General features: G+C 41.6%; 1 protein-coding gene and 1 long non-coding RNA gene across 3 annotated transcripts; both read right to left on the bottom strand.

The window, feature by feature from the left end:
• Positions 1–13,831: 13,831 nt before the first annotated feature.
• On the bottom strand, positions 13,832–17,021 carry LOC146553796 (uncharacterized). The gene is made up of 3 exons (XR_014889459.1): positions 16,828–17,021; positions 14,047–14,217; positions 13,832–13,889 (listed from the first exon to the last, which is right to left on the bottom strand). It is a non-coding gene; the product is annotated as an uncharacterized LOC146553796 (long non-coding RNA).
• A 32,065-nt stretch (positions 17,022–49,086) lies between these two features.
• Positions 49,087–128,200, bottom strand: LOC146553795 (ephrin type-A receptor 3-like). 2 transcript variants are annotated; one of them, XM_085255625.1, is made up of 19 exons: positions 128,033–128,200; positions 114,161–114,225; positions 108,737–108,937; positions 107,480–107,587; positions 107,013–107,364; positions 89,072–89,227; positions 86,425–86,760; positions 85,517–85,629; positions 84,151–84,313; positions 81,135–81,243; positions 68,107–68,174; positions 67,265–67,390; positions 66,939–67,124; positions 59,268–59,329; positions 56,472–56,681; positions 54,914–55,063; positions 54,529–54,722; positions 53,518–53,658; positions 49,087–53,337 (listed from the first exon to the last, which is right to left on the bottom strand). In XM_085255625.1, the coding sequence occupies exons 1-19, from the start codon at positions 128,145–128,147 to the stop codon at positions 53,238–53,240; spliced, it is 2,955 nt and encodes a 984-aa protein (XP_085111751.1). In that variant the 5' UTR covers positions 128,148–128,200; the 3' UTR covers positions 49,087–53,237. The 2 variants fall into 2 exon arrangements, with proteins under 2 accessions (XP_085111751.1, XP_085111752.1); XM_085255626.1 differs by having other exon boundaries at positions 53,518–53,655.
• Positions 128,201–144,179: the final 15,979 nt, after the last annotated feature.

Below are 144,179 nucleotides of genomic sequence, written 5' to 3'. Positions count from 1 at the left end.
CAAGATGAACTTGTACCAGAATGACAGGCAGAGAAAAGTATGAGAAATGAAACAGCTCATGAAACGAAGTGCAACACGCCATCTGTCAGCCACTATGGAAGCAGTGTTGCGATATAGGTATGTATAGCTGCCAGTGGAACTGGGTCACTAGTGTTTATTGATGTGATTCCTGAATGAAGTAGCAGGATGAAGTGCACAGGGTTATACTCACTGCTCAGATTCAGACAAACTAATGGTGCAAATGGTTAATGAGTCAAAGCAACCCAACAGTTTCTGAAGGCAAAGTAATGGGATGAATCACCTGGTGTCAGCTCAATAGATCAAGCTTTTCTGTTACTGAAGACAAAGATCCACAAACACACCAGAAGCTGAACATGTTTGCAGTAAAGCCCTCATGGCTTCTACATTTCAGGAGGTCATTGACTGTAAAAGTTAATTCCATTATTTAAAAACAACCCTTATATTTAAAAGAATGATCGTTTGTCCAATTGTTAATAAAATTAACTGTGGGTGATGTAGAGAAACAAAAAAACAAAAACAATAAAACTATTGTCTCCAGAAAGTAAATTTAAGAAAATTAGAGTTTTTATTTGGCACGTGTTTTCTGGCTCTTTAAGAGAATCAATGTATTATTTCCTTAAATACTGGAAAGCAAACAAAACTGCACAAGAAGACAAAAACAAGTGATGCCACCAAAGTTCTCATAGTGTCATTGTATTGTGATTTATGATGAAAAACGTCTGTTCCTCCAACATGAGACAATTTACAGAGCTACTCAAATTTGAATTTTCTCTTTTATATGAATGATTAAATTGTTTGAATCCACCAACAGTTTATGAACCCCATTAAGGAGTACTTGACTTTCTCTTATCTAAGAAAACGAAGTCATGTACTGAGCGTGTATCTGACCAAAGATAACAAAATCTGACACCAACAACGTGGAGTTGTTTCTTTAATAAGCGTGTTGTTGATTTTGAGTATGCAAGCACACCGACCAACACGTTTTATTTTTTTCATAGTATTAAGTCATTTATAGAAATTCTAGGCTAAAGCAACAAGTGCAAAGCTGGGCTCCCCCTGAACTGCCCTGATTGTAAAAAAAAAGATTGCAATTGTACCTTGCACAGCAGCGACCGAGCCTCAGCTCTCAGATCTCCTTTTGCTCCTTTGCTTTGTGAATTTATTTAGTACAAGATAAGCAAAAATAATCTCAATCACAAGCATATTCATAGTCTTGTTGGATTTTCACAGCATGCTTTTGATTTTGAGCTGATTAGGAGATTATGAAATGGATGTTGAAGCTCTTTGGTATGTTTTATTACTACACATTGATCTTTAGTGCTGGCTGCATGCTGCATTAGAGCCGCTGCTTATCTACAAGCCCAAGGGCGTGGGAAAATCTACCAAGTCAACCTCCAGCTGATTTACAGTTATGGAAGTCAAACAGCATCAGAGCTTCTCTGAGTGCAGTTCAGTGATGTTTAACACTGCAGTACCAGCATGAAGTGTACACATGTGAATTACGAAGATGGATGGTTAATAGCACATTGGCCACAGCATAAAAAAACACCTGGATGATACGAGGTAGTTCTACTCATGCTTGATTTTACAAGATATGGGCACCATGTGGACACAGGACCATGGGTCCTTTGGTGTCTGACAACAGGAAACTGGCAGACAGTGGATTATTTGGATTATTTGGGGCAGTGAATTATTTGGCTTGCTGGGTCAGGCCATCGTGGTTTGGATGCTCAGTCATATTTGAGTATTGGGAATTTCGAGGTTGAGTCTTAGGCTCTTTGTCATTTTTCTTGGGTTGATCCAATAGTTTTCACAGGATGGCAGAGTGAATTGTCCTGCTGGGGTGTCTGCTTCTATAACGTATAAAAGAATGCCTGTCTTCCCAACAAACATTGCATTGTAATCCGATTATCCATTTGATTCACTTCAACCTGCAGCGTAATACATCTGCGTGAGGTTTACAAAGTTTCACCTGCTATGACCACATCCTCATTTAGGTTTGACAGCATTTCTAGTAGATAATGGCAGATGGCTTGAGCATTAATTAAGGCTCCGGTTTGCGGAAGCCCTCACAGGGGACTGGATTTGGCTCCCCATGGACTAATGAGAGGTGAATGAATTGAAAAAGGGAGGGAGGGTGGGGCTCGAAAATAAGAGCAAACAGTTTTTAATGCAGGGGTGCCATATATAGGCAGGGAACCAGAAGGTGGTGTGTATGAGGTGTGGTCCTGCTCCTGAAATTCAGGTAAATTATCTCAAAAGATAGGAAGCCTCGCCCAATAAAACCCAGTAAAACCGAAACACAGTCCTAAGTTTTCAAGAAAGAATCACCAGCCACAAAAACTTGAAATTCTTATCTTCTTCTCCTATCTATCGCCAGGATTTTTGCTTAGCCACCTTGCCCAAAATAACTTTGGTATGCAAGCTTTACGGGGATGAATATCCTCAAATTTTGGAGCAGTCAGCTCATAAATATTCCACACTCTCACCGATTTTAATTTCACAGAGAGCAAGTGCCATTTAGAGTTTTTGTGCACAGATGAAGGAACACATTTCGAATGTTTTGGAGACTTGCGTTCTTCAGTAAACAAAGCCTTTCCAAGTCTTTTTCTGTCTGTCAAAGAGAGATGGAAATCACCCAAAGGAGAGGCCCTGGCATGCTAAGATAATAGGATATCTGCTTGTCTCTGTGTTGGTTTTGGTCTTTGCAAGAGCCAAACCTGCCGCACTAAACACTTTTGAATTCTTCCTTCATGAAATATGGATTTGTGTACAGGCGGGCACAAATGCTAATCACTGGGCAAGTGTGTAAGTGTGTGTGTGTATATCTCTTTGTGCACATGCGTAAATGCTAGGGACTTTGTGTTAAGTATGTGTACGCGTACGTGTATGCACATGTATGTGTGTATTTCACCCAGGCCGAATTAGATTTGGGTTTCGAGGCGAGAAAAGGAAGAGACGCATGGAGGAATTTAGCTATGAGGCTCATAAATAGTTTAGCCACCCAGAGCAGATTCATCAAGTAGCGTGAGGGATAAATCATATTCCTCCCCTCCTTCCTTTACCCCTCCTTCCCCTTCCTTGGCTCCTGTCTCACCCTGAAGAGAGGCATGGAATAAAAGATGCTACATGGTAATCCTGAGACTTCAGAGCACCTAATACCTACTTGTGTTGCTCAGATCCTTGATAGGCATCTAACTGCATGCTCCAAACTGCTTAAGTTTTAGACATGTGCTTGCAAATGCACATAAATGAACAAAACTGCGCATCCACTTATGTACACATTTTTTACCAACATGTTCAGTGCACTTTCTCTTGCCTGTGTCAGGGAATCTAGCATCAGACAGTATTGACACTAATGAAAAATCATCATCTACACGTAGGTTGATATACTCTACCCATATGGAAAAGATATATATAAATCTTATAAAGTTTGTATCTGTCTTCTGTGAAACTTGTATGAAAAGCATATAAGTGTGAAAACAGATATAAGATCCCTTGAAAAATTATATAATGAAACTTGTATGTTTTGGATACTTACTAAAACAATGTATGAAAGGAATGCGAAAGTGGCCACTTTCATGAGTAAATCATAAGTTTTTACTATTTCTTTACCGTATGGGTAGTTTCTCCTTTCTCTCTCTAAAACACACACACACACACACACACACACACACACACACACACACACACACTCTTTTTTTTTTTTTTTTTTGTGCCTGTCCCGTTTGGCTCTTTTGCCATCAGAATTGTTGTCTAAAGGCAAAGAAAGATGCCCAACGGATTTACTTTACCAAATTGACCATCCCAGCCTTGCCGTAATGGTCCATTTGATTCACCTTTTATTGTTTATTTTATTTTCACTTACTGAATACGGGACAGACTTGACTGGGGGAAAGAAGGGGAGAAAGAAAGAGGGAAAGAGAAACAGCTGAGAAGAGGGACGGGGGAGAAGGGCAAAAGACAAAAACCAACAGAACGGGCAGAAAAAAAAATGCATATATCAATCACCTGGATCACCTGTTGAGAAAGAAAAAAGAAAACAAGCAGAAGAGAACAAGAGTAATAGAATAAACAACATCACAATGATATATGGGAATATGACAGTAAATACTAAATATTAAACATTATTGTGCAGCACATAAGATCAACAGAACACAGTGTGCTTTGAGGTAGGAGCCAGAAAGGGTGTAGTTTGTGGGTGTGATCACCCGTGTGTACACCTGTGAACATGGACGCGCTTGTTTTTTTTAAAAGGTTCCTTCATGTAATGATCTGCTAGAGGGTGTGGGGGGGCCACAGCCCCGTCCTCCAGGGCATGAAGCAGGTATGGAGGAGATCAAAACTCCAGACATCCAGAGGCCCCCAGAACACAAGAGACCAAGGAAGACCAACAGAGGGGCAGCCGCGCCACTGTCCCAGAAGGAGCTGAGGAGAGTCCCTGTCATGAACCGAAGTTCCTCGCACAAGCTGGACCCAGGAGCAGAACACACACACAGAGGTACGAGAGAACAAAAAATAAACTTTATTATAACTGAGGGTGTCCCGGGAGGGTAGAAGGGAAAAAAACACACGGAACCAGAGAAACCGAGGGACCGGGAGGCGAGTCGCGCTGGAACGCCGAGAGCGGGACTGTGGGAGGCTGAAACAGAAAAAGGAAAAAGGATTATTGGGGTGCGGAGAAAACGGCAGCATACGAGGGGAGGTAGAGTACGCGTCTTACGATGATAGCGGGGCCGAGGGAACCAGAGGGAGGGGTGAGGGTCCGTGGGGAGAAGCTCCAGAAAGGTCGAGGCAGCTGGGGCTGATCGTGATCCAAATTTCCGGACGGGCAGGTGGACAGGCTGGTGGCTCAAACACGCCGAGCTGTGATCTGAGTACACAGGTCAGAGTTAGTTCACACGGATAGGTTTGCATAAGGGCTTTCCCGCAGGTGTACGTTACCGCTGAAGGACGACTACGGACTGGCGTGGAGCAGCAGGCTGGGCAGGATTAAATAGTCCACCTGGTGATCCCCTGGGATGGGATGCAGGTGTGGAGATAGCAGCCACGCCCACGGGAGTGGGCATCCCATCAGCACCTCGGACGCCGGGCCACGGACCATGACAGTCCCAGATGAGGGCTCACTCAGCAGCCGTGGAGCAGAAGCCAGGGCGAGTTGCAGTGACGCGCCCGTGAGCTCCGCCGGCAGCCAGCCGTGCCTGAGTGACCGAGTGGCCACCTCCAAAGTGGCCCGAGCGAGCCCCAGGCTCCAGGCCCCGATAAGCGGCCGCCAAGGAGTGAGTCGGTGTGTACCTGGATGCCCATCCCCGGACACAAAGAACCACCAACGCACCGATGTCTGAGGGAGTCTGCCACTGGCAGGGGAAGTGGTGGTAGAGGGAGATAGGCCTCCAAACCTTGGAGGGCCTAAGATGTCCCCAGAGAGGTGGCGCCTGACACCCAACCTGACATATAGACACAGACATACAGGCACACACATATACAAACATCCATTCCCACCCTCATGCTCTCATATGCACTTACTCCACACTCAACCAACGTGAAGACAGACATAAAGAGACGCTGTACACACGATCACACTCCCCAAGCGTACTCTAAGAACTGGGTCTAGGTACCCTTGCCCCTGGAGGGGGGAACTGCACCCAGACCCAGGTGGTGTTACCCTTTTCCCTGCGGTGGGGGGAGGCAGACCGCCCCGACTCTGCAGCAGCAGGGAGGCCCCACACTCCAGACCGCAGTCGGACGGCCAACTCCTCCTCCTAGCCCCCCCCCCCCCACGCTCCAGCTGGCCGCAGAGAATGGGAGTGAGAGAAGACTCCAAACCTCCCTCCACCCACTCATTGTAGTGTTGATGCATGTGTGTTCTAAGGTGCATTTAAAACCCAGGAGGGCATGGAGCTACCTGCCAGAGAGCAGCAGGTAAGCGCATGGTCCCTCCTGCTAGCCCTCAATGTCTACGTGTATTTAAAATTGAGAGGTGTCAGGAAATCTAGCATCAGACAGTATTGACACTAATGAAAAATCATCATCTACACGTAGGTTGATATACTCTACCCATATGGAAAAGATATATATAAAACTTATAAAGTTTGTATCTGTCTTGTGTGAAACTTGTATGAAAAGCATATAAGTGTGAAAACAGATATAAGATCCCTTGAAAAATTATATAATGAAACTTGTATGTTTTGGATACTTACTAAAACAATGTATGAAAGTAATGCGAAAGTGGCCACTTTCATGACTAATCACATATAAGTTTTTACTATTTCTTTTCCGTATGGGTAGTTTCTCCTTTCTCTCTCTAAAACACACACACACACACACACACACACACACACACACACACACACACACACACACACACACACACACACACACACACACACACACACACACACATTCATGCTGACATACCGACTTCACGCAGCAGACCTTTTCCTGTGAAGCATGTCACGTAAAACCCGAGCAGTTCAATCGATAGTGATATGTTGCTCTGGATTGTCCAGTGACGTGACAAATATCCCTGTATGCTGCTGCGAGCAACAATTTCCCCCAAATTGAAAGGCCCTGAGGCCCTCTAGGCACTGGTGTTATTTGGCTGCTGTTTTCCCCTCATGGCCATCCAAGGAGGATGAACCTCTCTATATATCATCTCTGTCTCTTTGGATAGAGCCCAAGCTCCATCACCATAGCAATGGGTGTTTAGCCTACATCCCAAGAGACATAGTCATTCCGCAGATTGCCTGAAAGAATGAGATTGTGTGTGTGGCGATGGGTTTTGAGGCTTTGAAAGTGTGTGTGCATACGACTTGTGTTCCTGCTGGTGTTGCCTCCATTTGTCGGTATGAATTATAGATCAGGGTAGCCGTGGGATTTACGATAAAGGCCGAAGAGTCTCCCAGTCACACACCTGAGCCCTGTCGTCTAACTTGAAGCAAGTGGCAACAACTTTGAGGCAACCTGTTTCATAGCAAAGTGCTGAGATGACCACATGACTTTCAAACAATGTATCCTTTTCCAGTGACTCCAGGTAGCTTGTTCTTCACCTCTGCTCTTAATGTCAAATGCATGCAAATGTATATCCATGCGTGACTCATATCCCCTGCCCCCAGTGCTCTCTAACCTGTACTATCTCCTCTCATTTCTTTAGCTCCCTGTCTGTTTCCATTCCTCCAGACACACTGCTTTCTCCAAACTGCAAGCTGTTTGCTCCTTCATTACTTCATTACTTCACTCTCTCATTCCTCTTCTTCCCAGTGTCTCTCACAGGAGTACTACAGTGGGTTTTCATTACCCAGCAAGCCAATCTTAATCAGAGTGTCCTTTGTGTGCTCTCATTAGCTCAAACGCACATAGTCCCAAACAGATGAATCCAGGTGAACTGCAAGAAGAAGAAAAGAAGAAGAGTGTGTGTGTGTGTGTGTGTGTGTGTGTGTGTGTGTGTGTGTGTGTGTGCGTGTCTGCAGTCAGATCCCACATTTAACAGTATTTGGCCTGCTGGCTCCATGGAACAAACTACAAGATTTCTGATTGCACCAATGTATGAATAGCACAAATAATAGTCCCGTGTATTCACTGCTAGTAAGTGGGTGTCATGTGCCCTGCTCCTTTTTCTACACAATGAAGTATTTACAATAGTGCACATCAGAATATGTGGGAAATGTCTGACAGTTGTCTGAGAAATTGTCCAAAGTTCGTGTGCGAACACACCTTAACAGGGTGGCTCATACTAGAATAAGCAGTGAGACATCGCACATATTATAATATATAATGTGGAATATGTTGTCTTTTCCCCGAAACCCATTAAGTTGTAGTTGCTATCTTGCTTATCTGCAGTGGGCCTGTGGGAGAGCAAAGCTGCCACACAGAATACCAAGTATGAGTACATGCATATTTACACTTCTCGTTGTTTTCTGTTTGCAAAGAAGCATCATTGTGGAGGCTTATAGTTGAATCAGGGAGATGATTTCAAAGGCTGTATCTTTATACACACATTGTTTTGAGGCTGAGTTAGCTGTAGCACAGTGTCTTTGTGTTTGTGCTGTGTTTGTGTTTGTGTGCGTGTGTATGTGTTTATTTGATTACTTTTGTCTACTTAGCAATTAATTTGGGAGAATATAAAGTACTTTTTTTCTTGCATGTGCCTCAGAGACCTCGCTGTGTTTGATTGTCTTGAAAATGAACTCCAATGCACACACAAATACACACACACACATATGAATTTTATCTCCCCTTGTTTGGAACCTCCAGAGAAGAGACAGTCTGTAGCTGGCTACCACCTTACCACTGAGACAGAATCTTGTTTAGCATTTAGATTGGCCTGATCAACCACCAGTTAGCCACTGTGTGTGTGTGCGCGTCTATGTGTGTAGGCATCTATGAATGTGTGCACCAGTACATATGAAAATGCATAGGCTGCTCTGTTTTGTGTGCATGTGTGTGTATGTGTCAACACGTGTCTGCACACCTTTGTGCGACAACTTTTGCTTATATATTGCACAGCGGGTGATTGGTTTTTGTGTGTATGTGCACATGTGTGCATGTGTGTGATGAGCCATGCCTCACAGCACTTGGTGAGCACTCCAGGCCAAGGTTGCCAATGAGACTTAGTGAGGCAGTGAGCCGGGGTCACACAAAGTTACACATTAATCTTTTAGAGGAAAACTTGGCACCACCATCACCAGAGTGCACCACAGCTTTACCGCACAAGAAATCCCCAGCACTATCTACCTTAATCCTGCTCATACCTGCAGGTGAAAAGCTAAAATAAAATATAATAATCATAACCATAACACTGTGCAAATTAAAAGAAAACAATTTTATGTGTTTTTTAAAAACTTTTTTTTCAGGGAGTACATATATGTTCACTATGATCATCCCTTGTGTGTCTGATGTACAAGGGGAATATGGCGGTGCTTTTCTCCAATCCATAATTGATGGGGGATTTCAATAACACTCAATCACTCAGCTGTATTTAAGGGAGGAGGTTTGTAAAGGTTAATGGGATTCTGACTACAGGCATGCACATGCACACACATGCAGGGTTAAATTGAGTGTGTGTGCTCTCGGCTTGTGTACATTAAAGTTAAAACCCCATAATTTAAGATTAAAAACATCATCTGTATGTGTCCAAGCACATTGCACCAACCTGCAGTTGGCCACACACTATTTGTCATAATACCACTGGGTGTTTATGTGAGTATCTGTCCGTGCACGTGAGTGGCACTGCCTCTCACCTCTCTTCTACCCCGAGTTCAACCAGAGTTCACAGTCTCCCCTACGCCACTTAATGCGTGTGCTGAGGAAGAGAAAGGGAGACACGGAGATACTGTGTCTGCGTCTGTCTTCCGTTCATGCCTCGAGTCTCCCCAAAAGCCACTTACGTGCTCACAAAGTTATAACTGTGTGGAAAGAGACAATTAGCGTGTGTACGTGTGTTCACTGTTGTGTTTATGTCCTGCCCAGGAGTGCGTGTCGGCGTTTGTGACAGATGTCCGGTCTCTGAAGACCTGAGGTTCTGCGATATTGTTGCCCCTGAGCGTCTGTTTTATAGCTCACTATGACATTATGGTTTCAGCTCTATTTCCCTCTATTACACAGCTGACGGATGTGCGGTGTTTGACAAATTACATTAGCTTCTTTTAATACTCCTCCAGAAGAGTTCCACGTGCTTACTACAAAGCAACCGTCCAACTTCTGTCCTGTCGTTCGTGTAATGCTTTGCCACTGGGTGATTGTGAGCCAGCCAGGAAAGATGAGTATGATGCATTTACTCTGTGTGCACACATGTGTGTATCGGGCTTAAATAATTCAGCCCAGAGGTGGTGTGCTGGTAATGGTGTGCCCAAAGTGAGCCCGTCTTTCTCTTCCTTTCAGGAAAACACACATCACCACAGTCACAGCGATGTGCACCTGTTGTGGTCTGTGGGGAAGAAGGCAGTTGTGTGTTGATGTTCATGTGACGGTAGCAGTGTGCAAACAGGACGGAGAGCTAAAGCAGATTTGACAGGCTGTCCACAGCACTAACGCCACAAATGGCTGCTTGGATGGAAATATCTTCATCATCCCAAACAAATAGGCTGTCCCTCATTCCTGCAAAAACTCCTGCAGTGAATCTTGCAGGTAGACACCTTTTTTTTCTTTCTCCCAAACCATCACTTTTGTTTCCATGATCTCTGTTCCTCTAGAGTGAGAGAAACCCCACATTCTGCACATGCATGTGTGGAAAAATAAGTGTATGTGTGGGGGAGATCATAAGTGAGGCAGACACGTGGCCTTTGTTTGAAAAATGAAACCGCTCTCAGCTGTATAATATTACAGCAATAGAACGGCAATCAGACGTTAATTGAATCTGGGCTATGACTTTTCTGTGTTCTTACTCAGCTGAGCGTCTCTCCAATTTTCCCTTTCTGTCTGTCTCCCTCCCACTCTCCTCCGTTTCAGTGACTCTTATTTTCTCATTTTTCCTGTATCACCAGCTAGCTCACTTTCTAACTATCCCAAACATGTATCTCCTGCATCCTGGCCCTATCTCATTTGAACTAATATTGCAACATTAAGCGTGGTCCCCTCTGCTGTTTCACTTATACCAGTCACATTTCATTAAAAGGCCCTTTGGTGAAATGTCACCATCTCAACTACCCTTTGATGTGGGCCACTGATTTCAGAATCTGGACCGATGGGTGTCTTTGTGCATGTAAGTGTCCTCCCATGCATGTCATGGAATCTGCACACTTTCATACTGTCTGTTGCTCTGCGTCTGCATGCCTGTGTGTTCATTTATTCATTCTCACACTAAAGCTAACACTACTTATTACACGACAATATGCGTATGTGTGTGCGTGCGCGTGTGCTTCTCCTCCTTCACGAAAGCGGAGACTATCTATTCAGCCTGACCTTTTCCTTAATTGCTTAGTTTGGGTTCTGTCGCAGCTCATTTCAGGAATAGCGGTCTCCCTAAAATGACTTCTGACTCCCAATTGTCTCCGGCAAAACCTCACTTTACCTGTCGCAGGAGACATCCCAAAGACCCAGGTTTGAGCAGAGATGCAAAGGCACACATGTACACCGGGAAAACCGGGAAAGTAAGGCAATTTGTTTTTACTGTCACTCAAGGTCATTTGAAAGTATCGATCATGGAGAATGGGGTTTTATGTCATATCTGCATCCTTCTTTATGTTTCATTATGTTTCGGTAGCTAGTACACCTTCAGTATCTATGCTTTGTCATTTGTACGTTGTCTATTTTCTTATTATCCCTCTTTCATATGCTCCTTTAAGGGGTCACCATAACAGATCCCCAGTATCTTCCTCAGTCACACCAACCCTCTGCATGACCTCCCTCACTACATCCATGAATCTTCTCTGTGGTCTTCCTGTTCTCACCCTCTTCATCATCTTGCCACCTCTGAACCTGCCTTCCTCTTCTGTTCCTTTGTCTTTGGCCAACAGTAGTAGTTTGCTACTAGTAGTAGCTTTGAAACAGATCGCTGATAATAAGCTGGATGGTCCATGTTTTCCAAATATGAGGTGATTTGATTGTTAATGATCTCGTACCACAAAATCACAGATAGTCTTCGTCTTCTTTCTCTTTTTCAGAGCTATTTTCTGGATTTAATGCATTTGAGTTACTCCTGTTTTACAACCTTTGCGGCAAAGGGTAGCTTTACAGTGCAGGTAGTCAATGCTGAATTTGCATTGGCATTGGCGATGGAATTTATAGATTCATGCATACTAAACAAAGGCAAATGAGATGTGCTTTTAAGAGTTTAATCAATGCCGGGAGAGCAACGTTAAAAATCTAATTCTAATCAGTTAGTTTAATTTAGCATCAATGCATAAAATGTGGTGCAATTAAAGGGCAGCGTAGACTAAACAGGCAAAGTTTATCTGGAGGTGATTAACTGAATGCAGTTTTTCATTATTCAAATCTTTGAGATATTTGGGTTAGTGTTCTGCTGAATCTTGCCATTTTTGCATGAGGTCTAGGAGACTTTTTTTCCCTTTGAAAAACGACTTGGAGGAGCAAGTAGTAATTTCTTTAACTGCTCAGACACTACAAGAATGAATGTGTACTCTAATAAGGACACATTTTCAGGCTAGTAGAAGAGATATTTTGAAAATGGCAGACCGATATGGGCCAAGTGCTATGGTCAGTTTAGTGAGAAGAAAAGAAGAAAAATTTGAGATTGTCTTGTTTCTCTGTGTTATTCCGTTTGCTTCAAATTGAAGAGGCAACTGTTTCCTCGATCCCATCATCTAATAAAGGGAATCTAAAACCACTGCTTCTCCTTCTTAGCGCACACGGTAGACTAATCAGCTTGCATTTTATTAACCTTGTTAGGTGCACCTGTAGCGTACTAACTCCAGCTCTTGGCACAGTTGCCAGCATTCAAACCAAAGCACTCCACAAAGCTGGGAAATAATGGCGCAGGTTGATTATAGGGTTCATCTGAAAGACATTAATCAGATGAAGTATGATCTAAATCTGTAGTTTATTTGTATAAATTGTTTAATGTTTACATTTGTGCTTAATTAACTGGTTGATTTTATTAGATATTTAAAGCTGGCCTTTATTAAGATTGTACTTGTAGTCTGAGCAGAATGTGTTCTCAAAGAACTACAAAGCACTATCTCGGACATATTGTCTGGGCTCTAGTTGACTTCTCTAAATGAGCATTTCGGCGCTGCCAGCCTACCTAGGCTTTCCTCACTATCTGGTCTCTTCCTTTTTCTCTGTCTAGCTGACAGTCTAATTGTCATGTGGGCAGCCTCTGCTGCATGGATTTAGTGTCGCGCTTGCCTTAATTTAATTGAAAAGCTGCGGAAAGGAAGGAGGAGGGAAAGGAGGGTGGGGATGAAAAACAGATAAATAAAAAGTGGAACCAATCTTTGCCGGGTGCGCTGGGCGGTAAAATGGCTGTGTGTGGTGAATAATGCATGGGGGAGATGGATAGGTCTGTGTGGTTAGAGCCCAGGACTGCTGGCGCTTCATTACTGAGGTGTTTGTATGCTGATGCTGTGATGCTGGTTTCTTCGCTCTGTGACAGAAAAGTGGCTGCAGAGGTGGCACCTCCCTAAGCTATTGCATATTTTGTCATTTATCCCCTCTTTAGGCTTTGTTTCCTCACTCTTCTGTAAATTTTAACACTTCATTTCCCACAATATTCTTCACTCTTGCCTTATATGCCTTAATTATTACCTCATATGCTCAGATGGTCACACGCACGCACACACAGACACACATGTACACAAAAACAGAGCTAGTTTATGGGAAAAACAACCTCTGGGAAGAAAGAAAAGTTCTGCTTTTGACCTTTGACACATGCTGCTCCTGTTCTGTTTGTCCTACAGCTCTTCTATAACAGTCTCTATACATTATTATTTCTGCTGTAGAGGTTCAATAACAACTGGTTGGTATGTTTGTTTTAGCTTTAACCACAAAGGGTGTGGGACATCCCGCTTTTTAACCAAAAACATGTTTACATACCTAAACGTAACCTTATTAACTTAAAAAAGCTTTGCCAGGCAGGTTTTGAAATCTTGTCTCGTGGTTGGGTTTGGTTGTAGTTTTTTTCTTCTTCACAGGAAAATTGCATTGAAGTTTGATGAGAGTGCATTAGCGAATATATGCTGAAGATTTTAGGTTCTCTAAGACCAAAGATGCTTGAAAAGGAGTAAAATGAAACAGTGATGTAGCAAAAAATATTGCTACATCAGTGTAGTATATAATAATATTGTATTATATACTAATATATACTAGTGTAGTATGTAATAAGAGTGTGTTGTCTACTTTAAAGAGAAAGAAGAGAGCTGAATTGTTCTTGATAATTAGATCCACTGGAGCATTGGATTGTGGTTTTTTTCCTTTACATGATGCAATGATATTAAAGCACAAACAAAAATCAATCATCAAAAACATATTTTAACGCTCTCCGATATTAATATGAATACCACCCAGTGATTTCATTTATAGCAAACTACTGTACAAAGAAAGCAGGTGCTGTGTTCTGTTTGTACTCACTTTGTTTTCAGTACTGTGACTGTTACATTTGAGCAGGGAATGCTGCATGTTAGTCAGACAAAGTAAACACCTCACAATGCAGAAGGTACTCTGGAGATTTTTGTTGTTTTGAAAATCCAGGAGACGGGCGAGGTTGCGTTGCTGTTGTTGTCTGTCTCCCACCTTTTCTGCCTTTTTTCACATGAAAGAAAAGCAAAGATGTAAATGCAAATATAGGGGAGGATGTCACTTTACCTCAAGCTCTGATTGCAGAGATTTTGATTTTAATTATCTTGAGGCCGACAGCGCGTTACGTAGCTATCAATAGATAGAGCAAACGTGGAAAAACAAGTCGAAATTTTCCCCAGTGGTTACTCCCGGAGTAGAAAAACAGTGCAATATGATTACCCCGTACGCAATATCAACCCTTATGCACTCATGTTACTTTGACTTACAAAAAAAGAAGAAAAAGAAGAAAACGAACAACTCAATTCTGTCTTGTAGCTGTGGTGGGATTTTGTGAGAACCTATTGGTATGCTATGTCGAAGCAGCAGGTATCTGTAAGGACAGGCTTATGGTGTTCCAGCATCCTGTAATGTATTCCTTTTCATTATATTCAACCTCCCAGCCTGCTCTCATCAGTGGATCAGGAGTGTGCCGTCTTGGAGGCATACTGAGATATAATTACTTTCTAACTCGTGAAGAGCAGAGAAAGAGAGTGGCAAAGAGGCAGGGGGAGGATGGAGGAATGAACAATGAAGTTTAATTATGCTTTATGGCAACAATTATGGAAAGAAAACAGTAAGTCAATAGGCAGAAACACTGTCTCATTTTCTCTGCTGAGGTGGACTGGGTTTTCCACGGGACCCGAGGCAAACCAAAATAAGAAACAGTCAAGAGGAAACAGAGAAAAGAGGGAGAACTATGCGGGATCGTATTTATTAAAGAAACAGGAGAACTGGTGCAAACTCCATCTGCAATCCCCCCACTGCTCCTCCGTACTTCCTCATGCAAACCAAGAGCACTGCTTTTGTTAATTGCACCCTTTGCCGGAAATTAGGAGACCATAGTGGACTCCACTTGTAGTCTCTCCACCTTGACACCTCGTAGGTGTGCAGTTTTGCCCTGCTCTGAGAATTCAAGGAGCTCCACATGCTGCATAAATCCTGCCACTTATTTCCAGAGCGCTGGGATCACTGGGTCACATTTGCAGTGTTGCCTACATACAAAGTCGCCCACACAAGTACACAAGCACACTGTGCGCTCACACACACAGACAAACACTCGCTCAGTCAAAGGTAGATTAATTAAAGGGAACAGTCTAATTAGTGCCATTAAGGAAGGAATAATAGAGAGGCTTGTACATGGGGATAAGAACAGAGGCAGGCTGTCAGTGTGTTTACACACACACACACACACGCACGCACACACACACACACACACACACACACACACACACACACACACACACACACACACACACACACACACACACACACGCAGACATTCTAGGACACAAATCCCCATCTCTCCTACATGACTTTTCCATTTTATTGATGCCCTTAAGAATAAATAGTGCATCAATTTGTTTGCTGGTGTTTACCTGTGTTGAATCAATAATGCACTATGTAACACATTTGAGAGGGCACAAGTCATTTTCTTTTTCGCTCCATTGTTCACCATCGTGCCTCTTTTGTGTCGGACCAGAGCAGACAAAAGTGGACACAGCTGAATTTTTCAATTGCCCAAAAATGCCTCGTGGACTGTTGAACTCAAGCGCCAAGGAGCCAATCAGTAAGATGGTTTCCAAATGCAAATATACAGTTCAGACTGCACAAAAGTACACACGAATACATGCGCGCACACACACACACACACACACACACACACACACACACACACACACACACACACACACACCTGGGGTTACAAGAGGCAAAATTTATACAAAAAGTAAGATGCCTTGTAGCAGAAAAACCTCTGAACGCCCTCCTCTTTCTTTTTCCTCCCCCTTCATACTCTCATAGAGGCAGACATGAAAAAACAGAGCGTCTCTCTCTCTCTCACACACACACACACACACACTGCTGATTTTATGCTAAAGGCTGCATAAATATGAATCAGGGGTGACAATGGCGTGCAGAGTGGAGCCCTGTGCATCCTATTTTCATCATTTACCTCAGGCTAAATGGATTTGGAACACCGTTGGATGGCTCACCTCTCACATCGGTTTGCCTGCTTAAATGTGAAAAATGGTACAGTTCCAAACTCAACCTTACTTCCTTTCATTTTCCCCCCATTCTCTCACTCGCCTCCGCTCCAGCACTTACTACCACCGATTCAAGGACTCTTTGGGAAGAAAAAAAGATGACCAAAAAAAATTGCAGAGGTATTATCACTAAAGTAATATGCATTCGCGCCGACGGAGGTGGTTGATGTGCACACATTTCACTTGCAAATGGAGTAGAAACGGCATTAACTGTTACAAAGTGACAAAAGTGGCTAAAAAAGTTTTTTTTTTCTAGTTTCATGGTTACTCGTAAAAGAAAAGTTGTTTGCAGTAACACCGTATTAAAATGTTTTTTTACCTAAATTAATGAAATAATTTTTTGAGGAATGTTTTGGTTTTTGCTGATTTATTTGGAGTCTAACATGTTTGTCTCCGAGCTTCACCGCAGTGCAGTGAAGGTGACTTTAAGTTAATGTTTAGAAAAAACCTTTAACGTCTTCCTTAGTCATCTTCCCCTCACCTGCGTCTGTGGGAGTGTTTTTGTCGTTCTCACCTCCTCGTTTTCACTAACCTCTTCTATGCGCTTGTCCTTTGTTGCAACTCTTTACCCTTTCTCCCAGGTCCTCTATTTCTCTCCATGACTCCTTCTCCTTCACTCCCTACTGATGGTAACATGTTTATCCATTATTGATATTCTGACTGGGCTCACTTCCCGCGCCCCTGTTGCCCCACTTTCCTCCAGCCTGCCCTACTTCACCAGAGTCCTCATGAGACACACACACACAAATGTGCAAGTTTGTGTGTGAGACAAAAGTTGTGATAACCTTGAGTGTTTGTTGAGGGGTGTGTGCTTGCGCGCGCCTGTGTGTGCGTTCAAGCCAGTCAGACAGAAACAGGGAGACTAAGTGAGAGTCCACAGGCAGCAAGAGCAGAGTTCCTATATTTAGGTCCATATAAGAGACTGTTCCCGGCATCCAACTGTGCATACACAAGTCTCAGTAATACATTATTCTCTCAGGTATTTCATCTGTGACCCTGCAGCTCTGTGGTGCCGTCTCCGTGTGCCTTGTGTGCACATACATGCAGTTTCACATACATTAAAAACAGCATTTTCCCCCTAAAAAAGCCTTTCACAATTTTTAAAGTTCTTTCTCCTGTTTGTTTGCTTTTTTTAAATTTATCTGTGAGATTTATGTTACGTGATGAACAAAAAATGGCTTTCAGTAGACTTTGTGAAGCTTTTGAAATATCAACACATCTTTGGGGGTTTACTGCAATTAACAGTTGGCTACCTTTTCCTTTTATACTCATGGGTCTATGTGCAAGGGCTGTGTGTGCGTGTGGATCACGGGAAAATGAGAAAAACATATGAACATACATCATGCAACACGGATATACACACATACTGACTGACGTGTGTGCGTTCATACTCACCCACTCCGAGGCCTTTGATAAGCCAGACTGTGGAGTGTATTAACTTTATGATTCTTTGAAGAGAAAACATAAAAATGTTTGTTTTGCTTGGAGCAAAAGGTTTGTTTGTAGCTGTCACTGGATTTGGCTCATTTGGGCCCTCCCAGTTGTGGGCTGTTTTTGAAGCTCTTATCAAATAAAGATTTCACAGCTTCTGCTTTTCTCTAGCAGCAGATTGGCGTTAAGCTCTATTGAATCATCTTCCACTTTTATGTACATAAGCTTTGTGGTGATGTGTTCATTCGTCTAAGTCTGGTCTCCTTGAATGTCCTCTGTAAAACTACATTTGCACTTGAGTATTTGCTGAATAGATTAGTAATATTAGTGCATGCCACACACACACACACACACACACACACACACACACACACACACACACACACACACACACACACACACACACACGCCTCAAAAAGATCTTGTAAGTATATGCAGAAAAAAGGAAGGGGGCAAATACCTAATGTGTGTGTATAAATTTTTCCCTCATGCTGACTTTTAATTGTTCAGTGCTTCTGAGAGTGTGTGTTCAGTCCAAAGCAATTGATCTGCAGAGTAATGATTGGTGAATAGTCCGAGGTCTTCAGAATCACGGTCTGAAACTTTTTATAATTACCTCTGGGAGCACTGGCAATGATGACGGGAGTAGGAGACAGAGTGAGAGCAAATATGTGCAAAGCACACACATGTGAGGCTCATCTCATGGCAGTAAGAGGTTTCAGAGATTCTTGAGAGCAGATGGGTTTGTTGCCCATTTGTTTGTCTGACTGAAAGAATACACTGATCCCCACTGTGAAAGAAAAACTCAAAACTCAACAGGCCATCGCATGGTAAATCAATTACTACCTTTGAAATGTTTTAATATTCTTTCCAGTTGGGTATGGGTAAAAATATAAATATAAATAAAATTTTAATTTCTTTGAAAAAAATAAAGAAAGCATGACTTCTAAATATTCTGCAGAAGCCCTGCAACACACTGTTCAGTGTGTCTAATGACAGCTGGGATAGGCTCCAGCCCCCCACAGCCTTGAACTGGATCAGCGGTAGAAGATTGAGAAGAACAGGAAGTGCACGGTCTGTATGTCTAGAATAAAGGTAGCGAGTGTTTTTATTTTGTTTGTGCCAAGATTGGAGTTCAGGCCACTTTCTCAGAAGTTGTTAAGCTATTAAGAGGAAAGCAGCTCAGTGTGTGTAAGTTTGTGTGTGTGTGCTGCGATCCAATCAACATCTGACATCCTTGTGCAGGGTAAAGGCCAGAAACAAACACACTCACACACACGCTTCTGAGTTATCAATGCTAACAAGTACAGGGGTGCAGTGAGCTCCCAGCAGAGTTGCAGGCTTTGGAAAATTTTTTAAGGCCTCTGTCATTGTTTTCTTCTTCTTTGTGCATGTCTGCTTTAACGCGTCTTTTCCTGTCAACCGCACAACGTTCAAATTTGAACTGATCCAAATCCAATAGATAAAGGTGAGAACTGATTCAGTGTGTCTTGCGAAGTGACGATGCTCATTTCAGGGGTATTCATGCAAATGGACTTGCATACACAAGCACACAAACACATTCGCCTGCAAACACGGGGGAGATGAACATCATCAGTACCTCCAGTAAAAGCAAATAGCTTTTGTGTCGTTGTTAAGGTATCATCATTTCTCTTTCTCTTTTATTCCTTATCCGTAAAGAGATTACATCGGAAAAAAGCCGGCAGATGAAACCGTGGAGCAAAAGAGCAGAGGGAAAGGGGATAGAAAGAGCGACTGTGCCGAAATGAAAATAGGAGATTACCGATCGACGGGTAACACAGGATGAATATTTGATTCAGCCTTTTTGTGATGTTTTCCCATCTGGAAACACATAATGTTGTTATATTGGTGTGTTAAGAACAAGCAGCGCGGGGAGGTTCAACGCAGACGCAGAGGATTATTGTTAGATAGAACATTTAAAAATCAGCAATTTTGAATGTTGCTGGGGCACCGGAGAGGCTCTGTTGGTGGTGTCATGGTGAAATTGTGTTTCATCTAACAGAGATTTCAGTGTTTGTTCCCTTTTGAATCAAATAAAGCCTTTGGGGCGTTTGAGGCACTTAGTGCTGAACCTTCTAAACTACCACATTGTTGCTGTAGCTTCACACACACATATATAACTAGTGTCAGTGTGAGCCATACTTTAGAAGATAAACCAATGTAAACTATGGTACTGATTTAGAAGGGATTTATTACACTACGTGTGCATTACTGGGTTGAAATTACTGCAGGATAAGGATCATGTCCTTGTACTGGAGATCATCTGTAAGCAGTGGTGCATATCAGAGGGCTGATGACATATTAAACATTGATGCAACTTTGAAAATAACGTATTAGGAGTTTATTGGCTTTGAGAGGTAAACGCTGGCAGGTGTGCTTGTGTGTGTGTGTATATACAGACGTGCAGAGACACACTCACCAGACATCCCTGTCCTTGTAATTGCTCCTCTCATTGCCCCAAGGCACCGTGAGCTGGCATATAAGCTATATAATAAAGAGTATTATCCTGGCTGGTAATGTATTCCTGCCTCCTCTAGCCTGATGACAGCTGGAATTGAGCAATGCGTGCTGCAGAAGGTGATCCACACTAAATCCCTTTAGGCAGCTTAGAGGTCTGTGTCATAGTCCTGACCTTCTCCTGACAACTAGCGTAATGAGTTTTGGAATAGCAGCATCTTTCATGAATGAACAAGGTTGCTATTTAGGTTATTACTTTGAAGTCTCTACACCTAAGGCTTTGATTTCAACCGTCCAGGAAACCTCTGCCTCTCTATATCCTCTAGAGCCAAGTTCGGCTGAGACAATTGAAAAAAGCAGAAACTTCACTTCCCCTTTAACCGTACTTTCTAATCACAGAAGTTAAGCGAGATCAAGGACTTTGAAAAAAAAAAGTGCACAAACAAAAGCAGCAGCATGCCAGTCGAGTAAAGTGATGTGTCCCATTTTGCTCTGATCCGTGGCATGAAAATCAGCTCCAATCCATCTGTCAAGTTGTAAAGGGAGCTGCAAATAGAGTTTTCCTGCCACTCATTTTGTATCCACCTGTACTTGTACAGCTGTGCTTTGACACAACACGGTGCTTTTCCAGTGGAGCAAAAATGCCTGCAGTTTTGGTGATTCTTTGATCTGAGTGAAGCAAACTGTCAGCTGTGCCAGGTTGAAGTGTTTGGTAGTGTTACAACGGAGAGACAGGTGAAGTCAGTCAGAGACAGTGGAAATAAAGCCACAAATAATCCATCCTTTTACTTGGCTGTAATATGTTGCTACTCTACAGTATATAGCAGGACAGCTTTCACGGAGCTGTGACAGATGGAAATGTGACTGGTCACTGACTGTATATAAAATATGAATGCTGTGACCTTGATGCCACCCATTGGTTATTGGATTAGACTTAGAAGCCTCAAGTTTGGCCAAGATGGCAACACATATTTTGCAGCCAGAAATGACCATAAGGGGGGAACGTGCAGCATTATGAGCTAACTGGCTTAACAATGTGCATAGATACTGTATAGATAGCATAAAACATAAATGTGGCTTCTGGGGCAGAAAAAAGTTTGTTAAACCTGCATCTAATCTGGAGACCACCAAATGGCGATAGCTGTGGTGGCAAAAGGACTTTAAAAGGTCCTGTTATAATCTATGGGAAAGCACAGACTGGAAAGCGTGTTGTTTTTTAAGTGCTCTATAAATAAAGTTGGATTGGAATTGAATTTATTGAATATTTAAAATGCTTCAGACTGCAGCAAACACTGTCAAGAGGTTCAATTCAATGGTTTGAATTAGTTAATTTTTTACAATTGTTGTATTTGGTTGCAATGTTTTGTTCACATACAACAATTACAGTAGTAATTACACTGATGTCTTAATCGCTTAAAGCTCATCTAAACTATTATCACATGCACAGCCTTTGTTAAATCTGACCCATCAGGTTAATAATTTCATAAAATGTTTGCTAGTTTGAGTCACATTTCAGTAATTTCATTATTTGCATTTGTTGTCAACAACAACTAAAGACAGCTTAGCCTCGGTTTTTGTTAGAGGTTTTTTCATCGTGTGCTTTGAATTTTAATGTCTTTTAAGCTGAGGGAAGTTTAGATGGCTGTCATCAGGAATTAATCCAGCATTCATTTCTGCTTCTTCAAAGGGACACCCAGCTGAAAGTCACATTACTGCTACATGCACCTGCTGTATGCAACTGCCTTTAAAAATGCTGTTGATAATTCCTTGTTTTGCATATATAAATATCAGCGTGGTGGTCTTCATAGTTTGGGATTTGTGTCAGCTGTTTTAATGATGGATCTAAATTCAGGTAAATGTGGTTTAGAAATATATGTATATATATATAGGTATAGATATAGATATAGATATATATAGATATATATAGATTGATATATTTTTGAAGTTTACATTTCATTACACAACAGGAAGTGCAATTAAATCACTTATTAAAGGAATTATTCTAGTAATGTTATCCTGTTATATGAGGCGATATGAAGTCTAAGAGTATGTTACACTTATTAATCTACTTTGACATTTAGCAAAGCATCAACAAAAAACATGAACTACTGATAAGTATCAGTGGAATCCTAAAACAGCTTATACTGTAGATGGTAAAGTCTGATAACTTGCCATTGTTTAATGCAAAATAGATGATCTCATGTAATTTACTTCTTAAATAGAACAGAAGAGAATGTTAATCACAATACAGACAGCTTCAGTGGTTAAACAAGGTTTTTTTTTCTGCAACGGGTACATCGTAATAGATGAGGTGTGTAAAAAATGATAGTGTAAAAGCGAGCGTGGCTCCTGCTGTATTCTTCAGTGGTCTGAAGGTGTATGATTCATGCACCATCGTGCTTTTTGTGTCTGTGTGGGCTAATGTTTGTGTGAGCAAACTGATACCGGTGTAAAAATGCCCCAGCGGTATACTTTCGATGTGTATAAAAGAAAAGTGCTGGGGGTTTGCGAGGAGAGAGGGGGAAATGTGAGAGAGAAAGTGTGCGCGTGTGTGAAAGAGAACAGGGGTTATTTAATGATCAGAGCAGTGTAATTACCTCCCAGTGTGTTTCAGCCTTTTAGATGGATGATTATTCAAGGGGAGAAATCTCATTTGCATCTTGTACAGTAATATGTAAAAGTGTTCATTCTACACTAAATTAAATTGCCACATTGATTTTTTCCCCTCCCCTTACTTAAAGCACTTTTTTGTCCTTTTTCAGCAGAATTATGGTTTTTAATGTAAATTTATCTGTGAGCCAAAAAAAACAAAACAAGAGAAGACTTACTACATCCATCAGTTTGTATCTCATCGTGTCTCGGGGGTTCAACTCGCAGATCATTAACAAGGTTTTATACTCTGTACTTTATGATAAGGAGCTGGGAAAAGAGACACCATGCAGGGAACCTGTGTCACGGCCTCGCTAAAACTAGGCAGGGAGTACCAGTGAGAATGAACAGTTTCTTGCCATAATTATCCAAACATCTGCAGTACTTAAAACTGCATGTCCTCCCCTTTTCACTCTCTGTAGTGTTAGATTTCACACCAGCCACCCACACATACATACACGTAGACTTACACACACCTACACCTGCTCTTACACACACACACACACACACACACACACACACACACACACACACACACCTCCCCTTGGCAAGTGCACGGTTGGCTATCAGTCTCTTCAAAGTATGAAATCAAGGACCCTACTTTCATTCACAGCACCTCCAATTACAGTGGGAATGAAATAGCACAGAGTGAGTGTAATGACAGCAATCTAAGCCGTGTGTGGGGAGTGGAGCAGCACATCTTACTGAGCTCATGTCACATTTGTTGCTGTGCCACCTGGGGACAAACGGAGAGCCAGAGGAAAAAGAAGGATTCAGGGGGTAATATAACATTAGGCTTTATTGGATTGTCAGGATAAGAATGCGTAAATAAAGGTGGAGAACAGAGAGAGGTGTGGTGAGATTAAGAAAAAAATAGAACCCCAGGATGATTGACAGCGAGCCATCTGTTGATCTTCATGCTTATTTGTGTTGCTCTGAGCCTTTCCCCTCCCAGCTAGTCCCCTGCGTGGCTGACTGGGGGTCAGCTGTGACTGATACTCTGCGCTCCTGTTTTCGGCTGACAGATGGGCGCAGGGACCGACTCTGGTGCAGCCTGAAAAAGGATTCTCCATGCCTCTGTGTGCTGCCACAGCCATTTTACGCAGCTGTCAGTCACAGACAGCATGGTTGACTTTATCAGTTGTACTGCGCTTAACGGTGGAGGTCTGCTCAGAACTGCTGCTGGGTAGGAGTCAAATGGAAAAGACAGTGAGGCTGGGAGGCGACGGAGAAGATGTAGGCACAAAGCAAATGGGTAGAAGTGGGGGGGAAAAGAAAAAGGGTGAAGGCAGGTATGAAATGGAAAATGAAGGAGAGCTATGGCATGTTAGATATGAGTGCAGAGTAATTAAAATGACATCAGACGGCGGGGCCACTAACACTGTCTCCTTCTGTAGACGCACACTTAATGAAGATGGCTTCCAAGGCCTTTGGCTCCGCACCAAGAGCAAAGGGGCTAAAGATGAAGTACAACAAGAGAATCAATTCACTCCTCCCTCCTTTCTGCTTCCACTCAGGGAGAGATTTACAAGCCAAGTTATGACAGCATACAATAACGGCAGCCATATTTTACTCCTGCTGTCTGACAACAGCATCTGTGGCCAATCAAAACTACCACAAAACCAAAGTTGTTATCACTGATGGGTGTATGCGTGCGTGCGTGTGTGTGAGCACGCATGCATGCATGTGTTTGGGTGTTGAAAACTGCTTGTCATTGCTAAATGTGATTGTGCCACACTGAGTTGATCTGCTCAATTTATTGCTGTCAGAGATAAGGGATCCTGAGGATAAGGAGACTTTTATGGGAAACACATTAGAAAAATAAACACCCATAAAAGAGCCGGTTTCAATCACTCAGAGATAAATTGAATGGAAACATGATCGGGAAATGCAGTATGCTCTTAAAAGTTCACCTAAGTCCTAAAGGGGGGGCAAGGGAGATGGAAAAAAGAAAGAAATATGAGCGCGCAAGAGAAAATACGGGATACTTTTGGAGCCTGGACAGCCAAACAGAATGAGGGGGGGAAAAGAATGAGAAGAGGAGATGCAGAGAAAAGGGAAAACAGCAACCAGAGAGTTACTTAAAGCTGGATGAAAGTGTGCATGGATCAATAGATATGGATGTGAATAGGGAGACTTTTAAATAAGGCTCTCGCTTGTGTCCTCAGATCCTGTTTCACAAAGAAACTCAAACTCTGCAGATCAATACCCAGCTCATCTCTCTGGTCTGAGTCCTGTAAAGCCTGTAGCCAGTGGCTCCTTTGTATGCCACTGTCTGTCTGTTTGTCTCTCACAGCACTTGAAACCCACTCAAACAGTCTCTTTATCTTTGCATTCCCTGGTTCCCTCAACATCCACACCACCTTTGCTCATTTGCTGCTTGTTTATCCATTTCCCAACAAAGTAACCATCTTTCGAATGACTGCCAAGCAACGATTTGCCATATTTCGATTCCATTTAAATACATGCCAGTTCTGCTCTTCTCTATGGCAGTTTGGTATAACAATGGCAGTGATTCCAGTCTGTACCCAATTCAAGACAGAAAAAGGCTTTATATAATTGCTGTTTTGACATCTGGTATCGGGTAGGGCTTGGAAACCTTTAGAAGCATTTTGGTAGTTTTATAGTCCTGACAGCAGTTGGATTTGCCATGAAATTTTGTACACGCATTTAATGCCACCCCCAGGATGAAATCTAATAGCTGGCTTGTCATATAACTTTTTGCATTGAGCGCCATTATCAGATCAGATTTTTCGATTCATCCTGTAACGGCCAAAAAGAGTTAGCTTGATATGTTGATACAGATATTTGTAGATATGGTGAACTTAGAAAACAAAGCAGTGCTAGCCAGCCAGTTGCCTGCTAAAAAAATAAAAATAAAAATAAAATATGCAGCAAGGATGAGACAAAAACATAATTAAAGAAGACAGATGTCATTTAATAAAAGACTTACATTTGCAGTACAGAAGAACACACATTTTTCATTAATTCCTGACCAGCTAGTGTGAGTCATCGACAGCCCTGGGACGTCTGTTATTGAGATGCAGAGAGACTGCCAATGGTTAGTTTAAACTGAGGCTGTGCTCCACTGCTTTACAGTAGCCTCTGGTCATGTGTGCATCGATACTCCGAATATGCTACATTACAGCTCTGTTTGACCCGAGGCTTTTTGGATTTTGCTGGGTGTATGCGTGTGTAAGCACAGGTGTGTCAGCATGCACTCCTGGTACTCAAGAAACATTTTATTAGTCACATCTGAGTCAAACAAGCAAAGACACTGTTTTTATGGACCAAAAAGGGTGTTTTGTTACACATGTGTTCGTTTCTCTGTGTGCGAACATACAGATGTAAGGCCATCTCTCTGCCTGCTTTCTTCCTTGTTTTTCTCATTAGTAAATCGTCATTATGCTGTGGCGGTCAGTTCCCACTGTGCAAATGTCACCAGAGCCCTCTCCCTGTGTCACCTCTGTCTGCTTCCTGCTGTCCACTTTGACACCTCTGGGACCCTCCATGCCCTTTCTCTGACAAGGAATCCTGATGAACATGGTATACACACACACACACACACACACACACACACACACACGCACACACACACACGTACTTTTGCACATGGGCATACAGACTCACTGATGAAAAAATACACAGATACACACACATTACCATACTAGATGACACCTACGATGTAGCGCGTTGTGCCTGTGGTAAATCTACTTCACACTCCGACAGCGAATCGCTTTGACACAACCTACCTACACAACAAATCCAGCATGGCCAAATTAACACTGTCAGATTTGATTTAAACACTACTGTCGTGTCTATATGGGTCCACACCAGAGAGTGTTAATTTAACTCTTTTTGGAGAGTTGGTATATTAGCTCTGATTTAGTGTTAAATACCAAATTTGTCTGGAGTTAATAATTTAACACTTATTAACACTAACTAGAGTTTATATATTAACTCTCATAGAGTATTTTATCTTAACTACATACGAGTTATCTTCTAATTAATTCTAAAAGGTGTAAATTTGACTGTTCTGAATTGTGTATTATTGTAGTGTCTACCTTACAATATAAAGCGCCTTGAGATGACTGTTGTTCTGATTTGGCTCTATATAAATGAAATTGAATTGAATTTATCAAAGGGTCTGACGTAGGTGAGATTGGTCAATGCAAATAACAGCATGCTCATTACTCTTTTCTTCAATACGATATGCATGTCCTCCATTAATCACTTTGTGGAACTTTAACATACTTCTGCACTCCCCCATTTTCCACCTTTGCAAGCATATACTGTGTGGAGATTCAATAAAAATTTGTTGTGCAGTAGTTAATTGCACAAATAATCTGGTAAACAACTGCAGCACAGTAAAAAAGAATCATTTTGAGCCATAACTTGTGTAAAGTATTTTCCTAAAAGATAATTCTAGATTCCAGATTTCATTGCCCATATTTAAAGGCAACATTATACCCAGAACACATTTGTTAAAATGGTGCTCTCTGAAACAATTGAAGAACACAGACAACAGTTAATGCTGAAATAAACATTATGCCAACATTTCATGATTTAAACATTGTTTTAGCTTTGAGTTTGAGTTTGACTGGATATTCATATACAAACATTTTTTTTCAACACTATAGTATTTGCCTGCATACAATAAATTTCAGCGAGCTAAAACAGATTATTATGCTATCACTGAGCAACATGGCTAATGCCTTTCACACAGCTTTACTTCAGCTCAAAAAAAGCCACAGAAGCAAAAGCTGATAATAATGATTAAAACAATCTCAGAAAAAAACAACTTAACAAGCATGACAAACAACTCAGAAATATGGAGGGTAACACGTTCTTCTTGCTTTAGCTTCAGTTGGAACCTGTGATACTGGGGGTTGCGTCTGTGAACTTACTCTGCTAGTGTTGTAGCCCCTGTAGGAGTTCAGAGTTAAGAGGTCAGGAGTTAATATTTCCATTGTAACACCTCCAGATATGATATAGAATCGCTCGTTTTTAACACGATTTTAAATAATATTATTTTGCACCTCAGAGTTTCATGAAAAGAATGTGGCTCTACTTAGAGTAAAATTGACTCTACTTTTCCACAAAGTCTATTAACACCAAAACGTTTAACACTTTTAAATTTGCTGTGTACTATACAACACAATACAACTTTATTTATATAGCACATTTAAAAGCAAAGGTACATCAAAGTGCTTCACAATAATACATCCATCCATCCATCCATTCGCTTCCGCTTATCCTTTTCAGGGTCGCGGGGGGCGCTGGAGCCTATCCCAGCTGTCATAGGGCGAAAGGCAGGGTACACCCTGGACAGGTCGCCAGTCTGTCGCAGGGCTAACACATAGGGACAGACAACCATTCACACTCACATTCACTCGCACATTCACACCTAGTGGCAATTTGGATTATCCAATTAACCTATCCCCACAAGCTGCATGTCTTTGGATGGTGGGAGGAAGCCGGAGTACCCGGAGGGAACCCACGCAAACTCCACACAGAAAGACCCCGGCCTGATGGTGGAATTGAACTCAGGACCTTCTTGCTGTGCGGCAACAGTGCTAACCACCGTGCCACCGTGCTGCCCTAGCACTAGCACCAACAGTAGCAGATGGGAAGCACTAATTAGACCAGAAGTGTGGGCTAAATAAAGTAGGTATCAGACCTCAATTCGGAGATAGGGTCAATTCATACATATAAAATATCAACTAGGAGGCTAAACAAAGATCCAATAATAGGATTAAAATAGACGAGATGAGAGCACTGGCTAGTCAGGAATGCCAGATTAAATAGGTACGTTTTCAACCGTGATTTGAAAGTTTGGATAGAGTCCGAGGCATGAATAGTAGCAGGAAGGCTGTTCCAGAGGTTAGGCGCACCTGAGACAAAAGCACGATTGCCTCTGGTCCTCAGCTGAGGCCAAGAGTAATTGACTTGATGATCTTAGCGCTCTAGTTGATCATTGAAGTGACCTGGAAAGTGTTATGACCGCAACAAAGATCTGACTAAAGACAAACCTAAATACTGCTTCTTATTGTAGCTGGCTATTAGCACCATGGTATTGATGTGCCATGTGATTGTGATGCTTTCAGTATCCTTCCTGTAACAGTTTACAGTACAGTCTGTTGTAAAAACATTTTATTGCCATGGAAGACTCAAGAAATGTAAACACTTCAGTTAAATTCAAATAAATACTCATGTGCAAAGTGTTAAGGCCAATGTGTGAACCACCTGCCACTGGAACACAAACAGAGAGGTAAATGTGGGTAAGAGCACTGTGTAATAACAAAAACTAACCATGCCTTTTTACTATATTTAATTTACTTTTTATATAAATAAAAGAATTGATACAAATATGTAGCTACAATAGTAATGAGAAAAGCCCAACAATCTGACTATGAGCAAGCACTTGGCAACAGTGGGAACGAAGAACTCCTTTTTAAGAAGAAGAGATCTCCAGCAGAAGCAGGTTCAGGCCATCTGCTGTGACCAGCTGAGCAGTGAGGCGAAAGAAAAGTGAAGAAAGGAGCGACAAGGACAAAACATAAACTGTAGGAGGTGAGTGAAAACAAGGGAACAACATGAGTGGAGGAGAAATGGGAAGTCCCTCAGCAGCCTGAGCCTATTTCAGCGTAACTAAATCCAATTAAGTATTTTACTGTCGACATAAATCATATTTTTATAATAACACATAAAAAAATTAGTAATTCAGCATGATTAATAAGATTAATAAGACACATCAAAACTCAAATGATAAAACACGTTTTCTGTTAGTCGGTTTAGAAAGAAAAATGAATAGAATGTATGTTTTGTTGTTGGATAAGCCTTTCCTGCCTATATTATGCCTTCTTATTTGTGTAGCCCTTTGCTATGCTTACAGGCTCCAAGAGCTTTGCGAAAACGCCCACAGTCTGATAACAGTAAATGAAAACGACATTGCTGATGTTAGAGTGGCAGTGACAACAAGGGGAAAAACTCCCACAACAGCATCAGCAGGAAGTAATAGATCCTGTGCTCTGATCTTCATGTGCAGAGAGCTATTCAAAACTGTAAATAAAACTATATATATTTTTAGCTCTGATTATGTATTTTCATAAAGTGGTAACTCTACAAAGCAGTTATCTAGATAGTGTATCCATACCTCAACAGGGCTTTTCATTTTTGTGAAGTTATTGCATTATAATGCCTCGTGTGAATCAGTTTTTTAAAATTTAGATACGTTTAAATTTCTTTTTTGTAGCATTGTTGGCACTGAAGTAGTTTTTTGCTGCTCAAAATAATTGGGCTGAAGGAGGAGTGTGAGGCAGCTTTGACCCCCGCTGGTTGCTAAAGGGAGTTGTTTGACTCCGAGCTGACCAAGCCTGGCTGCTCGCCAGCATGCCCTTACAGCAGTCTGGCTCTTGCCTTCCATGTTGTTCATCTCTGTAGAGAAGCTGCTCCTCAGAGGAGAGTATATAAGACAAGAGAGCTGTGGGGGAAACCCCGCTGTGCAGCAGTAGACTGTAGTTCATCTGATGAGAGGATTTAGAGATCAGTAGTTAAAGCGTTGTAGGTACGTAGGCAGAAAGCTGGAAGAATCTGAGAGTTGTTGAAACAATAGCTTGTCTTAACAGCACTGTGGTGTTGAAAGATAAAGACATGGTGTTTGGCACATGTTTACTAAACCTTTTTCTTGTTGCGCTGATCCCCTATGCAACAGTTCAGTGCCCTTCCAAAATATGCCTGTCTGGAATTAGCTGATGTTTTCACAAAGCCATCAGAGATACGAAATAGTGGCATGGCTGAGAGTTACAGAGTCGACACAACATGCAACAATCTGAAGTAAATGTCGGTCCATTTGCTCTGGCAAAATCCTGCTAGATTTTCCTACAGGTTGTAAATTAACCGCTGGAGATTGATCACAGTGCATGCAAAGAGTCACACACTGATATATGCAGCCTACATTGTATGAAAAAGTTTTGCTCTCTTTCTGATTTCTTTCTGGTTTTTTGGATATTTTTTAAACTTCCATGATTCAGATCATCAAACAAATAAACAAAGACAACCTGAGTAAACACAGTTTCATTGTTTCATTCATTAAGAGGGGAAAAAAGCTAATTGGCCCTGTGTGAAAAAGCAATTCTTCACCTTTGTTGAATCGTGAATTAACTTTGATTAACCACATTTTTCGAAAAACTGAGTTTAATTTCACCAGCCATAGGCCTGTTGATTTAAGAAATCACTTAAATAGAATCTGTCTGACAAAGTGAAGCAGGTTCAAATATCTCAAAAAGCAACACATTATGCTACAATCTATTGTAAAGAAAATCAAGAAGGGTTACAAAGCTATTTCTAAGGCTGAGAGCCATCTGAGAGCCATTATCCACAAATGGAGAAAACATGGAACAGTGGTGAACCTTCCCAGGATTGGTCGACCTGCTAAAATTACTCCAACAGTGCATCAACGAGTCATGCACTGCTAACAAAAGAATCTAGAATAACATCTAAAGATCTCAGTTAAAGTCAGAGTTCATGATCCAACAATAAGAACGAGATTTTGAAGGTGAAAATCGCTTTTGGCTGAAGAGAACACAAAGGCTCGTCTCACATTTGCCAAACACATGAAGTAGTGTTTGGCAAAAGAGTGCTCAGGAGAAAAACCGAACTTTTTGGAAGGTTTGAGTCTCATTGCATCTGACATAAAACTAGCGCAGCATTTAATAAAAAGAACATTATGCCACCAGTGAAACATGGTGCTGGTAGTGTGGCGGTCTGGGGCTGCTTTGCTGCTACAGAACCTGGATGACTTGCTGTAACCATGAATTCTGCTCTTGACTACTCTTGAGTGCTCAGGTTATGCAGCAGAACAGTGATACGAAACACACCAGCAAGTCCACCTCTTAATGGCCCACAAAAAACCCAAAATGAAGGTTTTGGAGTGGCCTAGTCAAAGTCTAATTGAGATGCTCGAAAACCCTCCAATGTCGCTGAATTAAAACAATTCTGCAAAGAAAAGTGGCCCAAATTGCCTTCACAATGATGTGAAAGATTTATTGCCAGTTATCACAAACACTTGATTGCAGTTCTTGCTGTTAAGGGTGTCACAACCAGTTATTAGGTGTAGAGGATATCTTTTTTTCCCTTAATAAGTCATTTAAAAACCACTTTTTTTCAGGTTGTCTTTCTTTAATATTAAAATTTGATGATCTGAAACATGTCTGTGTGTTAACTCAGGAATAGGGTGGATACTTTTTCGCAGCACCTTAGGCTATCAGTATGGTGAGCCAAAATACGATCACAACAGTTCAAAATCTGTCAAGAAGCACAAAGTGCACAAACTAAAATCAGAAATATTACTGGACTTAAATGATTGCTAAATCAGACAATCGGGCACTCAGCATGACTTTACTTAGTCGTCCTTACACAATGTAACTGCCTCCACCAACACTGGGCTTTGTTTAATAGGAAATACTAAAAAATAAAACAGAAACACACAAACACAAAACAATCCTCAAACAGAATTTCGAATGAGTTAAAAAAGAAGGAAAATAATGAGGTCAAGGACCTTAACACTAAGGAATATATTGATCTCATTCAGATGAAGATAACTAATCAGTACCTCTTCTTTTTACAGTCTTTGTATTACTGTATGTTTTTAGCCTGTGTAGTCTGTATTGTGTGTTATCTGTGACAGTTGTTACGTCTGGTTCAGTTTGGGTAAGAAGGAAAAACAGCCGAGTCCGTGTAGGTGACAAACATAGTGATTTTATTACATGCTTCTAAGACAGAAGCATGGGAAGACAAGCGTACAGCCACAGATCTCCAAAGAGTGGACAGCTCCCCGTCCTTATATAACCCATGATGACGTAACACAGTCAGACCTTACTGGAAATGATAACAGTCTCCCCATAGTCCAAAGTTCTCCTTATACAAACATCAGATGATACTTTAGAGAAAAACAAGTGTGTGACATGTCATGTTGTGCAGTTCTGTGAGCCTGTGTGTCCAACTAGAGAATGTCCTGACATGACCTCCCTGTGTAAATAAGGGTGAACGTGCGTGTTTACATAACTCTCTATGTGCATGTTCTGATGTAGGCCTGCAAATGAATTAGAACAAGGTCCTGCTGGACCCTCCAGTTATGGACGGTGAATACAATGCTGTGGATACCATTTGAAACTTGATTACAATGATGATAACCTGCATACATTAATCTTTACTCAGATTACCATAGATATAAAACAAAGATTATACTGTCATCAGATTCCACAATGGTAAATGATTAATGATTGATACTTCTAATTATAACTGTGATCATAAAAATACAAAATAAAATATCTCCTGGTCACACAGCACCAACCAAATCATGCCATCAGTAGCCATTGATGAATGTGCTAGAACTTTGAGCCCTACACTTAAAACATCAAAAGAAAGACTCCAGTAATTGCAGGTGGTGTGTTCAGGGTCAATTATCCATTGAAGTGAACATAAAGGAAGAGCGAGTGTTTAACTCTGTATTAAGATTGTGTATAAGTCATTTAACCTTTAGCTTTAGGCAATTATGAATTGCCCTGTCATGTTTGACCAATGCTACTGAACGCTGTTGTTAGGACTGTATTAATTGGACTTGTCAAAAGCCATAATTTGGTCACCGTGAGCCTGCATCTGCATCCCAGGAGAGGTTATCGCCAGGGATCAGAGCTGAATGGTAATGAGGCTGCATGGGCAGGAGAGATAAACCCAGAGACACGTATGTATGAGAAAGAGAGACTGTTTTGTTGTCTTTGTGGGTGCATGCGTGTTGCAGAGTTACACTGGAGGCTGTGTGTGTGTGTGTTTGGAATTTAAATGATGACACCACCTACTGCGGAGTACACTATTGTTCACAAGCATAATACATTCCCTTCAGTTTTCCTTTTTCCTCCCCCTCTTTGAGTGTGTTTATGTATTTGTTTTAATCCCATCATGGAAACACAAATCTGTTCACATTGTCACATTAATGATTGTTAGCGCTTACTTTGGGAGCAAAACGCTCCTCCACAAAAAATACAACTTTTTCTTTGGTCTAATCAACATAGCTATACACAGCTACGTGTAAAATATGTGAAACAGCTCGTGGTGATTAAAACACAGAGCTCCTGCTATTTTACACTGATTAATGTGTAATGCTGTTGTTCATGTGACTGGGAGCATCGGCCAGCTGTTTGCAGTGAAAAGGCACTGATAAACGAACTGTACACATGCTGTCTGGCTCCAAATGCTAAATAGTGTAGTTACAACTACCTGCTGAACATAGTGAAGGATTTAGTTGCTAAAAACCTGTAAATTTTTCTCAAGAGTTGCTGAAGACTAACTGAAAAGAAACATACGCTTAAGATGTAATTTATATCTGCCAGATGTGTAAATAGGTAACTGCTTGCTATCAATTCAAGCTTACAAAAGCTTAAAAAAGTGGATTAATTTTCTGTGCATTTTAGTACACAGGAAATTCCCATTTTTGCTCATCAGCAACCCACAATATTTAAGTGAAGACACTGAAAATAAATGTTTTACATGTTCATGGCCAGATACATAATTTGTTTTACTTATCCTTGAGCTACATCTAGAGCCTGATTGGAGTGTGATAAACTGAAATGACTGGGTGCAAATTCCAGGGAGCTTTCCATGGTGTACCAAAGAGTACACAAAGAGCAAAACTTTTTTTTGTCTTTTGTAAAGTCCACTCATTAATTGGAAATAGACAGATTTTGTACCTTTAATTACCAAAGGTCCATGAGTTCTAGAGTTGAACAAACTTAATGAATGAACAGCAAGGGCTTTATGTGGCCAAGAATCTACTGATTAATAAGACAGAGATTGTGTGCATAGGCTGAAGAACCTGCTTGAAGGACAACCGTCTCAGCAGCAGACATCAATCAGGACTTTATGGTACAGTGTCCATGGATAAGTCTCTTTTGACTTCTCAGTTGATTAAAGAATTCAGAGATCACGAGAAAAAACATTCTCTTGTCTGGGGAAGATCAAACTTTGCTCTGGAGGGACTTCTGAGCAGCAGGAACAGCAAAACTGGTCAAAAAGAGTGGAGGTTGAATGCAGAGAAATACATGGAGAAAAAAGTCTGCAGATCTCATTAACCCAAGACTGGGTCAGCAGCGTACCTTTCTGTGTGTATTCACTGAAGCATAATGCCAACACTGGCTTCAGGACTGTCGTCAGCATCAGTAGAAAAACATGAACATGGCACTTCACAGATGATAATGCAATCTAATGAATCTGGAGAAGATAAACTCCACAAATTGAGGTGACTTGCGTATACTCAAGGTGGTATTATTTCCTCTCTGAATTCATTGCATTGCGGATTTAAGGGTAAGGTTAGAGTTAGTATTTATTTCAGGTCATGAGTGATGAGTTTTGGTATCAATGGGTGTGATTGGGATAAGTCAGAATCCAGGGAATGATTAAGAGCCAATAAAAATGTATCATGAGCCAAAACAACCTTGTGTCAATTGAAGAATTGCTGGGTTAGTCTTTGCATGTCATGCAAACAGTTTTGCCTTCTTGGAGACAAATCTGTTACTCCAGCTGCACACTTTGGATTAACATAAGTTACGTTATATCGAGAAACCAGAAAATAATGAAGATCACCTTATCACAAGGACTTTTAATTTCTTGCTAAATTACTTAATCATGGGTGAGTGGAATCATTAGATTGCAGTATGCAATATAGTATAAAGCCTTAATGTATGATGTCGGGGTAAAGCCTTAGTGCATAGAGTTTTGCTGAGTGTTGACTGTGTGAGTCTATAACATCAGCGATGCGAGGGCGGTGGGAAGGGTACATTGCTGCCACACACATTTACAATAAAAGTCAGAGGAAACATGCACACACAACGCATTGATTTGTTTGCAGCTGCTGTTTGCTGTTATGGATCGATACAACACAATGACCAAAACCTCTCTTTCTTTTTCTTTTTTTTTTTTTGCTGTCATCAAATGAAACATAGCTTATAAGCTCAAAATGTATTAAATTACCTGCTTTGTGAAATAGAACGTTGATGCTTTTTTTTACTTCAGGTTGGGCTGTTAGATGGGTTTTCAGCAGAGTCAGCTTATTCTAAATAATTTTTCTTGTTCCAAATCTGTAATCTTTCCACACAATTCATTGTCTTGATGCTTTATTCCCATTCCGTCCAACAATCATGCATACAAATAACATGCATTCCCTAAATTTGATCAGGTTTCCTCTCCAGCTTCAACTGTGTGGCCTTAAAATCGGCTCTTACCATCCATCACACTTTACAGCACATCACGCATTATAACAATCTGGGAGCACCTAAGAGAGGCAGGGAAATTCTGAAACAGCTATGGTGGGAGGGAGAGGATTAAAAGGAGCAAAACAGCAAGGGAATGTGTGTGTGTGGAGGGGTGGGTGGAGGAAAAAAAATTGAGGAGTGGGGGGGAAAAAAGCATCAACCTTTTCTAATCAATATCCATTTCCCCGGGCTGTCATGTTGTTGCGAGAGTGGCTGTTGCATTACCAAACAGAGAGCGTCTGATCCTAAATAAAATATCACCTTCAATGCAAACCATCCCATTCATCTTCATTTAACAAACGCTCAGCTTTTGGCAATACCTTTTATGCACCCTCCCTGCCACAGTTAGAATGAATATGTCAAAATGACAGTTCCTGGCACCTGCATATGGGAGCATTTCTTCACAGAACAACACTTGACTGTTGGTTTCATTATTGCATTGCAGAATTCATGCAAGCAACATGCAATTTCATTTACAGTTCATGACTTATGAGCATATGAGCAGCATATTACATTACAATAGTTTTGCTTTTTTATAATGAATTACTATGCAGCAAATCCAAATAGGTTTTTTTGTGTCTGCAGGGCGTTCAATTCAGTTCAGTTCTTTTAGCGCCCAATCCCAACAACAGTTAAGTTATATTGTAAGGTAAAAACCAAGTAATATTCTGGATAAAACCCCAACCATCAAACGATCCCCTGTGAGCAAGCACTTTGCGACAGTGGAAAGGAAAAACTCCCTTTTAACAGGAAGAATCTAGCAGAAGCAGGCTCAGGGAGGGGCGGCCATCTGCTTCGATTGGTTGGGGAAAGAGAAAAGAAGAAATGGAAGAGAGAAAAAGATCGCAAAGGGAGTCAGGACAAAACACAGACTAAGGGAGAGAGAGAAGAGAGTGAGAGTATGCGGTCATTATTTGCTTTATTGGTAAATTCAGTAAAACACTGTATAACATGCACTTTGTGTCTGTGTGTGTGGGTATGTGCTATAAGTGTCCTAATGACGCAACATCAGTTTAAAAAAAAAAACAGTTTGTGCGTATAGCTGCGTATGTGTCTGCTTGTGCATATCGACTCCTTTAAATACATCTCGACTGACAGCTGACCTTATCAGCAGAAAGCAGGACCTAATTTGTGTGATGATAAGTCTGAGAAAAATATCTGAAGGCACAAATTGGCTGTCCCCTCTCTCTCTTTTCCCCTCCTGGTTTTCCCTCTTTTTCTCTCCTTTCTTCCTCCGCTCTCTGTCCATCCTGAGTATGAGGACGGTATTATGTAAATCATCTGACTGTGTATCAAAAAAAAAAGAAGAAGAGCATAATGTCATTACTGACATGCTTCCGTGATTCTCATGGCTCTCTATCAATAGGGTCTCTGTAGAGGAGAAGAAAAAGAGAGACTCCTTTGGACTGGTTCGTCTCTCTGCTACTGCTCTTGAGTTTAATGCGAATGAGAAGAAAATTGAGTTTTTCGGATGCTGTGCAGCAATTCTGCTCATGTCGCTTGCAGCCTTTCTCTGATTAGTCATCGCAAATGCCAATATCACTGATCAAATTCAGCTGTTATCGTTGTACGCATTAAGATTTCGTTTCTAACAGCAATTTAGCTGATGTCTATCTGCAACTGCACAAGGTTAAAAACTAGCAGTTGCAGCATGGGAATATGCTGAATGTTGCATCTCTAATGAGATTTTGCACACCTGCAGAGCATTTAGTTTGCACAGGGTCCCTAAACCATTCCTGTGTATACCTTCCTGCTCTCCTCATTTGCTCAGTACCTTTCTTCACAAGTAGGCTTAGCACATATTTTTAACAATGTGAAGAAAAGAGCCTCTTCTGGTGGAATTAAAAAAAGAAAACAACTCCCAAAACATTGGTTTGGGTGCATGAAATCAGTTCTGGAAGTCACGTTGAGAATGCAGTGCAGCTGCTCCAAGTGGGATTACGACATGATTTTAATGTTTGTTCAGTATTCCAAGAACAAAACCGCACAGCAGAACCAAATCAGAGTTTGGCTGTAGTTGTAGCAACAGTAACAAAGGACACAATGGAGGCTTAACCGGTTAACGTTAACACAGATTTCAGTTGGGATAAACACTGTGGTCGGGCATCCTGACAGGGGAAGAGTTTAGCTGTTGTTACTCGTGTTTATGTTTACTTAACCTTTTTATCATCAGTTTTCAGTGCAGATCGAGGTGACTAGAATTTTTTTTTTTTTAAATGTGTGGACACATGAGGTCTAAACTGTTTTTAAGATAAACTGCAGACATGAAAAAGAAAGCAAAAGAGCCCTTCATGTATGAAAGCACTCATTTGTCCGTCTTTGTGCTGTCCTCTGCACTCTGATCTGTGGAGCAGAGACAGGACCCTGATCCTCAGAGCTGCATCTCCACTTCAAGTGCTGAGGCAAATGACCCGCTATGGGGCAGGAGGGTAGGACAGAGGATTATATGCATGCAAGCACATGCAGGCACACTTGCGCATAAAACTATAAGAGGGCTTGCGAGGTCTTAACTCATCCTTGGGGTCTGCCCCGAGATGTCATCTCCTCCAGCAGGCAGTTGCTAAGCAGTCCATTTCAGCCTCTAACCCTGCCTGGGGCCAACACCTTTGAATAGAGTACTAATGATGCCTTCTTTATGTCTACGTTTTACTCCCTCTATTTCTCACTGCCTTTATTACTATTTATCTATCATATTTACCCCTCATACTATACTGTACAGTTTTTGCTTTTTCATAGCATTTGTTTATAACACTGCCCGTCGCTGGCCGCACCTGTTCAATATTCCTGTTTGTGAGCATGTCTGTAATTATGTGCACAGCCTCCCATTTGCAGCTGAACACATCTTTGTAAACCTCAGTGTCCATTAACATTGCATTTACTGTCTCTGTATCATTAAGGACCACAGACGTGTGTCCTAGTAAAAGACTAGGACATAAACTGAAGTGATGTAGCCACGGTCAGACTCACATTATTCTCTGTTCTATTTCCATGGCTGCCTGGGAGCCTAAAAGCCTTCATAAATTACACTGTTATTTGGGTCAAACCTCTGTTAGTAAGCACGTGGCAGATTTAGAGCCTCAACTGCCTACCCTTAGCTGAAAATTTGAGCTGCATGTGTGTATAACCATGTTACTACACACACACACATGCATGCACAAAAAATGCACTGTTGTAATGATATAAACAATGAACATTCATTCATGTCACACACAGTTCAACAGCAAGAAACAGATGGGGAGAACAGTTTAAATGTTTTTTTGTTTTTGTGAGCAGACCACAAGAGGAGTTGGAGTCAGCAGTTGCACAATGTTTTAGGAACCCATCTTGTGTGGTCAAACATCAACTATCCCAGCGTGTGAGCTCAGTCCATGTGGTTATGGATGGTGTGTGTGTGTGCGCGCATATGTTGGTGGGCCTCCAAAGTCGCTGTTAGTTTTCCATGACATTTTACAAGCCCCATGCTTGTGGTTTTACACTTCAAAAACCCACCGAGAGTTATTCCTCTCTCAAACTTATAATTTGACTGTCCTGCTGTTTTTTTTCTTTATACCTCATTTTCTTCAATTCTACTCAAGCTGCTCTGTGATTGTGTGCGTACTACTATGAAATGAATGGGATGATTTAACTGAATAGGTTGTCTGAAAGCTACATTGGTTTATAACTTAAACATTGTTAGTCACTATCTATTAAAAAAAAACGTAACCAGAAGGCTGTTAACATCATGTTGCCATAGCTGCAGTACACAGACAGCTTTCGGGTGCAGCACTGAGTTGTAGGATGTCAGAGAGCAATACATAGTAGGGGTAAAATGTGCATTTTAAAATGACTTTTTGGATACAGGAAATTATTTTGCCACCTGTGTGTACAGGTAAATTCATTAGTATATCTTACTGATTTTAACATTAAGGTTGGAACATGTTCATGAGTGCGGGTTTTTACCAGGTATAATGTTTGTAATATTAATCGCTAGTTTGCCATGTTAATAATTAGCCCTAAACAAAAGGTTAGCATGTCTTCTTTTCTGTTGACCGCTCCTATTAAGAGTCACCACAGGATCATCAACCTCCATCTCACCCTATCCCTTGCAACTTTTTCTGTCACACCATTTCTCTACATGTCCTCCTTCACAACATCCATAAATCTTCTCTGTGGTCTTCCTCTTTTCCTCCTGCCTGGCAGCTCCATCTTCAACACCCTTTGTCCTTTATGTGCACTATCCCTCCTCCGCTCATATCCAAACCGTCTCAGCCTTTTCTCTCTAACTTTGTCTCTAAATCAACCAACCCGAGCTGTCCCTTTGATATACCGGCTTCTAATCCCGTCTATTCTGGTCGTTTCCAATAAAGGTTAGCAGGTATTTACCAAAGTATTCAAAATTTTGACCTGACTGTGGCAGAACCAGAGCAGTAGATCTGGGGCCAGCTAAAAATTAGGATTCTCACCTGAGACAGGAAAACTTAAAACCAGCAAGATGCCAGTGTGTAGATGTTATGTTGTTTTAACAGTTTCCTTCTTCATCCAACCTGTAATCATTTTATATGCAAGAATCTGAAGATTTAAATTCTACTTAGGTTTAATGCTTGCAATAGCTACTTTGCGACGAGTGACATTTTAAAAAAAGTTATAATATAAACAAATAAATGAATAAAACTTTTTTTTTTTTTAATTCCTTTATTTATGTATTTTATTTTTTTTTGCAGGGAAGTCAGTTTAGGTACTTTTTATACTCAAAATTTACATTTCCAACACCATTTTGATGAGCTCTGATTAGCAGCACCTCTCAGCCATGCTTTCCTTTTAAGACACTTCGCAAATTCCCAGAGCCATCACCAATCAATCAAAAAGTAGACATGCCCACCTGTCAGTGATGGCCGTTATGTTGATGACAAACTGTAGGGAGTAGGAAGAAGAGGAGATATGAAAGAGGAAAACAACCAAATCAAGGTAGTGATTTATATAAAGAAAAAAATTCATCCATACATCCCAAAACTTCACCAAATCCTTCATGTAATCAATCATAGCTCCTGACAGAGTAAGAATAATACCACAGCATGGAGACAATTGTGTAACAAAGGCAGCTTTCCCAACCTAATGATGTCTCTCAGCTTCAAATGTTTCCAAACTGACAGTAAAATGTTGAGAGCGTTCCATTTAAAACTTTGGAAAATTTGACAGACCACTCCACATGTCTGGAATATCATATTGTGGTAGCTACCCAACGTTCTTCAAAGGATCACAACTGTTACAAAGAAGTACTTTATGTTGGCTCTGATACTTTATTTAATTGGGATTCTGGTGTGCTATGACACAATCGAAAGCAAAACAGTAACGCTGCAACAGCTGCTTCTGCAACACCGTTACTCCATAATCATTCCAGATGGGAAAAAAAAAATGATTGTAGCAGTTGATGAAGATGAAACAATAAAATAAAAGCAGCGTGTATATCCAGGCTAATGCACAGAACACAACCATATTGTTTTAATGCCTATTTTGCTGTTAAGACATTACAGAGGGCCGCAGATAACCTTGTTTAATGGGCTACAGAAATGCAAATAGTCATTTGTTGGCCCCACAGGTTCTGCAAATCCATTTAATTTAGAAAACAATACCTTTGGATGCTCCAGCAGTAAAACTGCTTCCCCTGGCCCAGCCCCAGCACAAGGAGGGGGTTGCTCCTCCCTGTAACACCAAAGCTTGATTGATGGCACTTGAAGAGCTGTGTTTGATTATACGGGATAGGAGAAACACATAAATACGTGGTGTGTACAAAAGAACTCTAATGTCTCTGCACCTCACAAACACATGTACACATGCAGGCATCAGACGTAGGAAATCATGCAATGTACTGCAATCAGCCGTCAGACACACACACACACACACACACACACACACACACACACACACACACACACACACAGTTTACGAAATGATTTTGCAGGAAGGCAGAAGCAGGCTTGTGCATTTCTGAGTAGGAAGATGTTAGACGTATGTTTATGTTTAAATAAATAAGGCCTCTAGAAACACCATCACCCCGCATGAGTCACTGGATCACTCCATGGTTCATGTGTGTTTATATTTCATAGATCAGAACATGTCATCTTGCTACACTAGGATTAAATTGCGATTTTCATCATTTTTCTGTGTCGATAGAGAGCACGGTCTGAGCGAGAACAAGCTCACCTTTGGTTCGACTCCTATTTGAGTCAGCCAACAGCAGTTCAGCATGTCAGATCTGCCATGCATTAAACAGTGATTTCCACATCTGTAAAGGATTATGTGGTCAATATTATCTCAGTCCTTCCAAACCCCTCCAAGTTTTTCTTCACCTTTTTTCTTTTCCCAAACTCAAATGTTATTTATTTATATCTGCCTCTGCTCCATCTGTTACTGATTTGGAGAAAGGGGTTCAATAAGGCAGAATTCGTGCTGATTTTGTGTTTCTTGTTAGCTGTTTGGCTTGAGTCAAAATAAACAGCATTAGAAAATTCTTCAGTTTTTTTGTTTTATTTGTGATAATCATGGATAGATTACAAGGCGGTCAACTCCACTGCACGGTCTCTCTTCTTAGGGGGTAGTGCCTTGTCACCATCGTTATGCCTTTTTGCCTTTTTATTCATTTAGATCTTGCTATATTACAGTATTGCAATATTTAAGTTTTACAGGTAAGTGTGATGCAGGCTTTTCTAGGAGGTTTTCTGGGTAGTAAAAGGACACAAACAGGTAAGAACACGGCTGATGAACACTGATCAAACAGGTAAGCAAAGTAAAAGGCTTGAGCTACACTACCACATGAGCAGGATAACAATCTGTGGTGGACTGGTGGAGACTGGGTTTAAATACTGCATCGACTGATGATGGAAAACAGGTGAACCTGGCAGGGGTTTCCTGAGACCACACCCACTACTACAAGAGATCGATTGTTCACACCTAAATTCACAGAGACAGGAGACAAAAAGAGGGGGAGAAGACTGAGAGTGGCCACGACAAGTCTGTCACTGCAGAGCCTTTGCCTCCGTGTAGTTTTTATCTCAGTGTTTCTCTGTTAAATGATTTTCATTGCTTTATCAGTGAAACTCTACTATTTGCTGAAGGAAAAAAGCTGAAATCACAGCCCTGGCAGCATCCATTTTCTTGTTCTACTGCATTCACAAGAACTTGTACACACACTCAGACCATGACGCAGACATATACCCGGGGTGGCGTCTCGTTCCTGTGGCTGATGAGAGCAGGCATGATGGGAGTGAGGCATGTAATGAGATTTATAGAGCCGGGCTCACTTTTCAAATTCAATCAGGAACTTTGATTACTGATGAAAATTTGAGACAGGAAATCGCTTTGATAGCAAACTAAAACCTCATGAGACAGAAGAGCACTGATGTGTGCATGTGTGTTCAGACCCGGGGAATACTGAGCCTGTCTGAACTTGGCCATATTTGATTAGAGCGAACACACGCAATGCAATCAAGAGCTGCAAAGCAGGAACTTCTGTGATTTTTGCCAATGACTGATGAAATCTTCCTCGTGGATCAGATTTTATCTACTTCTCTCATTTTGGCTGCACAAACTCAAATACTCAAAGTAAATAAATAATGTTAAATGAAATTCCGTAAAAAGTCTAATAACTATACTGAATATTTTTAGTTCCTGTGAGAGTTTTTATTGTTTGAGTTAATCTAACCACCTTTTAAAATAAAATAAAATAAAAATGTGGCCCATTTTGTGGAACAGAATAATATTTTTCCACTTATTTCTGCCATATGTCTGCTAAAATCTGCTCTTGCCCTTTGTTTTTTTGTAGCATCCTGAGTAGGCGTATTGGGGAAGTTCTGGATTTGCAGGAGCAAATTAAGGACGGTGGCAAATATTATGCTCATGTTGCAATAATGACGCGTTCTGCTTTTGTGCCATTATGGTTGAATCTCAGTTGCTCAATTTGAGCTTTATTTCACTTACATTATAGCAGAGCTGTGACACTATTACTTCAGTGGGTTGATGAGAATCGTGTTAGCACAGAATTTGACATGTGCAGAATAAAAAATTTGCTTTTTGGAAAAGAAAAGCTCGACAAGGCATTGTTAAAGAATGACTTAGTCCCATTGGTGAAGTCACAAAAAAGTCTTATAACTGATAATATTATATATAAAATTGATCTCTTTGCCTGACCCTTGGCCGAGGTGATGGATCTATCGATGTTTGCTCCTCTGTGTTATATTAATGGCTGCTGTTGCACATGAGGGGACACTAACCCACACCTGACATCATGACAGAGGAGCCCAATTACCATTCACAGGGGAATGTGTTTCCATGTGTTCATGTGTGTCTGTGGATCACAAAAAAAGACAGAGAGGGAGAGGGACAGAAACAAAGGCAAAGACTGGAGATGAGAGATAGAGTGCTTGTGCATGTATGTGATACAAATATGACAGGCTCATCAGTCACCAATGGCCTTTTAAAGTGTTCTCCATAGGGACATCTGACCTTTTCACATGATGCCAATAGCAGCTGCATGATGAATCAATCCTGTAAACCTTTGGCTCCTGGTAGCCTCTGTTATCCAGAGCAAATATGTGAGATGACATTCCGCCTGCAGAGACACCTGGAGACTAAAGCCCAAAGTTATGGATCTGCCTTCAATGGTGAGAGGAAACCCATGGTGATAGCAGTAAGACAGAAAGAGGCAATGAACCTCAAAGAGAGAGCTCCATGTGGAGAAAAGTTTTGGATGGATGAGTGGTTGTATAGATGGATGGAGGTGAGGGGAATTAAAAAGCTATGAGAAAAGGGAAAAAGCAAGGAGAGGAAGATAATGGGGTAGTCGAGGTCAGAGAACTGGCCACAACCTTTCCGTCTGTCTGCACAGGATGGATTGGAAGGGGGAGGAAAAAATGGGGATGCACAAGGGCAGCAGGAAGATTAAGAAGAGGGCAGTGGGAGGAGATAGATACTGAGGAAATGGCGAACAGGGCCTGCATTTTTTGCATGTCACGCCTTGTGTGAGTGTGTGTGTGTGTGTGTGTGTGTCCGTGTGTGTAGCGATGGTTGAAAGAGGGAGACGGAGTGAGCGAGCGATAGGGGAATATGGAGCCCAATATGATGGGCTAAATGAGGTGTAATGGTGGTAACATAGAGTGACAGCAACTGGGCCAGTGCATTAAGGGGTTAACCAAGGCCAGAAGTCACTGACCTTCCCTTTCCCCTGAGACAGAATTATCTCTCAGTAAGGAACACACACACAGCACACACACATTGATAATGAAGATGTGGTTGCTGGGCTGCTTTATATTGCCATTCAAGAATGTTATGATGGGAATTTCACCAGCGCTATCACCATTAGAGCAGAGCTAGGGACAAAAAACAAACAAAATAAAACACCTTTGGATTTGCCAGCCATGCATGGATTTTATGGTAGGCTGATACTCACCAAAACAAAATTTTGTACTGCACCCTTTGGTACACATACAGAAAAATAACCCTTCACAATACTTTCATCTACACATCATTTGTATTTTTTCTTGTTCCACTGAAGTCTTATATGGAAAAAAATATATTAATAAAGCTGACTGAATTTCTTTTATCTGAAACCTGTAAGTAGTATGTGACAGACAAAACACAGACTAAATCCTCAGTATTTCTTCTAATATAATAATATACCTGGACGTTACTTTAAGTTAGTTTCCTCATATATGATTTTAAACTGTTATATTAAATGTGATTTAGGCAAAGATTGTTAAAAAAAAAATCTGCAGGTAATGTATATAAGTCCCCCAAGACAACATCATCAGTAATCATGTGTTAGAAACCAATAATCAAATATTCAAAATGAACAATAATGAGATAATGAGTTGTAGGTTACATCTGAATATAACATATAAAAACTTCACCTCATCACTGTGGCTTTGGCTCAGGTGGTAGAGTGAGTTGTCCACTAATCAGTACTGGAGGTTTAATCCCTGAGCCAAATCTTTTGGCCAGACAGTGAAACCACTGAACCCAAAGTGTCTCCCAGTGGCAGGCAAGCACCTTCCCTCGAAGCTACCATTGCTCTCGCTCTCGCTGCGGCTGTGTGTGTGTGTGTGTGTGTGTGTTTGAGAGAGAGTGAGAAAGAGAATGGGCAAAAACACTGTAGAGCACTCAGGCTGTTATGGTAAAAACGTGATATAAGCGCAGTGCATTTACTACTAATTGAGAATTTAATTAAAATGGATATATGGAAAACATACTTTGCCATGTTAGTTTATCCAAACAATACACTTATTATTATAAATCATACTTGTATTAGTATGATTCATAAAACATGACTTAATGTTTTATGAATCATACTATGAGAACTGATGAGATACCAGTAGAAATATTGCTTCAAGTTTGTTTTTAATTGATGTTTGTTTTGAAATTTTACTAACAAGCACTGCTTGCCTTGGTTGTTCTCACAGAATGCATTTTATATAAAAATCTCTCTCTCGTCCCCTCTGGGGTAATATATGTTTGTTCTTCAAGCTTGGGTCCTCAACCTGAGGCCTCAGCGTTTGAGGGTTCTGTGCAGTATCTTAGCTTTTCTTATGATTGCACGCTTCTGGACAGAAACCTCTGACTGGCCTGGAGCTGTTGGAGTCACTCTTATAGTTTTGACAATTTTTCTGGCTTTTGTGGTTGCCATTCCCATGTCTATCACAAATGCAGTTTTCTGCTTCTTATTGCCCAACACTATTTCTTGTTGGCTGGCCAGCAGTTGCTTGTCTGTCTGGAACTCACCAGGGGTGTTTGGGGACATCTAGTCTGTATGTGGCACCAATGTTCCTGTACACTATGCCACCTGCTTGGTTGTGCCTCTCAGTGTATGCTTTCCCAACTAGCTTCTTACATGTTGCTACTATGTGGTGGGTTTTTTCTTGTACCTGCCTCTATGGGTCTGATGTTTAAGGCCTATTCTTGTGCTGCCATGATCAGAGCCTCTGTACTATCCTTTACATTGGCTTTTTCTAGCTACTTGTAGGATTTCTTGACATCAGCCACTTCTTCCGTCTGTCAATGCTACATCCCATGCAGGGGCTTGGTCATCCATGATAGTTCCTCCTCCTGTTGCTCACCGTCAGTCTTCAGCTGTTTGAGGCTTTCTTCAAACCGCTCATATCAGGGGGCCATCTTAATGATGTGTTTGGGGATGCTCAGTGTTTCATCCTGGATTGTGGCTCTTATTTTTACCATTCAACTGGTTTCTCAGCCCCTTCTGGAAGTATTTGGCTATGGATAAGATTTGTGCATCTTTATCATGGTACCTGTTGTGGGAAGCCTAAGTACTTGACGTCGTCTTATATGTTTGCTATTGTACCTCCTGGTAATTCCACCCTTTCAGTCCAGATCACCTTCCCTATCTTGCCAAACATTTGTCCACACCTATGAGCCCAAATGACATCCCGATGACCTTGCTGTAGATCCTGGTGAGGTGAATCAGTCAATATCTTGTTCACTCCCAGCATACAGTTCGATGTCATTCATGTATAGAAGGTGGCTGATGGTCGCATCACTCCTGAATCTGTTTATGTAATAGTGGGGACAGTGCATCACCTTCATTTGTCTTCATTTGTTGATGATTTGTGCAGTTGCCTTGGAATTGGCATCCAGTCCTTAGGAGTCCAATTGGGTTTCTGATGAATGCTATTAGTGCACTATTAGCCTTGTATAATGCCAAGTACTCCAATATCCATGTCTGTCATATAGTCTAAGGAGCTTGGAGAGAAAAGTGTCTGGACTTCTTTAAGTTGATTCAAGCAATTTAAAGAAGCAACTTAAAGAAGTCCAAACACTTTTCTCTCAAGGCTCCTTAGACTACCATGACCTGGATGACTGAGACCCTTCACAGACATACTGTCTGTCATATACTTTTGTGTAGTCAATCTAGGCGGGGGTCAAGTTGTTCCAATTGATCTTAGAGCCCTGTTGTACTGCTTTATCAACCAGGATCTGGCTTGGTGTTATTTCCAATATCTGAGAGGAGCTTCTATGTTTTTGTGAGGGAGGTAATCGGCTGCCGTGATCAGGATTGTTTTGCCCTGTGTTAACCAGTCTGGCTGAGTAGCTGCTGTTAGTAGTTTCCTTATTTGTGGTGCTAGGTGACCACTGACTTCTGTTAACTACTTTAGCCAGTAGACATGAATCATGTTAGGTCCCGGTGCTGTCCAGACCTTCATTACGGAGACTCATTGTTGGATGTCTGCCTTTTTAATGTCACTCCGACTCATGGAAGGTGCTGTGATTGGATCTTAGGTCCACCAGCCACTTGGCGCTGGTGTTGTTTGCCATCACTGTTGTAGATATTTTATTGTCCTTCCTTTTCATCCAGGACCTGTCTCTCATGTGCCCATCTTCTTCCTTAATAGTGGCTTCCAGCCTTCTTCTCCATGGGGAACTTTCTCTACATGCATGCTTTATATTATATCCAAGTGCCACAGTAATCCAAGGATTACTGTGGCAATATATATGAGCTCATTGGTTTCAGTGTTACTGACAGTGGGGATGGTGTGTAGAGCAGTGTTCACATCAGCAAGCATCTACTGTAATGGGACTCACTATCAGTATATATATCAGCCTCGATAGTGTAGTGATAGCAACATTACTGTCATTACTGTCAACACATACAAGGCCAAGGCTGAGAATATGGAATTAATGGAATACCAGCCGACCCAATGAGATGCGTTTTATGCGATACGTGACAACTATAAATGAACCGAAAGCCATCATCTACACCTGCCCAGAAGCACCTAGTAGCTCAGTTCAATAAGTAAAATAAAACGTTAGATGAATGCTGGGACTATATTTTTTTTGTATATATAATATTTGTAAGTTTTTTTCAATCTTCTCTGGGATCTTCTCTCTGAGGGAGCAAGACAAGCAGGAAATGTGTTGAAGAAAAAGACACTGCAGGCTTCAGGTGAGAAATTAGAAATATTAGCATATTTATTACAGCGACATGAAAGACATTAAAATGCCTACACCCTTTACAACAAGCAACGCAGAGGAAATTGGCATGGGGACAAATAAGCCTTGTATGATGGCCAAACAAAGAGAGAGAGGAGGACAAAGAGGGAGATAGAGTGCTAAAAGTCTCAGATGAGAATCACTCATTAACATTTACGATACAGACTTTGTGGAGAATGGATACAAACACTGTATTTAAGTTCAAGCAAACCAGCCCACATAGCTAACCTTGACATGGTGAAAAGTGATAAAAACCAGGGAGTTCAGAGTAGAAACCAAAATGGTTTCTTCTAAAGTGAGAGTGCTGATGAATAAGTGGGTCAAAAAGAGGACAATGTCAACAATTCACCATTATTTTGCAGGCAGTAACATAATGTTAAAAATGCAAGAGGAATTTGGCACTTATAAAGAAAAGAACTGAAAGCCAATCATATTCATAATTTGCAAATAAATAACAACACTGTGATTTTCCCCGTCCACTTTTACAGGTCTTCATGTGTGACGGTTCTAATAGTATCTACTTAAAGGTATGGAAGTTATGATGGTACAGTTTGAGGGGGCCTCTGGGATGTTATAAAACCAGGGTGTTAATGTGAGGTTACCTTAAGAACACAGATAAATACACTTTACTCTCAATATCCCCTGTATAGGGCAACAAAACAGAAAAATAGCTCAGAAAATAAGGCATCTAAAAGGCCAGCGGTCACGGGTAGTCCGCTAGAGTGAAATCATAGAGTTAGCAAGAGTAGAATGAACAGTTTCAAACTCTGAATTTGCATCTGCGGCTTATGCTGAAAAAAGCAGAACAGTTTGTCACGCCTCTATTTTACTAGTACTAAAACATTGGGGCCGAACAACACAATTAAAAAAGCAACTTTTCACTGGCAGCAGAGTGGCTCAGATTTTATAACTATCAGGCCTGTCTGGATTTCCCTTCTAGCATGGTGCATGTTACTAATTATATTTTTGAAACGTTAGACAAACGTAGGTTTCTACTTCAGAATAACAATATGCTAAATTACAACCACCAGGGGCACATTTTATCTGTTGTAGATAACTAATCAATTAAATTTACAGGTTTAGTCAGAGGCGGTACAAAAAATGAAGATAGCTTCTGGGTCCGAAAAGGACTTTAAATCTACATTCTATTTATTGGCCACTGGGGTTGATACTGGTGGTTGCAAAAACACTTCCAGTCTTGTAGGAGTTGATAGAAAAATGTCACTCTGCTCTAACCTCAGGGGACAGTTTCCTCAGTATGAGGAACGGTGACTCATTTGAAGGCATACTGAATACAATGAATAGCATAATTCATTATTATTATTCAGAATATGATCACTGGCTAATGACATGTGATTGACAAGCCATTAGCAAATGAGAGTGTGGTTTTCCCTCATTAAATCCAGTTTAAAAATGCCAAGATGATGATGAGGTAAACACACACCTTGGGGCTTCAAAGCAGAACTTCACGCACAAAAGTATGTAAGCACATTGGCTACGTCCATCTTTTATACCGTCTATCGCCTTAGCTAAGGTCTCTCTTGGCTAACTGAGTTTCCAGGTGACTTCCAAAGCCACATGTACTGATTGGACATATACATGTACTGGATTTAAAATACCCTGTAACTCCAGAAAATAAAGAAATTTAGTAAGTAAAAGATGTACTTCTTAGCCTTTGAAGTAAAGTCTTGTTACAAAGCTAATAGATAAGCTAACAGTCACAGCTCACTTACATTAGTTCCGACAAACATGCTGCAGAAACCATTTCTTACACTTTTACTCTTTTGCTCTTGACTTTAGGGAAGCAGCATTACCCTTCATACTCTTCACCCTCTAAAAATACTCTTATACCATGCAAACTACTGCAGCATGTATAGAAATGCAATGCTTGACAAGTCTGCTAAGCTCAGCTATCATTTCTAGGGTAAGGAGAGAGCAAATGTTCAATCTGTGATATCAGATCCAAGTTTAAATGGAGGATTTTTCGTGTTAGACTTTTCGTCCTTCCCTCTCCTGAACAAGCATCTTTTTAAAATTGTGTTGTATGCAGTCCAAGGTCAAAAAAGTGCATGTAACGACTCTTTAAGGTGGATATGCAAATGAAGCCAGTGTATCAATAAAGAAAGTCCATTCTACTCATCCTAACGCTATAGTAGAAACTGCAGTCACTCTCACCTGTCAATAAAAGCTGAAGCTTTGCACCATGCTACATTCCTTTGTTCAGACCAACGTATCACCTTCACCTCTGTATGACCCACCCCTGAACGAGAACTTCAGAAATCTCTTTTTCACAATAAAAGTACATCATAGTCATCATCATTGTTATCATTACAAACATTCTAACATTGGAAATCAACACTGTACATATTTTACACTATGATACAATCATATATTCTGTACTTTATGCCACTGTTGGTCCTATGGAGTACCACAAATATTAAAACTGGGTGCAGAAATACACTAAAAGCGGGTTCAGTGCCATTATTACAGTGTACACAAAGAGGGTCCCTTCATATATTACTGTATAATTATTGTGATAGTTATTGTGATAAGCTGCAGTTTCCTTCTAATACAGAAAAAAATGCTTCTTTAGGTTATGGGTATTTCTTTTTAAATAAGGGTGTTGAAAATGACAGATACCAGGGAAGTGATAGAATACAACACGCACAAATCATCTTTCTTTTTTTTAAAGTCAAATTTACCCTCTTGTGGTGGCACCGCTGAAAGTCAACACTGCTTCTATTTCATTTTGCTGAAAAAGGGTCCAATGCTTCTTTTCATCAAGCAGACTATTTGGAAAACACAAACCACTGTAATTATTCTAACTGGCCTTGTGTAACCATCCAGCCACGGGAACTGATGAAAGAAAACCATAGAGTTGGAATGGTGGGTCGTTATTTAGATGAACATTTCAAAGTTACTGTACATGGCACAACACTGGAAAAACAAGTCATACGTCCTTAACAGTGTCAAGTCTGTCACGACATCTGTCCTGACATCTGTCTGCATCAACTTTGCTCTTCACAAAACACTATAAACCTCTTAACATACCTGAAATACTGGAAGGCAAACTTCTGGGCTGAAGTGTTTGCAACAACACCATACTATAACACCTGTGATAGACTGCTGTTTGGAAAAGACGACGGAAGAGTAACATTTTCTCTGTGCTAACTGCACCGTAGCTGTTTCTGCTGTATTCTCTGCTGTTAGTTAGGTTGTACTGTAAATGCAAGAGTACTTGCAAACATGCACTGGGTATAGTTTTTATGGAAGTGTGTCTGGGAGCAGTCACTAAGGAAGCCCTGGTCTTGGTCCAATACACTATTTAAAAACGAATCATAGTTCCATCCTATGTGAGCTAGCAAATCTATATCCCTCTCTATCCCTAAAGGTCCAGTTTTTCAGTTCCCCTCTCCCCAAACCCAAACATTCATTTCATTCAAAATCTTGGCTCATTCACTGGCTTTCTGTGTACAGAGAGCAATGCAAGGGGCCACACGCGTACTAAGTAATTACGTCTGTTAAGGTTGAGCCTATAAACCTCACCAACAATACAAACTTTAGGTCCATCTCTATGGTTGTGAGACACACAGCCCATATAAACATATATCTACACATGTACATACCATCTGACCCTTTTTAAACTCTTCAAGGTGAAAACTCAAAGCCAACAAAATGACAGAAAAAACAACTGTACACCTAACAGACAGTGATATTATATTCTAATTTGTTTTTTTGTCATTTCTTTTGTTTAAAGTCTTTTCCCCTCCTGTTTTGTTGAGTTGACACGGTGTGAAATGATCAGGGATGCTTCAGGTGCAGCCTTGCAGTTGGAAATGTGTCTCTTTGATGCTCCATAATGGTGACCGTATTGCTGGGACTCTGAGAGCTAAAGCCAGAAGTGCCCACCAAGGATGGTACAAATGGGGAAACTGCGAGAAGGTGAAGGAGGCAAACGTCCATGTCGTCTCCATCTTAATGTGTCTCAAAATCCAAGAAGGCCCAAGCACAGAGCTTACATCACAACTCTGTTGCTGTGGGGAAACTCTTAACAGGGGCATCCAGTTTGACTTTGTCTCCTCGTGTTTCTCTAATGTTGAAAGTGTTATACTTGGACGTGCGTCCCCTGGGTCTGCAGGCTCTGCACACTGGACAAAATCTTCTTCTGGTGGCCAGCCAGGGACACTCCCATCTTAGCCAGTTCACTAGATGGAAAACACCAAAAAATACAGGCAAAGTATTACGAAGCTATTTTGTTACGAAGAAAATGCATCTGTTTTACATTTAAAATACCAAGTTTCATGTCCAATTCACTGTCTTCACATTCAAATGACACCAAAGTAGATTGTGTTATTACTCATGCTGAAAATCCTGTAAGTCTGAACCTGACACTGATGTAAAGGATAGAGTCCAAGCTGACATATCCAGCACTGGAAAAGTTCTCCTTGTAGTGGCCCATCTTGATAGCATCTAACCACTCATCCACTGTATTAACACTGAACTCTGGCGTGGATGGGTCCTCCCTGCTGGGATTTAAAAAAAAAAACACAAATACAAATTCAATGAAGCTTTGGCCGGTTTATGGCTAGAAAAACAGTTTGTTGTCACTGCCGAAGTCAATAATTTGTGCGTAAAAATAAAAACTATTCGCATCAGTCTTGGTTCTGCCGACAGAATCATTATAATTCTGCAATGACCGCAGCACGACAGCCTCAAATCCCCGCTGAAAAGAAAAACATAAACTTTAAACCCAACCATTAGCGGGTAAGTATGATTAATGCTGCCCTCACCCCAGAGCAAGCTTGTGTGGTATTACTTATAAAACCCTTGACTTGTTTGCTTGCTTTTTTTTCTTATAAATTGTTAGAAATGATCTATTTGTCATTGCACACTCAAAGGTAACACAATCTTTTTTGCTAAAAGAACTTACAATATTCACTTACATAGTGCAGTATATGCTTTTGTGTAAGCCCGTGTAAGTCTTTTCGTCTTGTTACATAGTTCTCTGAGTCTGCTGTGTTCTGCATTTGTTTTTTTCTGTTGAGTATGTCGGAGTGGAAAGGGATTGGAACGTCTGCATGCTGTTTTCATTCTGAGGGTTAGCTAAATGCCTGAAGTTACAAAATGCAAATGCACAAATAATTATATTCAGTGGATGAGTGCAATATAACTGGGGATTAGGGGCATCTACACTGAATGTGAAACAAGCACGCGAGTCTGTATCAATACATTTCCATTTCATAAATACGGCTTTGTTTATAAAAGATAATAATGTTCTTTCATGTCACCTCATTTACTGCTTTGCACTTTGTACCTCTACTCTACAATTTAATCCAGGCGTGCCAAGATTTATCAGTGAAATTTGCAGTCATAATTCACATCTTTCTCTCACTGACCATGCTGAGCTGTTTGCCAGCTCTCTGAGACTGGCTGGGTTTCTGATGAGCTTGTCCAGGATTGTGACAATCTGTGCAAACTTTGGCCTGTCGCTTCGCCCCTTCTCCCAGCAATCCAGCATGAGCTGGTGCAACACCACAGGACAATCCATAGGAGCAGGAAGACGGTAGCCTTCGTCTATTGCTTTGATCACCTGCAGGGAGAGAGGTATCGAGTTCTGTGATCAGTACTATACAGGAAAAATGTAAAATGTGCAAACTTGTTGTTATAGATAGGAATTTTACTGAAGACTGAAAAAGTAGCTCTTTATCGCTGGCAGCACTGTGTAAGTGCACTAATTTGATTAACATCGAACCTGAGACCGTGTGTTTATGTGTGACTCACATCCTGGTTGGACATCTCCCAGTAGGGTCTCTCTCCATATGAAATCACCTCCCACATGACAATGCCGTAACTCCACACATCACTTGCTGAGGTAAACTTCCTGTAGGCTATTGCCTCTGGAGCTGTCCATCTGATGGGGATCTTCCCTCCCTGTAAATGGTCCCAGAGGCAGTCAGCATTTATTCACATACTGAATATCAGCCGCTCTGGGCCCACTGCATCGTGCTGCCAATAACAGAGTGAATACTTCAAGGCTGTTGTATTAGCGCTGTAATAAATCAAGATACAGCAGAGTACTGTAGAGGAGAGAAAACAAATTATAAAATGGTTGCTGCAAAGAAGCCTGGTGCAGTGCTGTTTTTAGGAACAGAGCAGGAGAGGTTATACACTAAGCAGCGCTCTGCTTTAATATGACAAGAGGGGTTAATGTTTGCTCCAGTGTTTGTTCTTATACTTGTCTTTCTTCTGTTATCTTTTTTTCCCTGCACCACCGCCCCTGCCTTTGTCGTCAATCCTCAGATCAAAAGGATTCATATAGCCCACTGTATACACACAATAGGCAGCAAGAGCTCTCGCTCTCTTTCACTCTGACACACACACACACAGACACATTGTACCTCTATAGGCTCCGTTCAGCTTTTTAACATGCGGCAGCTGCCTCTGCACCACCTAGCATCCCCCATCTCTGCTCGGTCAAAGTCAAATAAAAGGCAAAGCTTCCAAGTCACTCTGCACTGTACTTTTGTTTCCTCCACCTCTGTACACACCTACCGCACCCCTTTATCTCCCCCCTCCTAACTACGCTTACTCCATCCTTCTGCCACCTTCCCCCCTTTCTCTCGCTCTCTGTTCTCTTCCTGAATCATCTTCGTTTTCGGGCTCGACAACCCCCACCTACTCCCCCCTGCACCCCTCAGTGCCTGCAGCTCTCCATCTACGTCTCCTGACATCAGTAGGAGTTTGTGTGTGATTTCAATAGAGCAGTCAGCGGCTGATACACTCCTCCCAGGGCAATGCTAATGCCATATTAAAAATAACATCCAACCCTTCCTATGAATATGAATAATGTCATCTCCTTGTGGACATTTTAGATGAGTTACTACGCAGTGGTTTAACTTACTGACATTTAAGTTTCTCCATTCTCTCCGAGCGCAGTGAGAGGATGCTCTCGTTGCCAAAGACTGCTGTGATTTGACTTGACAGCATGGGTTTATGGTATTGGCTGTGAAAGCCTTTGTAGAACAATGTTCAAAACACACTTGCCCAATGCAGTATAGTGTGAAACCGTACATTCAAGACATTGTCTTTTTTCTTACTTATTAAAGCTTGAGCTTGCATCCTCGAAGAAAAGGGCCAGTGAGGTCAATGCTGAGAATACTGGGAATGTGGAGAGGCAGAGTGCCCACTTTGCATCTAAGACTGTATTCCGGTTGCACACCGTGCAGTAAAACTAATTTGAACTTCCTGAAAGTGGAAATCTCAATAGTGACGAGTGCATGAAAGCTTTCCGTCTACAGTGTTTTGCCTTAGCTGGCTCCACTGTGAGAGTGTGTCTTACCCTTGTAGTGTAGGCGGCCTCTGGGTCGTCCTCCAGAACTCGGCTCAGGCCAAAGTCGGACACCTTACACACCAGGTTGCTGTTCACCAGGATGTTTCGAGCTGCCAGGTCTCTGTGCACGTAGCTCATGTCTGACAGGTACTTCATACCTGAAGCGATACCACGGAGCATGCCGACGAGTTGGATCACCGTGAACTGGCCGTCATGTTTCTGGAAGGAAGACCAAAGAGAAAGGTTGATTGAATTGTGCCCAGTTCTAGTATTTCTGTCCTGGGACTCCACTAGAGAATCTTTACACGAGTCGCAGTTCAGCGTATCTTTATTCATCCTTGGTTTTCTTTTACTGGCCATTTATGCAACCATCAGTTTATCCACTGTTTTAGCTCTTAATGCCTTTAAAAGCCCACTTTCTTCTGATTGGTAGGCTTTGCTGAAACATTTGTTTTGGGGCAGCAGAAAACTGGTAGATCCATAATACTTGGATAATATTCCCAAAAGTAAAATTTAACACAATTTGTCAAACTTTGACAAATGGCAACTTTTTAATATCATCCCTTCATGTTTAAATAATACACCGTATTCATAATACAAGCAATGTGTTCAGTAAATTCCATTGCTTACCTGCTCATTGTAAATCATGACAGCCCCACACAGGCTTAAATGTCAACTGAAGTGGAAAACGTCTGCCGTCAGATTATATGAGTAAAATGTTATTCTGTGGTCACCAAATGACCAGTAAGTCCCAGGATTTGAGCTTCCGCAGTGTCAGCAAAACACACTTAGCAAATGTCCTGGTGTAAGGCTGTGAATCTCTTTTAGATCCAGCTAACCCCACAGTTTAACCTCCCTTTGGAGCATGACAAGCAAAAGATGGATGTCGCCTTCCAGGGATCAATGGAGGATCACATAGAAATCCAACTTGCAGAGGATTGGACCTGACAGAGGAGACAAAAGTTTCCTCTCAAACGCTGACCGCGTGCCCATGCAGAGCTCACTGGATTTCAGATTTGAGCTGTCTTTGGCAGAGAGTGGAGGCCGTTGATCGATGATGGTCCAGCTCACCTTCCTGTGCCAATTATTTCTGCCCTGGGCCAATGGTCCCCGTTAAAAAACCATTCATGTTATCAGTCACCCTCTCTCCTTTATATCAACTCTCCTTCCTCTGTCTCTTTGTTCTCTCCATCCATCTTTGTCTCTCCTCAAGACTGTGTCTCAGAGAGGGAGAAACTCTGTAATACTTTGACTCAGTCTCGATCTCTCCATCCATCTTCCTTCATCTTTCTGCATCTGTGCCTCCCCTACACCCTCTTCCTCTATCGTTTCTTTTCTCTCTCTCTCTCACTCCCTCCCTCGGCAGCTGTGGACTAAGTTAATTAGCTGGTGGTTTTGTGAGATGCTGATTGATTGGACTGTCTAACAAACCTACAGACTTCCTCTATCAATCTGCCCACCACGTTGCATTGCCAGTAAAGAGGAGGAAGAGTGGAGAGGACAGGGAAAGAGAGATGAGACAAATGCAGGCCAGAGAGGCTGACAATGAGATGAATGAAAGAGATGAGAGAAGCAAGAAGCGGGAATATTAGGCTAATTTGGGCATGTTATTTTATAATAATATATATTTTTTGTTACCTCAAAAAACAGAACAAAAAAATTAGGAACTTAATGGACCGTAAACTATAACCAACTATAAAGATGACTCCATGTTTATACTGCTCCCTGTGGACACGTTTAGGACCCTCGCTACAGTACATGCTCTCACACAAAACGTGTGGCTGTGTGTGGCAGTCACACTGTGCCTGAGCCATTTTTTTTTGCTTTTACTGTGTTTTGCTTCAGTTTGCTACCAGGATTGGTGTCTATTAAGCAATGGGTCTATCATCACAGCCTTAATGGCTCTGAGCACTGCAGTGAATTTACTGCCTGACAAACGACACTGAATCTAAATCTGTTCAGCTCGGTGTATGGAAACCGTGATTCAGCTAATTTACTACACAATCTTTACTACTTCTACTATATTTCTATTTTGTGCTTGTAGATATCACAATTTTAACATTTTCATAATGCTATCTTTGCCGTCTGAGTAGTTCATTAAAGTATTCAGTCGATTAAATAAAAATATTCACATAGAAATCTGTTACTTAAAGTTAAAACAGAAGCCACCGCTACAGTTTCATTGTTGTTTTTAATATATATCCTGACAGAGCAAAATGCACAAAAAGCAATATACTTTCTTTGTTTTATTGCCTACCAGTCAGCATTCGGATGCAGTTTTCCCCCCTGGAATATGGACTCTAAGTGCATTTCATTGACCGATTATCAAAAACTGTGTGAGGAAAACATTACCCATCTAAATGTTTCTGTTTGCTTTGCTTTTCCCCCCCAAATTGTTTGTGTTCGTGCTCATAACATGACTACAAACCCTTCTTAAATTCTCTATATATTGTAACCATGACGACAGTGATATTATCCTCCTTTAACTGTACCATTAAGTGAAAATGTGTCTTTTTTATTAAAAAAAATGTCAGGTGTTTCCCACCTTTTACCCGATAATAAAGAACATAATAATTTTAGATTCTGTACAACAAAAGCCTTTATAGATATTTTGTTGAAAACTACTTAAAATAATTCCACCAAAGTGTTGGTGGAATGAATTCTTCAGCTTTAAGAGATGAACAACAACTTAAAATTTCAATGTCTCTTCAGCTGGGACATCATTTTCTTTGTGGCATCTGTAAAGACTCGTGGCCCTGACCTTGGAAGAAAAGATGTATTCCTTCCAGCTGAGCCGTGACTCACCTTGAGGAAAGTGTCCAGAGATCCATTTTCCATGAACTCCGTTATGATCATCACTGGCTTACCTACAGAGGAACATTACAAGACAGCTGTTAGTAAGGCTGAGTTACAGCCGAGGACAGAGAGGAGGCAGAGTCCACAGCTGTGACCAGCCGTTCCCTCCGTCTCCGTCTCTCTCTAGGGGATAGCATGGCATGTCGTCATCAGTCACACTGACAGCTTCTAATCAGCCCTCTCCATAAACGCCAGGAGATAATTAGAATAGACCAATCCACCAGAATATGTGTGTGTGTGTGTGAGTGAGTTTAAGGGGGCCTCCTGAGATCTCATGAATACTAATCAGCCTCAAGGGAAGGGGGTTGTGTTGTTGGATCGCTGTGCACCTGCACCTGCATGAGTGTGTATGTGTGATGAAGGCGTGGGTTGACTGACAGGCCCTGTGCACTATGGTCCCCTGCATGGCATCTGGTGCGGCTTACAAATGATTAACAAAGTACCTGCAATCACATACACACCCATGCACGCACACACGAATACCAAAAACTGCAGTTGTCCGTGCTTTAAGGGGGTTCTCCCTTGGTACCACCCCCTACAGCCGAGCTTTGCCAATCACAAACAAACATACAATGTGCAGTTACAAATGACTGTGCGTATGTGTATGTAGGTGGGTGTGTGAGTAGCTTGTAAACATGATGAATAGGTCACGTTTCCCAAATCAGGCCTCAGAGATGTTGGGAAAAAAACCTAAGGGAAAGATAAATGAGGGAAAAAGTATTTTAAAAAGAGTCTTTCTTGCTTGTATGCATCGAAGTACTTAGCTCAAGTAAGCTCAAGAAAGACAAAAACCATTGGATCAGAGAAGATGGGGAATGATGGAAGGGTGGGGTCTGAAAGCAATGAGGAGACAGGAGGAAAAAGGAGGAAAGGAAAGTATGGATGAGCGAGAGAAGAGAACGATAAAGAAGAAGAAAGGGAAAGCAGGGGAGAAGAGACGAGAGGAGAGGCGGAGGGATGGTGGGAGGATGGGTCAAAAGCATGTCGTGAAAAGGCAGGAACAACACCACCGAGGCCTACAGTAAGATTGTAGGTAAAGACAGCAATACATCACCTTAAATGAATTCAGTATCTCACCACAGCAAACACACACACACACAAACAGAGTCGGCCGGTCTCTGGTGGTGGTGTCTTCTTTGACAGTAACATTAGTCTCAGGGATAAAAGTGAAAGAGAATTGGATTTTCTTCTGCTGGGGGTGAGGACTGCTGGTCACATTTATCTCCACACGGGGCCTGTGTTGTGTGTGGCCTGTCGCTGTGCTTGTGTGTGTGCGTGGGTGTGTGTGTGAGAGAGAGAGACAGAGAAAAGGAGAACTGAACTCAGGGGTGAGACAACTCAATGATGACTGTTTGATTTCAGCTCAGATCATAGGTGGAGAACGTATGCGTGCGTCTGCGCATGTAAACGCAGCACTGGCAATAATCTGATCCTGAATGATGACTGAAAGAAGCGCTGACTCTTCATACCGTTTTGTTTACCTGCACGAGATGTGTTTGTTTCAGTTTTTGCGAATACTTAATTGCACTTTGTGGACTCCATAAACGTGAATGCATGTATGTAATTCTGCGACAAGCATCTGTGCATATGGTATTCTACAAAGCAGACAGCCATGAAATGGAAAAGAGCTGTAAAAAACTAACCCTAAAAACCAATTATGTGTTTGAGTGTGTGTGTGTTACATGGGTGTCAGCAGCATGTATGTATGCTACAAGTGAAGACTGCCCTCAGGTTTGCAGTGTTGGAAGCGGTCAAGAGTGAAGCACAATGAAACACATTCATCCTTTTGTCTCTGCCTTGTGGGCCGTGTTAGTCTGGCATGTACTCACACACACACACACACACACACACACTGCTATCACTAGCCATCATCTGTACACCTGCCATACAGAATTACCCCTCCAACTCTAAAAGATAACAGAGGTTACCAATGAAACGGCCACACACACACACACACACACACACACACACACACACACGCACTCATGTTATATATTAGCTCATTTCATCTATTTTTTGTCAGGTGCTCATGCAAACACACACGTGCACACATACACACACTCAACGGTACAATGAATCCCTTTTACTTCTTGCAGCAACTTCATCACATGCCATTCACACTTCACTTCAGCTCGTCATGGAGCTCTCTCAGCCAAATCTTCGCAGGCGCTCCTCAATTTCCTCCTGAAAGCACATAATTAACTAATCACATTCATATTCATTCGAATTTATTGCCTTTCATTGGCTTCAGAATTAACGCATCCGTTTGCAGAGCCGAAAGCGCCTCCCACTGTATGCACGTACGTGTATGTGTATTTTAGTGCAGACTGCAGATTGGGTCTTGATGTTTTGTGTGCTTTAGTGTGTAATGAAATGGATCAGAAAGGAGTTTGCTCTTATTTTACATCACTTTATTAAGTGAAAGAAGAAAGTGTTGTCTCTTCTCTCTCTGGGATAAAGGTGGGATCATTTAGGCGTTGCACGCATGTGCGTGTGTGTGTAGATGCGTGTGTTTGTGTGAATCTGTGAATTGCCGTGTATATATGAAAGTGATAGAGACAACATATATACACTCTATCTGGCAAATTACATTATGAGAGGCTGTTTCTGTGCGTGTTGGTGCGAGCGTAAACGAAAGTGATAGACTCTGTGTGTGCGCCAGTGGGCCGCATTACCGCATTATTGAATGAGGCGGCCCAAGGTACAAACGAGAAAATGAAATAACTGCTGTATTGATTAATGTTAAGGGTCTGAACTAAATTATACAATGCTTTTAACACAGGACAGATCTCTGTTCTGGGAAGAGCCACGCGAGGTTGTGGGGGAGCGGAGCAACAGAAAGACAGAAACTCAATAACCTTATCTCCTCTCTTCACCTCTCCTCCTCCCTCTTTGCTTTCTCATCTCCTCTCATTTCCTCACGTTTGTCTCCTCTCCATCTCTCCTCTCCTCTATCTGCTCCCTCCTTTCCTCAAATCTCTTTGCACATCTTCCCCCATCACCCTCATTTATTCCCAAGCCCCATCCTCTTTCATTTCCTCCCTCTTGTATCCTCTCTCATCCATCCATGCCCCCTGCTTCCCCACATCCCGTTGTCACCTTTTCTCTTCGGTCCCCCTCCCGCTTCCCCGTGTCGTTGTCTGTGCAGTCCAATCTACAAAGCTACATGCATATTCAGAATACTTTCAAAGAGTCTGACAGGAAATATTGAAACACCTATTGTTCAGCGCACAAAGGTACACAGTTAAAACTAATCACTAGTTTCTTCAAACAGAAGACGAGAGGAAAATGTGGTTTTGCAGGGTTTAACAGCACCTTTGTAGAGCAGCCTTTTTAATGTTTGTGCGTGTGCGTGCGTGTGTGTGTGTGTGTGTGTCAGATGAGAAGGACTTCGGTAATTGAGGGTTTTCCAAATGGGCCAATTGTTGCAGCGATTGTAAAACGCATAGAGGATGGATGGATAAAATGAGGGACGGTGGAGATAAAAAGGAGATAAGGAGATGGAGAGGGGCAGGGAGGAGGGGATGATGGGATGGGGGTAGATTGCTGCACTTTTCTGATGTGCAGTGAGACAGACAGAAAAAAAGAGCATTTTTTCCCCTTCCTTTTCTGCATGTGGCCCTCTAATTAGCATGACAATAGCAGCAATCAGGTGATAGACAGCAGAGCAGGTTATTAGTGTGACACATAGGAGCGGATGAAGGCTTATGAGGTTTTAAGCAGTGAACACAGACACACATACACTCACACTGATAGTCAGAATATTGTGCCAGAACTGTGCCAGATTTGTTACTACTACCACAACTTTGGTTGAATCAGCCACACTTTTACTAAAGATACTTATAGTACTTTTACTATTGGCACATCACAGCCATTTAGATAATTAGTACAACAAAGGCTCCTATTGTACTTCATGTAACAACAAGATTAAGAGCCCCAATGCCGCCAACAGTTAACATTACTCCTGTCTGCACTGTTGAAACAAGTAATCCATTATCCAATTAAAGATCAAAAGAAAATTATGCTGCAGTTATTAAGATAATTTAGTGACTTCTCAAGAAAAATATTACATCATAGCAAAATAGTGTTTGAATTCCGGACTACTTGCAAAAATATGATTTTAGCCTTGAAAATGGAAATACTTATTATCAGGAGTTCTGCTGCAGTGCATTCTGTCATTTGTATAAGAAAGTATTGTGCAGTACAACACGACTCCCTTCAAGTTTGAGCTTCTCCGTAATTACACCTACCTACCTACTCCTACTCAAACCAATACTCCGCCTTCTACTTGTAAGTCTGCTACTGTTTACACCAACACCTGAGTCTAGATCAGCTGGAGTCAGCCTGTCTGATTAGACTGAGGGTGGTGTAAAAGGACCAGCTGGGGCCGCAGAAAAGGGCCTGAAGGAATTATTGACCCCTCTCAACTCTCACCCCCTCGCCCGCACATGCACACCCGGGGCTGTGACCTGTGAAATTACTGCTTTGCTCGTGAGATTTGTTTCTGAGGGGCTCTATCAGCTTCTCAATGTGCCGTGAAGACAGGTGAGAAGGCAGACACAAAGTAATACGTGTAGAAGAAGGCGAGCGCTCATTAAATACACCTGCTAAAAGCACGCCAAAGCGCACAAACGTATTTTTACATTCAAAGAACATTACGAAGTAATGAGTACTTGATTATGTTAAAGCAAATCACTTGTCAAGTCGTTGCTCAGCTCTTTAACCGTCTCCTGTGTCAACCCCGCTGATGTCCTCTGACCCAAAACGTCAAGGATTTGGCAGTAATTCTTCAATTAATTCTGTTTTTTTAAAACAGAATAGTGGCAGTTACTGGAAAAAAAGAGTGCTATAATTACACGTTTACATGTTACATGTCTCTCATGTCTGAAAGATCAAGAGAGATAGACACAGACAGAGCGAGAGAGAGACAAAGAGAGTGACAGCACAAGAAGAAATTAATAAGAAATGCAGTGAAGTCTCATTTGTAATATGCATGCTGTTGAATATTCATGGAGCCAAATACACATCCAATTAACTTTATGAATTATTAATAATTGCAATAAAAGGTCGTGTATATGCACTTGCTCTTTGTTGGCCTGAGTTGCACTGAACAGCTTGGTGTGATGGACTGAAAATCTTTGTTTGTGTCACTAAGCAGGAACAGGAGGGAGTCAGATTAGGGGAAAAGCCGAGGCTTATTTTGGTGCCTGTATCTTTATAAATATGACGATTCTCTCTCTTATTTGCTTGTCTATAGACCGCCCTCAAATATCTGTCAGATCAGAAGAAGCTTTCAGATTGAACCTATACTGTGCTGTAATGCAGGCGAGCTAATTGTTAGGGTTGACACATTTTCAGTATTTGTAACTGGGCATCTTAACCATTATAACGTGACTGTTATGCAGTGCTGCACAGCCAAGAGAAATATTTCTGTAAATAGCTCTTAATTTGTAAATTAACAGTTAATTAAATATGTAATAATCCATAAAGTTAATTAAACATGAGTAATTCATGTTACTTTGTCGTGTAATTAAAAATCATTTATTTTAAAAACTTTATGTTGTACTATATGTTAAGTAGCAATCAAATTCTGATGACATCAGCACACATAAAATGATATTCTTTAGTCATTATTATCATTTTGTTGTAAAAAAGTGTTTTATTCCCATAGGAGGGTCAATAGGCCACAAGCAAGCAGCATCCGAGAGAGATGGACAATGTGATGAGAATAGTGAGATGGGTGTCAGTCATCATTGATCTTCATTTATATAATGATGCTTGGGCTCTTAAAATCCCATTTTAACACAGTGGTAACCTAAGTGTCATTTCTCATCCCACAGGGTCATGTTTGTGAATGGGCCTATTTTGTAAGTGAAAGAAACAAGCAGGGAATAAGCTGTACAATTATTTTTAACTTTAGCGATCCAAATACTGTTTATAGATGCATTACACTGTATTTATTAACAATTTCCAAGGTGCTTTAAACATTAGTTGCAGTTTTACAATAATATCTGATTCATTATAGATGATTTACAAACTAATTATTAACTAATTTGATTACGATGAATAAGAATTAGTTCATTGTTTGTTAACATCCAGATATTAACTGAAGCTGAATCAGCTATAAATGTGCAATTGTTGAGAAATGAAAAATCTTCTTAACTTTAATGCCTCCAGCCACTAACAAGCGTGTATGATACTTATTGTAAAATAGTTTTGCAGAAATCGAAAAGTTGAAATTATGATGGGACCACTGACGCAAACAAAATATTGTAGATTACTCAGGCTACAGTCTCAAAGAGCTAGAGACAAGGAAAAATGTACATTTCCCAACTGTTTGACAAGTAGTTTCTGGAAAATCGGCGGCTAAAGCCCAGTTACACAGGTCTAGAGATTGATCTGTCAGTCCAGTGCAGCTCCATATACCAACCAGTGCAACCAGTTACCCACAGTGACCGCCAGCAACCTACTGTAACCACTTCCAACAGTTAGAGAATATGTATTTTTCCCTAGCAACCTGTGGTTGCCAGGGGGTCGCTGATTGATCGCAATGCCTGCATGACTGGGCTGCGCAACAGATTTCATAGTGAAAGCTAGAAACCTCCAGTAACTACTTACCAACTAGTTAGGGAATATGCATTTTTCCCAAGCCTGTGGTTTTCAGGAATTTAACCTGTAAGCCTGAGCGATTGAAACCATAGTACAAAAAAACAGAAAAGATCCTTTTTTTTCTAAAATTAAAAATTGTGACATAAAATCAATAAAATTAATAATTATCTGTTGGCTGTCTGCTCATAGTCACATGTATATTTGACATTTTCCTTTATGGATTTTGGTTGTTAACCTGTCATAAGGGCAGACATATCCAGACATAGCAAGAATCAGGATTTCCTTCGAATTGCTTTGATGAATCCTTGCACTTCTTTCAATCTTTGGGCTCAAAGGCATTACGTTGATAGAGATAGTCAGCTGGAGGTGTCCGTGTAGTATTTTCACATTTATCTGGGTAAACGTAGCAGTTACGTTGTCAGACATGGAGTGAGAATGACAAAGAGAGTGAGAGAAAGAGAGTGCTAGAGGGTGAGGAGATGAGACTGGGATTAAGTGAATGAGACAGACAGCGAGAATGGAATAGAGCGAACCAGGGGAGCCACTGAAAGAGAGGGATGGACACTGACTGAGAGAGAAAGCAGCAGCGCGAGATAGAGGTCTGAGACAAGAGCCGAATAGATTTCGAGAAAGATGGAGTGAATGATCGAGAGAGCGTGGCTCAGTGATAACCAATCAACTGTTGTACCAGCACTGCCTTATCTAACACGAACACCCGCACTCATTCTAATTTGCCTAAAAACAATCCTGTGAAGTAAACAAATGGTCATTTAAGAGGAGGATGGTTACATCACATGCACACTGCCATGCGTCACCGCTGTGTTACCATGGTAATGGAGCTTTTATCTGATCCAGGGTCAGCTTCGATTTACATCACTGACAGCTCTGCTAAGTCTCAAACAGGTGTGCGACACACAGAGATCGACACAAGAGAAGGGAGAGGGGAGCGAAGGACTCCTTAAAAACATCGTCGTAGTGTAAAGGCTTCGTCACACTGTTGCCTTCACTTACATCTCGTGACGACGCCCTCCAACCTGATGATGTTCGCGTGGTCAAACTGTCCCATAATGGAGGCCTCAGACAGGAAGTCCCGCCTCTGTTTGTCAGAGTATCCTGCTTTCAAACTCTTGATGGCAACGTAGATCTCTCTTTTCCCCTGCATACGCAGCCGGCCACTGCACACCTCGCCAAACTCTCCTACACGTGTGCACAGACACATACATTGAGTTTAACATGGTCTTTTATTGACTCCTTTTAATCCTTAAAATTAAGAAATCATTTAATCCCTTTTTCCTTTATTAAAGTAGTCTACTGCTGGGTTTGTTATGCCAACTCACCAGCTCCGATGACTCTCTCTATGCGAATATTGGAAGCATCTATCTCTTTGGCAAAGTCTCTGACAGCCTGGTTGGGGTCTTCATAGGTGTGAGGATGGATGTAAGTCCTGCTGCCTGGAAGCTTGACTGCACAAGTGGAAAAGCGAGGAAATGGGCACAGAATTTAATTTGCTTACAGCTTAAAAACATGCACTGTAAGAAAATCCGGCCATGTTGGAGATATGGTCTGGAATATTAGGAAAGTTCATGGAATCTTTATGGTAGTTTGGAAACACTTTCCTCAACACTGACTTAGTGTCTAAGCAGATATTTGTACAGCGTAAATTCGTGTTGAGACGGGAGCTTGAGCGCTTTGTCTGAGTGACATTACAAATTATTACATAATAATAAACACATATCTACTTTGCTAGCAGTGGTGTGAAAATGACTCAGAATTTTAACAGGAACCCATAAGGCGCTTCGCTCTGCCAGCAAACATTTATGCAAGAAACTGTGAAACAATGTGGTTTATTCGGTTAGGATGTGAAAAAATTAAAGATTTCTGTTCTGGCTCCAACTGTTAAAGTTCTCATTGTACATTTCATTTACAAACAAAGCCCGACTGCATTACATGCATGTGAAAAAATAAGGGGTTAATTCTGAGGACGTTGTCACATTAGTGCTTGCCTTTGTTCATTTACTGAAAAATATTCCACCATCTGTTTGTTGTTTACAGCCATAAATACACGCAGTGATATGATTCATAACATGTGGGTGGCAAGTCTGGTTTTAAGACAAATGACATGCAGATAATATTTATCTAATATAATATTATCTGGATCTGCACATGCTCGTGTCTTTACCTCGCCCATGTTGGAACTGCATCTTTTCTTCATCGGGGTCTTGCTTGGCTTTGATATATCCACAGTGCCTGAAAAAGAGATAATTTTTATTCTAATGCTGTACAATAAGCAGCTCTAAGCTCACAGTAGTGACTATTCTTCCACCACAGTAACGCCACCATCTTCTACACCAGGGGTGTCAAACTCAAATACACAGTGGGCCAAAATTCAAAACTAGAACAAGGTCGCGGGCTAACATTAATATTTACTGAAAAAAAAAATCTTCCTCCAGATTTAAGAATGAATCTCTTCTTATGGACTCAAACAGGTTTTGCTGAAAAACTGAATATGGAACAAGCAAAGCTTAATACTAAACAATATATATATATTAGCTGTATAATACCAGTAGGCCAGCTCTAATAATAATTTAGTATTGGCTTCGCGGGCCAAATGTAATTAGGGCCAAATTTGGCCCGCGGGCCAGAGTTTGACACCTATGTTCTACATCAACGAAGGGCATGCACACTCACTGGCCACTTTGTTAGGTACACCTGTTCAGCTTCTTGTTAATGCAAATATGCAATAAGATAATCACATGGCAGCAACTCAGTGCATCTTTGGAACATCATGATGACCTGGGGTACTTTAAATGTAGCATCAAAATAGGGAAGAAAGGTAACAATGAACTGAGCAGGAATGGACTGACTACTCATGGTGAAAATGTCTTATAATGCCACTGGTTAGAAGAGAATGGTCTGCTTTGAGTTAACTGGAAAGCAACAGTAACTCAAATATTCACTCACTACAACCAAGCCATGCAGAAGAGCATCTCGAATGCACAACACGTGGAAGAAATATGTGGAGGTGCCACAGATGTCAGAGGACACCTAGATTTTGAGGCAGTTTTGAAGGAAAAAGCGGGTCCAATCCAGTACTAGAAGGGTGTACCTACTAAAGTGGACTGTGCAGTATGTATGTAATTTGCACATATCTGTTTGCTATTTTAAATCAATGTTATTTTCAGGGAAATCTCTCCACACACCTCTTTCCTCTGAATAAAAGAAGGCTGGAGAAAAAAATAAAAACAACCATTTTTATATTTCTCTGCTTCCAGCGTTCATTGCAGTCCTCCTCGCTGAGCTCTTATGCCCGAGGTTAGAGAATTAATGTGTTTGCATATGTATATGGCAGAGATCAATGCACTAATGCACTCCTCTGTACCTTCCCTTGGACCCTTCTGGCCATCAAGCACCGCTTTTAACTGTAGCCACACACACCCACATTTATGCCCTTTCCCCAGCCCCCTCTGGGCACCCTGCAGCAAGGGTCAGCCCAATGATCAAGACAAAATATTGACAAATTGATCAGCTCAATCTTGCACTGCAGCTGTGTGGAAGTGTTAACTTTTTCTGTCTTACAGACCTCGCGGGGGAGGATTTGTGCTTCTGTGTGTGTTTGTGTGTTCCTGACCGAACGGTGTATTTTCTCTCCACTTTGTTGGTCGTTTGCCTCAAACAGTGTTTAAGAGCTATAATCAACCATAACACTGTCTCTGAGATTTACCGCACCTTTAAATTTAGATCAAAACTTCAGGACAAAAACATAAAATGTAAAAGCAGTATCATATAATGGTTCACTAACCACAACATAAATACCACATGGTTTCTATTTTTCTCTCCTCCTCTTTCATTTCAAGGTAATTTACAATAAGTGAATTTGTGGATGTTTATTTATTTGTTTTTTCTTTGCTTTGTATTCTTTAGTTTATTACTATAATCTAAGAGGACTGCTAAAAGTCATAGGTCTCCCCTCCTTTCCTCCCTTTTATCACATTCTCCTTGAGTCTTGTACAGGTAAAGGAGGACTTAGCCAGTATGTCTGTCCATCATGAAGACAAATTGATTTGGGCTCAGGGCCAGGAGTAAGAAATCTGAAGCATAGACAGCGCGCGATTTAAGAAAGCAGTGGAGAGGAGGACGAAAGAGAAACGGAGACTGAAAGAAACAGCGGGCCAAGATTTGATAAAGCAAAGGAGAGGAGAAATGAGATAAAGACAAAAATAATAAAAGAGAGGACTACTGAGGGAAAAAGAAATATGATGTGCTCTGACTAAGAATGAAGCACACGGCAACAGAAATGCAGAAAGGTGGGGTTCCACTAGGCTCAGAAAATCTCAGTCATTTGGTGTTTAATCCTTGTGTTGATTTTACACAGCTGAATGCATGGCATAACCCAGACATCAATAGGCTGTTTTGGGAATACACACAAACACACACACACTTAACGGCAGAGACTGGTTACTGGTATTTGAGGATAAAGAGGAGGGGGGCATAATGTTCTTATGAAATGGGAGGTGGGGCCCACCTGGTTATCAGCTGAGCTCAAGCTAGCTGAGCACCAAGGGACTATCATTACCCCCTTGACTCACACTCCCACACACAAAGAGCTTTGGGGCATGCGTTTAAAACATATGGGGAATGGGTACATGGGTCACACCTCGACTCTAGCTGTGATAATCTCGTGGGGATGCGTACACACACACACGCAAACACATACGTGTGTATATGATCAGCAAAACACCAAAACCAATGGTTGAAACACCTCCGGATCACTCTTTTAGTTTGTAACCATGGGTGCATGCTGCTTATCTGTGAGTGTGTGTGTGTCTGATGGGAAATGAACACATTTCCATAGTAATTACAGAGCAACTCATTTCTCCTCTCCAGTTAGAAGTGTCATGAATCATTAGCGCTGCAGTTTTAAACACGGTGCAAAACCTGACATGGCTGTGGCTTTTGTTTTCCCCTGACAGCTGTATCTCTGTGTGTGCGTCTAAAACAGATATTTAATATCTCCAATTAAATGCAGCTGACCTGTGATTGCTCGACTAAAGACGCTGGAATAAGACCTTTCCATTTCTTTACTTGCTAATTTTAGTGATTTTTCACGTTTCATTTTTAAACGAAAATTTACGAATAGTAATAGAAAAATTGCACAGCTGAAAACAAGCATTGCACTGTCGATACTTTGCCATGTTTAAACAGTTTAAACAGTTCATCTGCTCCTCCAGTCGAAGGTCATTTTTTCCCCCATACAGTCTAATCTGTTCCATCCATTGATCACAGCTAGTGATGTGGTGTGGTTAAAGTCGAGAAGATTTACAAAAATCTTAACCAAACAGTATCTGTTTTAACAACCTTCCCCCCGTCTGTTTGCTCTCAGCGTGTTGGGTTTGGCGTCCCAGTTCAAGAGCTAATAAGCAGAGCAGTGAAAGACATCGCAGAATAGCACAGCTTGGGGTGCTTTAGTGGCTTCACAACTTAAGATAATTTTGTTTCTCCTTCCAGGCATCAACACAGTGGTGCACAGTTTCAATGATTTATCCACACACTGCATCCACCCGCCTTTCTGGCTTAAATTATTCATTTCCATTTTGGAATCCATGTTCTTGTCATTCACTCGGGATTAATTAACCAAATCTTAGAATATCAGTCTCAGATACTGTGTGCTGTAGGTTAAGATACCCTTCTTTCTCTTTACAAGTGATACAGGAGTCAAGGAGATGATATAATTGTGTTATGTTATATAATTATATATACACTGACCAAAAACCGACTGAGTGCAACTGCTTAAAACACTGTGTTGCCCGTGACGTACCCTTGTTCAATTACTAGTTTCTTGCCGCATGGATTTACCATACGTTATGAACACTCATAGAGTCTGCTGCAGGAACAGACTTTATAATGAGGAAGTCCTCCTGGATTTCCACTAGCGGATCCTCGATCATGCTGTACTGCACTGTGACGTGAACGGTCCTGGGCTATACTTTGCTGCGTCTGATTTAAAGTACACCCACCAATCACGCAAAAACACACATTAATGGACTTCTGTATCAGTATCAAAGCCGGGCTCTCACCTTTCTCTCTGCCTCACTGTTCCACTTCAGTGAGGACAACAGGCTATCCCTGTCCTCCAAAGCCACACACTCCACATTTGCATATCAATTTGCTTTTTAATATAATACTCTGTCACTCGAGACCCATTTGTCATTCGGCGAGAAAGCTTCTACCCTCGCAGAACTCCATCCATATATTATTTTCGTCGTGGCCCCTCCCCGTTTTCTTCCCTCTTCCTTTCCCCCGCTGCACTTTATCTCTCTGAGGTGTTAAATTCTTCCCTAATTCTGCCTTTAAGTGTCTGACTGCCAACATGTCCTCTCTTTCTTCTTTTTGTTGCAATCCATTCATCCTCTCTGAACAGGCCCTGACTTGTGCTCTTTATGTAGTTGTGCTGCTTTCTTTGTCAGAGAGCAAGATTCACCACTAGGAGCTGGAAGGGGGGGATAAAGAAAGATATAGGGAGAAGGAAAGGAAGATTGAGAACGAGAGTGCTGACAGGCAAGAATGCACAATAGGGGTCCAAGCCTGCATACCAACTAACAAGCAATCAGATGGAGGGGAAGAGTAAGGCGAGACAGGAAGGCAGCCGTAGGAATAGAAACTCCAAGGTTAACATAAGTGATGTGGACAGAGAGCGGGAGAGCAGGGGCAGCGTTTGTGCTGCAGCAATCTGAGCTGAAGCACAAGCAGAAGAGAAAGATGAGATGCAAACAAAAGGGGGAAAAGTTAAACAGATAAAGCAGCAAGGAGAAGTAAAATCTGGAAACAATCCAGTGTAGGCTATCCCCAGTTCATATATGAACTGGGGATACAAGGAGACAAGCATAACGGGATCAGCAAACTGCTGTTCACCCCTTAAGGAAAGAGAAGAAAGAGAGAAAGAATAAAAGACTTGATAGACAGATTGAGAGCAGATGACAAAAAGAAGAGTGTCAGGCACCAGTTTGGCTGCAGGACATGTCCTGAGAAAGAAATGTTATGTGTCTTGGCTAAACCACAAGGTAATAGGAAAAAAGAAGATCAGAAGAACTGGAGAAATTAAGGAGTCGATTGGACAAATAACAGATGTGTTTACTTCATCTTATACATACATATATATACATCATATTCACTCAGTTTTTATTCATCCACGCATTCCTGCTCTAAATTAAAGGAAGCCAGATCATTTCATATTGTTATCATTGCAGATTACTGCAGTGTGTGATGGCAAGAACACACCAAAAAACCTGGCCAGGTTTCCAGTTCATTACAAGACAAGCAGAAGATATATCCACACTGAAATGTACTCAAACAGACACTTTGGGGTAGTCGGCCCACTTGACTCTGGGAGGGTAACAGAGCACACAGAGGTTAACTCACATGGACACGAGGTGAATGCTCGATATCAGACTGTGCCGTTGACACTAATGTGGGCTAAAATATCAGACCTCCCGATGCATGCATCCGTATTTACTATTAAAGTTTAAGTGATACGTCTCTCCTCAGGAGGTCAGGATTGTAAAACCTGTAAAATCATCTGGCCTCCTGCATGGATTTTGCTTTGCATGTGGGACATATGCACATTTTAATTTTTCTCATTCTAATTTATACTTTAACCAATTCAATTTTTGTATATAGTTAGCTATTTAATTACAATAAAATAAAATAAAATCTCAGCATTTATGTTGTTTTAGCCGTCCCTTGATCACTGAGAAAATATGGTTAAAAGTTGTTACACAGAGGTTTCTAACACATTACACACACTACACTAACCCCTGCAGCGCCCTGTTCCAATAAGTCATTTTGTCCTCGTCCTGGATATGTCTTTTTTCAGTTGTTGTCCTGTTTTGTTCATAAACAAAGTAAATTAAAAACTATTTTTAATCTTCATCAGTATTTCACAGTAGCCCAAATATAGATGCCACATGTGTATGAGTGCAGGAAGTGTGAAAAAGCAAGCCCCGTCTTTCTCTGATATTGTCAGTGTTATGCCAAGTCTTCATTTTTTGGTCTATTAGCCTCGGGTTCCATTGCTGCTTCCCATTTTCCCCTCAGTCTGACTCCAAACTATTGAGAGAAAGCGAGTGGCAGACAACACCATCGACAGCAACGAGCTGTGCTGATTTGTGCTTCCTCTGATAATTGAATTAAGTAGTCAGTGATTCTGCTGTCATTTTATTAGACCGGGGCTGGACTAGGTTGCTAAAGCTCATCAGTGCAGTGTGGAATTAGGACAATGACCACTGTCAGATATTGATTGTGTCCTCTGGTCTGTAATATGTTGTTTCAGAGGATGCAATAGCCTGCAGCTCGTAAAAAGCTATTTTGTCAAAGAATCATTAACATCTCTCTATGCTAAACACTGAGTGTAGCATAGAGAGAAGAAAAAGAAAGCTTGGAGTTGGAAGCGCATGGAGCAGCAGAAATATGAGAGCGACGAGTTATAGCGAAAGAGTGAGAATGCAGGCAGGGTGGAGTGGGTGGAGATGAGTGTCAGGGGTGATTTGTGACAGAATAGCGGGAAGAGTGAAAGGGAAGGTTTACAAGCTGGTAGTGAGCTATGATGTATGGTTTGGAAACGGTGGCACTAACAAAAAGCCCGGAGGCGGAGTTGGAGGTGGCAGAGCCGATGATGCTAAGATTTTCATCTGAAGTGACCAGGAGGGACAGGATAAGAAAGGAGTATATCATAGGCACAGTTCAGGTTGAGCAGTTTGGAGACAAAGTTAAAGATTCAAGGCTGAGATGGTTGAAAGAAAAAGTGGAGAGTGGAGAACAGTGCCACTTGAGAAAGAACCAGACAGGGACGCAAACAGGCTGATCAAACGAAAGGAAACTTTGGCCGGACAGTATGAGGAGATCGATTTTTCACAAAAGGCAGAGAGAGTTCGAAGGGATGAGAGCGATGCAAATACAGATGGTGGAATAACCTTGAAACTGAGCAGGACAGAGGCCACTCTTTGAAAAAGTATAAAGAGAAGGTCCAAAGACATAAACAAAGCAGCAATGTGAGGCAAAGAGAAGAAGCCAAAGATGTAACCTTCGACTAGTTTTAGCTTGAACTTGAATGTTCTGGGGGGTAATGACCAGCCATCTTTTATAAGAAGTTAGAAGTCGGCTGTCAACTAAAAAATGGATACACTCGAAGGTACGGAAGAGTCCAAAGAGGATCATTCATGTAAAAACTGCATTCATTTCCTTTCCTCTCTTCTCCTCCTCATCTCCTCGCCTGTCACCTCCTCTCTTCCCTCTCGTCACCTCTCATCTCCTCTCCTCTCCTCTTTCATTTCCTGTCTCTCCACATTATTTTCCCACTGCTAATCAGAATGACTAGAAAAATGAAATCAGTAAATCATTAGTCACCCCTCCAGCATGACACAATGAAATGACACATCTATCCACACACATAAATAAAAACACCCTGCTGTGGGCATCTGCTCTCGTCATTACTCGTGATAATGGTGATTCCATTTAATATCAAGCTATTAAATAAAAAATAATTACTGGGAATGAAATCAATGGATTAAATTCACTCTCATTATTTTCGCAGCAAAACCGAAAACCTGAAAGCTTGAGCGGCGACAAACACTGAGGTGATTGTGGATAATTAATTGAGTCAAAGCAGCATGGAATCAAAAAAACAAACAAACAAACAAAGACAGACTGATTTTTAAAAGTTACTGAGCGTCGATGAACAGAACGAGCGAGTACGATTTCTTCTTCTGGCTCTTTTCACTCTCCATCTTGGCTGCGTCTGGCACCAGCTCAGCACTCTCTGACCACAGTGTAAAAAGATTTACTCAGCTCGGGCTAATTATTAGGAAGGGGAAATGATTAGCTGAAGAGTTATGACTAATAAATCTGTCTATGTTTCATTAACACCCTGTTTGGAAACATTTCATTCCGGTGTCTCTCATTAAAGAGAGTGGAGTCAAAGAAGGAAAGGAAAAAGAAGGTAGGGGAAAGAAAAGGTAGGACGTGAGGGAATCCTAGCAGTGTGGTCTGAAGCCGTGCTTTGGTAATGGGTGTAATGTAGAAGAATCTTTAACAGCACGGTGAAAGGTCAAATTGTACAGGATGCAAAAAGAGAGGGAGAAGCATGTCATCTGTATCATTAAGTGAAGTGCATTTTGTATTTGCAGCGAGATCCGTGTGAAACTAATTTCCCTAATGATGTTACTACACCGACGCAACTTGATTAGGTCATGTTCGTAATATGTGCGCTTATATAAGTGTGTGTGTAGTGGATAAAAGCTTTTAAATGCACCATAAAACCCTGGATGAAAACAGTTTTTGAGGTTTTTCAGATGTTTATAGGGCATTTGATCTGTCCCACTGCAACATCTGCTCATTTGCATAGATCCTGCCTGATACATTCTTGCACCTGCGGCAACTAGCTGCTGTTATTGCACTGTTTGCACGCTACTTTCTAGGCATTCTGCAGACAAAGCTGTATTTGGCTACACCCTACAGCTTAGCTGCATTCGCTGACAGCGCCGCCATCCAAGCAATACGTACAAATGACACCCTTGCATATGTCTACACGCGTGTCGCCAAACCTGGCCTGTTTTAGATTTTTACACAGAACCTTCTGGCTAACAAACCATTATTAATGTTATTATTGAGCAAACAGACCAACAGCACCCACAGGGGAAGCTGCATTGGCTGATTTTAACCTCAATCAAATTCACCGTTTGGAAATAGCAGGTGTGTTGCTTATGCCCTTATTTTTTTTTTCAATTTCCTGGGGTGGGGGGGTTCTAATCTTTTTCATTTTTTCGAAATACAAACTGAATATCTTTTTCTCACGGCATCTTTGAAATACAAAAACAGCCCCCACCCCCAACACGCTTATACATTTTCGAGCTGTTTTACACTCAGCGTTGTAGATCTTCAGCCTCCTTCTCTCAATGCGTCTTCACTCTGCTCTCTCCTCTCTCAGCAGCGTGTTTTCATTAGCACATGCCTCACGTTTTTTTCATCCTTCCTCTCCTCTTTTGTGTCATTAAGTTTTTAAGAATAACCCTGGGCTCCACAACAGATGCTGTGGTGGTAAAAGAGCTTACACGCACAGACACGATTGCACATCAACAGGATATGCTATTGTGTTTGCGAGGTAGAGCTGTTACCGCTCTCTGTTAGTGAGACTGAAAAGTCTTTCTCCTACTATGACAGCTTACTTTCCTTTGTGTTTCTTTCTCGCCGCCTTTCACCTTTTGTTATTCCGTACTCCGCTTTAAAAAAAAAGTTTCCTTTCTCAGAAATAAGAATAATACATAACAATGAAGATGATAAGATTCGAAACACTGCAAGATGGCGATCAGCAGATTTCTATTAGATCCCAATTCAATGGAAAAATAACAAAAAACACAGCTTTGGTAAATAGTAGTACGTCTTATTTTGAAGTAAGATTCGAGTTGGTTTCTTTTTTTCATATTTCTTTTGACGTTTGCTTTAACAGATTGTGACCCTTGACTCCCTGCCAGATATCTACAGCTCTGACAACAGATGTGCTCCACGCATGGACAGACTACAGACGAACCAACTTAAAAAAAAACGGGCATGACATAGATGGAACAACTTCACGCAAACTTCTCGCCAAAACTCCTACTTTAAAAACACGAAAACAGAAAGAAAGAGAAAAAAAGGCATTCAGGAACCTGGCATGTAACCAAAATCTACGGCTGTTTGGAAAAGGAGACGGTTGTGAGGCCGAAGGATCATTAGACTGCAAACAAAGCAGAAGCACAAACACACACACACACGCACACCGATGCTGAGAGGCAGAAGCTGTAACATGTTTAACAAGAAGAACGAGAGAAAGTGAGGAACAGCGGAGAGAGCGTTTTCTGCGTGAAAGGCCATCTGCTGAATCCATGGCTATGCCAGTCGCTTTCTAGCTCCCCATCGTTCGCACCTGCCAGCACGCCAAAGCACCCTCAGGAGGACAAAAGCACCTTCGCATTTTGCACGCTTTCGCACACAAACACACACCGTAACGCGTGTACTCGCCTCGCAATAATGGCACGCACACAGCAATAGCGGGTGTGATTTGTCAGCGCAGCGCTGTGTCTGAGGAGCTTTCGATGTTTTTCCATGTTTTCCCTCCTGCGGTAACAATAACATAACTGCACTTTAATAAACGAGAGCAGGACAGAATAGAATAGCTGCAAATCAAACCGTTTATGAGGCTGAGCTGTTCAGCGTGCAGCCAGGAAAGGCTACAGTAAGCCTGTATGTGCTTCTGTGGCTGTGAAAGTTATATTATAGTTGAGCGATAGGAAGCGCTGATCACATTGTTCAAAATGTTGTTAGCATTCTGGACTTAGTAAGACCCTTTTTACACATGGTTTTAAAATGTATTGCTAGCAATAAGTTTAGAAGTGTACAGTTAGGAAATAGTGCCGTTTGCACCTGTGTCATCATGATCCTCCAAGGACTTCCTTACTGTATATGTCAAAGAGCCCCTGTGCATCCCTTCATTTGCTGTCTATTGCCAGCCAAGTTCCAGGCTTGTTTAGCACGAGCTATAAAAGACAACACAATGGTTTGAGAAGAAAGGTGTGATTTATTTCAGCATCTGAGACTGCCATTTGTCAGGGCGCAGGATAAGATGAAAAACAGCCGCCACATATGGACACATTAGCATTCATACCATGTTAAGAAGTTGGATCAAAATGCATATCTGCAGTTGCTTACATTTTGTTCTTAGCGCCGCCCACTTGCGATCTGACTGCACTTCCATTCAATTTAGTGATTACTGGGGGAAATTTTTTACACAGCGAGTAAAGGTTGGGGAGCTATGGAGAAAAACGCACCACACACATCTCGTGGAAAATCAATCAAGAACAGAACAGGAAATGAAAACTGAGGAGCCAAAAGACGTTCAAAATAATGAGAAAAGCAGAAGCAGAGAGAGTGAAATTAGAGAAGGGAGAATCTGACTGATTGACAGATACGATGGAACGGGTGAAAAGAGAGAAGAATGGACAACACGAGGAGACATTTGAAAAAATAAAAATGTTCTCCCAATTCCTCAGAAACCTCAAGGACGACACTTTTATTGCACACAGAAGTGCAATCGCCCACCTATCAGCTCTCCTAGTCTTACTCCACGTCTCTCTCTACTCTTTCAAACTCGCTTGTAATCTGCCTTTTCATCTTTTACCCCTTGCACCTCTGCCTTCTTCCCCTGGCTCTCCTTCTCCTTCCATCTACTTTTCTCTCCTCCTCTTTAAAGCCCACCTCCTCTTTCTCTCTATCTCTCACACCATCTGAAAATGTAGCTCTCTTGTGGCTCAAACATACTTCAAATGTACTTCTCCCCCCCTTTGCTGCAGCCTGTCATTCTCACTGCCAATCTAATATGTTTATTCTCCACTTGTGTCTCTCCTTTACCTCGCTTCTGTCCATCTCTCTCCCCCCTGAGCTCTCTCTCTCCCGCTCTTGTCTCTCTAGTGATGCGGCTTTGATCCTCGCTTCCTTCCCCAGTTACAAATGCACTCCACCTATGCACACATGCACACAAATACACACACGCGCACACACTCTTGACAGGTGTACAGATGTTGTTTAATAGAAAGCAGTAATCAACACTGCCTTCTCCCCGGCATCCACACCTCTGTGAGTAAATGAAAGAAAGACAGATACAGAGAGAGAGAATAACAGAGGAAGAGAGGGAGACCTTAAATTGATGGCAGTGCATCGACCCCTCTGTAAAACCTAGTTAACACCTCGCCAGCCTGTGAAACCCGATTAGACAAGTGGTAGTGTGTGTTTGTGTCATCGCGTCGCGTTCAAAGCACAAAATGTTGCACAGGTTGTTTTTCTTTGCAGACGGACAATCCCATTACAGGCTCTTGATTAAAAAAATGTTGATGCGATCCTGTTCACGTGCTTTGAGTGCAGTGTGCGTCTGTGTTTCTTTGCTGATTACCTTCCTCTTACTCAATAGTGAATAGAGCACTCAGCTTGATAAGCAATCACCTGAATCAATACTAATCTTTTAAGCGAGTGCATGTGCATGTTTGCATGGATGCATAGTAGCAGAGTTCTTAAAATGTGGCTAATCTCCTGTAATTTGAACTCATACAGGATAAACATTTAATTACAGGTACAGTGAGTCACAAATGCCTGTCATCCCTACTTCTCTCTCCTCATCCATTTCTTCCTCTCTAAAGAGCCTTCTTTTAACTTACATCCTTTCATCTTCTAGCCTCTCAACCAATCTGCATTCTTTTACTTTCCTTTCTTCTTCTTCTCTCACGTCCTTCTCCTCTATGGCCTTCTGTGAGCCAGAGCATTACCAGCAGTCTAACCTTCAAAGAGAGTGATCATTGAAAGTCCATGCTCTTCACATACAGAATAACACGGCCTTTAGTTGGACTTTGGCGCCTGTGTAAATGTCAAAGTTGGAGGGCCTGCTTTGGCACACCCATGCGTAATCCCTCAGAGACAGACAGAGAGATATGAAGAGCGCTTAGCTTGCGTGTGCATGAATGCACATGTTCATAGGGCTCACTGAATTTAAGCTCAGTCAATTTCAGCCTAAATCTTTTTTGTTGGTGACCCAATAAAGTAGAACAACTGAGAAAATAGCTGTCTGGAGTTTAGCTCATTCGCTGTGTTAGAGTGGCCAAAAAACTGTATCCCATCAATTTAAAGGGTAAAATTTCTGATATTTTAGGTTCTTTTTATATCTTTCCTCAGGCAAGCCCACTGGTTCATACTGAACATGGGAACTGTTTAGTCAGAAATATTATATAATTTTATTTTTTTTAAATAACAAAAAAAGCATTTCTTACAACTAGCTGATTTTTTTCAACAATTGTTATTCCAAAGGAGTAAATATTGTGAAAAGAACTTGAAATTGTGGCCCATTTTCAGCTGCGTTTAAGTGCGCCTTTGAGCAGCACTGTGTGAAACTGACTCCAAATAAAGTCGCCACATTCAGTGCATCAAAAGAACGTGTCACCCACAGCAACAGTGTAGCTCATAACTGTGCTTTTTAATAGTTGTTGGACAACAATAAAGGTCTGTGGCCCAGCGAGACAGTAAGATGTACCAGGCTTTGGCTACAGGGATTATTTCCAATACATTTAAGAATGGTGACAAAATGACATAATATTAACAGGGAGGTAATTGCCAACCCCTTCTTACTGCTGGCCCTACCTTCCGCTGACAACGAAGCAAGTCACCAGGAAGATGAGGAGAACAATTCCCCCTGCGATCGACACAGCCAGAATGGTAGACTGATTAGGGTCCCCTATGGCCAAAACATCTACAAAAGAGAAAAAGTGAAGACTGTTATTTAAGCAAGCATAAATGAGATTGGGAAAAAAAAGTCAGCAATGTTTTCTACAGGGGAAAATTGACAGAAGAAAATACTAAGGAAGGCTGGGAGTTAAAAAGATAACAAGTGAGAGTGAGAAAGTGGCGGAGGAGGATAGAGATAGAATGAAATATGATAGCAATAGAAAAAGAGGTAAAAGACAGAGGCTGAGGGAGACTGAAAAAAGAGAGGGCCGCAAACGAGTAAAGGAAAGAAAGGGAGGTGGATGGAATAGTAAGTAAGGTCCTTGATGAAAAGCGCTCTCCCTCTCTACATTCCCTGCGAGGGTATGAGAGTAGACATGAAAGCTATTCCCATTCTTCTGTGCTGTCCAAATGGATATGTTAACATTGCACATAACAAGGCTACCACCGAGAACTTTCTGCAAAGATGCATCGATTTTTACGCCACACCAATCGAGCCATTACTCAAAACAAATACCTCATTTATCTGGTTTAGCTAAGCATGGGCAGACATGTGCGACTGAGTGTGTATGCACTGCATATATGTGTGTGCTTGTGCCTGTGTTGAAGAGGCAAATTAAAGCTCCAAGGTAAGTACAGATAAGCATTGATCTCCTGTTATATTTTGTGGTGCACACGTACTCACCTCTTCTTTAACAATCAATAGAATTGATCTAATTAGATTACTGAGATATTGGATTAGCTGCATAAGGCAGATCCTGTATTTTAGAACACTGAACTAGACTGTGAACCTTTATTTGAAGGCACAGCAACAGCTCTATATACTTTTGAGCATAGAAGAAGTGAGATCAGAATTTTCCGCGGATTCATCAGCTGACATTCTATAAACCACGGAGTATTTTGGTGACAGCCAAGAAAAGATAATTTACACCTTGTTGTATTCATTAAAATTTGATACTAGGAATTGAAACCATAAACTCAATAGCACACAGATTTAAAGAGGATACAAATTAATTTAACTGTAGGTATATTTTCCTGTAGACTTGTATAAACTCTAATTTCTTTTTGCCCTCTACTGTCAACCTTAAAGAATGCATAATTTGCACAACTTACGTAATTATTCTCATTTTTTGTGTTTTATATAAACGCTCTAAATATTGAGATGTATATGTTGCATTACTAGGAGCAATTTAAAGGCATTTGTTGCAGGACCAAGTTTATAATTACTTTAACTGATTACTGAAATCTGAGGCCATGGTTCTCAGCCGGAAAAGGGTGGAGTGCCCACTCCGGGTCGGGGATGAGTTCCTGCCCCAAGTGGAGGAGTTCAAGTATCTCGGGGTCTTGTTCGCGAGTGATGGGAGAAGGGAGCCGGAGATCGACAGACGGATTGGGGCTGCAGCTGCAGTAATGCGGACGCTGCACCGGTCCGTCGTGGTGAAGAGGGAGCTGAGTGTAAAAGCGAAGCTCTCAATTTACCGGTCGATCTACGTCCCTACCCTCACCTATGGCCACGAGCTGTGGGTAGTGACCAAAAGAACGAGATCGCGGATACAAGCGGCAGAAATGAGCTTCCTCCGAAGGGTGGCTGGCCTCTCCCTTAGAGATAGGGTGAGAAGTTCGGCCATCCGGGAGGGGCTCAGAGTAGAGCAGCTGCTGCTCCACATCGAAAGGAGCCAGCTGAGGTGGTTCGGGCATCTGACAAGGATGCCCCGTGGGCGCTTCTTGGGTGAGGTGTTCCAGGCATGTCCCACCGGGAGGAGGCCCCGGGGCAGACCCAGGACACGCTGGAGAGATTATATCTCTCGGCTGGCCTGGGAACGCCTTGATATTCCCCCGGATAAGCTGGAGGAGGTGGCTGGGGAGAGGGAGGTCTGGGCCTCTTTGCTTAGGCTGCTGCCCCCGCGACCCGGCCCCGGACAAAGCGGATGAAGATGGATGGATGGATGGATGATTACTGAATTACTTGAACTGTCATCCGTATGTATGCTATTCGTATGCCTTCCAGACAGCGTATAGTGCAGTTCCAACCATTTACACATGTATCCCCCTCTACTTTCCTCCACTTTGTCTTGGAATCATTGATCATGTTGAAGAACACATTACGCAACCTCTAAAGTAGAAAATCCTAGCACGCACAATAAGGTGATAATGAAAATGAATGACCCCAACCTTAACATCAACAACAACAATAAAAAGAATGGATGAACACGGGGAATTTGGAAACAACATGACAGAGAAGCAACACAAAGCTGTTTATGAGGCCTGAACAACCCCGCTGAACTTAACCAGGCATGGATTTGCCTTTGGTATAAATTCCTAGTATATTAAAATCTAAGTATAAGGCATGTATGTCATGTATTAAGCTTTTGCCTTTAATGATGACTGGATATATATCTCCAGTGTTCTGTGCAAATCAAGATTTTCAATCCAACGGCACATCCTTCCTTGTGAAACTGGCTTGTCTCCCTTTCACCTGATAAGTATTCCACAAAACTTTCGAGCCACTGGTTCAGATACATAGATGACAACCTATGAGACTGCCAAGGTGTCTCTGTCTGACAGCAGAACTGAAGAAGCTGTTCGGATGAAAGTAAGATATTCCATAACCATACAGTCGATTGATTTAAACAGCAGGGATGACTTCAAATCTTAGTACACTTGATATAATATGGATGTACATTTTTTACCAGCACTTTTAGATTTCTAATATTGAGAATGCATACTGCATTTGAAGAACAGGCATGTATTAAACATGGACTGGCTGCTATTCCAATTTTCAGCTGACCACATGGAAATTTAGTAGGAGGAAAAGAGATGAAAAAGAAACAAATCAACTGGACAAAGTGGGACAAAACAGCTGGGAGGAAAACTGAAATATCCGATTCCCTATAAGTAAACAAAAAATCTATTATTCCTTGTTTTACTGTACCTTCGTGACTTGTTTCTAGCTCAATCTCTCCACCATAGCTCCCATACCCCCCATCAGTCCGAGCCCGGACCCTGAACACATAAGTGGTCCCAGGTTTGAGCCCTTCCACTGTCATCATGTTGGAGCGAGTCTTCAGAACTGTATAGTTCTGTTCTCGTTGGTTCTGGAGCAGAAAAAAAGAGTGAAACAGTGAGTGAAAAAGGAGAGAAACTTAAAATAGATGATATTAAGTGTCCAAGAAATTAAATGAGTCTGGATTTTAAAAAATGGTTGAATATACAAAAACCTCTAAAGAGGTTTATACAGAGCAAATAATAATATATAATATAATAAACAAAAATAGTCTGAAAATAATAAAAACCTCAAATTGTTGAATTTAAATGTCTCCAGGGTCCAAATACACCTCACTAAGTTTTCATTTGTTCATCGCTGGACCATTGGGTGGCATTTATACATGAGCATCTGTCAACTCTCAAATCTTTTCCTCTCCACACTCCAAAGCATTATGCGGTTACTAGTCCCGCTTCACTTCCTTCCTCAACTACCTTGTGGGTGTGCGTGCACTTATATACATGTGTGCAGGAGGATGAATAAAGAATAAGTGTGTCTGTCAGTAAGCTGATTCCCTGCAGAGAGGCTGATACTCTACCTAATGGAAGACACTTTACAACACGGATTAACACTGTTTTACTGGTAATGCCTGCCAGCCCACACACACTCATGATCAGATAGCGTGCACGCACACAGACACACAATCTTGTTCCATCGTCCACACGAGGACACTCATTAATCTAATGCAATCCCAAGCCACTTACCCTGACTTAGAACATCAAATTTCAATGCTTTTTCCTAATCCCAAACTATTTCTCAACCCTTTTTCTAAAATAAAGTTTTAACCCTAAAAAAAGCACCTATGGGGACTTGTTTGAATGCTTGTCCTTACTGTGACGCAAGTCCCCATACGTTGGTAAGTATTTAGGCTTAAGTCCCCGCCGGAATATAAAAACAAGCTCAAAACCCCCACACTCAATTTCATCATCTCATCCAGGTTTTACGAGGTTTGTTCAACAGATGTTTGGTTAATTAGCTTGGCATGAACAGTAAAGGAGACGTTAGTGATAAGGCAGTGAAAACATAGAAAGGGAGAAACTGAAAAAAGGCATTGTAGATGTTTGTAATGAACAAGTCATTAGTGATATACCCAAAGGCTGCAGTACAAACAACAAGAAGATTAGAAAATATGTAGTGTTACGGGGTACTCAAGATATTTTCAGCCGTGCATAATGACCTTTTGGGAGAAATACTTATTTAGGTAAGACAGTTTATCCCACTTGTGCATTTTAGTGTATGTGTAGGTCTTTATCACCTTCTCATAGTAGATAACCTCATATTCCACGATCACTCCGTTGGGTCTCTCTGGGCCCTGCCAGGCCAAAGTCACACTGTCCTTGCTCCGCCTTTCCTTCAACACTACGCTGACTATAGAAAATAGAAAAAACAAAGGGAGAAAGTGTGAGTAAAAGAGAAAGTAGAGCTCTGCAAGACAGGCTGGTGCAGGACCATGACACGAGAAGACCCATACTGCAATATGTCAGACATTTTATTGTGTTAATGAAACAGCTTACAAGATGTGTGACACTCATGTTATCATGTTATCTGCTCATGTGATCAGTGCAAACCCCAAACCCTACGACTTCCGATCCATTCACACATCGGAGCAGATGCTTGTGCGGTTTGAAAGTGTGTTTGCTTGTGCATGTGTGTGTGTGTGTGTGTGTGTATGTGTGTGCATAGTTGAGAGCGACAATCAAGGCATGTGGGGATTTTAATGAGGTTAACAACCTCCCACACCCCTTTCACCTTCCTCCCACCTCTCATACACAGTAGTGTGAGACCTGAAAGAGATCGTCACCTTGCTACACTTCTGTTACGCAGTCCCTGCATGTGACATATGCAAATATGATTGCACATGCAGGCAAGGGTGCAAAGATGTCATTTAGAGTCAGAGTGTTAGAGATGCTTCACATCAATGTTTATAGTTCTCACATAAGCATGATGCTATTTATAAACAGAAAATGTTCAGGCCACATAATATGTTGCTTTTTATATATATATTTTTATATTTAGATATTTTTTATAAGTATTTACTGCATATTAAATCCCCAAATGTCTTGAAACATAATAAATAATACTGTGAAAGAGCTTCCCGGCATCAACAAATACACTCATATGCAAATTGGGATCTCTTTGTTTAGGACGTGCACATGTTCTCACCTGTCTGCGATGTTGTGACATTTATCACGACTTTTCCCTTGGGTGTTGGACTTAAGGCCGACACTCCATTCTCACTCTCAATTGTGAAGCTGTAGTTGGAGTCTGGCTCCAAGTCGGTAACCAACACGGTTGTTGATGACAGACCAAAGTTCCTGGGAACAAAATGGACGTTGCTACCGCATTTTGTGCACTTCTTGCCATCACCAGAGCACTTTGTGCAATTGAGGTTGTAGATGATGTCTCCTCTGCCTCCGGTGTCTCTGGGTGGTGCCCACTCCAAGGTGACGCAGGTTTCATTCACAGTTGAGATGGGATTCTCAGGAGCAGATGGAGGACCTGAGAGAATACAAAGGCTCTGATCAGTTTCTGTATCTTTTTACTATTCATTATTTATTTATTACATTTTTTTAAAGTTCCTTTTAAACTGCTTTAACAACACTAAATCTAGTGTAAAGGTTTCTAAATGGAAACCTTGGTGAAACTGTGCACAGCATTGGTTAACCATCATTGTCACTGCCTTCAAATGTTGCTTAAAAAGGACTACAAACGCCCAAAATCTCACAGGTTACAACTGGATTTAATAATGCACATCCAAATATATAGTCATCTATAAAATAGTATTACAATACATGTGGCACCCTGCTAATTAATCCAAGCTATTCTAGCTTTTAATTGGTGAGAAGCATGGCATAAAACTGTCTTTATCAGAGCCCCTCCTTGAAATACAGACAAATATTATTTTTTGAAATATCCAGTCTTTCAGTGTGCATCGTCTTCATGCTCATTACCAAATGAATTGCGATTTCTATAAAGAACAGACATCACGCTGATTAAATTACAAATTTAATAATTGACTTCAACCACGAGGTGCATATTTTTCCAGTCTGTTAATTAGCTTTGAAATCGACAGTGATTGAAAGAGTTTGGCAGATTGTCACATCGAAGAATACTGTATCATATTGCACTTTCCAATTTCAATCTTAAAGCTTTAAAGAGAATTCATATAATATTAAATAGCCGATACTTGACTGCACAAAGATTTTTTACCATGTGAAATTAACTCACACCCTGAGAGTGCTCTGCAGATAATAAATAGTAAGAGGACAATGATCTATGGAAAGTGCCCAAAGTAATTCTCAAAAGTCAGTTGCATTTTATGATTTAAGTGGTTAAAATCACTCTGAGCTTCAGCTGAAATAATTAGTTTATCAATTTATTTATTATGTCAGTAATCATTCTCAAGGAACCAAAGAAAGTTACACGCAAATGCCCTCCAATATACCTTTAGATGCAGTGCATTCTTCTTGAAAGACAGATTAATATAATATCCAGTGTTTAACATTCAGAACACCAAACTTAGGAAAATATATTTTATATTTCATTAAACTCTTTTATAACCACGGATATATCAGTGGAAAGGTCAGTTCTGAATCTGAAGAATCCTTGAAACACAAACACATCATCAAGGTAAGCTATTCCTGTAGCATGAGAACCACTCATATAGAAACCCCCGACTGTGGATACCCACAGCACAGCAAGGTGCCAGTATTTCAACCATATGGAATTTGGCAGCACATTCCATGCTGACATCTCATCAGGGTCCTGGCTGAGCCGTGAGCCCCAGGAGGGGACCAGCAGAGCTTGAGACTTTCTTGACTGGCCCTCCCAGTGCTGAGACCCGGCAGCATGCGACGGAGCCCCTACTACGTATAATTGAGGCCGTTGGTTATAAATCTTCTAAGAGAGTGTGCTGACTTATTCTAATTCTGTCTTTTTTTTCTTTTCTCCATCCTCACTTCCCTTGGCTGCACTTAACTGTCCATCATCACCGTTGGTACTGATCGGTCTTTTATGACACTTAGATTATATGCCTCTGATACTCAACGATTTCCCCCACTGTTCTATTCTTTTCTTATGTCTCGAGTGTCACTCTCCATCTTTCCATGACTAACTCTCTCACCGTTTCTCCTTATTTTCTCATTTTCCTTCCTCAATCCTCCATAGTGCTCTTCACCATTCAAGAGAGATGGCGTGCGCGTGTCTGCCCATACATATTTGAACAAACCGTTACTCATTTCCAGCTGATAACACCTGTCACATCTCACCTGCTACAACGATTAATGAGTGTAATCTACCATAACCTGATAATGGGTTTGAGTATGCGTGTGCATGCTTGTGTGTGTGTGTGTGTGTGTGTGTGTGTGTGTGTGTGTGTGTGTGCACGCGTTCCTCAATATTTCTCAAGTTCCGTCTCTCTCCTCTGCCATGACAATGTCCTTTCCCGCCTCCACTTCCCTCCGTCTATCTTAATCTATCTGTTTCTGTTTCTCCTGCACACTCAATCATCCCCCATCTTTTTGCGTCCTCTCTGTGTCTTTCCATGACTATGTAGCCCAAACTCTCTGGCTGTATGTGTGTGTGTGTGTGTGTGTGTGTCTACGCGTAAGAGAGAACTGAAACCGAAAGAGAGAGCATTTGAACCACGTATCTGTGTGCTGTTCTTGCAGCAATTGTATCCATGGCAAACTGATTAAATGAAAAGTAACTAAATAATTTCATAGCCCAACAATAATTTCACTATAGTGAACTGTAGTGAATATTGTGACTGTGATGGCTTGAACTTTCTGACAGTGTTTGAATCACTCACGTGTGCAAGCCATTGAGCGAGGGTCGTTCTCAGCACGGTAGAAACCTTTCTCACAAATGCACTCTGTGGCTTGTTCCTGTGGGGAGGAGCTGTGAGGGGGGCATTTGGTGCAGTAGGCATCTGTAGCTGAAGCTTTGTAGGTGCCAGGTCTGCATGCTGGAGCGAGGAAAGAAGATGAATATGGAATAAGAAGTTGTACCATTGCAACAAACACAATACACAGTCAGCATTTATTAACCATAAAGAAAGGTGTTGCCAAACACTTTTGTTGTGAACACTTAAACACCAATTTACTATATTGTTGTTTGTAATGTGATGATAAAAGCTAGTAGTTGCAATTGCAGCAGAAATCCCTGCCTTGCTACAATGTAATTGTCTAAATTTGGCTGATTTGGACATAATACTGTCACTTACTGTGACATTGTACAGGCCAAAGAAACTGCTGAGCTCTTAGAACAAAGCTGTGTTGCTAGAGAAACAAGAAATACACACAATCAGATGACTACTTTTGTTTTTATCTCTCGATCAAAAAAACCCAAACAATCTGAATTTATGTCTGCACGTGTCTCATCTGTCATGACGTTTTGTTGTCAAGTCCCCAAATCTTACTTTTAAGTTAATATTGCTATCATAATTTAAAAACATAAATAATACAGAAAGTATACAGAATTATACTTGAAGCCTGCACATAATAAAGAGAAGTCAGAGAAAAACTTACAAGTGTCCTACCCTTCTCCAAAAATGGTTATTTTTTGTCTAAGTTCTTATTTTGACTCTTAGTTATTATGTTTTAAACATAAGGATGGTCAAGTGTGTAACTGCAAAGTAACATGTGTGCTGGTGTTGCCACTCTTAACTAAAACTACATTCTGCTTCCTAACATAGACCAAATGAACACAAATCACATTTTTTTCCTCTCAACCAAGTAATTGCTTTGCCTAAATGTAACCAAGCAGTTTCAGTGTCAGTGCAAAAACATGTGAAAATAAAAGCAAATGGTACGATTGGAGCTTAAAAACGATCTCTTTGAGACTTCTTAATACATACTTTTTTGGCCTTTTGCAGTAGAAATTGTCTTATATCTCATTTAAAGATCAATATAATTGCTCGTTCAGATAAGATGGTTACAATTCTATAACACGTACCAAAAAATACAAACAATGCAGTAAAAGATTTTTCTTTTCTTCTTTGTTTTTTGCAAAAGATAGATACTACAGATACAGGTGGGTCACAGAATGTGCCATGCAGCGCTCGTGGCAAAGAACAGGAAAACAAAGTCTGATTTAATATGTTGTGACAATAGGTCTACGTGAGCGCCTTTCACATGAGGCCAAAAGACTGGTGTAACAACAGAGTTGTACGATACAATAACACAGTTCAACAGCAGATCAACTGTCATTCCTGTTATATAAGCATTAGATCTTCGGGCAACCGAGGGCTCAAAAATATATACAGCCGCAGTCACAGCAATAGTTACAATAATATAATATGACTACTGGTAGAGCTGTTACAGTAGCTGCACATTAGTCATTATGTGGAGTCATAAAACTGGGGAGGGAAAACCGTGATACCGCTCAACAGGAGCAACCTACTGTAATAGACTGGGGACGTGAATGATTTCCCTTTTGCATCCTAGGCAGGAAAATAGAATTCCTGACTTTCCCTTTGGTAATCTGAATATAGATTACGCATGTATTTATTTATACATTCATAGTCCTGGTATTCCCGTTATTGTGAGGCTTTTTCTGCCACGGTGGTAAATAGTATTACAGTGTACAAAACTCTATGTAAGGAAAATGAGGGTGTCTCAAATGCAATTTGATAGGCGCCTGGCGTGTGTATGTGCACGTTTGTGTGGATATGTATACATGCAGCTATGAACAGGTTGGATCAATGATGCGACCGATTCCACCAGGTGCTGATTGCACCAAGCGCTCCTGTGTGAGAAGGTGTTAAGTATGCAGCGTGTGTGTGTGTGCGAACGCATGTGTTCGCCTGCTGATTGCTTGTGCTGCTGGTGAAGGTCATGGATTTAATCAAGCTACGCGTCACTTGTCCCAGAAAGGCTGTATATTACCACGCTAACACACACACGCACGCATATTCAATGCCGCGGTTAACCTGCAGACAGCGGAATAGAAAAGTGGCCTAAAAGTAGTTTGATTTCTCACTGTGCAGGTAAGTTCCTCCACCTGGATGCTGTGTGCTCACATACAGACAGTATTTTTAGGTAAATCATTCATCATAGGGGAGCAAAGTCCACTGGCACAATCCCCAAAAGACCTGAGAGAACACTGAGAGAAAAAAAAGGGGATGTGGGTGTGTAGGTGTAAAAATGAGAGAAAGAAAACGAGAAAGAAATGAAAGGAAAATAAAGGGAGTAGTAATTCTCAGAGGGTTTCTGCTCTCTTTCCTCCTTCCTGTCAGCCTTTAAGGTAATGGGTGCCTATGTGCTGTGCTGGTGACTGTGTGTGTTCCTGTTGGCTGGGCCGTAGGAGCACGGTGGAAAAGCGTCTTTTCTCCTGGGGGGACGCTGCATCCGGAGAGTCCTGGCTACAGGCGCTAGCCAGCCACAGAGGCACAAAGGGCCTCAGCGGTAAAGGACAGACAGGGCACCCTATGCCAGCCTTGGCACACATACAACTGCCTGATCAAAAACTTTGTTCAAGAATGGTGACTTGGCCAATATGAGGAGAGCTTCCTCATGTGCTGCTTTCTACTCCCCTTTTCCACCTCTTTTACTTTCTTAGTAACCCTTTTCCTTCTCTCTCTCTCCTTCCTCTCTCTCTCTGCTTCTCTCGCTACTTTTCTCAAGCTACTCCCAGAGTCTGCCCCATGGGAAATATGGTACTTGAGTTGGTTCCCTTATGATTAATGATTTACCACAGATATAAAAAAAAAAGGGACAAGAAGCCTGAAGCAGTAAGACAGTGATCGCATAAACATACACACAAAGCAGACACACACAAGAGCAAAAGTTTAGACACAAAAACTATGTCGTAGAACTATGAGCTAACTCCAAATTAACATTTTCCTCAGCTGACGGTGTTGTGTGTGTGTGCGCGCGTGTTTTTCAGATCTGTGTATGCATTTCTGCGTATGATAAAGAGTGGCCTCAGATCCAGTGTCCTATTAATTATTCATGTGGTCACTAGAGAGAGTCGGTGTATTTATGCCAATCGATAGCTCTTAGATATGATATAGTACTGCTACTCAAGACACACCCTCAGTCACCATGCACTGATTGAGATGGGAACAGCACAACTTCTTCCTTTGGGAAAAACACTGTACACAAGAGATGATTGAGTTCTGTTCCACTCCACATCTTATTGTTTTATAGGACCACAAAAACTGATTAGTTCTATAAATCTATTACAAAATGCCAGAAGAAAATAAAATAAACATATTGCAGTTTCCCAGGGCCCTTTGAAGTCCTGTGTGTACACAAACTCCATAGAAAAGCTATTCTTAGCTGCCAGGTCTGAAAAGAGTTGCCACTGCTGAAGTGCTCTAAACCTGCAATTATGCACAGGAAGTGACTCCCTTCCAGTTGTAGAGAAGTCTATGACAAAATGACTTTACGTCTTCAGATTTAATACCTTAGTACTTTTATAGTTTTTTTTGTGGTCCCAGTACCCAGTTTCAAATCTTATGGAATATACACAGTGTTCATTTTGTATATACACAGTGATGGAACCCTTCGAGTACCCCTCAAGTGCCCAAGAATAAAATAGGTGATTAAACAGGGTGTGTTTTGTGGGATGGCAACCTTGCAATCGATAAGCCGTTATCATCTGAGCTTGTGGTGTCATCAGTTTCTCAGTCAGAGCCACTTCTTCTCTTAACTTACAGCTTCACAAACTATAGCCAAAGCTCAAAACTTCAGACTTGAAACGCAGGAGTCAATAAACAAACAGGTCCATCATCTATATGGTGTTTATAGGCACTCAGCAAAATATATATTCATCATCAAAGAATTTTCATCCTCTGAGTTTTTTTAGTATCTATTAACTCATGGTTTAGGTTTATTTTCCTCACAGTCTGACAGTTCTGGTTCACTCCCAGCACCCATCAGCCTTACTTTCAGCCCAAGGAGACAGTTGTTTTCAGTTAAAAGGTAGTGCGAGGTAGTGTATAACAATGGGGTTTTATAAACCCATTGCTCAACACCAAATGACAGACAGTTAGCAGCTAAAAAAGCCAGTAAAGCATTTAGCAGATGAAATAGCGAACACCTGCCTCAGGAATCGCTGGAGGGAAAAGAAACGCAAATGTTTGGCTACAAGAGTTCATCAGGTGATCAGATTCTTGAATTATTTTTTCTTGTGTTTGCATTCAGCATATGTGACTCTTTTCATACAGATTTTCGAGGTTTAATGATTAAACCTGAGCAAACGCTCCTTGAATCTCATAAGAAAAAAGGAAAACTGCTAATGTTCACATGCCAGAAGCTGTGACAGTTTGTGACCATTTTTTTTCTTGACAAACAACTCAAATCGTCACCAAAATAGCAGTTAACGTCCTCTTTACTGACAAATTACATGCGCGTTTATTCCCAGTCACTTTCAGTAGGCATAAAACCAACGTGCTGTGTTAGAACAGTGGTTCACAGCCTTTTTATTCCTTCCCTCGAGGATGAATATATTACAATCTCATCCTACACTTCTGCACACGTAGCCTTTACAGTCAATTTAAATTATCCTGTTCAAGGGTCACGTATATATGGAGCTGGTTGACTTTGTCTGTGGGCAAAGCTCTGACCTATGCCGTGATTAATGATTCCTGGCAGCTTTGATGACCCCTCGAGCCAGTTCAGGATACATTCTAACATGTTAGCTGTGTTTCTCTATGAACCGCTACGCTTCAGCAGTGATTAAATGCTTACACGAAAAACAGAAGCTGCTGACTGCAATAGTTCAGGAAATGTGTTCCATTAATGTTCAATAGGGCCTTTACAGATTTAGACGCAAGTGTACGCACAGGAACGCGAGCCCGATATCTCACCGTCAGAATCATTACACGCTAATTGCATTCAACCAGGCGCCTCTGAACGTATGCAAAATCACCTCCGCTGCATTATTCTGACACAAACACTTCCTCTGGATGACGGTGAGCGCTCTCCTCCTCTTCACTTCCCTTACAAAAGTTTAAGAGCTAATTGCTCCGTTCTTTTGCTTACTGTCGCGCTCGGTTCAAGTCAAATATTGGCTCTCGGCCGGATTTACCATAAAGGGCAGAAAAGAGGAGAAAATTGTGCGTGTGTTTGTGCATAGGTGGGGGGTACACTGTGTGTGTGAAAGGCCATGTTCAGCTGGGAGGAAAGTTGTGTAAAGCTTGCTGGCCCATGGGAGATGAGCGCCATAATTGTCACCATGGCAACAGCCTTTCAAGATGGAACCTTTCGAGTACCCCTCAAGTGCCACAGCTCCCGGAGCACAGAGCAGTCTGTGTTCGAGTGAGAGTGTGTGTCTGTGTGTAAGTGCGTGTGTATATATACACATCCCCGAGTTGAAGCCAGCTACTTAAAAATTGATACATCAAGCGTCAGTGGAGAAATCTGACGAGATTGAAAGTGACGTCCTTTATGGCCACCGGGGTCACATCTGTAGGTGGGTTTGTTTGTGTTCATGCGTACATGCCTGTGAAACGTGTTTTCAGTCCAACTGACATTGTTGTCACACAAAACAAACCTCAGAAAGATGGTCAAAAATAGCATACGTGAAAAAAATTATGTGCAATAAAAAGAAATGAATAAAAATGGCGGCCATCGAGCCAGGTTTACACCAAACGTGTGATACACAGAACAAAATACACAGTTCCATTACACGCTTAATGGTGCTTCACTATATAAACACATCATTTTGATTAATTGATTAACTGGAGCACAGCAAAGAGTGTGTACCTTTTAACAGCGGCAGAGGAGCATAACCCATGTGACTTTATTAACTGAAAATGTGCCGGTGACGTAAGTGATTTCAAACGTTAATAAGTGGAAGTAGCGTATGAGGTGTTGTGTGCGGTGTAGAGTTCTGTTTATAGAGACCCAAGTAAAGTGTGTGTGGAGCTCTGTGTATGTGTGTGTAGTAATGAGGAGATCTGTGTGAGATAGAGATGTCAGCATCCAGAGTCCAGCCCCCTGCTGAGATCCTCTAATCCTTAATCGGAGTTCATAACAACATTTAACACCATAATATTCCCCATTACTACTAATCCTGCCCCACACATGCACGCTCACACAAACACACAATTCCCGTGGAAGCATTCTGGGTTAAGAAATATCCCAAAGAAAGAAGGTATGTGCCTTATTTTAAAGTCAAGTTTGACACAAATCTATATGAAATTATTGGCAAAACTGTCACCTGCAAGCACAAGTTGCATTGCAGAGTGCATAGGCTCATTTGCAAACACACTAAAGCTGACAGCAATGCTAATGTAAATGTTTGTTCACTAGCATGCTGGGATTCAGTGCGCTAAAAAAATACATTTTAATGACTCATTCGAATATTTGTAGACTCTGATTTTTTAACATCAGAAAGATTTACTTGTTCTAGCAGGAAAGGCTACTGAAAAAAAAACAATATATTGCAAATAGGAAACAAACAGAACAGACGTTGCCAGTATCAAGGGATATTTGCTGTACATGCATTTAGCTGCATAATTACAATAAATGAAGAAATGCCATATGAGATGAAAATCTATGTGTATAGACAGTCCATCCCACCATACAAAAGGTGTTAAAATACACTGCCAAGATGTTTATGATAGAATCCATTTATTTACAAATGTAGGACTACGAGGGATATGGCTTATAGAAAAACACCTCATAATTAATCAGAAGCATATCTGTTCTCTGTGAGTGACAGTTCTGGAAATGCTCTGCTGTTAAAGACACGGGCCTTGAGGTTTTAGTGTACAGTGAGTTTACATTACTGACACCCAGTTCAGCTGCTACTGCTCAACACATGTGAGTGAAGCTCACAGTGGGGTTATTCTTGAAAGTCTGATGTTTTCTTTGGAAGCACATGATGTATAGCAGCAGTTGCTTTTAACAGACTCTGGCAAGTTAGGATCACATGTTTGCAGAGCGGGCATGAGCCGTGACCACATGGAAGCCATAGACCTCTATGATTGATGCCTCTGGACAGACCCTTACTCTATTTATGGCGTCTTACAACTTCTCTGACACGCGTGCGCATAAAGGCACAAGACCACTGTGGATATGAAATGGTTTGTGATGTCCAGTACATGAAGCACATGAGTACACCCAGGCTGATTTCTGATCTACTCTCTGTCCCTTGGACATCAGCCAATTACTGAGAGCGGCCAAGGGGAACTACAGGATGAAGCCCTCTCTCTCTTCCTAATTCTCTCCATATCTGTCTTTTTTATGCCTTTCTTTGTTTCTGTTTTTCTCTAACTTTCTGTGTCCCCTACTGTCTGTCTACTTATGTTTTACTTCCATTCTCACCATCTCTATTTGATTCTCATTATGCATATATGTGTGTGTGTGTGTGTGTGTGTGTGTGTGTGTGTGTGTGTGTGTGTGTGTGTGTGTGTCAGAGAGAGAGTGAGAGAGCAAAAGAAAGACTGCGTATGTATGTGTGTCTTTATTTCCCAGTGGGCTGTCTGTCATACTTTGACCCTGACCTTCTCCAGAGCTCTTGCACAAATATTTACTCTCTTGCTGACAGGCACACACACATACACAAACCGCTCAAAAAAAAAAAAGAAAAAAGAAAAAAAAATCAGGGAAAGAGAGCGAAACAGAGAGAGCTCAATTTCAGTACAATTAAAGCAAACCACATCTACACAGAAACGCACTTTTCTAGTGGTAACCCAAGATGATGGCACGCTAATTTTGAGCCTGGGTGATTATCTTGCTGTCTAAAAACAGATAAAATAGATCCCAGGTGCATGTGTGTTTCTGTGTGAGCGGGGTCATGGGCGAGGGACGGAAAGAAAGAGAGGGAGAAAGCATGACAGGCCAATAGAAGTCTGCTGGGAGTTTGACTCACAGTCTGAATAACTTATTCTTCTGTCTGTTTTGCCATCAAGATAAAAGGCTGTAGGAACACAGCATCTCTTTTTGAACAAAGCCCACCAGACCGACACAAAAACACACGCAAAGAACAAACTTTTACTATTAACACACAACTTTTTGCCTCAGTAGCCACGTGCAGCTTAAATATCTTCATTAAAACATTACACACACACACACACACACGGCAGTAAACGTGCCCACATCGGCCGGCCCCGTGACCAGAAGAGTGTGTGTAGGAGGGGCAGTGAGCCTCCTTTACTCATCCACGTTATTTTCAGTTCATCACTCTCAATAATTCATTTTCTGAGGCAGGCAAGGAAAGGAGAGCCCTGTGGCTGTTTCTCTGTGTCAGTCATAAACACACTCTGCCAGATGTACCTGTCATGTGGGACGCCATATTTTCACTGCCTTTAATCTGTGTGTGGGCAGTGGATGACTTTGTCAGCCAAACTCGCAGCAAATCGAATTGAGATAGCACAAATTTGCACTTGTATGTTTCAATCTCTTTCAAAGTTGAAGACCGCAACATGGTTAGGATTTAGAAAGAGCTAACACTAAAGCAGCAGAAAAACAATGTTTAAGCTTCCTGCCTTCCTCAAGGTCACACTGGATCAAAAAAGTTTTTATTGTTAGTTTCTAAGTGTGTGCTTATTTATGATACCTCTATTTCTCTCTGTGTGTCTGTGCTTCAATCTATATCTGAGAGATAAAGAGTTGCCTGGTTAAGAGTAAAGTGTTCCATAAATACATCCCCTTACTATATGTATGCCCCTTACTCAAGGTAAAGCAAGTCAAGGTTGTCACGGGAAAAATACCAATGCATGTTTTACATTTAAAAAAAATGCTCAATTCAGTCCTGCAGAAGCTTTTTATCTGAATAAATATCGACAAAACAATTAGATCTCCGGCCAGATCAACAAATGAAGCAGCCTTGAAAGCTAATGACACCCGTAGACCTAAATGATGTCCTTTTAGCATGGGAATGCAGCTGGGTGGCAAGAAGCCATAAGGAGAGGACTGTGCCATTCATGCTGCTATTTTCAGCCTAATTTAAATGATTTAGACTCAAATTGTATGTTTGCAGTTTGTTTGTTTGGAGATGTTAGTCTCTTGTTCTTCAACAACAATTCTTTATAACCTATAATACATTCACGAGTACAACGAAACAGTGTCCTTGGGTTGTCCTTGTTGCTCTTGGAAAATAAAATAGACAAACAGACACCATTAGAAGTTTAGCATAGCAAGCAATGTGCACACGATATACTGAAGTTTTTCAAAACTAGATCAGCTAAAATATCGACAAAAACATTTAGGTGTGATTATTAGGTAAGTTCTAGAGGTTTATGGAGGATCTATCACGTAGCGTTCTCATTTAGTCACACAGAAAATTACAATATTAGAAAGAAACTCCAATGATCACATGACCCCCTATGAGCAAGTGCATGGCGACAGAGGGAAGGAAAAACTCCATTTTAACAGAAAAAAGATTGTAGAAGGACCAGACTCAGGGACGGACGCCCATTTGCTGTTGGGTGTGACCAGAAGGAGACAGGATAATAGACACACTATGGGAGGGAGTGTTTAAACACAGTAATAAACACACACCTCTAGTGCAGCCTAAACCTTTTGCAGGGATGTTCAGGTCACCGGATCCAGCCCTAACTATCACGATAAGGAATGTATTACTAAATATAGTTTTATGCCTAATCTTAAAAGTAAAGTGTCTCTTTCAGGAGGGTGGCCTGATAGCTGAAGGCTCTACTTCTTATTTGACTTTTAGAAACTCCAGTAAATGGTATAAGACAGTAATGTCTTTGTATCCAGTTTTGCCAAGACTCCATGAAAAAGTATTTTTTTCATAATGTTGACAAGCAGGCAAAAAATACCGAGTTCTCCTTTTCAGACCACTGACATTCACCTCTGTCTGCAAATTCTTTGCCTCGCATCTCTTCCCAGAAAAAGGCAAATCATTTCCAGTAAACAGTTTTTACTACCTAGACAAGGCGTCCTTCAAGCCAACAGGCATCGCTGAAAATTTCTACCTATACCACTACAGCAGCTGGTCTGGAAAGCAATATTTATAACAAAGAGAAAATTAATGATGTAACTATGCGCTTTGTTCTTGCTCTTTGTTCCGTCTAATGCTGCAGCTGAAAAGTCCTTTGGAATCTTTGTGAATGTTACCTTCTGGCTGTGAAACAATAGTACAGCTGTAATAAATAGAAAAGCAGCAGCGAATTGAACTACATCTGTACAATGAAGCTGAACAACCAGGCCTGTGCAGTGCCAGACCTATCAACCTGACAGGCTGATCGTACATCTGGAAGTAATCCATAAACTAGAAAGAGAAAGAGGGAGGGATGAGGGGAAAGGGTCAATGGCCGCCTTCCTGTTCTTGTGCTTCCTGTTCAACAAACCCACTGGCTACATGCAGGCGCCTTTGATTTTAAACTGAGAAAACTGGAGACTGATTCAAGACCATAGAAATGTGTAAATTATGAGCTTTCCCATGAGTGCGCACATGTTTATCCCTAACTGGAACTCAACGGCATATGGAAGATGCCAATTAATGGGAACTGTACCCAAAGGAAACACACTCTCCCCTCTATACCTCTCCTCTCTCTCTCACTGCTTCCGTCTGTGGGGAATAGTGCTAAATAAGGATGTGAAGAGTTGAAACATGCGTTAACAGTTTCTCAGTCCTTGGCCTGCTTTTTCTCTTTTCCTCTTAGGGTTTGTTCACACGGTTCAACCCACTGCACCAGACTCAGCTATACAATGTCCCGTCACTTCAAAGCCACCTTTGTGTCCTCTGGTTTTGTTGCTTCAAAAGGCACAAACGCCACCTTGGTGTTAAGGTGGCATTTGGCAGCTCGTCTTATGTGTGGCGAGTGATCAGCTATCGCAGACGAAGCGCTTTGCGACTGTGCATGAATAGACATTATCTGGGTCAGTGTTGTGTGGGTATGTAGATGGGGACTACGTGTGTATGGAGGATATAGCGAGAGCCTAAGCCTTTGTGATTTCATGTCATTTATTCAAACACAAAAGAGAGGAGATGAGAAAGAGGGAGAGGGGAAAAGGGATGGAGTTAAGGAGGGACATGTGAGAGAGAGGAGATAAAGGAGAATAAAGGAGTAATGAAGGAAAATGTGGCTGTCATTAACCAAATAAATGAACAGGGAAGTCAGACAGCCAGTGCAGCAGAAAGGCCAACGAAAGGCACGCACTCGCACAGACAGGTAGAAGGACAGAAAACTGGCCTCCACTTGGCACATGTATCCGTTTGTCCTTTAATTAAGAACATCTGGATCGTAATAACACCCTGCTTCCTAACACTTCAGTAGCTTGCTGCCCCCGTGCCTGCAGCAGCGTGCACACGTACACTTCATATACTGTATGCACACAAAAATCTTCTGACTAGCTGTCTAAATCCTTCTGTTAGCCGCCCACTACCTTCCTATCCACACCTACATGCTCTCAAGCTCCCTGAGCTGCCAGCATGAGAACAGCAATGAAATAAGAGGTGTGTGTTTGTGTGTGTACATGTGTGTGAGACATAACATACAGTAGGGAGCTCTTGACCTTCAAAAGTCTGTATCTGATCAAAATAAAATGCTTGCTTTACCCACTGCTTCAACTGTCCACATTAGCCATTCACACATGCACACACACCCACTCTTCTGCTGTTGAGGGTAGAGGGAATAAAAAAAAGAGGTAGGTTTCCTACTGAGCTTTCAGCATACACATGCGCACACACACAAAAGCTCAGTCTCTTTCATAGGTGTGAAGATTAGCCTTTCCCTGTGTCTGCTCCCTCTTTAGACCTTTCATTATGAAGGGAGGACTGAAATCCTCTTATGAGATATAAAGTGTAAAATTCTATTGTAAATATGCTTCTGAGCATTATGCATTTTCCTGATACTTTTGCATGTCCAAAAGTCTTGGAATATCTCCATGTTTCCCCAAACATCTGATTTGTCTGATTCACTGAACGCCTGAGTCGGGGGGATTTTTATTTCTACGTTGACTGACTTTTGTACACTATGTATGAAAGGACAAATTTGTCATTGGATCAACAACAATTTGTCTTTATTACAAGCACTTCAAAAAAGCTTTCGTTTGTAGGATTCAGTCGAGCAAAGATTTCGGTTTTGCTCTCTTTGCATCCTCAGTGATACCAAACATGGTTACCTCCATTCAAAAATGCCCCAACAACAAACATCTTTGCATATAACCACCTACATAACACTCTGTATGTTTCACTATTTTATTTATGCAATGATTGTAAGAAATCCATCCATCCATCCACTGTAACCCCCAGGACACCTGGGAAAGGCTGTCACCTCACTTCTCTAGACGTTGAAGTGGTGTATTAAGAGATATAACAAGTTATTTGTTGAGTTTGAGAAGCTCGTGTAGGGGATTTTATTAACTTTGATTAAGTTTCAGTCTTTATGCTAAGTTAAACAGTTTATACTCTTTTATTAATGAGTCTAACTATTAAAATATTCTGTGTAGCAACCCAGTGTCTCTGTAGTGATAAGCGATCAGATAATTCACACCACATCAGATGCACATTGGTCTCGTTCCTCAGTATTTCGCGCTTTGGTTTCGATCCAGTTGGAGAAGTGAAAAGAACAGCAGGAGAGCTGAGTGGAATCAGTATGAGGAATGTGGTGTTACTTTGAAAAGTTCCTCTTGTAAACTACTTCATGGCAGCATCAAAAAAGCAAACGAATAAGAAAAAGGGGAAAAAAGACTATCAGACAAGTGGACGGACAGACGTGTGATGCTGACCCATATTATTTTCAGCTCAGAAAGAAGGAGAGAAGAGGAAGGGAGGAAAACTTGTGTTGAGGTGACATGTGTCTGCCCTCCTTCAATTCGTCTCCTCCGTCTCTTCACATCTGAGGCAGTAATTGGTGCTGTCAGACCCACAGAGAAGGACAGAACACACGAGCGCACACGTAGGTGACACAGCTACATACATACACACCCACACACGCTCCTGCCCTTCAGCATGTACCCCTAGGGCTTAAAGCAGGAGAGGTTTGAGAGGAGTATTCACTACATCCCCTACTAGCTATGAAAGACAGAGACAACAGGAGAGGGCAAGGGAGTATGCAGTGAAAATAGAGGGGATAGAAGAAAACAGTGGCAGACAGAAACAGAGAAGGCGAGCAGGACTAGAATGCACAAGAGACAAAGGCACATAGAATAAAGAAAGCAGGAGAAGGAAAGAGGAGGGAGTGGAGGAGCGGGGCTTTGGCTACGCAGACAGAGGCTTCTGCATGGGGTGGAGAGAGACGGAGTTGAACTGACAAGGTAGTGCAAAAGCTACACAGAGGGAGAGAAGGAGAGAGAGGGTGATTATGCAACTTCAGTAGTGACAAAGCAGATGAGTATGATTTCTTGAGACTGAGCAAAGGAGTTAAAGGCCATTGCAGTAACACTGCTTTTAGTGCATGGCTGAAAACACAACTAATGGCATTACCAGAGTGCATCTACTGCCATAGCCAGGAACCTGAATCAAAATTTTTTAATGAAGGTGATCCAGGTCAGTACTAAAGGTTAGTCAGTTCCTTCTTGGTAGATGGTCCCTTCTGTTTTTAAACTTTATATTAAAAGCCCCATAAGTTTCTTATTAAAAAAAAAAATAGAGGGGGTATAAGACAGCATCTTCAAGAATGAACAATCAAGAATAAACTTTAATTCATCATATTGGTTATCACAATATAGAATATTTTAGTCTATGAACCAAAAAATTTTCCAGGGACTTTTGAAAGAAACTCCTTTGAAAGGTTGATACCTCTAAAAGTATTGTTTCTTTGGTCTTTCTCAGAAATAGAAGGTGAAGGTACCGAATTAAACAGTTTACTTCCAGGAAATCTCAGAAGAAATTATTCGACCTGTAAAAGTAAAGCAAATAAATCTTTGTCCCTGATTTTAATGACTGTCTTTAATAGGACTGGATAAGAGTGAGTGCCACAGGCAAGTTAGCAAAAGCCAAAAAGCATTACCGTTAATTTGTTTTGGTCCTTTAATGAGATTTCCAGGCAATAAGAAGAACATGGAGTCATATATCATCACTGTCGCATTAATTATGATAACTCAGTAAAAATATATCAAGATGACAGAAGACTGTTTACATCTCAACCTCGTGGTTTGTTTTTGCTTATGTTATTCAAAATTAAGACCACATTTCTCATGAATACCACTGTATCCTATTCCACAGTCTGTTGATATGTGTGCTGTTTATCCTGGACAATGTATTTCCCCTTATATGTCATGAAACAACCCGCCGGATTAAATCTAGCACAGTGCCCTCGGTTAACAAGATCAAAACACACATATCCATACATTTAAACACACTTAGTTTCACACTCTCTCCAGGGAACGGGAAGCATTGGGTTGGAAAAGGGAAGACGAGAAAGATGAACCCATGATCTATAAATGTTTAACAAGTGCAGACAGAGGAGATAAGGGCTGCTAGGAGGAGAAGTGAGACAGAAAGAAAAATGGTGAGGTGGAAAAAAAAAAGAAGACAATGGCAGAGGAGGCGGGTGGGGAGCAAAATGGGTGGCTTGTCGAAAACGAGAGGTGGAGAACAGTCCCATAATAGAAGGAGACATCACAAAAAAGGTTAGAAAATCGACAAGGGGAGGGGAAAGAGACAGAAATTGTGAAAAAAAGCTGTAATTGGAGGTGCCTGGTGGTTGTCTAACACAGAGGGGCTAGTAATGATTCCATTAGCGCTTTGCACTGTGAGAAAGAAAAGACAGAAAAACAGAGAGAAAGGAAGGCAGAGGGAAAGAATGACAGAGAGAGAGAAAGAGAAGCCAAAGACAAGGAAAAGATTCACAGAGAACACAGGACGATAATGGTGAATGTCAAAGGTGCTAAATGGTAGAAAAGAAAAAAAAACAAGCACAGAAAAGGAACAAGAAGGAAGGAGAGAATTGAAGACATCCATTAAATGGCTCGCTCACTTGTGCTACAATGACAATTACAAAATGCCCTCCTGAAGCTCTCCCCCCGAACCTCACCTCTTCATCTCTTTGTGTGACAGCAAACGTGAGCGGATGATTTAAATGCATTAGCAGAGTGTGTTTTCCCTATGGAAGACCTCCAGACCTCCAGACTGTTTCAGGCCAGGAACCTTTTGTTTGGAGCTGATGCAGAGCGCTGAGAGGACCCTTTAAAAGCCTGGCTGTTGTTCTCTCAGGAACACATTAAAGTGCAACGTACTGAGTTGATGTACTTTTTTTTTGTTGTGTGTCCTCTCATGTCTTTTGTGAATCCGCTTGCTAAAATGAGGCTGATTACGGATGCAGCTGCATTAGCTGGCTAAGTGAATTCTGACAAGGTAAGGTGATAGTATGAAAATAGAAGCATGTTCATGCAAACGCAGCACAGGCACAAAGTTATTTAAAACAAAAGAAAGACGGTTTCCAGGGAGTGAATTTTTGGCATTATTATGTTTGGCTGACACTGGTGGGACAGTGAATTCTCCTGCTGTATGAGGAAATTTCATTGCAATGCAAATCCTTCCCATGATCCTACAAAAAATGTTTTTCCTAATACCGAGTAGGTGGCGCAGACATCCCTGCGGGAGGGAAGATCCAATTCACCACAAAGGAATTAAAATCTATTGAAAATGTTTATTTATTTGTTTATTTTTGTTCCCAGAATAACTATTACATATGAACTGAATACAGAAACCTGGCTTTCCTTCCCATGTTGAACGCAGTGGACACCTGTTTTCCCTGCAGCTCTGGTGACCCTAACCTATTAGACATGGGCCGTATATATATTCCTGACATGTGACCTCAGACTGTCAATAAGACTCCATCATTACCTTTGCACGCAACTGCAGCACACACACATACGTGCGCACACAAAAGCTAGACTGTTTAGATTTTAGAGTTTAAGCCAGCTTGTTAAATGCTCCTTTATTACTCTATTTATTCTCTCTGGAGTGAGAAGAGTCAAGAATCTGGCCGACGAGGTCATGGAGATCACTGAGGTCAAGCACCCTGCTGTGTCAGACTGACTTTAAATAGTTTTTAGTACTGTGACAAAGACCTGCGTAGTGTAAACATCTGCCAGCTAGCTCACCTGTCAAATAACTACAGTGTGTACGTTTACAAGACAGGCATGTAGCTCAACAGTCTGCGTTTCATGATTGAGATGCAGCTCGAGTTCTGCCACAATCTGCGCACATTACCAGTCTGCAAACTGCAGAGTACAGCTTGTTCTTATTCACTTGTCTCTAAGGCCCAACTGCCAAGTTTTCTGGGCGTCTTGGCTGCTGCTTCTCCCAAACAACTGAAATTGCATTATGCGCACCGATTTCAAGTCTGCAGTGATGAATATCTACGATTCCATTTTCTTTTCGGCGAGGAAGTGAGCCCGTAGGGACAGGTGACAGCATGAGCTTAATACAGCTTGCTCACTCAAACGCATGCATGCACAGTATGTACACACAAACTCACACATGCTGCACACACCATCTGGGGAGTTTTACAACTCAATAATCTGCTTCCTAAGGCATACCTTTTCCTCCCCTCCTGCAACACAACACACATCAATAAGCAGTTTCTCACACACACTCATACTGCTCGCCTCTACTTGAGAAGGGAAAATGAGACGTTCAGCTCTGTCAGACACACACACTCACACACACACACAAAAGAGGAGATGCCTTAAAGCAACTTCTACTCTTTCCTCTACAAAAGCTGTTTTCACTGTACTGGGAGGGATGACACACACACACACGCAGTTAAAAAAAAAACACATTCACACAGAGTGTGTCCCTAACCTAAATACATAGAGTCATTGTCATTCCATCCTCTGTGTCACTGCAAAATTCACTACAGTGTATCTGCACGCAGAGGCAGCCACATAGATATGTACACACTTTTATACACAACACCACTTCCAAAAAAGTGGGGACACTGTGAAAAATGTGAATCAAAACAATAAAATAAACTGTAAATCTTTTAAAACTACTCACAGTACAACCTTTGAAAGTGAGATACTTCAGTGTTTTGGGAAAAACATGAGCTTATTTTGAATTTGATGGCAGCAGCGTGTCTCAAAAAAGTTGGTACTGAAAGTAGCAGCAAAATGGTGCAGCGAGAGTGCAGACAGGGACTAGAAAGAGAGCATATTTCTACCAAACTGGCTTTTCTTTATCGACTCTCTTTTAAATTTAGAATTCTCATTGTTTACAAGGTTTTGAATAATCAGGCCCCATCTTATCTTAAAGACCTCATAGTACCGTATCACCCCCATCAGAGCACTTCACTCATAGACTGCAGGCTTACTTGTTATTCCTAGAGTATTTAAAAGTAGAACGGGAGGCAGAGCCTTCAGCTTTCAGGCTCCTCTTCTGTGGAACAGCTCCCAGTTTGGATTCGGGAGACAGACACATCTCTCTGCATTTAATCATTAGTTATTATTAATCTCTGTCTGTCTTCCACAGTGTGTCTTTGTCCTGTCTTCCTCCACTCACAGCCAATGGCAGAGGTGCCCCTCCATGAGGCTGGTTCAGCTGGAAGTGTCTTTCTGCTAAAAGGGAGTTTTTTTTTCATTCCCTCTGTCGCCAAAGCGCTTGCACATAGAGGTCATCTGAGTGTCGGGGTGTTCTTTGTATTATTGTATGGTCTTGTACTTTACAATATAAAGCACCCTAAGGAAACTTTGTCGTGATTTGCTGCTATATAAATAAAAATTACTTGAATTGAACTGAATTGAATTAATCACCAAAACATGTCAGCACCTCACTTTTTCCTCATTTGTCCTGTCTCTGTCTGTCTCTCCCACACAAATGCACAAACACTTGCACGCTTACATTCTGTCCCCTACATGCCTGAGGACCCCAGCCCCACTCACGTTGGCACATGTCCTTGTTTTCTTCGAAGCCTGGTTTGCACACACACCTCCCGATGGGAACCAGCCATCCGCCGTCTGCACTGCAGTACATCTTGGGAGGCTCAAACTCCTCAGAGGCGTTCACACACACACCGTGCACCTCAACCAGTGCCGTTTCTCCACCCGTTATTGTGTCAGGAAACTGGGCCAAATTTAGCACAGTGAGTGGACATTTCTTGTAGAAGACCCTCACGGAGACCAGAGCAATGCAGGCGCCCAGGTCCTGGAAGGCCAAGTAGAAACCCTTTTTACTCAAGTTGTTGATGGTCCGCACTTCCGTGTTTAGCTTCATGACACGGTCGCCAACGTCCACCTGTGAACAAAAGATATATTTTACATGTGAGTTTGGTGAATGGGATAATGCAATCTTTAGCAAACTGAAAGCAATTGAAAGTGTTCTTATGCTCTCTCTGTGCGAGTATCCATACCTGTGTAAAGCTCTCATCTGCAGCAATAGTGTCAATTTTGATGTACTGACTTTCCTTGATAAACCACAGGTTTGCATTGTTGGACTCATAGTAGTACATGTTGAATGTCTGCAAAAACAAACAGCATCCATCAGAACGACGCACAGTTAACCGAGACAGATAAAAAGTATGAGCGGGTCCATCCAATGTGAAATTTTAACAAGCCATCCACTGTTCTGCAGCTCTTCAGCAGCTTGTCTCCGTATCTCAGTGCATCTGTCTGGATTGAAAGTCAGCAACGCTGTCTGCAGCTTCATGAGAGCACAGCTCTAAACTGTCACATTAAGCCCATTATTTATTCTGGAGATGTAGTAAGACTGAAAGGCATATAAGGGACAGACGAATTGAAATGTATACAGAACAGAGCAGTGTTATAAGAGAATGGAGGGCGGGAAAAAGATTAATAAAAAGAACGAAAAAAGCCTGTAGAATAAACTTTGATTTATTCTCCAGCTATTGCTTCGTGTTATTTTTCTGTGTTTCCCTGTTTGTGTTTAGTATTCTGACTGGAAACGGATGAAAAATAAGTTATTTTGTATTTTTTAACTACATTACAGTAACTAGATTACACACACCTCCTTTTGACAGACCTGTTGATAATACACATGTTAACAACCTTCATATAAGAACAGGAAACACACAGAATGGTGAGGCGATGGTCTTAAATATGCCTTAAATGTGCTTCCATTCATACAATTCACAGCACAGCAATAAATAAACTGCATTTAATGTGTCTAATTTGTAAATGATCTACTTAGTGGTCTAATTAAGATGTATCTACTAAGTCACACATTTGAGGAGTTAAAGAAGATGCTGCAAAAGCTGCCGAGCACAGTGGATAGTCAGAGAATATTCTGCAGGAGTGCAAACAACTGCAAACAAAAAACCACTCAACTTGAAATATAACTTACCCGTGTGCTATTGATCTAAAAAAAAAAAAAAAAAAAAACACTAAGGAAATGTATTCTTTTTTCTTCTTACTTCACACCAAAAATATTTCAAAGAGCAGACAGCTACACAGCAGAAGCCACGGAGCCTATCAACACTCAATGTTTTGCTCAGGACGAGTGGGCAAACGAGCGGAATAAATGCAACAGGAGGCCTTAAACACAAACACACACACCAGCTGCATCGGCATTTGTTATCTAACCGAAAAGCCCACATGCTGATCATGTGTTTATGAAGCTTGCTTGTGCATTATGCTTGTGTGATGCAAACCTCTTTGCAGGTACCAGGGACCCCGGGTAGACTGTTACAGTCTCTTAGGGTGAATTTGATCTCAATGTGGACGCGCTGCGCTTCTTCCCGGCTGATGTGGCGCGTTCTCAGCCAGTTGTTTTGGTTGGCTTCCATGACGTTACACACCTGGTAGGTCCTCATCGGGGTATTCCTCTCATCCATGACACTGATCTCCTCCCACTGAGAATAAGAAACAGGAGGTAAATAGAGATGATTTATAATGATGTTTTCATTTGCTAGTTTAGCTTTTTCAAGCATATTTGGGACATTGCATATTAAAATAATTCCATTATTTAGCTTGGGGGCAAAGAAAGAATTAGGGTAAAAGGAGAAAGATTGCATGAAGCTGCAAAGAAGAGGGAGGGAAGAAAAAAGGAAGAGAGAGTGAAAGGGGGAGTAAGTGGATGAGTGATGAGGGGATGGAGGAAGGAAAAGAGAAGTGATGAGGGCTGCTGAGAAGTATTTGTGTTAAAGGGGAAATCTCTTTAACTAAAACATAAATTTCAAATCAAAGAGCAAGGGAACGTGAAACTGAGTCAGGGTGACGCTCAGCGGCACTGGGCCCAGGCTGACAACAGCACCACTCCCTTTCATCGTTAGCGCGTGGACAAAGAGGATCTCAGTTTTAAATACTGGTTACAGGGAAACTGGGTCTAAGTTCAATGAACTGTGGTTTAGTGCAAAGCAACACTGCTCTGCAAGTTCTGTTTTCATGTATGGGTGACTATGAGTGATGATGTGTGTCAAGATCACTGAAGGACTGTCTTTGTCTATGCTGCACGTGTTCGCAAAGTGGGTATGTTTTTCCTGAAGTGAACGGGCGATTTAACGCTTAAGAGGTAGACGTGTGTGTGAGACGTGCAGAGAGAGAGAGAGAGAAAGACAGAGAAGGAGAGAAAGAAGGAGTAGGTAGGACAGAGCTACTTTGTCTCCCATCATCCACTACCATCTGTTTCCACTTCTGACTATGGCTGTAATTGAGAACACTTCTCGCATGAGCAGGAAAACATTTCTATCTACTCACACATAGACAAGCACCCACATGCGTATACCACTCTCAGACAGACACACAAAGAAAAAGAACATTTTTATTCCTTAAAGAAAAGGAAGATATCTGATCCATTCAAGAGGACGCTAACTCAATTTTCTTTGACACACACACACACACACACACACACACACACACACACACACACAGGATAGGCTCTAGTTTGTGGCTAGGACTGAAGAGACCACCATCTTTGTTCTGAGCTCCTGTCATCATCTTAAGGCTGAAGCCTTTAAGCTCCAGAGTGACGAGCACAGAGTTACTTACATGTTCTCGTTACCCACCGTACTACAGTATACACAAATACGCTAACCTGTGCAAAATCAAACAACAGTGGACCCAGACCACGACCCACCAAGGTAAACACCAATTATCTCTGACATGTCCCAAAAGTCCAGAGAAATAAAGAAGAGACGGGCAAGGAAAGAGCCGAGTAAGCAGCAAAAATGCAGAGAGAAACTTTCAGACAAGCGAAGTCCAAGCTGAGGTTGAATTCTTGAGGTTAATCTGATGTGACAGCCCAACAACCCGGCAAAAGCCTGACGCATTTCACCTCGAAGTCCTGAGCACTAAAACAGAGCCACATAAAAACACACATTCTCACACACATTTGCGCTCACTCGCCAGCTCTCCTGTGCGCTCAGATGCTTTTAATCTCCACAGCCTCTTCTACTGTGTATGAATTGGAGCTTGAACAAAACCAGCTCTCTCTTGATCCTGACCTTAACAGTACTTCAACAGACAGAGAAATTCGAAGAAGAAGAAGAAAACAAGAGAATAAGAAGAAAAAGAAGAAGCAGAGGATTATTTAAGATGCTACAGTCAGCTGACACAAATGTCCCTGACAGGCAGTTAAGAGTTGGAGATTATACACAGCATAAAGGACGTATTACAGCTCGACGATTTTACAAACGCAGCGGCTGAGACTCGCTGTGATCAGCTGCACTCGATTCAACTGAAAGAACAAAAACGTAAGACCGAGGGAGGAAAAAAAATGAAGAAACACAGTGAGAGAAAGAGAGAGAGAGAGGAATGAATGTTGGTAAATAACAGGCACGACTGGCAGCTAAATAGATCCATCTGTGCAGAGCGGAGACCAGTCGGACATCACAGGACGGTCACACATACCCACCCACACAAATACACAAAGCTGATTCCCCGGGGAGGGGTGATTAAAGCATTTATGGGAATAGTCATTGAGGGATAAAAAGGGCTTTATAATGTCTTTGTTTATTTCTTTGTAGGCAGAGATTGGAGTGGCTGGATTGCTGCCACTTCCTGTTGAGCAACTTATTTCCCTGCTCGCAAAGTCTGCTCGTTGTCACTTCTGCCGGGTGTGAGACGCAGGTGTGCTTAGGAAGTTGAGAACAACCGGGCTTTGCTAATTTGCTAATGATACAGATACGTCACACAACTGAGAGAAAGTCTCCTAAAAATACAACTGAGGAAACGTTGGGATAGGCTCAAGGGCTTCAGCTTTCTTGTTTAAGACGCAAGTGCACAAACACAAACACACATGCACACACAACTTATAACTATTGCCAGGGCTTTGTTGGCTCAAATTGAAACCCTCCTCCCTGAACTCTTAATCACCTCGGCCAATCAGCGCAGAGCCAGCTTGATTGCTTTGAAGTGAAGCAGAGACGTCGGCTCAGCGTTTAGATTCAAGCATTCACCGGCTTAACATAACATCCCTCCTTCTGCAATCATCTGATGGGTACACCTATGAGGACATAATTGGCCGCCAAACTCTGGAACAAGCTCTGGCTTAGCGAGGGGGAGAAAAAAAAAAGAAAGACAAATGACAGGGTAGGGGATAAAAAGTTGAGAATTTATGTCAGGGGACCAGTGAGGGCTGGGGAGCCTCTGGGGAAGCCGAGAGGCAGTTGGGCCTCCCATTTTCAAACATCATTAAGACATATCTGTTTTGTGTCCCTCACTGCTTTGTGGTGACATAAATGGGTCGCTCCACTCAGTCTCAGCCACATCCGGCCCTGCACGGCTCGGATTAAGCGTGACCCGTGAGGGTCAAGTGTGATTTTGGACTAATTCAGGTAGACATTGGCCTGATATTGGTGGGAATTGCCTCTCACTGAGAATAATCCTCAGGTTTAAAGCTTAAAGGTCAACTAGATAATCCCCCTGATATAAAACACAAGGCATTCTCACCACCCTAACACATTTTCTCTCCTCTCTGAGTCTCTTATCGCTCTATTACTTCTCTTCTACACAAGTTAGTAAATCTTTACGACATTCATTTTTAGACATATGCAGAATCATCATAAACAAACAGCACTTTTGCCAGCACGATTGGCAGCCCTTGTTGGTCTCTATACTGTTTTTTTTTTATGTTGAATGCCACCAGCTGAAAATTAAATAGATAGTTTGCAGTTTTACAAATAGAGATACAGTCCATGACTTGAATTGTGCAGAAATTGCAAGCAGTAAGCTCTTGTGGCAAGAAATTTTTAGCTTTATTGGATCTTGTAAGAATAAACTTCCAGTAGAAGGCCAAACTGTGCCAGGAGCTACTGTGAAGACTTAAACAGTGCTGGCGTATTGGTTTCCCTGAGGATAGGTGGCAAGGTAAATGCATTTTTTACTCCAAGGACCATCACAATGAAACAGAAAAGTAAAGATTCAGCAACTGTAAAACTTTGGACTAAAAGGTTTAAAGTAGTAATTTTGCCCATGGCCTGCCTTAAAAGTTTTTCTCAACCAAACAAATTAAGAAAAAACAGAAAACCGATTAAAAGAAGTAACAAAAAACAAAATCATAAAGAGCTGATATGAGTTATGCTTCAAGCTCATTTGCTTAGTGCTTAAGCGGATAAGTACAAAGTGGGATGAAAAGTAATGTGAGGCAGAGGCTTCAAATAAAATTACTTTTATCAATTATAAAAGTTTGCCACAACTAAACTGTTGAATTTCGGGTGATTTATAGTGGTTACGCTTTGCAAGTCTCAAGTTTTTTAATTTTTGAGGAGTCCTTCAGTTGCACTCCCTTTTATTTGCTCTGTACCTGATTACCCTCAAACGTCAATAAAGAATCGATTTTTATTTTTGTGGCAACATCATAGCTCACTGTAGAAACTTGTATATTTTCTTAAATTACCAGATGAAAAAGAGCGATCCAGGTGGGAGATAACGTCGGCTCTGTGTATCAAACGACAGCATGAGATGGGCAATGAAAGCAAAAGATTTTACAAACTAATTTCCGTGATCTGATTAAAGAAGCAGATAAAAAGTAAAGACTCTAAACACTTTTATTTTTGCAAAGTCTCAGGTGGATAAAAGGAGGCTATATTTATAGTATTTATTTCACAGAGGTATTGTGTGGAGACCAGCGTCTCCCCATCTGACAGTCCATGAAAAAAAGATATTCAGGATGGGGTACGCTTCACTTTCCAGCCAACACATTTCTTTGAGGGTAAACTAACAACACGTGTTCACCCCAACCTGAACTACATATTCAATAAAAGTAACTTAAATTAGATTGACCTGCTTAGTTTAGCCACAGATGGAACACATTCTGCTCTTTCTGCAGGGACCGCAGAAAAAATAAAAACATTCACAAACATCTACAATATGACCGCACAATAAGAGCATTTCAATTAAGCGAACTCGATACCCTTGATTGCCTGAGAAAACAACTTTGCCTGGCTCTGCACACATCAGCTGCCTCTCCACTTCACACAACCATGAAACCGCGTGTGGCATCCTGCAATTTAACACACTGATGCTGAATAGTGGAGAGGGAAGACGAGCGAGAGAGAAGTGTGACTCAAGAGGAAATAGAATTAATTCAGTGCCATTCAACAGCCCCTGCACTACAGTGACATACAGAATCCGCTCTATTGAATGCACTTCTTCATTCTTCCTCTATATGCTCTTCCTCTTCTCACTGCTCTGATTCATGATAGCTGCACTCCAAACTCCCGTGGTCCCCCATGACCAAGAAAGTCTAGTTATGCAACACACCCACCCTGCAAGCACATGTACACAATGCAGAAACACTAGGATGCATATGCCATCTCCTCTTATGTAGGAATATTTACTCCCCCCATCGTGTCCCTTCACTCCATCCCAAAAATTGCAGCCTGTAATAAATGCAGGCTCCAGCACCACAGCAATTTCAGCGTAGCAGAAATAATTTGTAAATTCCCACTGAAAACTCCCGATTTAGCAAGGACTGCTTATGAACCCAGTGCTCTCTAAAACACACACTCCAGTCCTCCTGCTAGCTTTGAGTCCTTACCTCTTCCCCTGAAATAATGCAAGCCAACATAACATCTTATTTTGTGCCAGATCATATATATCTATGTGTGTGTGTGTTGCACACTGCAGGTACTCACCCCCTCATTAGGATAAGCCTCCCAGCCCAGGTCGGCCAAAGCTGACATTGAGTCCAGCAAAGTAACTGTGACAACACAAGGAAGATAAAAAAAAAAAAAAGAGAAAATGTTAACAGACACATACAGGACATTTTTGTGGCATTTGTTGATCCCTGCCTCCTTAAAGAACGACTGATGTTTTCCAGACATGGTGCGGCATGTTTCTCTCTTGAATGTATAACATAACATTATGTCGCATTGTAAGTTTTCCACAAAGACACTTTCAAAATGTGTTCCACAAGGGCATCTTTTGTTGTGTTGGAGTACACCAGCAATGGAATCAGAAGCACTGGTGAACCTATAATTTTAACTCCAAGATTACTGTGGTTGCGCTGCAGCTGTTCCAGTTCAAGGGGACACAAAGTCATTCAATGAAGCCGTAAGAAAGACTGTATTTACAGTTGAAATTGGCTTCAGACAATATAGTGAGTAGTCAGACGAAAATGCTGGTTACATGTTATATATATTTTTTAAGGCTCACTTCAGTTCAGTCGGTGGCTAGAAGGAGATTATTGTGCTGTTAAGTGCAGGAATAGTACAATAATAATCTGTTTGCCTTTTGATGCATTATTTTAAGTACATTTGTTGTTGATTGAAGACGTGTGCATGTCTGGTTTACTCTGAATTCAACGTGCTGTTTCCAGTGTGTGGTCTCTGCATAACAAGAGGAAGTAGAGGGGGGATGCAGGAAGGTGAGAGTGAAAAGTGAGAAGACACTGTGGCAGGCTGACCTATGGGAGGCACAATGAAAACCTGTTTAGATTGCACAGCACGGTTCTGCACCTGTGTGTGTTTATCACTTGTTAGTAGAGCCTGAGCGATATAGGACTTTTAAGGCTCATACTGATATTTAATTATTTTAAAGTCTGATACATTTTTATCATATCTTTGTTTCTTCTAGACACGTTCCTGCAGATTTCCCCGACATTTGTAATGTGCAGTTGTTTAGGAGTTCCTGTTAAGAAAATATGGCACAACATTTCATGGATTGCTCTTTTATGCGGTGCCAAACTCTTCCAGACTTGCAGAGAAGTTGCAGCATGCCCTCTTGCAGGCAAAGTATGCAACATCAATGCTCATAACATGGTTGAAGGGTGTCTCTTCTTTATGTTTTTAATTTTCATTTATCAGCTGTTATAAATGCTGATACTGGCTGATACCAATGTATCGCCAAATTGCTAATACCACAGATATATGGTCGTGGTACTTGTTAGTGCATTTATAGATGAGCGGCACTGTTCATTCTTGGCTCACTCAGGTCCTAATCAAGCCTTCAACACTGCTGACCATCAATATTTAATCAGTATCCATCTGCAGAGACTTCTGCTTTGCTCTTTCTTCTCTCTCTCTCATATTGTGTGTGCTTCACAGGTTATCCTTCCTTTGTGAAAAGGTTTGAATGTATGCTTTCAATCCACAGATCCAAGATCAGCTGTGTGAGTCGCTGATGTGACACAATTTAAACAAGAAGCATCCCTCTTAAGCAGCGCACTTTCATATTCACTCCAATTTTTATAAGGTAGGGGCAGTGACCTGGAAAAACTATTTACCGCTACTGTAAAGTTTGCTCTCTTGAATGCAAATGAGGCTAATCGCTCAATTGAAAAGGGCTGAACGTGTCTGTTTACAAGGCCCTCTGTGTATCCATACTGCTAGTAGGTATAACAAAGGGACTGTAAAATTGGTCCAGCCTCCTCTTTTCCTTCCCTTCTCTTCTTCTTGTGCTCATGCTGCTCATCAGCTCTAACTGAAACCCAGCCATTCCCCTCAGCTCAGCACACTGTGTGACAGCAGGGAGGCGTGTCATGCTGTAATAATGCGTGTATATATATGTGCACTGTGCGCGTGTCATAGCACACATATCTGCGTGTGTCTGCTTGCACTTGCACAAAGCGGTATGCGAGTGAGAAAACAGCCACAAAGAAAGTAGCGCGCATGGTATAATGAAGCAGAGAGAGGCGCTGCACAGTGGAGCCGGGGTGAGAGAGAGATAGATTAAATGAGAGGGATGAGACAGAAACAGTGGTGGAGAGGTGCTGCGCAGCGAAAGGTCAGACGGAGCCTCCAGCCCATGGTGTATTTAGAGGAACTAAAGACCATTTAGACTGCTTTGCTCAGTTCATGGGCTTTGGAGTGGCACAGAGAAATGGGACATAATAGTATAATAATATATGATTTCAGAATCCAACAAAGAGGCACACATCCACGCACACACACACACACACGTTATTTTCCCCCACACTCTCATATCTCTGCGCGAAGATAAAAGCTTCCTATCAACAAGGAATTTAGCAAAATTGCCTGTTTCAAATACAAGCAATTATGAATTATGTGATATTCTCTGTGATTCACTTCTTTTAGTACCGTTTTATGTATTTCACAGAGAGTATAACTGAGTACCTTTGACAGTTATAAAGGGTCAATTCACCCAAATTACAAAAAAGACCATTCATCTCCACAACACAGTGCAGATGATTGGAAGATTAAAACTTTAAATTAACTCAGCTGAAATTCTGAATCACCGTGTCTGTCTATAAATAAGTTACTTTGTCTGGATAAAATACAGGTCACTTTGTATTAATTTTCTTTCTCAACTGCTTTCGACCAAAGGAACTGTCTGAATAAAAAACGTTGATAATATTTTGTGGAATATATACCTGAAATTTGTGGAATTTGACAGCCAAACTGTCCTGTAAAAGCTCCCTAGTCTAAAACTTGATTCTGCCACAGATAAGTTAAAGTTCATGTCATTATCCAAATTTTGAGTTTTTTTCTTAAAAGTTAGCATTATTAAGTCAAACTTTTGAGATATGTAGTTTGAAATTGTGAGATAATGACCCTTGAATAATAGTTTTAAAGGTTGAAGCAAACTTCCATAACCTGGTGACCTTGAAAAAGGCAGCAGGTTTAAGACACTTTTATTATTCTAGTGTATGGAATTAGCCTAGCCTAGCAAACAGCTAAATGCTAAAACTTACCAGTTAACATCTTAGGGGCCAGATTTATATAGCATATAAGCACAATATCCAAACAGTGCTCATAGTGTTGGTTCGTTTTACAGGCAACTTAAAACGAACAAGTTGCACTATTTTCTAAACACAGCCAGAATCTGTTTATTTCAAGCACAAAAAATGATATGCATTTTTGGTATTAGCAGTTAGCATTAAATTGCAGGTAGCAAACATCATTAAATCCAACTTCTTGAAATGTTCTGTCTTTGTAAATATCCGAAGTAACTAATCCTTTTTTATGTCCAATTTAGATTTTGTCTCAAACATGTGAATTTTTTTAAAATTTTGTTTGTTTTTTGTACTTGCTGCTTTTTTCTCATTATAGCAAAATATGTCTTATTGTTGTCTAGTCAGCTAAAGCATTACTAGGTCAATACATAGACCTACTTTAAAGCCATTTTGCAGCCCACTGGGAAAACACAACCACATAAACCTACAGATCAACACTTTTTCTTTTCTCCCAACACCTGTCAATACCTCTTATCACTTGTAATCATTGACTGGACACATCAATAATGTATTAGGTATAGTTTCCTGGCTGCTGACACAGCCAGCATGTACAGACTATACTGTATGCATGGCTGTGTATCTGTACGTGACATGTGTCAAAGACAAAGATGCAGAGAAATTATGTAAATACATTCCAGTCTTCCCCAAACAAACACAAGGCCACACCTCAGTCTATCTAAACACTTTCATCATGTCTCATTTTATCTCTTCTTCCCCTTCTCAGGGGAAATTGCCTGAATTGTGTGTGAGTGTGAAATCTAAGCCTGGTCAAGACCTGCCTTGGCCCAGAATAAAAACTCAAAGCTCATCACTCAGTCACTCAGACCAGGTTCATATTTGATCTAATGACTGGTCTCTCTCACACACACACACAAACATACACACACAAACATGCACAGGCAATCTTCAGGCCGTGAGCATCTAAACATGACAGCTGAACATCTTCCAAGTGTGGAAAGACCATGTGAAAGCAAAGAGACATCTACTAAGAAGGTTTTTCCCAACCTTTCTGGCTAACAATACGCCTTCCGGGGGACCCAACAATTTCGCTCACGGACACCCAAACATTACTTTAATTGCCTGAGGCCTTTGTCAGAGGACACAAGTGCACAGATCCGTAGTTGTGCACATGTGACCCGATTACTGTGAGAGTTGTTTTGTTACAGAGAAACAAGCTGTCGTATTGATTTTCAACACCAGACTGTGAGGTTTACATTCTGAGAGTGAAAGATGAGGAGGAGGTGGGGGTGGAGGGTGTGAATTTGTGAATTAGAAATTCCTGTACAAAAGCAGTAAAACACTGAAACTGCAACTACTTATAGAACAATGCGGAGAATGTGCAAAACTTTTTTTTTCTGTTTCTTTGTCTCTTCATCGCCTTCTGTGTCTGTCTATTTTTCCTTCACACTCCCGCTTCCTCCCTCTGTGGTGTCTGTCTCTCTCTGTCTTCCTCTCTCTTTCTTATCCGCTGTCTTTTTAGGTCTCTCGACCGCTCGCTCACTGGATGGTATCCACCGCTTCAGCTGGGCTGCAAGAAGCTGTGATCCACCTGCCAAGAATCAAACAGCACTGCCAACAGCCAGACTGGTGCACAAAGAGACCAGGATGCTTACACACACACACACACACCTTAAGACTGTGCCAGTGCCACAAAGAGAGGGACTGCACAATAAGACCACCACACAGACTCAATCTACAGGACAATATGTGACTACATAATGAGTTTATAAGATCCTTTTCATCTCAGAACACATCATATTAAACTGAAACGAGTAGGCTTAGTGGATCCTGAAGAGTCCTGCTGACACTACATTAAATATGCTGATATCTCACTGTCTTCTCCTTCTATAAATATAAAACCCCGGCTTTTATGCTTCTGTTTTGTGTTACAATAAAAATGTTAATCACAACTTGCAAATTCAAACATACCTGATAAATTCAATTGCAAATTCAGAAAAAATCTAAAGGGAGATAAATGAGATGCTGCGAAGCTTAAGCAAGCAGCGGCTGCACTTGAATGAAGTTTTTAGAATTTTGCATAAAATCAGCCAGTTCCAATATGATCATCACAGGCTTAAAAAACAAGCAATCAAACAAACAGTATGGTCCTAGCACCAACAGTAAACTGACTAATTCCATCTTTTATATATAGTCTGCCTTAGCTATTTCCCACATGACTGAATGATAGTGTTTTCGCAGGTAGAAAACTTCCATAATCAGTAGTCGTGTAGCTATATTATAAAGGGGTAATAACTGTTACCTTAGCGCAACAAAAATTGTGGAAACAGGGAAACAGCTAGCCAAGAATGTAGGACCATTCCTTTGAGTTCAACAAAATGTCAATAGGCTTTAAGAATACAGGACAAATTTCTCAACACATAAAACAGCTAAAAAAAAAAAGAGCATGCACACAAAACACACACCTTTATCCACGCTCCACTCCACTGAGGGTGCAGTTCAACGAGTAAGAGCGTTGTCAGGGCAACAAATGAGCTGATGGAGAGCAGGATGAAGGAGTGGGAAGACTTGAGCCCTGAACTTTAGGAATACACTGGCGTCACACCAAGACTGCTACCCTTGCTGTCTTTTCATCAGCCCTCTCTCCAGTCATTCACCAACCACTAGGGGTTCTCAATCAGCCCTGTGCTTTTCTCTCTCCATCTGCTCTCTCATCCTTGCGCTCATGCCATTTTATTAAAACTGAGCGATACAGTATATCCTTTGTATCCTTATCTCCAGTGACTTCCCGGCATTTTGTTATACACAACATCCCTTTCCCCTGTTTTTATGTTTCCATTGAATGCCACACGGAGGCAACGGTGAATAGAGTCAAGTATTTAGGTTTATTTGTACTGAGCACCCTGGATGCAGAGCATGTTAAGATAAAAGTTGGAGCTGTGAGGGCAGCACTCTGTTGTGGTGGATGCCGTTCGAAATATCTCTATTATATAATCAGCAATGACAAGACATTAAGTCACTCGACGTTCACTATAAATTTTTAATGGATTACCTCATAGCTTCGATGGTCTGTTTTAACCTTATGAGCTAAAAGCAGTTTTCCTTTTATAACTCAGACACATGAACATCATTATGTCACATATGGAAAAGTTTTTACTACATTTCAGGCAATATTATGTGCCCTTTATGGATGTGGCGTTTAATTATTTCTTTTATGAAAGAATCCTAAGAAGAAGAATGTTATATTTTCTTTATAACTGTCTGCAAACCGAATGGATCTATGAATAATTCAGCTGATTTGATTTTAATTCTAATCCCGATCCTTCATTAAGTCAGTTCTGTTTCTTGCTGCTTTCCCACTATGCATCTGTTCAAATAACTTATGTTGGTTTACTACACTTCAACGGGCGCAAAATTAAGTCAGCTTTAATCAAAGCCATGTCGTCAAAAGCATTCATTCGCTCTGTCTTTATCGTGAAGCTGCAACAATTTCTCTATTAAAGTGATTCAGCAAAATCAAACACAGAGGCTTGTTGCATTCAAATCAAGCCATCTGCACAAAAACAAACCTGACAAAGGACAGAAAACCTACATCATTTGTAGGGAGAACTTTTCATAATACAGAATCACCTTTTGCCAAGTAAAAATGTATTCATTTAAATGTAATTTTATTTATATAGCTTCAATTCACAACAACAGTTGCCTCAAGGTGCTTTATATTGCAAAGTAAAGACTCTACAATATTAGACAGAAAATCCAACAATCACATGACCCTCCGATCAGCAAGCACTTGGCGACAGTAAGAAGGAAAAACTCTCTTTTAACAGGAAGAAACGTCCAGCAGAACCAGGCTCAGGAAGGGACAAACATCTGCCACGACCTGCTGGGAGTGATGGGAGGGAGAAAAGAGAAGAGAGACGGGATAAAAAGCAAACTATGGGAGGAAGAGCCAAATTTTACAAACTGTTAATTATAAATATAGTAGTAGTGTATAAATACACAAGGAATGAAAAGAAAAGAGTGAAGAAGAAACACTTAGTGCATCATGGGAAGCCCCTCGCAGCCTAAGCCTATTGCAACATAACCAAAGGAGGGTTCAGGGTCACCCGATCCAGCACTAACTATACGCTTTATGAAAAGGAAAGTTGTAAGCCTAATCTTAAAAGTAGCGAAGGTGTCTGTCTCCTGAATCTAAACTAGGAGCTGGTTCCACACGACGGGCCTGAAACCTGAAGGCTCTGCCTCCTGTTCTACTTTTGAAAAATTCTGGGAAACATAAGTGAGTCAGCAGGTTGAGATGACAGCCATGAGATACATTTTATGAGGAGGTCAGGAATAAGGTCAAACAATGTTTTAGAAAACCCAATTCAATGCAATGACTTTTGTGAAGTTTTTTTAAATTTATTTTTAAAAAGGGGAGATTTGAATGGGAAAAAAAGCTCCAGCAACCTAAAAGGCATATCATGCAAAATCCCCCCAAAATATTAAAATATTCAAGTATGTGATAAACTTCGGCTTGTTCAGCTTGCACTTTTGGAATTACATTGTAGCAGAGGGCAGATTAGCCTACTCTGCTATTTCACAAACTGGAAACAGTAGCAGGACAGAAACAATGATATTCTGACAGACTATGACAGGAGCACTGCCCTAGTTTGTCGCTTGAAGAGGCTCTGGAGTGCGAGCGTGAGGGCACGGCTTCGTCTGTGCAAGCTCGTCGAATGCTTACGGGGTTGAAGTGTGACACCCAGTCAGATCCAGACACTTGTTTTCTTTAATAAGCTTCTTCCACCAGTATGCCAACAACTCATCAAGGGCAAGGAACGGCAAACACACAGACACACACACACAGTGATGTGCACACACAAACAAACGTAAACCAGAGACCCTGAAAATTCAGAAATAACCTGCAGTAGAAACAACCACACATGCTGTATGCCTCCACATGTGTCTCACACACACTGACACTGTGGCACGGATTTAAAAATGCTTTTTTTCTTCTGTTTTGTTGTTGATAAAATACAACATCTGCAAACACTTCCATGCTTATTTCTCTCCTTTTTTTGCTTTTCTGCTTCTTGTTGATCTTTTTTTTTTGTGCCCTGTTAGTTCTTAAAGACATTCCTGTTGATCAGACAAGAGGACAAACACACACATTCACACACACAGAGACAGGCAGCTGTCACACAGTGGTTGGTCACAGGAGGGCAAATTGGCCCGGAATCTCTGGGGTGATCCTCAGCAGTCGAGACAGAGGAAATCACATGTCAGATTAAAGCGTGCTCACCCAGGTTTTCTACTGATGTTGCACCCGGCCAACTATCAGCACATGCACACACATCACTGTTTGTCTTTACCACACGCACAGTAGATGCCTAGCAGATTGCGTATCTGTTACAGCGCCTTCATGTGACAAACAGAAAAATCAGATGGAGCTAAAAAACGACTGAAGTTAAAATGCTTCAGCAAATGCTGTTTGACATTTAAAACAGGGAAAGACACTGTAACTACATTTGATCCATTTCAAATTCAAGGGTAGCTGTCAGTATTTTCTGGAAGCATTCCAGGTGTTTTGCTCTCAGCCGCTCCTCTGCACAAAAAAGAAAAAAAAAGGAGAAAAGTCTGAAGCACTGGCCAGTAAAGATGTTGCATCAACGACTGAACCAAATGCTAAGATGTTTGCTTGCAAAGCTGGTTAACGTAGGCTTTCACAGCCGCAGCAACAACCACAAAAAAGACCGAATATGAGAGAGAGAAAGGAGTGAGGAGACACGGAAAAAACCTAATTCAATTTAGCCAAAAATAAATAAATAAGCAAAAACTAACATATCCGGGACGAAGGACGCCAGGGGTGTGCTGTGTGTGTGAGTGAGGAAGGACAGTTAGAGGGAAAAGAAGGAGAGCTTGAGGGTGGTGGGTAGATGGTAGTCAAGGCCCAGTGATCAGTAATTTGACCAGCAGTTAAGGGCTTGTTCATATCAGAGAGGGGGAAGGGGTCAGCAGATGTGGTGGTGGCAGAAAATGGGGGAGGGGCCACATAGCCAAACTTCACTGCAGCCATCACACATCGCAAGCCAAGGAAGGTTTCCTTTGACATTAATGAACTCGACATCCGAAGGGAATCATTCAAGCCTAAAAACTGTTCATGTTCAAGCCTCAGCTGGTTGAGACTTGCACATATTCATCCCCGTGGTGGGAACTGAGATAAAAATAATCTCCTGTCTCACAACACTTCTGAATATAAAATACAAAAACAGCCCATATCGTTTCCAAAAGTGAAAGTAAACATATGGATACACAGGAAATATGCATATGGCATTCATAATTTAGATCCTTATCTTGTCTTTTTTTTAAGAGCTGCTTGAAAGATCTATATCTTGTTTCTCATACATGAATAAACCCGAGTGCTAAAAGAAGGTATGGCTGTTTTGGGGGGAGTGATAATGTTCTGAATTGTAACATGAATGGAAACTTAATATATACTTAAAATTATTTTTCTGTCTTTAAAGGAATAGATTGAAGAACATCTGCCACAGTCACATCTGTACAACACACATAAATCCCAGTAAATAAAAATGATGGTGGACTACATGTTGGCAGTGACCTAACTAAGAGACCGAGATCAGCGACACAACTGTACCATGCATAGCCATTTTTAGACTTTACACACACAGACAAAATAAACAAAATAAATACAGACAGACATAATGCATTAATTTGGGGGGTTTAGGGGGTCAGACCAGAGTGGAGTTAAGCTAAGCTGGCTAGCTTCTGGCTTGGGCTTCATGCCTGGCACAGAGACATGACACTGATTTCAGTCTTCTCGTCAGACTCTCATCAAAAAAGCAACTCCACGAAACTCCACGATAATATTTTAAAAAAACTACTAGGTTAAGTGTAATACAAACCCTCTTAGCCACCGATGACTAAGTATGACTAAGTATAACACAACACAAAGGCTCTTGTGGGTGCTGTTATGGATGCTCTGCTCAGTAGGGCTGAGAGATATGGTTGAGCTCTTCAGCTGTTTTTTTTTTTAACTACATTCCCCCGTCTGTCTTTCTTCTTGTTCTCCTTATGCATTTTGCTTTGTCTCACACTTTTTAAAAAATCCCAGTCTCTCAGCCTTTCTCTCACTCACGTACACACTTAAACACACACACTTAAACACACACAGCCTCACACACAATGAGTCCATGAGGTGAAGCGCGCACAGCAGAATCATTCTCTGTCACTGAGTTGTATTTATAACCCCATCTATCAGCCAGCCCCCGGAATATGTGCCACTATTCTCTGGACCGAGACCACCAAACTGCCCCCCAGCCATGCATTAAGATAGGATAAGTGTGGGAGAGTGTGTGCACGCGTGTGTGTGTGCACGAGTGCGCACTCATCCATTCGCGCTCGCGTGTGAGCCTTTGTTAAGCAGTTGTAGGAGCTCCACCTGATTACAGAAAGCGTACGGGAGCTCCCACCTTACTGTTACACTGGAGGTCAGAGAAATAGAGAAGGAAGAGGAGAAGAAAACAAAAGATAAAAACAATCAGGGACAAAGAGATGGAGGCCACGAGGGAGGCTGATAGAAAGGAGAGAAGGGCAGATATAAAAGACCGGGATTAGAGCGAGCTCGGAGTGGAGGCAGAAAAGAAAAACAGGAGGGTGCTCGCACTTGCTGCTTTCCTCTGCTGCTCTCTGATGAGAAAGGAGATCTATATCCTCTTCTGTCCAAGGTCATGGCTGTTACATGGGAGCAGAACAATCTCATGGACTCTCGCGTGCACACACACACACATACGCGTGCGCGCGGCGGCACATCGTGAGGTATGGTTCTGCCGATAACTACAAGCAGCCATTATAGATTAAAGCAATTAAACCAGATGAGACCTTTGACCCAACATTATACCACAGTCAGGATCTTGTGTGAATCATAATGTGAATGTGTGTGTGTGTGGAAACAGAGGGCATGCTTTACATATGCTTGCCTCTGCACTAACTGCTCACCTCCGTGTTAACCTTAAGAAGCAATACAGCAATCTCTCGCAGCACCCTAAGGTCAATTCAATTTTTAAAAAAAGATTCAAGTGCGTTCCCATGAGCAATTACAGATTACAGTAAACCTCGAGACTAAAAAAAACCCCTCGGTTAATTCATCTGTACGTCCACTTGCACAGGGATTTACGCTTTAATATGAAATTAAATCAACATCCAGAGTTGGAATGGAAAGAAGCACGGGGTTCCTTATTTTCTAGGAGTGAGGAGGTAAATTTAGAGGCAGAGAGGAAAGACACAAAAATAGAAAGGTGTGATAGTCTGCTCCTTTCCCCAGCACGATTCGGCACAAGAAGGATGAGAGAGAGAGAAAAAATCGCAGGGAGAACTAGGTGCAAAGCAACAGAGAAAAGAAACAAGACATGTTGTACCTCTGCATAAGAGAGGATACAGACTGAGAGCAAAGAAGGGTGGGAGATGGTACGGCAACCAAGGGGGGAAACCTGTGAGCATCCACCCTGCTGTTACATCAGTATACCCTCGGGGTCCAGACAGAGGGAATGGAGGGCTCCCTCTGCTGGTGCGCAATAACTCACAAAGTCCTTTTCCTCCGTTCACTGGTGATAACAAAGACCTTCAGACCAGTTTTCTCACTCTTTATCTCACAATTTATGAATGAACCCATTTCTGCAGAGTCTTATGGGCCCCATGGAGATGCAATTACAGCAACAATTTCAAGCGGTTCTTTCAATTTTACCAAAGCCCTCTGTTACGACAACCGAGTTTCTTGTAAATGCCAACCAATTTTGGAGCGGATCAATAGCTCTGGTGGTAAACTAAGCTTTGTGACAGCTTAACACTATTTTTCCTGCTAACGCTATCATGTCTATCAAAGGGATTGTGTTCTTAATTGAGCCCTGAGAGCTGTATCTCTCCTTTTATGACAGCCTCGCTTCTAGTACGAGACAGACTCAGAGGGAAGATTTCCTGGAATAACATGACTACCGAGAGGCGTGGGTGGAGAGTATGCACACTTATAGGCAAACACAGGGTACACACACACGCACGCACGCGCACACACATAGACACACACACTGGCACAAAGAAGCACAATCCCTTAGCTAAGCACGTGCGGTCACAGCAGGAAAACTGGCAGGCCAAAAGGTAAAAGCGAGCCACAGAGTAGCTGACAAAAGTGGCTTCGTTGGATTACTGTCCCACTGGTGAATGTATACACACACACAGACCAGACACCACACACACGGAGCAGTGGGCTTAAAGGTGCCAATTAGGCCAACAGTCTGAAACAGCAGGAACTGGCTGGAGGATGACTAACTTGTAGCACATTATTTAAAAAGTGCATTTAGAAGTAATGAAAACCCTCTGACCCGTCAGTCACCCCACATGAACATGATCCACATGTGCCTGCAAACATTCACAGCGGCTCACATGCTTCTGTGTTTATTTATCGAAATCAACAGGAGTTTCCTTTGGCTTCCAGATGGTTTCATCATTCGTGCTCTCTCCACTGAATATTTCAGCAGTGTGTTAGTGTCTCCTTCACATCCATTGTCTCCTGCAGTTAAAAAACCCTCCTGCTCCTCCACTCCATCTCTACTCTCCCTCTCGTCCGCTGCCTTTCTTGTCCTTCAAAACCTTTGTTCTGCGTGAACTCCTCCGGGCTGTGACATACATTTAGCAGAAATGTATGTACACGCAGCTTATACTGTTAAGTCAGCCGGAGACAGGAGATCCCATTTAACCTCAGTGGGGCCTGTCATTGTATGAGTGTCCCAGAGCTCACTGTTTAATCTATGTAAGCCTGGAGTTGAGGTCTCTCCGTATCTGTGTATGTGTGTGATAGTGATTGAGAAAACACAGAGAAAAATAATATAAATGAAAGGCAACTCATAGTGACAGAAAAGCTTTGTTGAGCTTCAAAACAAGACTCAGTGGAGCTTTTGGGGGAACACTGAACAAAATGATTCACAGGATGACAAGTCACAGCTGTATCATCTCCAGCCAGACTGTCTGACAGCCAACAAGCAAAACAACACCACAGACTTCCAATTTAATCCAAATAACCTGCTTCATAAACTAATAATTGTTTTGTTTTTTGTTTTTCTGGCTATGACTTTAGCACATTGATCTGCTGTTTTCTCCATTTAGTGCAAGTTCAACTTCCCTTTAAACAAGTCAGCCCCCATGTTTCAACCCAGCAAGCAGTCAGGAGTAGTTAGTAAGTAAATACATTGGCTAATTTCAGGCTGAGCATCGATGTTAATACAATAACCGAGAGAGGCTCAGCAGCAGCGTGTGACAAATTTAATGTAATTGCTGCTCCTCATTTGCAGACTGAGGCAGTGGCAACAGTCCACGGCAGAGAAGAAAACATTTATCAGTCTGTAATAATAATGAAGATATCTATAATTAAGAGGAATTTTGACAGAGATGCCAATGCTGCTTTGGCATAATCATTATAAGTTAGTATTCTTTGACGCAGGGAAAAATAGTCCACTGATTAATAAAATGTCACAAAGTGACAAGTCGACCTCAGCATTCTCTGGATGATACACGACAGGTTTGCCTGCGCTTATATGTCATAAAAATTTCATGTCAGCATGCTCGGAAAAGAAAAAAACGTGACGAACACTATTTTTGTCTCTCTTACTCCCTCTCTCCGCTTTCCTTTATGCATGATTTATAAGCAGCACTTAACGGGAGTCTCCGCCGCTGCGCTCCGCTCCTTCGCCGGCGAGTGGAGAGCCGCGGGATGGGGCTCCCCATCCAACAACTCAGCGCACGACCAAGTCATCTAAACTCACTCGACTTTAAAGCTCCACGAAACACGTCGGGGGCAAAAACCCACCTTCATTCTCCGGGTAATTCCGTAAGGCTCGGCATGGCGGAAAAGCGTGGAAAAGAAGCAGAGAGGACAGGAGGGAAAGGGACGGATAGATCCACAGTACGCGTGGTGATGCCATTTTTCAGGCTGCGCTGCGCCCTCGCTGCATCCCTGTTCGCCGTGTCGAGTCGGTGAGCGCAGCCTCGCAATTGAGGCAGGGAGAGAGAGCAGAGGAGAGGACGGGAGAGCAGAGAGAGAGAGGAGGAGACGCTGGGAAGGAGGGTCCACAGTCAGCCAAGTTCTGTCAATCAGCCGCCTGGCTTTTTGGGTGATGTAAAAGGCCTGTGGAGACTCTGTATTACACTGCAAAAAATCAACATATGATAATGTGATTTGGCTTCATGTTGACTTTTATGAAAAAACATTACAAGCGGCCGAGTGACAGAGTAAAATTTCAAAGCTAACTGAGCGCAGTAGCCTTCATAGTTGCTCTTGAAGAATAATTATTGGCTGAAATGTCACAGCAAAACCAAACGTCATTCATTTCTGTAAATCCAACTTCGTAGATCTTGAACATTTCAAAGATTATGTATTTATAGCAAAGATACTTTTATCTAGCTCACTGTTTAGCTCATTTATATTAATAGCAATGCATAATTTGACATTTGTCACCGGTTATATGTTGGTAATGAGAACTGTAAGCACTGAAAAATAGAAGCAAATTGGCAAACCCCAAAGAGGCCTCGTTTAAGGGGTGAATTATGCCTATTAAAAATGATGCCAGATCATTCTCTTATGGAAAATGCCAGAACAATAGTCCTTGGCAGAGCAAACTATTACAAAGCCAGTCATCTCATTACTGTTTGGGTAACATTGTAGGAAATGCTGTCAACTATTTTGTTAAGAGTCGTGGCCTCACAGTGATTACTGTACAGGTATCAGCTCGGCCTCTTTCTCTCCATGTGCCTTTGCCCAGTTCCTGGTATTGTTGCTTTGGAAGCAACCAGCAGTAAACAGCATTGGCATGCACAACAGATCTCCTTATGGAGATTTATTCAGCCCATATTACATGTATGTGTGGGCTGGGTATATGTGTTGGTAAGTCTTGAGCAAGCTGTCCTTAAACATGAATAAATAATGTGTTTGTCCTGTCATATGAAACCTGAGGAAGAGCTGAGAGTCTGCAAGGTCGACCTTTCTATCTTCCACTTTTTAGCACGTCCCACTGTCAGAGCTGGTGGGACGTGCCCCTGAAGTTAAAAAAAAATGTGACATTTCACCTCCTGAGAGTGTCCATTTATGTTTGTATTCATATACAGAATCTGAATCATGGTTTTAAATTATTTCCCTGAAAACCAGACATCATTTCACGAGAATATGGCACATATAAAGCTAAAGTTACTAACAGTTAAATGAGACCTGTGATTATTCTGAGCCATTCAATTCATATTATTAGCAATAGGGCCTAATTGGAACTACTAAATGCAGTATCCCAAGAAAAATGCTTATTTACTTTATTGCTAAGAGGTATAAGAATGATGGCACTCTCAATTACATCAACCTAACTTTGTTATGTGAGCTTTCAGAATATAAAACTTCCTAATAATTATGGATTCGAGTCAGACAGAGAAAGGCTAGAGTTTTTCCTTACATTTGGGCTTTGTGCTGAACTAGTGCGGTTGGTTACATTTCAGAAAGGAGAGTGGCATCGGTATTCTCATGTAACCCTTTTACGAAGAAAGCAGATTACCGCACTTCCCCCAAAACAGACTAACTATTCCTTAAATAGCATATCTGTGTACATATTCTTGGCACGTTTCCCTCTGTGAATTCCCAGTGAGAAAAACTAAAGCAATCTCAGGTGACTTGTAGGTCACCTGATGCGCTCGGATTTTTTCCCCCTTGTGGAGCCTCCAGGCAAATGTGATGTAACCATCCCCTGATTTATTGAAGGACCATGACCACAATTATATTTGCCACGGGTAACGTTCTTCTATCACGCTTCTATCCCAAATGAGGCTCCTGAAAGAGCTATAAAACTGTCAAACATACCCTGATTTATGCTGAAATTCTGCTTTACCTCCTCCCAGCCATGTGCGCCGTTTTGCATTTGTGTTTTGGCTTTTGTGTTTTTCTCTCGTTCGTGTGTATGTATGTGTGTGAATCCACCACCTCCACACATTTGTTAAGGCTCCAATTATGATGATGATTTGTTCCTTGCAATGGTTTTACTTGGATGACCTAATTTCCTTATTGAGTGTGGGAAGAAGAAGAAGAAGAAGAAGAAGAAGAAGAAGAAGAAAAAATCTTCCCTTCCTTCTACTCACTCCATCCCCGCGCGTTTCTTCCACTTCTCCTGCTTCTTCTGCTGCCATGATGCTGCAGCCATCCATGCGCTGACAAAACAGTGCTGTCATGACTTCCCGCAGCGATGGAGTGACACAGCCCCTCAAACTCGTGTCACCCCCTCCACCACAGACATGCACACATGCATGCACCCAAACACACACCCATTTTCCATGCTTTGTGGAAGACTCTGGTTTTGCATAATGACACGCCGAGGACACAGACACACATAGACACACGCTAACACATGCGGTGACAATCCACTGACAGAGCTGACACTAGTCTAACAAATGTTTGAAATGTTGTCATGTGTTTCTTTATGCCTTTATGCTCATGTCTCTATCTGCATCTCCATGTTCTGACACCTTTTCACCCTCCTAACTTCACATGCATTTCCACAAGGAAATACGGATTTCTTTGCAACCTGTAATTTATTTGCAGACGGATTCTTCTTTCATTCATTTTCCTTTCTCTTTTGACCTCTAGATTCTGACCCTTCACCCTGATTAGCCTGACTGGGTCAGCGATTCACTACAGTGGTCCACTAACCAGCCAACTTATTTCTGTGCCGTTTCCTTACAAACAAATAAACACATTGTTGGAGCGCTCCCTTTCTAATAAAACCGAGAGAAGTTACAGACTCGGACTAGCACAAAAGGAAGTGAAGCAGGAGTGCGTGCTGCATGCATGTGTCATTGGCGGCGATTGCTTGTTTGACAAGGGGGCAGAGGTGATGGCAGGGTCGTCTGCCTTGCCAGGAGCTCCCCCGCTCACCCTCCACACTCTCTATATACACACACACCCTTAGCCTTATTCAAAGCCACTCACTCATGTGGTAATGTCTCTATTGTGACACCCTGAACGCTTTTTGGGCAACAGCTTGGTGCTGGCATTTGGGCAGAGGCATGTGTGCGCATATGAGCATGTGCATGTGTGGCTGCGTCTGGCTCATGCACTGAGGAATCTGCCCATGCAGAGCTTGAAGCATTGAGTTTTCTGCCTCACCCTGGTGACAAACTGAGGGAGATTTGGGGGACAAGGGATGGGAAATGTTGGCAGCTTCAGGTACTGAGATTAAAGGACACCCCTCCAACCCACCCACCCACACACACACACACACACACACACACGCACACACACACACACCTATATATCTGCACGCACACATCAATTCATCTCACTCCATTCTTACTTTCTGATACCGCCACCATCTCAGTGAAGAAGGCAAAGCGATTCGTCATGTCAGAGAGCCCTGGTGTTGCCATACAACAAAAGGTGAAAGGGAGTGTGGGAAAGGGCTGGTGCACAAAGCCCTCCCTGCCCCTGTCTGTCGCCCTGTCTCGGTTGCATACGCGAAGCTGAGAGCCCCTTCAGCATCCCCCACCCTGTAGCACATGAGGCCCCTATCTGCAAAAACACATCCAATCTCCCTAAACTAGGATATATACACTTCCATATCTCAAGCTTGCTTCTGCTGTGGTATCCCCTAGTTGAGGCATTAACACTAACACAGCCAGGAGGGATTTCTATTCTGGCCACTAAGCCTAAATATATATGTTCATAGATAGTGTGCCAAAATATCTCAATATCAGGTTTCAGCAACATCTAGAAAAAAAAATCCTTTAACTCAGGCCAGACAGCCATTCAGCAAGAGAGATTGAGGAAGGGGAAGACAGTGGGACAGAGGGAGAGAGAAAGAGATAAAAACAGCTATTCAGGGAGAAAAATCTGCTGGTGTCCATCAGCTCTGCCCAGAAAAAGGGAGCAGGAAAGAGAAGGAGGATCTCCTTGAGACTGACGCCAGCTTTGCAGACAGAGAGGCAAACAAGCAGACAGACAAACAAATAGAAGGGCAGAGCGAGGAGGATACTGTTCACACTCTTCCAAATGTCTCGTCATCTGGGCTTTATTTGTACCTGATTTACTCGGGTTGCTCGCATTCAACTGTTTGGGATACAGACACACACACACCGACGAGCACACATAGAGTCGTGCTCAGTCACAGGCAAAGTGAATACTGTTTGACATATAGCTTAGAAAGTATATGTACTGTAAGCCTGCTGGGGAAAAGCAGTCCATGGCTTCCCAGCTTAATCGCGTCCTTCTCAAACAAAGGACTGATTAAACAATCAATGAAAACTGACCTTGCCTCCCTGTATCACATTCCCACTGGTGCTGACCTATTAGCCAGCGATGAGAAAACATGCAGATTTGCCAGCAGACGTGAGCAAAAATTGAAATAACATTTGGAATCAAAACAATGTTTCCTCCAAAACATTTTCTCACTGAATAAAAGAAAACCTGTCTTCATGTCGTCTACATTATCTTGAATACGACAAAAAACAAAAGGGAATGAGCCAGAGTGCTTATGTTACCGGCTTCAGCCAATGCCACATCATTTTAATAGTGCTAATGGAAAGGGAAATGAATGGATAAAAGGTAGAATGGAGTCAGCATGATGCATTGGAGCGTCCCCAAACAGTGACAGTGTCTTGGCAAGAGAAGAGGTAGAGATGCCCAATTCGGAGCTCCTCTTGCTCGCTTAGTGCCAGATATCAGTGCAGTGGTTGATATCACGCTGAATATGAAGAAATTTAGACTTCACGTTATATATCACTCATAAAAGCTGGCAATTGATTTCTATGCTGTGACTTTTATAGGGGCCGATCCCTCGATGAGTTACAATTTTACACACTATTGTTTAAACCAGTGAAGACATGGGCAGAGCTGCCTCTGACGGTAAGATTTTATTCCCTTGACCATAAAGATTCTGGAGTCATAAACAGCAGATGTATTTCACTCTCATGTTTTGCTACACTTTTTTTTCTTGTGGCTACCACTCGGACAGTTATGACACAGTTGTTTGTGTGCATGGAGACACTGTGTGTACTTAATATCATGTTTTTGCAACAAGCTCTTTTGATTATGTTTTTAAACATCACATGAAGTAGAATTACCTGAACCTTCTTGCCCAAGTTTCCATGGTCTTTTCGCAAAAAAACAAAACATGTAAATGAAGAGTCGTTGTTTTGTTTGTTAGCATTTCTATGCTTGTAATCATATTAAGAAGTTCTTCAGTCAGGAACTGTCCTTGGCACAGCAATGTGTGACAGGAATGTTGGAGAAATGTGTTAGTTTGTGTGTTAACAAACATTATTATTTCATTATCACAAAAACTAAATAAAGTAAAATACAAGTAAACATAGTGATTTATTTGGACCTAACAAACTGATATGGGTAAGTTAATGTAACGCGATTAAAAACAACTGATTACTGACTATGTTTTCCAGCATACCCTTCTTGCCCCCTCACTTTCACTATGTCAGCTTTGACGTAAACAGGGAGGCTTTTACTTGTGATAAGATACCAAGCTGTTGTCAAGTGAACTGAAATGATTTAATTTCACCCACCCGAGTCTGTTCCACTCCATGTTTGAGGAGGAACACAGGGCATGAAAAATTTCTGCTGTGACAAAGACCTTTTGCATCATCACTTTTCATTATGAATTATGAAATCATTTGTTTATAGGTGTTGTTGTAGGTTGTAACTGGTCTTATTATGCTTATTCCTCATTCCGTATTTTTGTTCTTGAAAGTAGCTTCACATGATTGGCGTTGATAATTATACACTGGGCTTTTTAATCAGAATATAAGGTCAAGTCAGTTAAACTTCTGCAATATTCATTTGATCCGTTGAGTAGGAGAAGTGATGTTGATCAGTTTCTGCTGAAATTACCAGCACGTGCAGTGAGACAGCCTCCAAAACAAGGATGGTTTTAGAGGCGGAGACCACTGACATTTTACACTCATCATCGTTTCTGACAGCTTTTTTCACTGGTGTTGCATTTGGCCGGGGTCGCTACTTGGAGATAAATTATTTGAATTTCAGGAGTGGGATTACACCTCCAAACACGCCCCTTCTGGGTCTTATCTATATATGACCTCCCCCAGTTCTACAAACTGCTCATTCTCGGTTTCATGCCCGTTTCTCCGTACCCTTTTTTCAATTCTTTCTTTACTTCTCATTAGTACATCTGCCAGGCCTGGGAGCTGCCGCCAGTCCCTATCGAGGCCTTCCCCAAACTGCAGCTCAATTCTTGGTCAATCCATTCATCTTTATCTACTAAAAACTGCCGCCAAACCTAGAATGAGGATGTGGGCCTACAGACCCTACAGAGGTTGCATAGGTAGTCTAACTCCAAAAATCTGAAACATGAGGGTGGCCCGAGGGCCCAACATCCTCTAGTGGTCCCTGTGCTCACTGCCCAGTACCATGAAGCCCGATTAGTATTTGCCATAGGATACCAGAATTGGCAAGTCTGCCACTAGTGCCCTGCGCTTTTCATTGATGAGAGCAGGTTCACCCAGAGGACATATTGTGAAAAGAGTCTGGAGAAGCCATAGAGAGTGTTATGCCTGTAACATTGTTCACCATAACCGGTTTAGTGGTAGGTCAGTGATAGTCTGGAGGAGGCATATCTATGGTAGGACACACAGGCAAAGGCACCCTGAATGCCATTAGGCTTAGAACAAAATCCTTGAACATTGTCAGACCCTACGCTGGTGCAGTGTGTCCTAGGATCCTCTTTGTGCACGACAATGCCCGGCCTCCTGTGGTGAGAGCATGCAGGTATTTGCTGGTGGATGAACGAACTGATACCACTGACTTAACCCCACCACACACTCGTCTGACCTAAATCCAAAAGAACACCCCTGGACATTATGTGTCACTCCACACAGTGCTGCCATCAGTGTCCAGGAGCTCAGTGATACCTTGGTCCAGGTCTGGGAGGAGAGGCCCAAGGACCCCATCCATTGTGTCGTCAGGAGCATTCCTCAATGTTGTCAGGCATACAAACAACAACTTGGGGATCACACAAAATACTGAGTACCATTTTGAGTTGCTACCATTTTGAATTTCTGCAAAACAGACGAGGCAGCTACTTCAGTTTTTCACTCTCATTTTCAGAGTGTCTTTGAACTCAGCCCTCTGTAGGTTGATCATTTTCATTTCCATTAAATGATATGACATCCTTTGGTTCCTAACACATTACCCAGTCCATATCAGTATAGATATCAAACATGATTTCTTTTTCCAGTGAGATCTGATGTGTTTTCAAAGTGCTCCTGTTTATATATTATTACATTTATCCATTCATACAATTTAAATAGTTCAGACTGCATGACAAACTGAATGGTGCTTGAATCAAATAAATGAAGCAGGGAGAAATGTCTACAAGTGAAGAGTAAATATGCTCGGCAGCCTGGTGTCTCTCAGGTGTTAAAGCCACATTAATCATTTTGTCCATTTAATGGCAGTAAGCAGCAACAGTAGCAGGGTACATAATATTATTGTATTACAGGTAGCACAGAAACCTTCCTGCTGTGCTGACTTAATTCGATAACGTGAAGTGCAGACGTACAGAAAGTCTCTCTGTTTGACTCGTGCACGGCAAAACAAAGAGCTCCAACTGGCTGATACCCTTTCGAAAAAGAATGATATTTATTTCAAAGTAACTAAAGGTAAATACATGTTTTCTAATGAAGTATGAGGTGTTTCACATTTTCCCCATTCACAATAATGAACACAGAGCAGAGGCACATGCTGGTGTGATTTGTCACCATCTCCCTAGGCCTACACTAATGGACAGACACTCTTTGTGTGCTAAACAAATTAGCTCCATTACTAAGAAGCAGAGAAGGGTGAGACAGACACATAGGGGGGAGAGAGAGAGAGAGGTTTAAGATAAGGGACATGCAAGGAAATAAATGTAGTGAAAGGTAAGCATAAAAGGGAAGGAGTGTGGGGACGTGATTCATGTATTCTATACGCTGAATAAGTGGGAAAGAAGTCTTATCTAACACCATTTTGTGCGAGTGTATGTGTGAGCCAGGCTAGACATCTAAGCACTCCGAGCCCTCGTGAGAGAGGGCAAATGTGCATTATCGTCCATCCATCACTCACTCATTACTCATTCACTTACTTACACTGAGAAACACGTGCGCACATACACACACACACACACGCGCACACACACACACCCACACACATCCACATACATGAATGCTGATACGCCCTAATACATGCACTTAACACCAGACTGGATGCGAGTGAGACACATTTATCTCCATACAGCTGTGTGGAAACCATTCTGAGTGCATTTGCGAATGTGTATATGTGTGAGCGAACGTGATCCGCCAGGTTTCAGGTCAAAGCAATTCTCTGTTAATCTGATTGACAGGGAGACACCCTCGCCTTCGCCGTCTTCTGTCTTTTTCACCATTTATCACCCATTTTCTCATTTTTCCACCCTTCCTCCTGAATACGTTCCTCCGTTCCTTTCACAAGTTCTCACCTCTTCCTGCCCGTTACACGTTCAATCCTTCAATCGTCACGCTGCTTTTCAGTGTCGTGCCTGTCCTCGCCTCCTCCCTTCTTTTTGCTACTCTTCATCATCCTCCCTCCATCTTGTTTCACCCTTGATGACATAAACACATCATTCTGCCTGCGCCGTGATCGCATTACCTGTGGTAACACGGCTTATAACCACAGCTCCTCTGCCATCCGGAAGTGTGCATGCGTGTGTGGAAACTCCTCAATGCAAGCTTGTGTAAAAATGTGCCCTGAATGGTCAAAGTTAATGAAAAGCGAAGCACAAAGACTTTCCTCTCATTGATGGAAGTGCTGTAGTAGGCCTTGAATCTTTTCACTGGAATTACTACAGTCACATATAAAGTTGTATTAAGTGGAAGGTCATTGCTTTTCAGTGTTAACGTTCTGCAGCATTATGGAGATATCAGCTAGACCTCACGGAAAATTAAATCTGACTGAGTACATTTGTCACACGTCATCCTCACTCTCTCTCTTTTCACTGTTTCTATTTCTAATTAAGGCATTAAAACACTCCCTCCGTATGGTATAAGAGGTGGAATACATACTGAGCAGTGCATCACACAGTAAACATATTTATAACCTGCATTTATTGGACACAGCGATGGGAATGTTGGTCGGATAATTTGGTCCTTTCAAAACATTTGCCAGAAATGTGTCTACTATTGGGTAAACTGTCAACAAAACTTGCTACATATACTAGATTTATGTAATATAAAGCAGGCTTAACAGCAAACCCAGCTGCAACAAAATGACAAGGTTAAAAACTGTGATAACGATGGCAAAGCTGTAATGATTACAGCACAACATCTTTGTAAAATATTCTTCAAGGTATCCTCGTTCACCGGTGGAGTTTTCTCAGAGTTTTTTCATTCAGTAGTTTTCACTGGCTAAATAACAGTCCTTGTAACGTGCAGAGAGTGAGCTTCATTTACATATCTGGATAAGCAGCAAAAGAACAGCTAAGAGGGAAAACATCAAAAGAAAGCAAAGAGTCTATATCGATCCTGTGAAGGAAAAAGATCCCCTGAACCACCACAGAGCGGTGAAGACTCTGAGGAAAGATTCTGAAAGTAGTTTTTTTTTTTTTGTTTGTGTGCATTAATCTTTGGGTAAATCCAGGAGTGAAACTGACATGGAGGTCAGAGTATCTGAACCTCTGCACCTATAAGGTTAAAGCTATTGTATCCTAATCAGCAGAGGTTCCACAGCTCTGGCCTAACAACGTCTAACCCCTTGTATGGACGTATTTGAAGTGCGAGTCAAAGGTGATGATGCAACCAGAAGTGCAATACTCACACAAATTGGCTCTTGTTTAGAGGCTAAAAAAGAGAAATGCTTTGCTGGTGTCTCCTTAGACATTATCATAGTGATTTAATGATATGCTGCAGGCCTCATTTAAACTCTTAGCAGCTGCTTGGGATCTATACCGCCATGTCGCTCAGCAATCAATATCCCTTACACACACACACTCCCACACGTACTCATGCCCTGGGAGGAATTTCTTTTATCGGGAAACATCAGATCAAGCTGATACACTTGAATGGCTATTGGGGCCAGATTGACTCACAGTGAGGGGACTCAGGATCAATGTTTTTGCTCGGAAGCCAAACTCGTCCGGTTGTTTTGTGTGTGTGTGTGTGTGTGTGTGTGTGTGTGTGTGTGCTGGAGCGTGTGTAGAGGGAGTGTTAGCATGCTCAACCAGCTGTCTGCTTATTCATGGCATATTAATATTAAGATGGCAGAGGCGAGGATCAGAGGACAGACCGGCAGCTCCAGAACAGGCCGAGCGCATCCGTGGACTCGCCTGACAAGAAAGGCCCCTAGCTGAGCTCTCCCGCTGGGTTCAAGAGACAAAGACAAGTGCCTGTGTTTCCAAACATCAGCCCCTCTCACCGCCCAGAGGTCAGGAACTTGAAATAATCTAGCTCAAGCAGGAGGGACCAGGCTTCCCTTGTGCACGCGCAGACTTACAGACACACACACACACACACACACACATTTAGGGATTAAAGCTTTGATACGACCCTGCTTAACCCAACAGCGGAACAAATGGCGGGGTGTCACAGGGGAAGAGGGGGGCTGAGGGAAGAAAGTTCTTAAGGGTGGGGGGTCTACGTGGGCAGAAAGACAAAATATGGCGGTGAAGGGGATTATGGCAATCAAGGGGCATGTGCTCGACAGACAGATATCTAACGCATGTTCCCTAACAGACTTCAGAAGAAGCAAGAGGGTGATATGGACTGAATGGACTGTATGATCAAAGCAGACAAATAAAGAGAGGATGTAGAGACGGGGGAGACCTTGATGCAGTGAGTTATGAATGAGCTTTGGTGGTCTAAAAGCGACTTGTGCTCTTTGATCTGCCTCTAATAATGTTTCTCAGACACAACCTCATCTGAGATGCCACTGCCAAAGGGAGACAAATGTCTGATGACCAGATACAAAAAAATCAATCAGTCGATTTATCAGCTGTCTGCGCGCTGCATCACTTTTTTAAGCACAACAAACCGCTCGACTTTATTTGTGATGTTTAGAATGGGAAGTCTAAATTATTCTGGGCCCGCTGACATTTTTTGGCCTCACGCTATACTGAAGAGGAGAATAATGTCAGCTATAGCCTAGGGGTTGCAGCGGCTGTATTTTTTGCCACTCTGGTCCACTGGGCTAAATTTGGATGACTCTCTCAGAGCCTGTCAAGTGCCAGCTTTCATTTACTCACTGAAGAGAAAGCACGCCATCTAGTGCACCAGTATGAAAGCTCACAAGTCGAAAAGCAGATCACGCATTAGAGCAGTACATCAGTGTGTGTCATCTATGGAGAAGAAGTGACGCTTTACTGGAGTAAGAAGAAGATCTGTGCTGACTCATTTAAGTTCAGTTGCAGCTGAGAAGAAAAGTTGTGTCGATGATGGCTCATAGCACGTTTTATTTACTCATAGTTGGGAAAAGTTGAAAATTAGATGGAGTACTGCAAAGACAAATATTTATCCTGTGGAGATGACAACAAGGTAGGATGTGACGAATTTAGGGTGCAAATATATTTTAAATCTTTTCTAAGTCCCACACTATTTTAATGGTGTACCTCAAATTGAATAAAAATGTGTGTTATCTGGTCTAATGTTGGGTTTTTCTCATCTTGGGAAACAGCCAAGATGATTTAAATGCCACATTATTTTTATTTTCCACAGCTTCACACTGGGATCTCCTGGAAGATACACAAAATGAAATGAAGAATAAATGCAAATGCTGATGTTATCCTTTCTGGATGTTCATATATTACTTTACAATTACATCAACAAAGAAATAAATATTCTTAGACTTGGAACACAGTATTCACCGAGTCCTGATTAACACCACAAAACACTGGGAAAAAAAGCGCACCTCCCCCTCTGGACTAATGGGCCCATTTTACCAAATCTATGAAGAGGAGTGGACAATTTGCTGTCTATAATAGCACAGGCCAAAAGAGACAGGTTACTCAGGCGAAGAAACCCCACTCCATCTGAAATGATCATGCTGGATCAGTTGTGGCATTGCGCGTCTCCCAACCGTGAAGAACTGCGAGCCGAGGGCTCCTATAATTAAAGCGCTTATTGATTAGACTTTGCGCTCCTGCGTCCCCTGAACCGTGAGCCAGAGGCACGGGGCGGGTCGGTCACTCTCACAGACATTCAAATCACCCGAGAGCCACAGGGGCAATGTCTATGCTAATGTCTATGATAATATAGCCCCCAGTTTAAGTCGATTATTGATGCTTTCTCTAAATGGACGGTTGATCCACAATTGAAGCTTTATGTGAACGGGTCAATAGCAAGGAGATTGATACTGGGCATGGGGTCAGTCTCATTTCAACCTCACCGGTTTCAGGAAATGAATTGCGAATTGCTTTGTTAATTGGAGCATTAATTGGAAAGTAAATGACATTTCTCAATTCCAAGTGGGATTTCTGTTCGTCCCTCGGCACTGAACAGAAATATACAATATCCATGTATAAAGGCCCCGGGGAAGAGGTCAGAGACCCTCATTTGCTGAGGATCAATCTGTCGCTAGTTTTAATTCAGACATTTCTTTCCTTTTTAATAAGTTTTGTCAAATAGTTTCTGTTTTTTGCACGTGTGTATGTGTGTGTGTTTAAGAAGAAGACAGAGGGGGAGAAAAATGAAAAGAGCATAAGAACATATAGAGTACTGCGAGTCCCAAGGTAAAAGTCAACAGGAGAACTGATCTTACGTATATCTGGACCAGACAATAACAATGGTTGATGGTTGATGGACCTCTGGTGGGCGCTGGTGTTGGGGCCAAAGCAGAGCATCGTGCAATCAGTCTGAGAAAGGTCGGCGTATTGATCGGTGCGTATGGCTCCACTGTTACATATCAAAAACATCTTTGCTCTTCCCAACACTGACTTAAAGTACACTGCTCTTTACAACCGTCCGTCCCCAGACAGCCATTCAGCTTGTGAAGCTGAGGCAACATCATCTTTTAGGCTCCAAACCCAGACCTATAGTTCTTTGTTACCACATTCGTGGCCTTTATAGGAGTTCCCCGGCAGTATTTTCTTATTTGTGCTTGAGATAAATGGAAAGATGTCTGTTTGATCACAATAATGCCGCAAAAATTAAAATCTTTCCCAAACTGATTAATATAAGCCCTCAGTGTTAGGTGGGGGAGATTAAAATTAAACCTTGATCTATCTGGAGTCGATTCTTCATCAAACAAAGAGAGGGGACACAGCCAAAAACACGCATCTGATGAGACACTTCTTTAATTACTGGTGTCATTTCCATTATGCCACTCAAACTGTGTCTTTGCCTGTAGGTGCTCTGAACTGTGCTCTAACCACTGATCTGTGTCATGTGGGAAAACTCTATTTTTCACCCCGGTCTGATCCCACACACACTTTAAGAAGCTGGCACAGAAAAGTACAAAGAGGGCACGACTGTACATGACTCATGACGAGGTGTGAATTAGGTCTACACAGTACGATGAGAAAGCAGCGGTTTGAGGCACGGGTTTTTGGCTTCCTTCGTCTTTTATTTGTATGGTTTCTGAAACAACCACTGCAATTAATGCAGCTTCACTTTGCTTCACGTGTGAATACGTTCTTAAGTAGGCCCTCATGTCCACGTATAGGAGCATGACAGTGTGCTTCTCATTCCCATTTGCAGTCGATATTGGATGAGGATATGAGAGTTGGTATTGATTGCAATTTCCTGCAACGCTACGTTCCACTCTCTTGCTTTATCAGGAGACTAATTCCTATCAGCTACGCTGTCGGCCAACCAACAGCCTTGGCTGCTGCCCAGGACAACAGCTAATGAATAAGAGAGGAGTGAATAATCCAGCGAGGCATTTCTCCTCTGACAAACAGGTTGCTACGGGGACGATAATGATGAGTCTGGGATATTGGCTGTGGGGAAATGTGTACGTGTATTAGTGCGCATCAGCAGCCAGGTTGCGTTTGTTTGCATGTGTGCCTGTGCGCTTCAGTATGTGTATTTGTAAGATGTTTGTGCTCCATGCATGCTTGCACCAGCCAAGTCTTCACTGATTTTAATGGCGAGATGTTTGGGATGTCAGACATTTGCGTGCCTTGGGATTTGAAGTGAGTGAAGTCATCAAGGGCATGAAGCCAGCTGACAGCAGCTGGAGAGCCAATCAGGTGTTTATTTTTGCTATAATTGTGGAGCTAAGTAATAATGTTGTCCTTCCTGAGATGCATCAGGGTCCAGGTATACAGTGAAAGTTTTACTTTTTTGTTGTCTTTTTTTCTTTTCATACCAGTTTCAATAGGAGAATCTCTTTTAAAAAACATAGCACTTGTTTTAGTGGACTACATCCACTGTCCAAACCTTTTTTTTTTTACTATATTCACTTTTTTTCCTTTTAAATTTCATCCCTCTTCCTGTTTTTTGTTAGTTTGAGTTTTAAACCGAGTTGATTATACTGTAAGTCTCTGTGGCTGAAATGCTGCTTTAAATCTCTAAATATCCTGCTGCACACATTTCAGGTGCCTACTCTTTTCCATACCACTTGCTTCCATCTCCCCGATTAAGCATTTATCCTTTCTTCTTAGTTATTCTAGTTTAAAATAAAACGGCCTACAATATCTTTCATCAATAGCTGCAACCCTCTTTGTGTTTTGACTTAGTGTGAAAGTGGCAGGAACATGCAAGGCACCCATAAAGTGATTCAAATGTTTTGTTTTTGTGTTCATGCTGGAAATAATTCTGATGTAACTGTAAGTTTTGACGTGGTTTCCAATATTCCAATAGCCAAAAAAATTTCAACCTTCTGTTGGGGGGTTGCCAATGCAGGGCCATTAGCCAAAGTGTAGTTGTGTTGTTGATAACCTATTCAAATTCAGTCAGTCACTGATATTAATTCACTAACTGACTGTGAGAAAAGTGTACAGTTCTTGTAAGCGCCAGACGTCTGCTTTATATTTTTATTTACGATCGAGTTCATGTTTGTTTTATAATTCATAGATTCATTACATAAGTCATCTTTTCAGGATTAATAAATATGAAAATATATGTGTTTATGTAAAGTAATTTTAAGTCACTGTTTTGGGATTGGAACCTAAAAGGGGGTACCTCTCACTTTAAGTATGTAAGTGCAATAGTAGCATGAAACCCTATGTGAGAGGGAAGGGGAGGAGCATGGACAGAGAGGTTAGGAGTCTCACGGTTTTCTGACCGTGTGCACAGGTAGTTCTGGATAACTGCTATTTTTTGGAACTTTCATGCTTATTTAGGAAGGAGTTCATTGTTACATCTTCAGTTTGTAATAAATAAACAGTCTTCAAATCATAATGCAACTGGAAGCATTTCTTTTGGAAACCAGGAACACGCGTCAGCCATAGACTCCCCTTTTTGAACTTGGTTTATTGGAAATTACCCTACAGTTCTAATGAAATCTGCTAAAGTTTGTGGCTTGCATCAACTTCTAGCTTTAGTGATAAGTATCTCTGTGTCTATGTGCAGTATATGTACAAGTAGTTATGATCATGCACATGTGGTTTTACCTCTGAGCTCTATATGTCGTATTATGGGTTGGCATGCGGTGAACAGAACAGTTGCTATCTTTTCTGTTAAATTTTAGGCTGTGCAGACCATTTGCATTCACAGAATTGAAGCTTGACTTCTGAAGAACAAGCCTAAAGTAGAGTACTGAAGATGCAGTCAAGTTTGATTGTAGCCGCTCTTCTCTGTTTCACAACCTGGATGAGCTCAGTCTGTGCAAGTGAGTACTGCAAGGAAGAAATAATTTTTCATTTACTTTATAGCTTGACTGTTTTTAACGGATAAAATTAATGCGACTTTTTCTGTGTGTGACATTTTCAGCCCCTATAAGCATACGCAGTTGTTGTGTCGTGTGGTCCAAAACCAGAGTCTCACTTGACCGAATTGTGAGTTACTCCATTCAGAGT

Source organism: Mchenga conophoros, linkage group LG18, assembly GCF_057382185.1.
Source record: "Mchenga conophoros isolate Kocher_MC1m ecotype Shallow Benthic linkage group LG18, M_conophoros_male_GT1.1, whole genome shotgun sequence".
NCBI lineage: Eukaryota > Metazoa > Chordata > Actinopteri > Cichliformes > Cichlidae > Mchenga > Mchenga conophoros.
This window is presented reverse-complemented; position numbering and strand designations above follow the sequence as displayed.

Coding starts and splice junctions, on each gene's coding strand:
- LOC146553795 (XM_085255625.1), bottom strand. CDS start 128,147: ATGGCATCACCACGCGTACTGTGGATCTATCCGTCCCTTTCCCTCCTG. Junction 81,244..84,150: donor GCTAGAAACAAGTCACGAAG/GTACAGTAAAAC, acceptor TCTCTTTTGTAG/ATGTTTTGGCCATAGGGGAC. Junction 53,338..53,517: donor ATCCTTTACATCAGTGTCAG/GTTCAGACTTAC, acceptor TTTTCCATCTAG/TGAACTGGCTAAGATGGGAG.